The following is a 144,179-nucleotide window of genomic DNA, read 5'->3' as shown; positions in this document are numbered from 1 at the left end:
TCTCCGGATCCACGAAGCTTATCTCAGAGACGCAGAGCTCGCTTCTCTCGCCATTCCTTTATTTCAAGGGACCCCCACGACCCCCGCAGAGCACGCTTCGGTCACCATTTCCGTCTAGCTGGAGGGGCTCCGTTCCCTGGACCCTCGCAGTGTTTGTTACACTCACGGTAGTGAGAATAATACTGATAAATAACAATTAAAGTATTCAGGCTTTATAGAAACCAGAAAAAGAAACTAAATTACAAAAATCAGAATAGCATTAAGTAACTTTTCAAGGGAGCTAGGGCTACAATATATGACTTAAAACCTTCCCTCACGTAACACAGATGTATCCTGCAAATTCGATAGTAGTTCACGAGTGATGCAAAAACAAACAAACTTTGGCTTGATATATATATATATATATATATATATATATATATATACTATATAACATACAGGATGGCTTACGAAGAAGTAGGGTAACTAACAATTCGAAAAAATTGCGTTACCAAGAAATACTTGGTTTTCAGTAACTAATTTGATACGGTTTTTTAAAAGAATTTTCTTAGAATTAAATTCTCTACAAATATATTTTGTTGCAACATTTTTTTGTTTACTGCCAAATAAAGTTGTTGAGTCAAACCTAAAAAATTGTGTCTTGCGACACCAATTTTCCCTAAAGGTTTTAGATACAGGTCTGTGACTTATTTTTCAGGTTAAATTCCATATGAAATCGTAATATTTACTCTTTAGTTTAACTTCCAATTATTTACTACGGCTTATTTTTTACTCGTGCAGCTAGAAATTAGGTTGAACTTTTTGTAAATTGTAAATATAAAACAAAGCACTTCCGAATCTACATTTATATGAGTTCTATTTTCTTTATTTCCAATTGCCATAATGTCATGAAACCTCTTCGTTTTCTGTTGAACACTTGTGTGAATGTTGTAAAGTAATTTTTTGAAATTTTCGTAGATTTTACTATTTCAATACACTACAATGTGGACGGTGGAAAAGTCAGAAAATAAAAGAATAGAATGTTTTTAAAATATATCGTTGCAGGTGAATATTGAATAGTAAATGATTTGGTTACTTTGAAACAAGTTAAATTTTAAGAACAGATAATTCGGTGATAAAATTTATTTAAACAACGATCGGTTTGATTTACTGCATAGTGAGAAAATCATCATCCGTACTTTCAGAAGGAAGATGTACCATCGTGGATAATTAATTTAGACGTAATGTGTAAATTGCGTAAATTTTAACGGGTAAACACTAGTTGAGAATTTAAAATTTCGTAAAAAAAAGTTAAAAGTTTGTTAATAAAAAATAAGGTAATGTATAAGCGGTAGTTATCCCGTTTACATAATTGGTATTTGTAACGTGATTTCAAGAAATTTGAGTGTCTGCAAAAAGTATGCAAAATGTAAAATAAGCAGTATTCATGTAAGATCGGTTAAATATAATCTGCACGACCTTACGATGTAGGTTAGACCTTTCTAGACGAAGAAATACTGTTGCGTGCAATGGCGTATAAATATTATAATTGCACAGAATTTATTACTGTTGCAACTTTGCTTTCATGTAAAATAACATAAACAACACGGATAGAGGAAATAGAAATTACAAGTGTAGGCTATTGTAACTCGAAGTTCATTCCACGGATTGTTATAACAATTTTTCTCGGTTGCATATATATATATATATATATATATATATATTTTAATAACAACATGTAGTTCTAACGTTGTTTTTTAATGAAAAATAACATCGAGTAGGTTTGTTATCTTTTTATAAACGAGTACCGTTAGTTCAAGTTTTAAATATTAATTTATAGCATGTATCCTGCAAATTATATTACTTAATTAGAAAAACGATGAATCGATCTGTTATTTATGTATGCATTTTCTAATGAGTTTTAACTTTAAACTTAAAAAAAAAATTATCTAGTTATCTTTATAAAAATATGTATAATGCTGCATTACTTTTAATTGATGTAAATACTTGACCCCCCAAAAGAAAAATAAACTAACTTTTTCTCGGTGTTTATTATAATTATTATCTAGGGTTTTTACCCTACCGGTACAATAACTTTATATCGCTGCATAATATTTTTCGACTTAGAAAACGGTGTAAAATATCTTTGAATGTTATAACAAATTTTGAAAAAGTACGATTGTTTCTTCACCCTAAACTTTAGTCGGTCTTGGCAGGTCACATTGTCTAATATTACATTCAACAGAGTTATACACAACTTAAGTTCGTGTATTGATTATTATGCGGTATTTAAAATACATACCGCTTCGTGATGTCCCACAAAGAAAGGGAAAGGATTTCGGGATATGTTCCACAAGTAAAAATGAAATGTTTATTGTGAACATGAGTCTTGTTGCGAAAAATTTCGCTCCGATTTCTGCTTCAAAGTAAAATGAAACCGTATTGAAATTCTTGGAATTTAAATCAAGCAGTAAAATTATTAGTTTCAAATGGTTTTTGATCTAAAAGAATGAAAAAAATAGATCCCAGAGCTATATTTACTAATTTTTATATCTTTATTAAAAGATATAATTTTTATTTCTTTTATATCTTTAGTTAGTTTTTATAAAAATTACTGCAAAACACAATTTTTTTTTACGTTTTTTACACTAACTTCGTTAAATTGCCAGTAAACAGATAAGATTTTTTTACATCTAAATACAAGTCAAATTCATGAGAAGTTCTACCTTTAACAAACTACAAAGAAAATAAGAACGATACGAATTTCCACGTCCTTATAATCGATCATTTTGATGTCTAATTAGAGTCCATTAAATAGTCGGAAAAGAGTTCGAGTAGAAAAAAAGAAAAAATACAGTTGATGAGAAAGGATCGATCGACCCACAAAAGGACTACAAAACAGAATAAATTATCCAATCTTTCAAAGGAGTATCTCAAGGCTTTGTCAAATAATAAGCGTCCATCTTATTCATAATTCCTCGGAAGACCTGGGTATGTTTTTCTCAGAATGGAAGCTGAGTATTATTGATAAAATATTTCCGATATTAATTAGCAGTGCCTTCCCGTAATAAATTATTATCTAAAAGCAAGCTTTTTTTAAATAAAACCATCGCACATCCCTAAAATTATTTACTGCATAGAAATATCAATTGAAATAAAAACTATTAAATATAGAGCGTTCAAAAAGTGCCGCAAACTTATAGGAAATGAGTTTTACAGTAGTTGTCGAAAGCGGCTTCTATTATGCGATTAACATAATTGAATACGACGTTTGATGCTCTTAAACACGTATTGTAACGTTTTTCGGGGAATTGTAGCGACACATGTTCAATTTCGCTCTGAAATTCGGAAACGGTGTGAAGATGAGTATTGTAAGCAGCATCCTTAAAGTATCCCCATAAGAAAAAGTCAGGAGGGGATAAATCAAAGAACCGATGGGAACGCAATCCTTCGAATTTACTTGTCGATGAAAACACTGATCTATGAAAGTCATAGTGTTGTTGGCTGTATGATCCGTAGCATTGTCCTATTGAAATCGCGTGTGCTCTATCCGGACTGTAAGTAGAGTGTTTACAAATTACTGCGCCATCTACATGTAGTCCTTACTGTTCACTGTGCTATGAAAGAATGTCATGAAGATTCGCCTGCGATGAAAATTCCGCCGCGTGGCATTGCCCACCAAACACCCGCTTTTTGTCTGTGCAGATGACGTGGATTTTATGTACACCAAATGCGTGAATTTTGTGCATTCACGCATCCATCAAGGTGGAACTGTGCCTCGTCAGACAGAAACCGGTCTTGGTGTTGTTCCCCGTCTTTCGTTACAGATGACAGGAACCGCTGACAGAAAGCTAAATATTTTCCAGTGTCTGCTGGTAACAACTCGTGAACAAATTCTGTACGGATGCGTCTTTAAACACTTGCGCGATGCCATACGGGCACTACCGACGAAGAGAACAGAATGGCTAGATAGCCGTCGCACAGACTTCTTGGGACTAACAGATCAATGTTTGGGGTGTTTCCACTTTTCGGACGACCACTTTTAGCTGCATCTGCACAGCCGCTTGATGAAGAACTTGTTTGGTGCATCCACAGCATAATTTTCTGCGAAAAAATTCTTGGTCTGGGCATATCTGGTACATCTAATATACTGGGACGCTAAGAGTATTCTCTGCTGCACTATGTAACCTATTTTTCCTCATTTAAACGTGCAATAAAGGAAGGAAATATTCTTCCATAAGGTCGCGTCAATTTCGGAACTCTTTGTAGTATTCTTATTGCGTCATGTCTAATTTATTATTTTTACTTTCAGTACGATAAATATAATTAAGCGATACATATAATCAGCATTTTGAAAATTTTTCACCAAAAAATGATTTCCAAAATCTTTATATTGACATATTTGAAACAAATATATAACCTGTTTGAAAAGTAACTGATTTTTATTTTAATTACAAAATCTTTATCCTAATTAAAAATCCTTTTGTCATTTAAAAGAGTTCTTTTAGTCTAAACTATTCCTCTACGATTCGGTAAAGGACGCGGAATTGTTTTTGTGTTATTACATTTTACGGATAAATAGGCATAATAAAATATATTTTATGTAGGATTTACTTCCGTAATTAAAATTTTATATTATTTCTATGTGTAATGCTACAATACAATTAGACCAGAGGAATAATAAAAATAATGAATATCAAAAAAAAAAAAAATCATTCTCCGTTATATGCTTTCGATCGCTAAAAATATTTCATCAAGTTACCGCTTTTAATTGATTTATTTTCAAATCAATTTTATACTTTTTACATTATTATTTGTTCATTATATCTGATAAAATTAAATAAAGAATCTTTTTTATATTCTAACCTTTTTATGTGCTTATCTTTTGTTATAATTTTCTGTGCGTTTAATAAAAAATTAGACTGCTGTAGTTAACATTTTATTTTTTTTATTTTCTCTTTTTTTAATCGGCTGAATTATACTTCTTAAGTTTACGCCTTAAAAAGTTTTTTTAAAAATATTTTTACTATACTTTGTACAAGTAAATACTTAAATTTTAAAAACATAAATCCCTTTTTTAATCGTTTGTTAACGGAAGTGATTTTTGTTTACTTTTATTTTCCCGAATAGCTATATTAAAGGGGAAATTATAGCGGTTATGTTAAAAATTGGGTTTTTAATAAATATTTAGGTTTTAGAGTCGAACTAGTTCATCTAGGTAAAAAAAAAATATGTATGCAAGTATGTATGTATGTGTATAGCATTGCTATGGCCTTATATCTCAGGACTGACAACCGATTTTATTCAAATTTGGTTCAAGTATTTCTATATGGTGGCATTGATCATATTATTTTTTTTTTCAAAATTCCTTAAAGGGAGATATCGCGAAAAAAATAGTTTCGGTTTTCTTCAGAGGCATTTTAGAGAAAGCTTATTAAAGCATATTTGTTACGTACAATGCAAATATAAATAATCCAAATATATATTTTTTTTAAAAATAATCGTTACCTCTTAAAATTGAAATATATGTTTTTATTTTTTTTTATTCGCTGTATCTTCCTTTGTTCAGACATAAAACATTTTTTGAGTTTACACTTTCTATTTAAATCTATCAAATAATGTCCACATTGTTTTAAATTATAAACGTAAAATGAAGAAAAGCTTTTTTGAAAATTTTCATTTTGTTACTTTAGCCTTTATTGAAGGGGTTGTTAGATTTAGAAAAAAATTAAGCAAATTTGTTAAGCTTAACATATATGTGAATATTTTTAGAAAAAGATTTTAAAAAGTTAATTCCCACCTTTAAAATATAATTTTTTTTGTTCTATTTTAATTTTTATTATGAAAATTTATTTTTGTATATTGTTCATCGTTTAAAGGGCTATTAAAATTAAAGTAGCTTTGTCTGTTATACTGTATTCCATACCCAAAACAATTTTATTCGTTAGTATCGTAAACCTTATAATTTATTGTTTCAATATTTTTAAACAATTCTCTTTTAAATTAATTTTTGTTTTAGGGATCACATATTTATAAATAAATGTTTACTAAATCCCCCCACCCCACAACCGCATAAGTTACACATTGCTTTATCAAATTCTTTTTATAATGATACGTTTAACAAATTACTGTGATAATCCTTTTTAAGTTACGTCTTTGCGAAATGATAGAATTAGGGAAACGAGTCGGTAAGGGTTTTCCAATTTATACAATACATAAATTTAATATATACGTAGAATACATGTCAAACTTAGAAAAGAAAATTCACTCTTTGGAATATAAACTGAAAGCATGTTAGTATTTTTATCCATTATTTAATTTTATTTGTATAATTATGGTTTCAAGGAAAACCCCAGAATAAATTTTCATTGAATTTTATAGTTAATATACGTACCGAATTTTTTGTTTTTATTCAACATGTAACAACTATCAACGAGAATTAAGAATCTATTACTTACGCTACTTCTTTCTTGTAAGAGTGGTTTCAATATATTTCCATTTTTTTTAAAGTTTAAATTGTTTTTACAGCCGACTCTCGTTTTTGAACAAATTTCATCCCAAAATATACTGACTATTTATTACCTTTAAACAATTAGACGTTGGTCAAAAGAGAAAAAAATGAGGTGTATTTTGAGAGAATGATGACTTTATAATAGGTAATGAATTTCAAGTTGAAAGACATAATTTATTAGGGTATGCGATATCAGTCATCCATTTTAGGGATTGTTTTAAAGAAAATTCCTATTCTATAATTAACTATTACTCTAAGTATTACGTAAAAATATATAAGCCTAAATATTAATATATAGAAATATATGACAAATATATAGAAAAAATACAAAATATAAACATATAAAAAAAAAGGAGAAAAAAATTTAATAATCCAATTTAAAACAAAAAGACTATTCTATTTTTTAATTAATTTAGTCTAATTAAAAAAAAATTAAATAGCCATACGTTTTTAACTAGCACTAAAGTAATTCATTAAGATTTTGTTATTTTCAGACTCAAGCTTCAAACACGAACGTACACGTTCAAACTCGAATGCCTAATAGCGTTTGACCCTTCCACTGTTGTAAAAGTAAATAAATTTCCTCTACACTTCTATTCTACTTCATATTTTACAGTTAATATATAGTGACAGAACGAAGTGCTTTGAGTGATGGGAAACAGAAGGTTCTCTCTCTTTTTCTTCGACAATCATCTCTTCTTTCTCTTTTCTTATTTTATTTCAGTTATTTTACCCGTTATGTTGGCAACAGTTATATTAAAACTATTCACGCTTCGGTTCAGTCGTTTGTGAAATGTTCCGTATATCCTTTAAAAGGGATAATTACATTCATTCAGTCGGCATTTTTGAGATTCAGATAAAATTATATAAAAAATTATTACTGCTGCTCAATAAAATACAACTTTAAGAGTACGTATAATATATATATAGGTCTACTTAATTTATATATATATATATATATATTAGCTTACACTAAGTTCCATGTTTGTAATTGAACCGAAAGATTATAGCTATCAAAATCGTGCGTTGTAAGTTACAATTAAATCGTGCAATTTTTAATCGATGTTCTTATTCACTTTTTAATAAATTCTGGATTTTATTTAATTTTGCACTCCCGGAGACAACTCTACCTTACGATTAAATAATGATTAAAACAGTTATTTTCTTTACCTATCAATTTAAACGAGAAAAAAAAATGTTGAAATTTTAAAATACCTCTTCATACTACACAAGAATTCGTATGTTTATATACTACTTGTGTTACAGTCTTAACAAAGTTTTATTTATTTAATGAACGGATTTTTGTATTAATAATTTGATATTACTCGTACAATCGACAAGAAATCTACCCGATCGGTATTTAAAAAAATACAACAAATATTGCCAACACTAATTTATATATTACGGTTTCTTTGTAATCTTTTTCATCTCCACCTCGGGCTGGATCAAGGTGAAGCATAAACATAGCCGAGCAGCACACTCATCCGTCCGGTGATCCGTCTTTCCACAAATAACGCATACCCGCGGGTTTGATTACCCGGTTGCCCGAAATTATAACACAACGCCGAGAGATAGGTCCCGCGACAGGTCGAGGACACGTGGTCCCAACCCCAACAGCGATAATATTTGTCATCAGGATCTCTCATGGAGGACCGACAATTCACCCAGCCGATCTTAACCCGGTGTTCAATCAGTTTCTTCCGTACGTAGTCACAACGGGAGCGTTCTGCGTTGCCCCATAAGCTGTACGAACCGAAGACACTCGAAACTCCGTCTACTTGCCAATCACTCGACATATGGCCTCAGTAATCTCCATTTCAGTAGTGGTACATTGTATATCTCGCAGGTGAGCAACCGACCTGCGACTGTCCCTCGTCTTCCTGTCGACATGCAGATCCTTAGCTTTATCTTGAAGAACCGCCTTCAGCGCAACCGCCTTATCAACGCTCTCAACCCTGCAGGCAAATCTCTTGCAGGACCCTGTTTTACCGAAAGCACATTACCTACTTCCTCCGTCGCAACTGTCTTGAGTAACTCAGAGTAAGAGCGCCTAGTTGCCTTAACCACAAAAGTACCGCTGTCAACAATCTCCGGAATGGAATGCCGTGTACCTCCCGTGCTTATCACCAAAGACCTGGAGCAAAACCACCCGAATCGGCAACCCGTTCGTCCAAAAACTAACAACATACGCTCCAGCACGAGCCAATCCGGCCTCCTGGCAAGAAAAATAGCGGATGTGGGGTCTCTTCGTATATCCATTGCAGGCACGCTAGAACGAGCCCCAATGTGTCGTGGGCATCCTTCGAGGAATTATAAAACAAACAAAACCGTCGATCATCAGAGAGACCGGCGACCCTCCCTAGAATGCGGGAGGTGTTTTTCAACACATCCCCCGGCTAGAGCCCAGATCACATACATAGTACTGAGGATGAGGCTCCGATAAGTCTATAAAACGCCAAGTAGGGGCCATCCCCCACACGTACAAGTTTTTTCATGACTCCATTCGGCCAGGGTTTAATCACTGCCTCAATCGGTTCCTCATCAGATATGGACCACTCCAGAACATGACGCAGGTCACTTTTTCCGGTGGCGTCTGCGTAGACACCGCCCGTGTTATCACCTCCACATCCGTGGCCATATCATTCTTATCAGGCGCTGCATCATCCCAAACATCCTTAAATTTCTTGACATGCAAAGCGTAATCATACAATTCGGCCGAACACCGCTTAATCTGTGAATCCGTATTAAGATCCCGACGAACCTCAGATTGTAATTCATCAGTGGACCAAAGCAATCTTACCGTGATACATCGAAAGCGTATTCGGCGGGACAAAAAGAACTGTCCTTCCTCCTTCTCTTCCAAATTCGCACTTCCATTACCGAACTCTATTTGAGCCGACATTTCGCGTCCCTGGTCAGCTACTTCCTCCAAGTCAATCCCCGTAGTGTGGTGGAAAAAAGACAAAAAAGGCCGTAGTGTGGGGTTTTGAAAACAAAAAAGATTCGTACCTCTCTTAGTAGGCGCAGAATCGAATCGGTTTAAAATGGTCGTTAGGCCGCTAAAGATTACCTAAAACATTTGTCTGAAACTATTTTTGATTTTTGATATGACCAACCCTTACGGCAAGAGATGACAAAAAATATTGTTGGAATTCAAATATGAGTCTTGTCGTATGATAAACAAGCGAAAAATTTTTCACACGCAACCGTTACCGTATCGAGTAAATTTGGAGTTTTTCTTATCTTTTAAGGTGGAAATCTTTTTTATTCCCCTACTTAGCACTGGTGAAATCTACTTCCGCCTTCCGGTGTGTCGAAAGGGTTTTTTTCTCTTAATGTTTTTCTTAATGTCACGGGGCATTTTTTATTCTTCTTAGTGTTTTTCTCTTCTTTCTTATTTCATTGTTTCTTCGTTTTTTTTTTTTGGGACTGGAATCCTTTCATGAGTTTAATCATTTTCAAGAATCTATTTCTCTATTTTAAATATCTTCAGCGGTTATTTATTTTTCTTTATATCTTAAAAGGTTTCCGCAAACAATTTTATTTCCGTTTTTTATTTGCGATTTAGTAGAATATTTTCTTTGTTTATCTATTATTATTATCATTATTGCTATTCGTTCTATAAAGGTGGACAAATTGCGATTTAGTCGAATATTTTCTTTGTTTATCTATTATTATTATCATTATTGCTATTCGTTCTATAAAGGTGAACAAAAAATCGAAGTCTTTTCCTTTTAATTCTATTACAGGTTACTTCAGTTTTTTTCATATAATTTTCATCGCGTGTATTTTCCTGCCTTCTTTGGTTTTTGTAGGTGTGTAGTTTTTCCGCAAAATTCTTCTTTCATATTTTTCTATTTTTTCTACTAAACCTTTACTATGGAGAGATAAGCATTCAGAGGCTTATTAACCTTCTGATTCTAACATATATATTATAATGACTTAATTTTGCATTTCTGGATAATGATTTTATTATTCTTTCTTCTAGAACTTTATTTTTTAGTTCATTTTTTTCTATTATTTCACCTAATTATTTATTCCTATTTATCGGTATCCGATTTTTAAAAATACATAATAATCAACAAAGATTACTGTTTCTTTTTTCAAGTAATAAACTATAATTAACTACGTAAGTTAATTTGGAAGTAAATTTTCATCAAAATAAACCGTAAAAATATACATTTTAAATTAATAATAATAAATGCACATAAAATAATTTTAATTAACAGTTTTAAGTAAAATGATAGTAGGATATTGTAATAGAATACTAAAAAACAAAATATAATAATAATAATAATAACAATACAAAATAGGATAGAGAAACCACCCAAGCGGAGTTGAATATATCCTACAATAACTGAAACTGGCAAAAGGCAATCTTCAAACGAAACTTTAATCTTACAACAGCGGCTAAAGTTAATGATAATTGTAGACTTTGTAGTCTACCTCGCTAGATAGCAGAGTAACGGGATGTAATTAACAAAAATTACCGTCGTAAATTTCAATTTCCTGCTTAATTTTGCACGCGTTATTTTTTCCCCTATTTTCTTTGAAATACAGTATTTATATTCATTAATTATAACTTATTTATTGTAATTCCATAAAGTAATAATTTAAAAAAAAATTGCAAAATTTTAACGCGCTTAAATTTAACATTATCTTATTTATTACTTATAAATCTTAATAAATAATAAAATGAAATTTATTTCATATCGTTTAAGTTGCCAGTTCATTTAATTTTTATTATTATTGTTCGGTTTTAGTTTTGAATAAATAGTAATGAAAAAAACATCGATTAACGTGTTCTAGGAAATTAATTATTTTTACATTAATCCATGTTTGTAATTTGTAATACAATTATTTTAACTAAAATGAGCGATAATACATCAAATCGGTATTGTTTATAATAGCATTATTTGCAATGTTAGGTAAACAAATTTGGAAAATAATTTTAAATTTTTAATTAAATTAAAGCGTACATAAAAAAAATTTTAGAAATGGCGTAAAGCCGTCTTACTTATTTCTTGCTAAATACTTTAGACGATCTTTTGTGCAAAGTGTTTGGCATAATGTATTCAAAAGACGAAACGACGCAGTATTTTTTATTTACTTTACTGATTTAAACAATATTATCTTTTAATTTAATAAATGTAAGATACTTTTCAATTTTGTAACATTTTTGTTAATCTTCTCTTATCGTTTTACATAATTTTCTATTAAAAATGAATTATCCAATTTTTCCATTTGTTACAAATAATTTAAAAAAATGCTATATTTTAATGTTATATTTAGTTAAGAATAATACTTCTCCAATAATTTAATAATTAAACTAGTGAACTTTTTTTTGTTTTCATACTCGTTATTTATTTATTTTTTGTAATATTTAAACAAAAAAATTCAACGAAAGAAAAATTACTACGGAAAGAAAATAATCCGTGTAATTATTTTTCCTTTCCATGGAATCAAAAAATACTAAAATATAACAAAAAAAAAAAAAAAAATAATAATAATAATAAAACACGATTGTTTCTTTTTCTATTTTTATGTAAAACGTAAAGATACAATGATTTTTGTAATCAATTTAATACGAGTAAAAAAAGTTTTATCTACAAAAATACTTTTAAAAAAATTACATCATAATTATTAAGCTAGTGTAAAAATATAATTAAAAAGAAAGGAAAAAAATTATATTTTAATTAATTAATTATATGTTATTAAGCCAATGTCTCTGGGGTTCCGTGTTCGAATTTCGGTCAGATATAGTATTTTTCATACCTACAAAATTCCATTTCTATATATACTCACGTATACACTTTTCAAAATGTTTGTCCCGGTTAATGCATCAAGCAAAAAAAGTATTATGTTTCCGTTTACGTTAATCTTTAGATTTTAAAAATACACAAATATTTCAAATTTAGTAAATACTTTTTCCATACGGTAAAAGAATGTTTATTTGATTTTAAGAAATAAAGTATATTCTTGTGTAGTATTTAAACCTTTTCTGTTCTAAAATAAGTAAAATTTAAAAAAAATATCAATATTTTTAAAATCCATTTAGGAGCATTCGTCGAAAAATACGAGTATTAAATTTTTGTGTAGAACCGATTTGAATCAGTCGAACAATTTTCCAGGTATAAAAATATTATCACTGAAAAGAAAATGTTTTGAATTTTTTAAATTTTTTTTTGTCTTCAGTCATTTGACTGGTTTGATGCAGCTCTCCAAGATTCCCTATCTAGTGCTAGTCGTTTCATTTCAGTATACCCTCTACATCCTACATCCCTAACAATTTGTTTTACATATTCCAAACGTGGCCTGCCTACACAATTTTTCCCTTCTACCTGTCCTTCCAAAATTAAAGCGACTATTCCAGGATGCCTTAGTATGTGGCCTATAAGTCTGTCTCTTCTTTTAACTATATTTTTCCAAATGCTTCTTTCTTCATCTATTTGCCGCAATACCTCCTCATTTGTCACTTTATCCACCCATCTGATTTTTAATATTCTCCTATAGCACCACATTTCAAAAGCTTCTAACCTTTTCTTCTCAGATACTCCGATTGTCCAAGTTTCACTATTTAAAAATTATTTTTTAAATAATTTCTGATAATGTTTATGTTAAATTAAGCTTTTTTTTTGTAGTAAAAATCTGTTTATTTTTTAGTTCTCCGTACAACGAAATTTCTGCGTTTGGGTTATCAAAATATTTAAGACGATACATCCGTAAAATTAAAAAAAATAACGTTGATGTATATCAGGAGCTGTAAGAAATATAAAAAAAAAAATATTTCCGCGAAGATGGATTTAATTTTCAAAGAATGTAAACGCTTCTTTTTGGACAGATCAATGGATATTTTAAGACAAAATGTAAATTAATCAGAGTTGTACTGGAATATTTCAGTCTTTTTAACAAAAATCAATTAGACATTTTCAAGAAACATCCATGAAGGTACGTAATGAAGAGAACCGTTTTGTTTCTTTTTTTTTTATTCGGAAGATTAAATAATCAGAGAACTATCCTAAATTCACAACTATTCTGAATGTCTGATTCTATGTATTACCTGATTTTATACAACTTAAGCTCGATATCCTGTTATTTAATTCGTCTCCTCACATATTTTTTTCGTGTGTTTATCGAGAAGAAGATTTCACCTTTTTTTTGTATCGAACAGTTTTGTTTTCATATGGATATAATTTTTCATATTTCCATCGTAATTTTAAATAAAAATATAAGCAGGATGTTAACCGCAAAACAAAAGTAATCATTTTTAAAACGAGCTCATTAAATCGAACAAAAAAGTTTTTTAGTTATTGTTTAAATATCAATATTTTAAATATTTTGCTTCTTACAGTTAATTTATAACCGGCTTAAGAAATTCGAAATTTGTTATAGAATTGTGTAGACTCTGAAATTTTTAGTAGTTTTTTGTCCGTTTTATTTAAAAATTTTTAAAGTGTTTTTTTAATTTATTAAATCTTTCACCGCTGACCTACGTTGTAGAGTGATAGTGTCTGCGTATCAAAAATATTTTTTGAAGTAGTTAATTTATCGTTTGACGTCAAAAATCAACAAGAAAGATTACGTTCTAAATTATTACAAGGTTTTCCGATGCTGCTTGCTCTCCGTTAGTGTCAGAATATCGTCCGCAGGTGTGCGTGTTAAAGCCATAAAGACTGTATTCGGCCTTAAAGAAACATAACTTAAAAGTATATATGGTGTTAAACATTTTTGTATTTCTGAAATGCAGTTCCAGACGAATCTATCAACGGGTATTTTGTAAACGTTTGGACGTAGGGGGATATTTTGTAAAGGTTTTTTAGCTTTTTTTATTTACGCTGCCTTATAGTGGTAGAATAAGTCTAATATTTACCGTATAAAAATTATTATTTTATTACATTCTATATTAGCAGGGATAGATACTGTAAAAATACCTATTACATTAATATATCCTAGTATTAAGTGTTAGTCATGTAACAATATTTATATTTTGGTGGTTATAGAGTATATAATACACCTTAAAAGTATACCTGTAGTTTACACGGTATTCATACCTATACTCGGTACAAAGACGATTATTTTTCTAATCTCTTTTTACCCCCTCTTATAATTTTTTGTGTTAGTCTTCTTTTTTTTATTTAAGACGCCATTTCTTTGCACTTATCCTTTCTTTTCTTTTCTATTTTTTTTTCCTTTTATCATCTGATTTATCGTCATATATAACACAATATATATATATATATATATATATATATATATATATATATATATGGCGGTGGTTATATAAAATTTCACAGAGGGATGAGCACATTCTTTCTTCTTGTATTTTTTCCTTTTAACTATTTCTTTCCTCTATGTTCTTTATTGTAGTTCACTACTAGATTATCTGGGCTATGTGACATCTATACGTAACCCCCCTTTCCTGTTAACCGCCATCGGTAACGTAACAACACACCTTTATAACATGTCTAGACAGTTTTAATATTATGAATAGAATAAATATTTTACATTGAAATTATGATATATTTATGTATATTATGTAATATTACCGACTGAAAAAAATTAATGAATGTTGTCTATTAAAATAATAATATTAACTGTTTAATTTTAAAAGAGTTATTCAAGCGTTTCATTTAGGCCTTTTAATCGTTCCACTCAAAGTATATAAATAAGTTTATAAGCCTCTATAAAAAAAAGTAATAATTTGTAAAATTATAATATGTATTATTTCATATTCATGTTTAAATAAAATATTGCGATAAATAAAAATTACCGTCTTGTTTTCATTATTATAGTATTTTCTTAAACGCTCGATAAGGTGATAAAGTGATCTTGTGATATTTTGTATGGGAATACGTATGGAGGAATTAATGTAAATTATTTTCGGTAAAAAAATCGATATAAAAAAAGAATTAAAATAAAATTACATAGTCTCTAATAAATTACTGAGAAATTAACATTTTAACCTGAAACCTGGGTGTATTTTAATGGGTTTATGTAAAAATTAAATACGAGTAATATGTTTTTAGATGAAACAATATTTTTACATATAGCACTTATTCAAGCGTTTATAATAATTATTTTATTCGGATCGGTTTATAATTATACATTTTTATATATTTATAAGTAAAATATATATGATATATAGGTAGATTTCATGAGGACATAATGCATGAAAGATACAAAAAAAGGTGACAAAATATTGCATAACTTTCCCGGCTACGCCGGTCAAGTTTACAATATCTTGCACAGCTTTTTCATAGCCAAATTTTTTTCTGCATTTTAGGTCCGGAATCTAGAATTTTAAAAAATTGAAGACATTTCTTAATAAATAATCTATGTATGAATTATAAGCATTCAAAGATTTTTTTGGGATTTTAAACCGAATGGAGAAAAAAAAAATTTAAAGGAGGGGTTGATTTTTTGAAAAAAATATGTTTGGATATTTATATATGTAAGTAACAAATTCACTTTAGTAAAATTTTCTCTATCCCTCTGAAGAAAATCAAAATCGGGTTTTTCACGTTCCCCACTATCTCCCACTATATTAACGAATTTTGAAAAAATAACTATTACGATCGATGCTTCCGTGTAAAAATACATGTGCCAAATTGAAAAAAAGAGTGGTTCATAAAAATCACTGCAACAAAAAGCACCAAAAACAGCACTGCACCAAAAGCAGTACAACATACATAAATATGTACGCACATTCGGTACATGCATATTTTTTTTTGAACTAGATTAACTTGTTGGACCGTAAAACGTAAAGATTTGTAAAAATCTTCATACCCCATTTTTAACATGATCAGAATATATTCCCCTTTAATATAGCTATTCTAGTTAGGAATACCAAAAGGTATTTTCTTATTATTTGCGTGAAAAAACTAACAAAAACCACGATAAATCTTTAAATGTGACTTCACAAAATACAAAAAAATTGATTAAAGGGGTCATTAATACGTAAAATGCACGGGTTCTTTCTTTCCGTACGGAAGTTCTGACCCGTTCTCTTGCGAATCATTAATATACCGAGTGATTCAGAAAGAAAGGAAAATAATCTGGGAACTGATTCTAGAGCTAAAAATAAGGACAAAAGCTCATATGCATTTTACAAATCACTCGATTTTATTGAGTTAAGGCTAGCGAAAATTTTCGCCCATTTTAGTCGTCCCGCTGAAATGAGGTCATAATGAAATTTTTAAGGACACAAGAGGGTAAGTTTGAAGGTTTTTTTTGTTTGTGACTTGATAAAACAAATAAAATCGTATCTTGACCTAAAAACAGGCCTCAAAAATGTATCGCCTAGTTTTCATGATATCTAACGTAAAACAAAACAATTCTGTGATGAAGAACATGTTTTTTTTTTTCTTAGGTTTGAAGTACAATCGTTTTATTAAATGCTAATAAATACAAACATTTTATTACCGATGCTTGTATAAAATTAAATTCTGAAAAAATGTAATAAAGTCTATGAACACAAAAATAAAAAATCAACTTTTATTATTAAAAGCAAAAAAATAAAAAACTTAACAGTAAAAAATGAGTTTATTGAAAGTTAGATTACATCATTGAAAAATTAGGTTAGTAACACCGTATGTTTCGAAAAATAATTCAAAAATTTCTCGTTATAATAAAATTGGGCTACGTTTATAATAAACGTTAGGCGGTTTAGTCATTTTTGACATAATTTTGATCGTTTAATTATTATGAGAATCAAGTTGTAGTGTTTTTGAGTTTGTTGTACCCTAAACTGTACCGACATTTTTCCAATTGAATCTGAAATAAGGAAAGTGAAATTCCGTTTTGAACTCTTTGTTGAGGGTTTTCCCGATTAGTTTACCAGTGGAGGAAGTGATAGTTGTGTGAAGTCTAGTCGTCAGCTGAATGACACAGTTGGCTATAAGTTTAAAGAGACAACACGCCTTTCTACGGCCTCCGTTACTACCAGCTCAATTATCTGTTATCAGAAGTTTAATAGTGTTGTGTGTTACAAATAAATAGTTTACAGCTAAATATATAATGTTTTTGTTTCACAACGTAGGCCGAAACACTCTTTGTTTTAAAAAATACTGCGTCTCCACTCGTTCAGAATATGCTGATATATTTTTTTGTACGGTTTTTAAGATGGAAGTGCTCCCGCTGCGGTTGAAGAATACCCGCGTAGGTAACCTGGAAGAGTAATTCCAAACCGTAATTTGTAGAAGTTTTAGTAATCGTGAGTTTTTAATAATAATTTTTTATAATCGTGTTTTCTAACCGTCAACCGAACATGGTGAAAGAGAAAATATTCTTCAGGTGGTACAGTTTAGTCCTAAAACGAACACGTGAGGAATTTCTACACGACTCAACTTGTCACAAAGTACTGTAGAGAGGAGGTTACATGCTCAGGGTCATACATCACTACATCAGGAAGTTCAACCGGCTTGGTACCGTACCAGACAATTGCGGTTTTGTCAAAGGGTTAACAATAATTACCTCTTAATTCCGTTTCGTACTATTTTCGGACGAAGCTACTTTGATTACTTGTAACTGCATAAATAACACACGGAATTCATATCGGTGGTCTGAAGAAAATCCACATGTTATAGTCGAATCAAATTTCCAGCAACGATTTTCAGTGAATTTTGGTGTGGCACGATCGATAACAATTTAACAGACCCTTTCGTATTAGAACGTCGTTTAAGGGGGAAAAATTATCTGGAATTTTTTAACGATGAATTTTTTACATCGCTTGTAAACTTCTTATTAGCTAATCGAATTGAAATGTATGATGGAGCACCGACTAATTTCACGATTCACTAATCAGGTTTCTGTTAATGGAGATGGATGGAATTCGAGGTATATAAGCAAAACGTAGACACACGTAAAGAACTGATCGCTCGCATTTTCAATGCTGCTGCCCTCAGAAAGGAACGCAAAGATATCATTAGGTTGCCGACAGAAAATGTAAGGAAACAAAGTTAAAAGTCCATCTAACTCATCGGTAGAATTTTTCGAACATTTATAGAGTAAATTAGTATTTTAATTTACACCACAGCGAGTTTATTTTTTAAAGTAAGTTAAAATAATTTTAATATTCTGAAAGTCTACATTATTGCACTAAAAGAGCAGTTTTTAATTTTAACAAATTCGTAACATCTTTCTATTAAGTTTTGTTGAGTTTTAATTTTTAAAATTAAAGGTGATTTTTTTTGGTTTTAATTCAGATTTAAAAAACGTCTACTTCGTCGATGAATTTTTCTGTTTTACGTAGGATATCATGAAAATTACGGAAAATGTAGTTTTGGAACCTCTTTTACTCGATTTTTTCGGTTAAAACATAAGAAACCATCAAACACACCGTTTATGACCTTACAGATGTCAGTATGACCTTATTTCACCGGGGAAACTGAAATCCTGGCGAAATTTTTCGTTTGCCGTAATTCTATAACAAAGCATTTTCGGACATATCTTTTTACGATCTTTTCCTTTTTTCAAGCTGCAGAATCAGTTTCCAAATTACTTTCCTTTCCTCCAGAATCATTCCATATGTTTTGTAACGTAATTTGCACTCACGAAACAGTTCTTTGATCGGTTACCTGATTATTATTATTAATAAAAATTCTCCAATGTCTCCAGCGGTAAAAAAATTGTACCCACCCTTATCGCCTAATTTGTTAATCAAACACTCTTTTCTTCTTGGTGGATGTGTAAAAATACCTAACGTTTGGCTCAGGTTTTCGAGTTAGAAGCAGTCAAAGTTGCAATAACGGAAAAGTCGCGATGTACTATTCAAGGCTTAAACCGGATTTTTAATCTTTCCTGATATAGTACAACACTAAAGTAACATTTTATGTAAGTTTTATCGGCATGACATTTAAAATTTTTCTTCTAATTTACGCGTTATTAATATAGAAATAAAATGTAAATTAAAAAGAATTTAATTAAAAAAAAGAAGTTTGAAATAAACAAATTTAGTCTGTCTGAAAATCACAGTATAACTTTTAATAAAATAGCGAGCTGTCAATCATCAGAAATTATTTTTGTTACTTTATTTACTACAAAGAGGTTAAAATAATGGTTGGAGTAAGTAAGAATAAGAATATATCAACGTTTTATGGACTATTAAAATTTTATTGAACCTGTTTGACAACTATAAATTATCATTTATTGCTGTATCAGGCAATCGGTAGTGTATATTCAGTAGTTACTTCTTTATACAAGCTATTATTTTATTACAACTTATTTATTTATCTTTTATTATATTAATAAGAAAAACTTTGTAAAATATATTAAAATTACATATTTAATTTAATATGAAAACTTAAATCGCTTGTAGTTATGAGGAAATCAATAGATTAATCGATAGGATTTTTTAATTACACAAATATAAATAGAATATCTTACTTCACTTAAATTTCTTAAATAGTAATTAAAATAAATTATTTTTATTATTTTTTTATCGATTTAATATTATAAAGAAAAAATCAGCGATATTACGTTAGCAATAAAACAAGCGAGTAATTACGTAACAAAAATTTCTTACGATAAATTTTCGGGTTCTTTATAATTTAGTTTATAATATATACATAGTTCACCGTTACATGGCGCGAGTGATAGCGCCTCGGCCTTTCATCCGGTGATACCGAGATCGAATCCCAGTCTGGTATACCATTTTTCACACACGCTACAAATCGTTCATCTCATCCTCCGAAGCAATACATAACGGTGGTCTCATAGGTTAAAAAACAATAGAGAGAGGAAGATTGAAAGAGAAAGGGTTTCTCCAAAAAAACATAATACAGTATTTATCGCTAACTGTGTAGGAACATTTTTATAATCTGAAAAAATCCTGAAATATGAAGACCTCACCGCACGATTAATTTTAACTGGAATTGCAGCTTATGAGAAAAAAAGACGTAAAATAAATAATAATCTAGAAAGACAAATCTGGAGACCTGGCAGGCCTCTCCAATAATTATTTATTTTTTGAACGCATTATTATTATGTTTGGGCTGTTAACTAATCTAACATTAACTATTTGAAGTTTGTTATCGAATGTAATTCTGATTTTAATACAAAATAAAAAAGTTACTACAGGCCGTTTTATCTCGTTTTATTGCTACCGCGAATTTTCTGAAGTTTGCAAATTTGTTTAATTACAACTAAAAAACAAAATCATTTATCAAGAAACGGGTTTCACTATGGGTTTTCTCGTAAAACTTTACATTAAACCGTTCATCACTTTTCCATCTTCTTGTTTTACAAAAAAGGTTTGAGTCGATGTGGCGAATCCAAGGTGGCCGAAAAAATTTCAAACACACCATAAAGTAGTAATTTTGTAACTATGTAGTTAAAGTACTGTTTCTACCTCCTAGTATCCCTCGGTTTTGAAATAGCCTAAAGTTTTCCGATCAGTTGCTCATGAAGTTTCACGTGAAAATATTTTGAATATCAGAACGACTTAATTATGTATATTATTTCATACAACAATTTAGATGTTGTCGTTAAATATATATACATATAGCCGACGCCCAATTATCCGCGATAACCGGGAAGAGGATCGCGGATAATCCAAGATCATAGCAAAATCGCGGTAGTTCCAAAAATAATATTTAATAAAGTAATATTTATTAAAATGACCTAATACTTTATCGAAGTACAGTATTCATATACTTAAAGGTATAACGGTAAATAATCAAATAAAATACACTACGCTGCGTTACACTATTACGTACCGGGTAAAAGTAATATCCAGAAGTGTATTCAAAGTACATATATAACAGATTTTCACTATCGCTAATATTGTACATAAGTAGATTGTAAATGCAGTAGTTATTGTTCTATGTTATTACACAGAACATTATTGTATTCGTTAACCGACACTTATTCAAAATACAGCAGCTAAAGAGAGAAAAAAATAGACGTTAAAAAAAATAGTGGATTTTACTCTTTCAGATATTTTTTCTAAAAAATAAGTCGCGATTGTTGTTTTAGTGACTGATAACGCTTTATTTTAATGGAACTTCGTAGTTTGCGTAGCATAATTATATCGTACAATGAAGTATAATGCAGCGTTATCGTATTCAAAACGAGGACACATCGAAATAGTACACGAATGAAGAGTAAGACCTATCGGAGAAAGATGGAAAAATTTTAAATTTTTAGCTTTTTTTAAGTTTTTAAAACTCTACTTTTTCCGAGAGGTATCGCCCGGCAAAAAACACTGAGGATAAATCGATTAAAATTTGTACGCACGTTTTTCTTACGGTGTAAGTGCGCACTAAGAAAGGATTTTTTTTAAATTTCGACTTTACAGGGTTAAAATGAAGTCATAATGAGATTTACTATTGTTTTTTTTTTAATTTCTCGGTAACAAATGAAGATATCGACTTCATTTCTAGTGTTTTAATCTTCATGCGAATATCTAAAAACGTTTTTATAGATTTTTTGAAATCCCATCTTCAAAGGGATGAAGAAAAGTAAAACAATTTTGAACAATGTTGTAAATTTTCCCCGCTTCGGAGTATACTGATCTAGATATTCAATAACTCTGCACTAGCAAATACTCTTTAAAAAAATATCTAAATATGATTTTCCGTTTTCTTGAATTTTAATATTTTAAAAGGTTAAAAAAATTGTTTTTTACATCGTTTCCGTATTAAGCTACACTATTGAATGTATCTTTATGAAATTTGGTAACGTTGTAATGGTAATTTGTTTTTATAATTCTGATTATGTATTTCGCGAGCGAAGCCGTGACGGGAATTTAAAAACCAGTTAATGGGTTTTGTACTGACAGAACTGTTGCTCTGAAAAAATTACCATTTACTGGGGCTACAGGGGGCTCCCCTCTATACATATATATTCATATCGTGTACATGGATACTGTAATTTTACGTTTAAAATATTTTTCTTTAAATTTATGAGAAAATTTTTGACAAAGTAGTTTCGGTGGAACTGCAATCTAAAAGAAAAATATCATAAAAATCGGTCCATTTAGTGAAGAAAATGACTTATAAATTAATAAAGAATTACATACAGTTCAAATTGAAATCCTCCCCTTTTTTGTTTTTTGTTTTTTTTTTTAAATTAAAAAAGAGTATTGATTCATTATTCAAAACGTTCAGAAAGGCTCAACAATATAACACTGGTTTTCTAAATTGAAGTTTAGTTTGGGTTTTCACTTATTACTTTTAAATTTGAAATTTAATAATCGTTAAAAAAATAATTAAAAACGTTGTAAAAATTATTTCTAACGGAGATAAATCTAAATATGAAAATTTCCACGATTTAAAATTTCAATACGTAAAATGATGACTGTTCACCGATGAAATTATATAAAATCCGATAGCGCTATTTTATATTTTGAATCGTACATTCGCAATATATAATCGTATTCAAAATTAATCTATTTTCAATTTTATCTGATGATAGATTCCCTTTAAATAGTAAATACAGCACAATACGATTAAAGTAAAAAAAAATTTCGGATTAATTTTATTTATATTATATCGTATTTTGCAGATGTAAATATTACGAATTTATTACTTCGTAATCTGATAAATAGTTCACAAATTAAGTTACTTATTTAATAAGTAATATTTGTTATAAATATTGCATAATTTTTTGTTTAAATTGTAACAACACGAGAGACATATAGCGATGACATTATTCCAGATGATCAGTTTGGCTGTAGGAGCGGCCATTCAACCATTGAGCCGAGTCGTAGAACTTTTAATGTTATATACGGATGTTTGGAAAGGAAGGGATTTTCTTCGGCGGCTTCTAAACGTGCCATAGACTTTTGACGAAATCTGGCTAATTGGGCTTCTTTATAAGTTTAAGTCGAACCTACTCCGACCGTTTTATTTAGTACTGCATAGCTAAATAAAGTTATCTAACTTTATCGATCCCGAGTCTGGTATACCTTGCGGTTCAGTTTCGGGTCCGATTTTATATCTGATCTACACTAATCTTTCCGGTCTATATTATTAAAAATCGCATCGCTTGGAGACTATTTGGCTATCTTGGAGGTTGACGGTGACGCAAATTTGGCCTCGGGTAAACCGCATTTTTCATCGCATCTTATCGACGTAAGTTTATATAGATGGAAGATAAAGGTAAATCCGGCTACGTCGCATTATGTAACGTTTACGATGAAGAGAGATGATCGACCGCACGTCCACCTGGATAATGTTCACATCCGCATATGAATAATGTACGGTCTAGGATCGCATCTGGATCGTCGTTTAACGCAGAAAGATCTCATAAAAGAAAAGTGGCGATTTGCCACTAAGTTTAAGTGAATTTACCGATTGCAGGCAGAAAATCTCCTTTATCACCGTCAAACAGTTTACTGCTGTATAAGGTATTTTTGAAACCAGGATTGAGCTACAGAATACAGCTACGGGGAACAACGTGTAACAGCAACGTAGAGATTATCCAGAGGTCCCAAAACAAAGTACTCAGGATCTTAAGGGAAGCGTCGTGGTTTGTATGAACGATGAGATCCACGAATATCTAAGGATCTCGTACGTTCGCGAGGAAATCAAAGGTATAATTGCGAAATACATATCTAAACTAGACGAACACTTGAATCGCTTACCGGTGAATCTTTTAGACAACCGTGGGGATATTAGACGTCTAAGAAGGCAACATGTGTTGAAACTGGATTATGCATGTGTGACGATGGATTTTTCCTTCCTAGACTAGGATGTAAAAATCGCTGGTGGAATGACGACCAAGATAATAATTATTTTTGATAACCTTGTTTCTTATAATTTACATTTATATTTACGTTCTTATATTTTTACATCGCTTTTATGTATTTACTACGAATAAATACATCCACCAAATGACTTTATTCGACCGTTATTGATATACTGAGGACTATTTATTACGGTGTGGTCAGTCGTACTCTCGTCAGAAATTATAAAGTTATAAATCGTTCGACTGTCTGTTATTTGTGTTAACTTTAATTCTTTTACCTCGGTTTGTTGAACTCATTAAGTAATTTATTTCCTCTTTAATCTTTCATTTTTATTTCTTACCTGAGATTATTATACGTTCTATTATTACGGTGTTATCGGTAAATATTCATTACGCATTATAGAGAATTAATGTAAATTATCGGTAAAGATATTCCACAGAAGGAAGTATCTTCGGTTACTTGTTTTTAATTTTATTATTCGTCGATCCATTTACTTACGGTTTCGATGTATATAGGAACCGACGGTAAAAAAAAGATACATATATCGTAATAGAGTTATTAGATGCAGACGTATTAAATACGCTACATATGTCTATATATATGTTTTTAATTAGGATTTTAATACCGTCAGCAGGAAATGTAAATAGTCATAAAATACGACGCAGATAAACAGATGTCACCCGTGACTGATAGCATGTATTCAAACACGTACGATATTTAACATATTAATTTAATTAAACCCAGATATTAGATATCTTGAGAGGAGATTATTATTTAATTAAATATTTTCTTTCCGACTTTAAAAACAGGTATTTTTTTTTAATTTTTAAAGATTTATCATTATTTATTTATAGATATATTATTTGTAACTAATAAATATTTATAGGGGGGTTAGTTATAAAAATCTTAAGTTTACATTGAAATACTGTTAATCGAAAACAATAGTAAAAATAATATTAATTTTTGACGAATTAAAAATTATTTTTTAAAAGATTACTCAAAATTTATAATTTTTAAAATTAATTTACAATCGACGCAAATTTAAAGACAAGAATCTATAAATCTATTTAAATTTAAATCGTTTTAGATAATAACCGAATACAAATTTTGTGTAACCATTTGTATGATTTCTAATTTTTAAATTCAAAAGAACTTTAGTTTTCAAACGGGTGGTCATCGGAAGGGTGGTAATAAAATTACAATTTTAACAAATATTGCAATATTCATGAAAAAACATAATATGCAACTCATGAAAAAAGAAAGCGGATAACGTCATCGAGGGTCAGTGCGATACATATGTACATACATAGATGCAGTAATTAAACAACCTCTCTCTTGACGCTAACACAAATTTATCTTTGTCGATGAGTAAACCGATTATTATTTTTTTTCTTAAAAAGAAAATAATTAAAAATAGATCGGGCAATTTATTTTAAATCTCATACAACATAATCTTTAAACAATAATTAAAACATTTTATTATGTAATAAAATTAAAGTGTTAATGTAGTTCAATATAAAAAACGGTTTAAAAAATCAATCCAAATTTTAACCTTTAGTTTCATCTACTTAAAACGTATTAAAAACACAGCGTGTTTAACACAGCGTGTTAAAGACAAAACTTATTCTGAAAAATATTTTTATTTTATCCTTTAAATTATAAGATTTTTTTCCTTTATCTAATACTTGTTGAAAATTATGTTTTTTGTTATAGGAAATCTTATACCTCTAATTATCTTTAGCATCGGTTTTTATTTTTTATTTAAGATTACATTGCTGAATAAGTTTCAATCGGTTTTTAGGATAATAATTTTTTTTAACGGTATGGAAATAATTTGTTCCAAACAACGAATTAATTAAAAATATTAAAAAAATTGTAATCTGTCCCTTACTGCATATTTAACAAACAATTTAGTTCATTATTTCTTCTTCCTGTTTATTATCCGGCCTACACACCACCGTCCATCACCATCCCTTAAATTGATTTTGAACCGTTTCAGTCTATTCATAAAATAGTACTGTTAACTGAACATTGACAGTTAGAGAAAACCCCTGAAATGAGTAATCATTTCTGTTTAAAGCTAGTAATATAATTACATTATTATTTAAATTTAAAAGAAAAAAAAAGACTTTAGTATCATCGAAGTTTTATTCCGATCGATTATTTTGACAAATGTTGATAATACTCGAAGATTTTCAGTATAAATCCTTTTCTAAATTACTTTAACTTTCAAAATAAGTTAATTTCCAAACATTTCAAAACGAAATTATATTACAGGTTTTTTTTTTTAAATAAAGTATTAATTACAATAAATATAAAAATGAAATAACAGTTTTTCAATTTTTTATAATTCATTATTTATGTATGCTACATAATATGATTATGTAATTGTTAATGCGATATAATTTATTATTTATATTTGGTTTAGTAACGAATAATGTAAATATAATAATAATAGATTTTTAACTATTAATATAGGTTAACGAGTTAACAAATTATAATAGTAACAAAATGATCTTAGTAAATATATGTATATTAATATTATCTTTTATTTAAATTTACTTTCTTGTTACAGATTTTTTTAAATATTTATCTAATAAGATATTAACTTAGAAATCGTAATACCTTCTTGTTTTAATATATATATATATATTTAATTTTTAATACAAGTTAACATAAAATGTATTCTGTAAAATATTTACATAAATAAATATTTTACAGAATTTCAACTTTAAAAAAAAAATAATTAAAATATATTATTAGTCGTATTTTTACTTATTATTACATACTTCATACAGTGAAACCTTTAAAGTACGATAGAAGATCAAAAGTTAAACGAAATAATTAATTAGTTATAAAACTACGACTTAATATGTAAGGATGGAAAAATCTGAAAAATATAATAACTTATCAGTCGTTAAAACCCATTAATAATAATTGTGTAAATTTTTTTTTTATCGATATAAAAGTTATATTTCAACGCGTAGAAAATTTTCTACTCAAAATATAAGTATACTTTATTAAAAATAATTAAAGGAAATCATTTTTTTGCGATCTGAGTAATTCCATTCCTGAATTATTCTGCTGCTAATCACTTGTTTTATAGTTACTTTTTAATTAACTTTCATTATTTAATTGCGGTTTTTGATGTTATCTTTCGTTGAAGCCCATTTAAATTTGTAATCAAACCTCATTTTATCAAGTGGTTATTGCCTGTTTGTGATTTTATATATATATATATATATATATATATATATATACATGTGTGTATGTAATTTTTTAAATTGAATTTTTTTTTAAATATATTTTTTTTTTATTCATTGAAGACTATATTCATAGACTAAATTACTATTAATAATTTAAATTACATTAAAATAGTTAATGTAATGTTAGTAACTTTGCCTCTAAATTGAAAATGTACTCGCAAAATATGTTAAAAAATATAAATATTGACTTTTAATTAAAAATAAAACATTCATTTTCAGTATTTCTTGAATAAACGTATTTTGTGTTAAATGTCGATTAATTTTTTTGTAAACAATTTAAAAATAAATCTGAAAATGTATATGATTAGTCTCGGGTCTGAAATACTTAAGGGCTGGCAGTTCTAAAAAAATTAGCGATGCATACTACCGCTAATAATATATTAATAGTATTTTTTTTTTTATTATTATTTCTGAAAATTATTCTACGGGACAAACAAATCTTTTGATTTGACGTAAACTTTTTCCGAGGTCGTTGGGATCCAAGGTAAATCAATCGGTTCCGCAGATGAGCTAATCTTAACAACGCTGTAGTTTTTTTAAGATGATTAATGGCAATAAAGTAAAAAAAAAATACATTTTTAATGTTAATAAACATATCATTCTTAAAGATTTTAATGTCGTAAAAAAGGAATCAAATCGAGTTTGTTTTTGTATCGAAAAGTAACCTTGTTAAAGATGTGTGTATTAAACCAAGTCTTAATGAATTTGTAAATGTATATGAATTATATTCAAATTGTAAAAAAAAATTATAATTATCAAATTTTCGTGGAATGATAACGAAAAATTGGACGCAGGAAAAGAAAAAAAAAGAAGAAAATAATGGAGATGTTTTTAATTTAATTGTTTAAAATCTTGGTAAAAATTAAACGGAAGTTGAAAGTTCAAACTACATCACAGTTAAAAACAGTCGGATAAAAAACTGTTTTTTTTTTTAATAATCTTTAGCAATTGATAATTTGGTTGTTGAATCATGTACGTTTGCGATGTATTAATATAATTTTTAAACGAAAAAACTACGTGTTGGACGTAGAACAACGAGTTAAACTTTTCAGGAAAATTGATCAAACTAGTTATATTTTTAAATAAAATACCACCCTACTTAAGTATAATATAAAATGAAAAACAGAAAATCCTTCGTTAATTAACAATATTGTTTATATAATTAACGACAGACATTTTTTTTATTGAAAGGGATGAATTTATATAAATATTGAATTTTTAAAACAAATTAATCGCGTTTTTTTATTTTACATTATAAGATTTTTTTTTTTATTAAAAAAGTGAAAATTCTGACTTACACAAATAACAGTTGAAGAAGAAAAAGTTTTATGTAGCTTTGTAAATACATATATATATATGTGTATAATATACAATGATTCACGAAGAATGTAACAAACTTTTGGGCATGTTCTACTGGTGAAAGTAAAGGATAGAATTCATACAAACAGAAGTTAGAAAACGAAGCGTCCTGGAGAAAGATTTCGCCCTAATTTCTGCATCTTCAATGAAATTAAGCTGACTGTAATTCACGGGAACCAAATTAAGGGATAAATTAAGAGATTTTGTATGAACTATGAATTGGTTCCAGAATTGTAATTTTAATAGTTTTCGAAACTTTTGGATTAAAAAATAAGAACTTTGGACCGAAAAACACACTATTTTATGTTTGGCGTAAAACAACTTTCTTAAATGGTAAATAAACACGTAAAATGTTGTTAAAAAAACTTGCAGAAAATTTGATTCTGTGTAATGGTATGACTAAAGTATACAGAAACTAAATATAAACGGAAGAAGGTATTACAAGTGACTGTATTACATCCAACGTTTTTTTCATTTTTCATGTACCACTATATATATATATATATATATATATATATATATATATATATATATATACATATATATTAATATATGTATATATTTGCATTGTTTAAAATAAAATAAAGAAATACTAAATAATATTTTTTTTCATTTTCTTAATTTTACTGCGAAAAAACCCTAGCTAACTTACATTTAATTTAAAAAAAATTATTGCATCTAATATCTATCTTACGATCACAAGAAAGTTTATGTGCTCAAAAAAAAAATGGTTTTCCAATTTTTTTTGTATTACAAATTTTGACGAAGTAACAATCTTGAATTTTTTTTTGTATTTTCCACTATAAATTCGTATTTTGGTTCTCTGTGAGAATAAATTTCTTTTTGTATGAAGGTACCAGTAGTTTACTGTTAATTTAAATTTTATTTTTTTAGAGTAATAATCTAATTTTGTAAACAAATTAAAAAGGATGAACAGTATTTTTTGAAAAAGATTTTAAACAAACGAATTTTTAAAGGTTTCACTGTATTAGAGTACTTAACTTTAAATATTACAATTAATCTTTTACAATAGTGGTCTAAAGAAAAACAATAAGAAAAGAAAAAATAATATCTTAGTTGTTAAAAATATATTGATTATATTTTTATTAAAAACAGCAAAGAGGTATTAAACGAGGTAATTTATTTTTTTCCCCGATATTTGCATATATATCAAGATGAAAATTTCTTATTTCCTCTATTTCAGAACGATTGTAATTTATATAAATTTAGACCACTGTTGTATGTTATTTACTTAATTTTAATCTACTTAAACTTTATATTTAAAAATAAAAAAAATTACGTTGCCTAGCTCAAATAAACCCCAAAAGTTATGAACGAGTGAACAAACATTTTAAGTATGTTTTAATTAACTCAAAACTGTCGGTTGCACGCTATCAATTTATATAAAAAACTAAATATTCGACGTTACGTTATATCAAAAATTATTTTTATTATATTTAAAAAAAATAGTATAATAAAGAATTAAAAAGATGTAATCGATAATGAAAAACACTTTTTTCCTTTTCTTAAAATTATCTTTTACATTATTGTTTTTTCGTTTTTTTTAGTAATTACAATGTGTATATGCGTATTTGGTTAACGTGTAAAAAAGATTAGTGAAGGCGCGGAAGCCTAGTTCAGGCGATGGAGAATAACTGTCGAGAGGAGGGCTAAAGATGAGAGTGAAGTTCGGCGTTTAACCGCTAGATAGAGCGCGTGTGACAGGCGCTCCAGTCCGACGTAGGCACAGGACAGTCTACCACGACGCTCAGCGGAGGAAGAACAGTGCTTGATCAGTCGCGAAGTCCGCCCGCCGCGAACTTAGCTACCGATACGTAAAGTCCGTATTATTTACTTAATATATAATGTTAAATATTTAAATAACAATAAGGTTCGGCGCAATTATATAGTGTGTCGAAATATTTTTTGTCGATATCGGGGGACAAAAATTAGGTAGTAATTGTGAATAGAGTGACGAACCTTTTTTTGTGACGAACCCTTTTATTGACGAGGGTGGTTATACTAGTTTTTACTACCCCTTACGTATAATTTTTTTGTAAGGGTGAAATCGGTAGACTTTCGAAAAGTGTTGTGAATGATCGACGGGTGTGTGTAACCTTGACCGAGATCGAATTTAAAGAGGAAAGCGGCCGGGGTTTATGTGGGCAATAAAACTACCTAAAGGCAACGTTCCCGTAAGTTAAGCACCTCATAAAAATTAGTCGTTTATAGTATCGTTATGCGATAAAGTGAGCCGGATTAATGTGATTCGGGAATGGATATCTGTTTGAGCTAATCTTTGTGCTTTTATTTGTTTTGTTTGTTTATATCGACTCGCCGTTACTCCTTCCTGATTCATCTGCATCGTTTCGACGCTGTCCTATCACCACATGATTTCCGGTTGACCGTCCGATCGTCGTCTTCGATCCGTCCGGCCGGATCGATCTCCGGCTTCTGCTGTCGGACATCTCTTCGTTACAATTATCATCATCGGTGACCTCGTTGACACGGGGGTCGACGGCTCGTCTGGCGCCGTGTACGACGTCCAAAATGGCGTCGGATTGGGTACAGCCTGCACCGCAGGAACGACGAACGGATCTGCCGCCGGGGTGACTTGGTGGACTATGATGAACGGCAGTCTCTACGAAGAGAGCCCGCCGCCTCCTCAGCCCCCACCGCCCCCGGCCACGGCCACTCCTATCAAAACATCACCATCTTCCACCCCTATAACCACATCCTCTACCGCATCCACATCCCCTTCATCGGTAACCAGTAATACCGGCCCTTTACATGTCCCCGTCAAGAGGTTGTACAGCGAATGCGTCGATTCGGGTGTCATACGACATTCTCATCACGGATCGCAACCTTGGAACTACAGTCCTAACGTCGAAGGTCACCATGCGACACCCGCTTCCGCCTTCGATCAGTACAGCAGTAACACACCCACGTACTACAACCTCGCATCGGATACGGGGGCGGCGAGAGACGGTCGAAAACCGCCCCCGACAGCATCTGCCCTATCCTTCTGGTCGCCCGCTGCAGCAGGATCGACGCCCGAGTACAAATACTCCAGCACCGGCGGTACGCCGGGTACGTCGGCCGATTCGGCCGTATCCTGCCATCAGACGTTCTCTCAAACCTGGGGTACGTACCCGTACACCAGCGCCGCCAGGCACCACGATTCTCATCACCACCACCCTCACGCTCAACCGGTTTCCTACATAAGTCCGGCTGAGGACCGTAGGGTTACCGCAGCCATGGTGGCCGCAGAGAGTGCTGCTGGGTTTCCGCACGACAGCTACAGTACGCTTCGAAATTATGCAGCACCTGAGGCGGTACCGTCGACACCGTACCCTCCACCAGGTACCTTACTTACGTTATCTCATTTTCATTTTGTTATCGTATTAAAAAAATAAATATTAATAAAATAATACAATAATTAATCTATAGTAACTTACTTGAGAAATATTTTTTATAATTACAATAATAACGATTGACTTTGTACGTAAAAGTCTTCTCGATTGTTAGCAAAAAGTAAATATAACTATTCTACGAGCAGGGAGATGTAGATGAATTAAACATTTTTTTTTTCTGGATTGTATTAATTTATTTATTACTGAGGTAACACAAATATAATTTATAATAACGTAAAAATAACTGGTTTTTTTACAATTGAAAATTATTTACGTTAAACTTATTTTTTCTCAGATTACCGGAATTAAAATTTAAAAAAATTGTCTTATTAGGTCTAAAATTTTATAAATTATTTTTGATAATTTTACCTGTAAATTAACAAAATAAAATTTTTTCTTAAAATTTTTAATAAACATTTAATATAATGAAAATTTCGATTCGGAAGATTTGTAAGAAAGCTGTATTATGAATATTAAAAAGATATAAAATAATAACTATTGCAAGAAAAATGTTTGTTACAATTTTAATATTTTCATGTACATATAAAAAAACTGCTGTTACTGTGTTATAACTAATAAAAATTATTTTAATACTTTTGAAAATAGACTTAATGTGTGCTTTATGATATTGCTAGCTAATAAATTATCAGAAATAAGAAAAATCTTTTTGTTTGTATTTTAAATAAACATGTATATGTCTACACATGCTTACAAGTAGGCTATACATGCATCGTAAATAAAAACACAAAGGTCATTAACCTAATGAAAGTTATAGCGCTTAATAAAAATGTAATAAAAATTGTTTTACAATTTTTTAACTATTAGCCGAAGTTGTTTGTTTATTTATTTATTTTTTGTAGGGTTTTACCAGCTTTTTATTGTTATTTTTATTATTATTTATCTATAGGTTATGTGTATAACCTAGATAAATAGGTATAAACATTCTGCACTACAAAATGTTTCAGGTAAAATAATTACAAGATGTTAAAAAATAGTCATTTATCGCTTTTATTTCCCTAAATAACAAATATTATTTTGTTTTTGGTTTGTATTTTTTCAAAACTTTTAGGTATTTAGAAAATGTAAATTCTACTTCTATCATATGTTTCTGAATAGCCTAAAAATATATCTGCATAAAAGCTAACCTGTATTTAAGATTTTTTTATCGATTAAATATAGGCCTAATTAATAAATAAAGTTAATTAAAATATTATTTTATAAAATCTTTCATTTAATTAGAAAATATTTAAAAGTTTTATTGTTTTTCACGGTAAATATTAACAAGAAAACGTTTGCCGATAAACAAAACAAAAATATTTCTCAAGTATTAACTAGAATTAAGTGAATTTAAAAATAATTTTACTGAAGTTTTCGATAACATCATTTTTCTAGGTTATTATTAGCATTATTATTGCACCTGATCTCTTTTAATTTAATTTTTGTTTGTATGTAAATAGAATTTTTATTTTTTTGGTTTGTAATTTCTTAATATTATTAAATGTATTTAAGAAATATCTAAAAATTACCAATTTTACGGTATATGTTATCTTATAATTTGAATTGTTTGTAAATACAAGCAACTTATTAGATTTATGTAACATTTTATTCCTTTTAAGTTAATATTTTGAAGTATTATAAAAAATTACTTTGAGATTTTCTATAAAATAGTTTTATTTTTATTTAAAACAAAGAACCAAACAGATTTGAAGATATTATTTTGTATTATAATGAGAATTAAAAACAAAATGCTATACTATATATAAAAATATATATATATTTTAATTATTTTACCCAGATATCCTTAGTTGTGTTATTATATTTAAAAAAAGTTCATATTTACGGTAACAACCTGAACTATTTCTTTGCCTTTTAATTTGAATTGTATATAAATTATGTAGTATTTATATAAATAATTTGGTACGTAAAAAAATAAACGTAAAAACATTTATCTCATAAAAAAAACGGTTGAAAGTTTTTCTACCAGTAAGTATGTTTCTTTTCGTTTATTACAAATATTGCCTAATTATTTTATCAAAACGGATCTTAAAATAGTTCCAGTTATAATAAAAACATAAATGAGATGTTTTTATTTTTAAATTTACACACGTTTTAATAAACAAATAAATAAATAAATAAATATATATATATATATATATATATATGTAAATAGAAAACTTAACCGACGCCGATCGCTTTCATTAACTTTTGAGTTGTTTGTACTAAGTAGTGCATTAACAAAATTAAGTTTGTGTAATCTGTTTTGGTTTTAGCATTAACATTTATCTTTTTGTTATTTAATAACTAAACTTGTTTTGTGCGTGCTTGTGTGTTTGTGCGAGCGTGTGTATGTGTGCAATTATATATATAAATATATATCTACACTTGCTCATTTTAATAAAACGTTTTTTTTTAATTTTCATATTTCTTTTTGTTAGGTTTCACTATTATTAAATTAAAAAATTAAATTTATTATGATTATGTGCAAACTTTTTTTGTTTTTATTTAGGCCTAACGGAGTTTTAATGAATAATTTTTCTTACATTTCAGGTTAAAATTTATTATCTTTTAATATCGGTTTAGGTTGCTTTTATAATTCCGATTTGTTTGCTATTAAAATACAATTAATTTACCGTACTATGAAAAATATATCTTAGATTTATTAAAATATTACAACAAAAACAATAACCAAAATTTTCATGAAAATTTACTAAAAATATACTAAAATGTGGAAATTGTTAAATATTATGCCTAAATTAAATTTTCTAAAAAGCCTATAATAAATATATTACCTGGTCTAACGGAAACAAAAATTTACTGTTTATCCGTTGAAGTATTACGGGATAACCGTCAAAATAATTATTATGTCTTTGGTTGTATTTATACACAGGGTTTTTTTTTTTATAACTTTAAGTAAAACGTGTTAATTTTACATCTATTTTAACTTCTATGCTCGATTTTTCATTAAATTATTTTCAGTTAATACAAATAGTATAAATAATAGAAAAGTGAATAAAAGTGATTTTTCTCTACGAGAGTTCTCTTAATGAACGTTTTTATTAAGCGATAAAATAGTGAACATTTACTATTTTTTAGTCCTATAAAATTTTACGAGTTTTTTATTACAGATATTTAAAAAATTATTATAATAGTATTTATATAAATAATTTGGTACGTAAAAAAATAAACGTAAAAACATTTATCTCATAAAAAAAACGGTTGAAAGTTTTTCTACCGTTTTTCTACCGTATGTTTCTTTTAGTTTATTACAATTATTGCCAAATTATTTTTTCAAAACGTAACTTACAATTGTTCCAGTTATAATAAAAAAATAAATGAGATGTTTTTATTTTTAAATTTACACACGTTTTAATAAATAAATAAATATATATATATGTACATAGAAAACGTAACCGACGTCGATCGCTTTCATTAATTTCTGAGTTATTTGTACTAATTATATCTATCGTACACGAAAAACATATAAAAATTATAATGAAATACATCGATATAAAAATAAATTATAGGCTATACGTATATATATAAATGATTTTGGTGGTATTATATAATACATATTCTAATTGTTTTTAATAAACGAAAAATATAAATAATTAAAAATTATATATTTTAACGAAGGATGTATTTCGTTTTATATGAATAGGAAAAAATCCAACGGAATAAAATAAATAAATAAATAATTCAAAGATAGTATGTAACTCTGCAAATTATATTGAATTATATATAAGGTTTTTTTGATTGTCCCTTCTTGTTATTATATTTTTTCAGTGTTGTTGCTTATTAAGAAATAAACTTGAGAAAAAGAGTGTGGTAAAAAAAGCTGCCGATTATTATTAAAGTTATATACTCGTGTATATATATATATTTATTTTTGAAAATTTATTTACCGATGAATAAGATATAAAATTCTAATACGTGTAAAATTAAATAATTAATTATTTAATCGACAGCAACAGTGCAATGAGTTAAAAAAATTGCAAAAGTATAAATACGAAAACAAAATCCCGATGAAGTTTTTGACGGTTATTAAACTCGTTTTTGTCATGTTCCTTCTTGTTTACATCACAGATAAAAATAAACACGAACTTAATCGGATTTCTTACAGTATTATTATTATCTTTATTATTAATAAAATAATTTATTTTCTGAATTTTATCAGTACCCTTTAAAATAAAATTCTTGGCTAGATATATACTAACAATAATTTTCATTATTCTTTTGTGTGTTAATAATAAAATAAAACTATCCAAGCTAATTTTCTGATGTAATGCTTTCATAATAATCGGATATAAATTCTGTTTGATTTTATAATTAGTTAAAATTAAAAAAAAAAAAAATCAAACCGTTGGTAATCGCTTCAATTTAAACATATCCGAATGTGTAGTCTTTATCGTTATTCAATTTTGAATATTTTGTGTTTTAATACAAAACTTTTCAAAATGGTTATTAAAATTTTAAATTACTCTTATTATTTAGTAGAATATTTTTTGGAAATTATAAACCTATCGCAGTTTGAAGTTTTTTTTAATTAACTATAGATTAACTAATTCTACGGAAGTTTTTTTGTGTTTTTCAATCTAGTTATAATTATTAATTAATTTAGGTTTTCTTTTAAATTAATCGATCGATCATATTAAGTAGGTTTAAGCGGTAACCTAAAAATTAATCTGTAGTAAAATTTATTGTTAAAAAAAAAACATTAAATTTTACGCATCACTGTATAATTTGTATTAAAGTTATTGAATATATTTAGCGTATATAATCAATGCGATTAAATATGAAAAACAATTTGTATTTTAAATACGTTCATCGAGTTTTATAATTTAAAAAGTTGTAGGAAAAGGATTTGTAGTTTCTGAATGTACTTAACAAAATGTTTTTATCTACTATACTAAGCGATTAATCTTACAATGTAATAATGGTTTTAAAATTTTTTCATTGAGATAAGTTTTTGGGGTGTCCAACTAATCTGCTTTTATACCGTTTAATCTCTTTGACTTTTTTTTAATATGTCTGCATAGGTACATGTAGATATTCATTTTGATAAAAAAAATATGTAAAGGAAGTATTTTAAACCAATAATTTGACAGTTTAATATTTTTTATAGGTTTATAATATTTAATAATAAACCTCGTGATTATAAAATACTAATAAATCTTTATACCGATTTATTTATTTTATTATCGTGATATAAATATACTTCTTAAAACGTACTATTTAAAATTCAGACCGATAATGTTTTTAACCTGAGTTTTCGATTCGTGTTTACAATGTTTTATTTTTTTCAATCGTGCAAGACGGTAGCTCACCGGGCGGTCAACAATTTAATAGTATTGTATAGTAATCTATAGTATTACAGGTCGTTTCCCTATTCAGATTGTGTAAAAATATTTTATCAATTCCAATAAAATGTTCGTATATAAGACAAAAAACCAGTTTTTCTTTTATACTCGGCTTCTGTGTTTTAAAATCGTTTAAATTAATGTCTTTTTCTTTGGCCATGTGCCATACTAAAGTTAAGCGGTCATCATCCGAGCGCTATTTATCTCACACAATTCAACTCTACATATATATGTTGTTTTGCGTGTATGTGCGTGTGTGCGTACAAGAATTTATTTTTATAAAAGCATTCCTTTTTATATTAAATGACGGTGTAAACAATTTATTATAGTTATTAATTTTCGGAAGTCGATGATTTTTAATCAAGTTTCACGATTAAACTGTCGTTTAATTTTTCCCGTGTTTTTTATAATCTTTCTTTAATAAGGTAAATTTGTGACTAAGATACAAACTAAAGATACGTTTTGTCTTAAAATTAAATAAAACACTAGACTACAGCTGTACACAAAGAGGTTCAAATCAAAAGACCTATTTATTTATATTTTTATCGGTGTAAAATAATGAATTAAGTAGAAGTAGATCGCGTCAAGAAAGAGCACGATCAAAATTATAAGAGATGTGATTAAAGTCCGTATTAACTATTAAAAGTATAAAACGTGACATAATATTAAGCGTAAAAATTATAAATTAAATATTACGTAAATTTTGGCAAAATGTATTATTTATTTAAAATAAATAAATTATACGCTGATATTCAAATAACTCTTTTTAGAAAATAAAGAAAAATACATATAATTTTTTAAAAACATATATAAAGTTAAATCATATATAAGTTTTTAAACATATGTAAGTATATTTTATACGACACAACAAACTGATATATTATTTATTATTATTATTATTATTATTATTATTATTATTATTATTATTATTTGTACAAACTATAACAATTTGAAATAAACATTCGTAAAATATTCTTGCTTTTATGTTGAACAATATCATTCGTAGTTTTGTAGCTAATATTTGCCTCCAAAATACTTAAATATTTTCCTTAGGAACGGTTGTGTCAATTTTAATGGAAAAAAAAATTTAACAAAAACAAGCAGCACGATATTCATCGACTGTTTAGTCGACACATTGAGCTGGAATATATCAGCCGATTAGTTTTTAACTGTACATTTTATCTAAGTTTTTGCTCGATTAATTTTTATTTTTACACGTATAACCGATTCTCCAGCAAAATCTTTAGTAGTGCGCTTTTTAGAAACGTATTTATCATGAAGTAGAATATTTTAGAAATTATTCTTACATTTGCAGTATTCTACAAAAAAATATATTTGGTGTTAATTACCGTTTGCGTTACCTTTATTATAACCTAGAAGTTAGGCTATAGCTCGATTAGGTTTTCACGTGAAGATACAGTACGTATTTTTACTCAAATGTTAATAAATTTTAATTCGAGAAAGAGTTGCGTTTTTACCCGGAATAGCTGTTTATTAAACAAAAACATATTCAACTTGATGCACTAGTTACTAGGCAACATTTGTTTGTTGTATAGAACAGTCCTAAAACGTATTTGGAGCTACGGGAACAGCTGTGGACTACTACAATCAAGAGTAACATTGACATCGCTCAGCGATTTCAAAATAAGTTATTGAGAACAATAAGAGAGGCGCCGGTTTACAAGAGGTTTAAAAAAAACACTGAGATAGTGTTCGGAGTGCCAAGCGTTCGAGAGGAGATACGATTCAATATCGAATACAAAATGACTGAACAGTCATTCGAGCTGGCTCGCAGTTAACCTCTTGGATAATAGCGAGGACGTTCGGCGCCTAAAGCGGCTGCAGGTGTTGGAATTGTAAGGTTCTTCGAGATTTGAGTGAATCTACTAAATTGGGTCGTTATTTTTCGTAAAAATATCTCGTTTTCATCGTATTTTATTTTAACTATTTATTTATTTATTTTTTTCTCTTTCTGTTATTTCTTTGTTCGGTTCATTTTTTGTGATCCTTTGTGTAACTGTGAGATATGCTTCTTGGTGTTTTTCTGTTTTATTTTTATGTTATGGACTTCATCGATGTTCTAAGGACACATCAGTGTATTTAATCGTTTATCTTTATTATATATTCGAGTGAACCGTATAAGATGTGTATACATTTGTAAACATGCCTGTGTGTTCACTTATAAGTCTTAAGAAGTTTCAACGGAGACCTGTCTTCGCATGTCATTTGTTTACCGTAAACAAATTTACTCGTGGTTCCGATCGATCGGGACCGGTTGTAAATAAAAATAACTTTACGGCAAAAAAACTATTGTACAACTTAAATTAATATTTGGCCGTGGCAAATATTAAAAACGGAAATATTGTTTTATTTAATGATAATGGACAGGGGAAATAGACTCAGAACATTTTAATTTTTTTTCCTTTTCTTCTTTTTAATTAAAAATAAAACGTCAGTTGATACAATGCATTTTAACATAAATTATTAATGTGAAAAAATAATTACCGTTTGCTTAAGATATATAGACAGTAATTAAGTTACTTATATCTACGATACTAGTTAGAAAATCTAATTTGTAACTTATTACTCTTATAAATCGATATATTCTAATAAAATTTAATTATACATCAAGTTTTTTAAAATTATCTTTACGGAAGGTATTCTAATTTCAGAATATCACATCATATTTTCAAAAATCGTCCGGTTTTTTAGAGAAAAAAAGTTTAAAGGAGTTAATAAAGTTCTATGATATCGAACTTGCGAACTTGGAACTCGATTATCGATAATTTTTACTTCCTTGTACGAAGTAAAGAAAGTATTATGATTGCGAAAAATATCGGTTTTCAGATTTCAGTAGAGATATCCATTTTGACCATCCGTGAATCCATTTTAACTAGTTTCGGCGTGACATCTGTACGTACGTATGTATCTCCAACAACTTAAAAACGGTTAGCCGTAGGATGTTGAAATTTTGGATTTAGCACTGGTGTAACATCTAGTTGTGCACCTCCTCTTTTGATTATAATGGGCTGGACGAAAACTATCCAAAAAAGCCCAATTGGATTTTGGACTTTTTTTTAACCACAGTAATAAGCCCTCTTTGAGAGATTTTCAATGATACATCATAATGGTACGTATTTTCATCGGTTAAAGTTAAATAAAACTTTAATTAATGAAATATTTGGATCTTATAAGGAAAGGCACATAGGTTCGAATCAGACTTCATCTCCTTTTTTTTTAACTTTATTTTCTTTAATTCAAATATATTGATTTATTAATAATTATCATCCCCGTGATTATAAAACAATTTTACAATAAATAGTTATTCAATAATGAATTAAAAAAATAAAAAAAATATGAAAAAATCAGAAGTTGTAAGTGAAATAAAATTTTATGTACTTTTAAAAATATGTATGTGTAATTTAATAGGCGTACAAGGAAGTCATGCGGTATCCACATCAGATTTTTTCTTTTTACTTTCCTAATTACTATTTTATTTAAACTAAATTATTAACAGAATAAAAAGTTTAATGTTTAAGAAGAAATATCCCTGAGGTTATTTCCTTCAGTTTTTATTTGGGGGTTATTTTATTTCTCATGTTTTATACGAAATAAGTTTTAAATAAAAACATAAACTATATTATGTAATTTAATTAAGAATTCTTAGCCGATTAATATTAATGTTTGGTGTACTTAAATAATCTTAATTATTTAAACTACAAAGCTCTGGTTAACGGTAGACATTTAGTCGGGTTAAAATTAATATTACCCGTGAAATTTGATCGTTATGATTCAGTTAAAAGACCACTTTATTGCAATTTGTTTGTCTGAATCCGGTCAAGATTCAGTTAAAGTTAGAGCATAATTGATCGTGCGAACAGCCTCTTGAAGTATTTATAGATTTAATACAAAAATTAAATAATTTATTCTATATTTAAGAAATAAAGTTTTCAAGTTACAGTACATTTTAAAGTATTTTTAGTTAAAGTATAAAAAATTAAAACTAATTATAAAAAATTAAGTCTGCAATATAAAAAAAATATGTAACTAGAAAAATCTATAAAAACATTTTAAATGGTATCCTAACGATTCAAACTTAAAAACTATTCTTAGGCCTAACCAGTCAGATGTAACCTATCTATTTTTATAAGTTATTTAACCGGATCAGAACCGTATTGCTTAAATATAAATTATATCATTTTTCTTTTGTCTTTATATTCAGACTACATTAAAAAAAATATTTGTAAAGAATAATAATTAAAGTTATAAGAATTATTTCAACAACTATAAATAAGTAAAGTACGTAATAAAAAATATTTATAAAACCATCATTTTTATTCTTACTTGTACAGAAGAGTTTTTGAAAATAATATATTTCAGGGAAAATTTGAAAAACTAAATTTTGTTTTCAGTGCACATATATATAATCTACCTTTACGTTATAGATTGAAATTTTCTAATTAAAATAATTTTTATGCCATAAGATAGATATATATGTATGTTTTAATTAAAATTTCTCTTGAAAACTAATAATTTTGTTATAACATCATCATTTGGTCAACCAGTTATGTAGGTCACAAGCAAATACGATTATGTAAGCTTTCATATCTATCTATATTTCTTTTCAATAATTTTTTTTTACATTATATAGATTATTAAAAAAAAATATTTTTCGATTGTTTTAAATTTTTTTTTCTATAAACCGTTAAATTTATTGTGGAAATTAATTTCTATTGAATGCCACAACATAATCAAATTAATACCTTTTTTTACCATCCAAACCTTCTGCTACATCTAAATGACTGCAAAAAAGCGGTGAATAAATTAAGAAAAATTGCATATAACTATTTAAGTATTCTTTTTTTTAATAAAAATAATAAATAAATAAATAAACTTAATTATGAAATTTATCTTATATTACGTATCTAAGATTCCTTTTTTGACTAATTCCTATTATTGCCAAACCCAGTTAATTTATTGTAAGTTGAACGAACGTGTATAAAATGACAAACAGGTGTTAGTTTTTATTTTTTATTTTTATTCTCTTCTCTTTCCCCTTAAAAGGTTAATCGTCCAATATCATAATTTTCTTGCGAGTTCTATTTTGATAATTATTTTTGTTAGGGTCAGTCACTTTTTATACCCTGTCTAAAGGTTCGTCTTATTTTTTGTTTTATTTTTTTAAAATGACGTTAGTGCTTAAAAGAATAATTAAAATATATAAAAACTATGTAAACGAGTACAGATAAAATGTTTTATAAACCAAATAAACATTTTATGAATAGTACAAACTTGGAAGAAATCGCCTTTAAAAACCGGACCCAACCCTCCATATCATTTACTTGGTAATTCGGATATTTAAATATCATATATTCTGTTAGGTTATTTGTTACTTTTTTATAATTCCTTGAGGTTCAACATATATTTAGTGTGTATTTTTTAACAGTTTTTAAACAGGAAACGGTTTTCAGTATAACATGTCCGTTTAGTTTAAAGTGAAAATCTCTACAATTTTCGGTTGATCGCGTTTATAACAGTCAAATGTGTGATGAAAACAGATTCAGATCTGATGGGGATCTCGAAAATGTAACCTTTGTCCTTGAGATATTTTGGGAGGACTTTAGAATAACATTCTCGCAAAGTAATTTAGCTTTTCAGAAATATAATTCATTACTTACGGTGGTCAAATACTTGACCATTTTTCCTTATTATTCACGAGCAGAATTTTTTATCCTCTTTATCTTAGTTATTTATTTATCTTTATTTCTTATCTCAATTTTGTCTAGTGCTCTCAGGTTTTTAGGAATTTTTCCGATTAAAAGAAATTTTTTTCTCGTCTAATTTTACAATAATTCCCTAATGATTATATTGCAGCATGCAAACCGGTAGTAAAAATACAGATGTATAGAGATTTATAAGTATTTTATCTGATCAACTGATAGATGACCTATTGAAAAGGGAAATTCATATAAATTTCTGGGTGGTTTTTGAAATCGTTGGACATTTTGGAAGGCTCATGTGTCTCAATGTAGCTATGACCAAGACAGAATTGATGCGATCCCTTTCATATCAATTTAATGACCTTACGATAAAATATATCAAGAAAAAAGAGATTATTATACATATTTTGTCTAATTTTTCTCTAATATAAAAATTATATTTTTTAAATTATTGTATAAGTGTGCGTTTGTAAACTAACGTTTTTTAATGAGGCAAACAGTAAAATTATGAAATTAATACTTCTGTTTTTTTTTTTTTACCGTGGAATCGTACTACTTCGTTTAAACCATTGCAAACAAAAGGGTAAATAAAGCGCAAAAAAATTACTTATTTATATAGTTTTAAATTTATAACCGTATTAAATTTTGTTCATAAGTAAAACATTATCAGATTTTTAGGACGATTTCTATTTTTAAAGAAGTTCTCTATAATTCCGTGAATACTTAAAATTGATTTTTCTTGAAAAACAACAATTTAGAAAAAAAATATTTCCGATGATTTGCAAACATTTTTGTGTTCTGTACTTAAACTGAACATGTGCTTTCTATTATTCTCTGTTGCAGTAGATCTCTATCATAATTTTTTTAACGATTATTTTATTAGAAAAAAAAAACCAATAAAAATAACGGGTACTTATTTAGAGGTACTAATATAAATTTATTTATAGTTTAATTTTTTTATTATTTAAAAAAATATATATACATATATTTACCATTATCTGCGGTTGCAGAAAAAAAAAATCAAAAATTTATTATTCCATAATGAATATTTATAAATTTTATAAAAATTTTATTTTTTTTTGAAAAAAAAATAATTTTGAAATTTATTGTATCGGAGATAAATTTAGAAGAAATTACGATTTAGTAATTATCGGTATTTAATAAGATTTCAAATCATGTTTTGATGTGATGAATCAATAATATCTTTAAATTATTAATACGCTATAATAAGGTAAGAAGAATTAGGAGGTACCGATTTAAGGTGTTTAAAAACGTAGCTTGAATTTTAAATTAATTTTTTGTTTATATGTTACATTGTACGGAATAATAAATTTAATATATATTTATATTAAATTATAGCATAAGAAGGCGTATATAAATAAAATATATCGAAACGTAAATAAGAAATTATTACGTCAAAATTTAATTCAAACGTTATTTGTATTCGATCGTTAAATATTATAAAATAACTTAACTGCTTGACTAGAATTCATAAAGTGAAAGTAAACTTAACAAAAGGGTGTACGCTGAATATTTCCGGGAAAGACAGAGAAACTTATTATATGAATGAGAAGGAAAAAAGAATTTAAAATGAGTAAAAAAAGAAGAAAAAAAGGTTTGTTAAATAAGGATGGTAAAAAAGATCGAGGGTGAAATAAAATAAGAAAAAGCAACGTCTAGAAGAGTTTGGTATGAGGAGAAATCTTGGTGGTATGTGCTTTAGTAGGAAGGGGAAACTTGGGGAGGTTTCAGTATCTTCATTCACAGATCAGTATTTTTCTTTCTTTCTTGTGTAATATAATCAGTTTTGTGTTACAATATGACTTTTGTAATCAATTTGCATAAATTTAATAAAATAAGAAACATTTTCCGTTTATCTTTTTTTTTACACATTAAATATAATAATTTAATATTCCATCTAAAAGACAGAAATAAATTACCTAGTTTATGTAATTTTTATAATAATTTTTAATAAATAAATTATGTAGATTATATCCGGAAGGGGTGAGTGTTTTGGTTCAAGGATGAAAAAGGAACTGTCTCGCATTTTCTTGGAATAAATGTAAAAACATCAGTTAACTTTAATTTAGAATAGCCTTTAAAAATAGAAAAAATAATTTAGAAAAAAGTTTTCATAATCTATTATAAATAGATTATGTACCTAAAATAATTATATTAAACTATGTATGAAAATAAAATTAATAGTTAAAAAAAACGATAACTGAAAAATAAGTTTTTCAGTTGTCTTATTTTTTTATTAATGAACGCTTTCAATGTGGATTTTGTACGTTCCGGGTTTATTTAATACAATTTAAAAAAAATTATCATCAGAATTTGTATAATCGTTCTTTTTTTAAAAGGAATTATGTTAATTTAAATTTACTTTAATATAAAAACTGGTCTGAAGATAAAAAAGATTTTTAAAGAATTAATTACTAATTGCAGTGAAATGCATAATAATGCCTTTTTTGTACACTTTTTTAATTTATGTAGATTTGAAGCCAATAATTTGTTAATGTTAAGACACACGGTTCTAATCTGTTAGTTAATTTTGGTATTGGAAGATTTGTTTTAATTTCTCGAAGGATTTACATGAGAAATATTGTATATTTAAGAGCTTATATAATAAATATGTATGTGTGCACGCGCGCGCGTGTGTGTATTAATGATAAAACGTTAGTTGTACTTCCATATATAGCTAAACGATGTGTTCTAATTTTATTTGCAAATGAAGTGAATTTGACTATTCTAAAACAACCTATCTAACAAAAAGTGCTAAAATTTCTTACAGTGAACAGAAAAATTTTACTATTATCAGTAATGAATTCGACTTGATTATTCCAAGAAAATTTTATTGCCTAATTAAGGTTTAAAAATTTAGTACAATGAACAACAAAATACTACTGTTAAGAATAATAATAACAGATAAAATCCCTGTCAAAGTCTAAACCCACCCGTGTCAATGCGATCTGAGCACACTTCCGGGGCGAACAAAGACCTGGTATTTCTGTTACTTTTACTTATGTCGGCCAATGGTGTTGCTCAGGCGCTACCCTGTGGAGTACGGGATTGGCTGTCCCAAACTGTCCGAACAGGTCGTAGGTTGTGCTCTCGGTTCCCCTGCTTTCAGTATAGTAGGGAGATATTACCGTGATCTGTTTTCGACAACGTTGGGTGGCGTGCAAATTGGCAGTGGTTATCCTTCCAGCGGTGGTATCGGGCTGAAAGCTGATGTGAGTTTGCTCTGCCGAAGTTTTGCGCCGCTCAGTCGGTCCTTGGCAGGGATTGTTCCACGGGTAAGGGTATCAGAGTCCTTACTACTAAGAGCGAGACCTGGGATGCTGATATAAGGGATCAGACAGTACGTGACATTCCGGACCGGGTTAAATCTGTTGCTGGCGGCTGACTGAGTGAACCCAAGCAGGATCAGTGAACCGGGACACGCCCCATTGTCTCTCCACTCGCACCTTGCGACATATTGATCGTATCGCTTCATTCCTGAAAACTTCCACAATTTCTGTGGCAGAGAGTCCACAAAAAAACTCTCGTCAAGGAGAGCCTTTGTCTTTGCAAATGAAATGAAAGAAGAACGTTAAGTTTAATAGTGCTGAGAAGAAGGTCCGAACTAAGTTTTGACCAAAGTGTAACGAAGAGTATTTGAAGTGTAATGAAAATTTCTCCAAAATATTTGGTGATAAAGAAAAATGAAGCAGATGATTTTATTAATATCAGTTCTTCTGTGATTCACATAAGTGTGATCACAGAAGCTGCAGTAGGATCTGTTAAGGAGACAAGGAAAACTGCTATGGGACTGTTTATTGAAGCCGCTAACCTACTACCATCACGGCTTCTCGGTTTGAGAGAAGATTGGACTTTTAAACATCGAGGTTATGTCACAATATACGCTAAATATCTCCAGGGAATCGCGTGCAGGGATTTTCTGAACTGTAAAGAAGACGAAATTGTAGAGGAACTCTATGGACAAGGAGTTATTATTGCATATCGATGACTGAAGACACAACGAAACGGAGATGTTCCATTCATTCCAACTTCACTGCGGAGTTTTGGATGTCAGAAATTTGGATATACAGCGGCGATGCATTAGGAAACAGATCTGTCCTTTTGGTGGCCCTCTGTATCCGGATGACGCGAGAAGAAATTCGCTGATCTATGTCGACTGTCACGGGCATCACTTTACGAGTCACAAAATCGTCCATTTTATTAGAAGAAAATAGCAGTCCAGGAAGTAAAGACCATTCAAAAAGTCAGCTACTTCAAATCTTGAGAAATCGTGCTCAACAGATCACTGAATTTTGCATGTTATACTCACGTTGCTGCAGCTTTACGGCTTTTTAACCAAAGGACATAATCTCTGAACTTGTACCAGCGCTAGTGAACTCATTCAAACGTATCATTAATGACAAATTTAAAAGTCGACCGATTAGATAGACTAGTCCAAAGCCGACGTAGAAAAAACAGCTGTATCCAAACAAACAATCGATACAAAACCGAGCAGTGAGCCTTCGACCAAGGTGAAGGAAAGCAAAGCTAAACCGCGAAAGTTTGAACGTAATGCAACAGTTTGTTTGAAAAAAACGGTAAAAGTTAAATAGAGAAAATCCCCAGTCAAGGAATTCAGCAAAGAAGACGACGACGTGATTTAGCAAGACTTCCTGGAAACAGAGGTGAGGACGTCAAGAGGATGGAGAAAAGAAAGAATAAAAGGTTGGTCTAAGCCTAAGCGTTTTTTAATATATTAGTAGTTATTTAATAATATTAATATTATTTCAGATTATAAAATAACCGGTAAATATTTATATCGGTTTGTATTTCTTATTTTTTAAATTAGTTTTATTAAAAGCCAACTTGTTTTATCTACTTGTGCTTTAAACTATCGTTTAAATTCATTGAATTTCTTTGTAGTAAAGATGTAGAAGAGTAAACTAAGTTGTTTTTATATGAGGTATTGTTTTATAAGGCCCAGATTTATTTACAAGATCATTATTTAATTAATGAAGTCTACATAAAGAAAATTTGGGATTAACCGACGTCCAGTTACTAGATTCCTTTAAAACAAAGCTTTCTAAAGTTAGAAAATTGTTATTAAGTTGTTAAATGAGATAAGATTTTCTTAGTGATATAAAGAAATTATTAAGGTATAAAAATCGTTCATTTGTAATTTTAGGATAACAAAGCCTTAAAACTTTTTTATGGTAATTTCGTTAATTTAGACGTCGGGTTTTTTATATTTTTATGTTTAAAAAATTTCAACGAAAGTTTTAGATACTCACAATAACTTCGTAACAAAGAAAATCACTAGAAGGATGATAAATATGGAACACGTACAACTTTCTTCATCTAATGGGAAAGCGGGTGATTTTATCCCAGAAACTGGGATAATTATTGATAATATGAATAATATCGTTATTATGCTGTATAATATAAATATATAAATAGTTTCCATACTGTAATTCGATGAAATATAAGTATATATATATATATATAAATTTTCAGAAACTTTTATCTTTGATTGCACACAAACGACTTCAGAATAAAAATGCCGATCAGAATAATAATAGCGGAGTATTAGTGTTTCGGCCTTTCATTCCAAGGTTCCAGGTTTGAATTTAATTCAGCATGGCATTTTTCATATCCTACAAAAGCCCATTTTTGCGTGCAAGCTTTAAAGTTTCTGTAATGAAGTAAAAAAACCAAAACTTAGATGTTCAGGTATAAACAAGAACATTTGTCTTCAAATAACGGTATAATAAAGGTTCTATAAATAAATATTACATTTTCTCAACTCAAGAAAAACTTCACGTAGAAAAATTTATTAAATAAAATTATAATTTTATCGTATATAAGACGTTTCTAAAAACAGATACACAGATTATCATAACTTGACTACAAAGTTTTTTTTAATACCGATTGACTACAAAAAAAATTTGTTTTATAATATCTACCCCGGTCTTTCATATCATCGTGCCACATGCTAATTAACTAAGATACAGGAACGAGTAGTCGTAGTTAATTTTTTCGATAGTAATGATGTTCATTGTACTAACAGTCCCTGTGGTGAACAAAGTGAAGATATCCGGCGAAACCTTCGCTTCTTGATATACGTAAGATTTACAGAACTTTCAAAAGTTTCCGCTGATCTTTACGGCAGAGCGGGAGCGTTTCGGTCTTTCATCCCGATGTCCCTAGTTCAAATCCCGGTCAAGCGTGGTATTTTTCATACGCTAAAAGTTTCCGTTTTCATATTCCTACGTACAAGGTTTATTTCGTAAGCTTTTTTAGTGAATTAATTCATCAGTAAAAAAGAGAAGAAATTTAGCGGCGTTATAAGCATTACCGAATGAGTAATCATCGAATTTCCGAAGAGTAAAAACGTATAACTTAATGAATTATTAATACGATTATCGAAAAACCCACGCTTACTAGGAGTTTGACGTGAAAGAGTCGTTATCTTAAAATCAAAGTCTATATTAAGTTTATTGCTGTTAATAAAAAATTTACACGAAAATAAATTCTTATTTTCTGCTAACAAACAAGTAACGTAAACTTACATGTAGTCTATCTGAATTCTTACATTTGGAAATCGCTAAGTTTCAGTTAACTATTCCCTATTTTAGAAGTAGAAATAGCTAACTGAATAATAATTATATCTGTCAATTACTACTAACTAAAAAACCAAACTGAAACGGTTAACTTTCACTTCCTTTATTTCCTTTAGTTCTAGGGATTTTTTTTACACAAAACCCCATCTCTTTTAAGTAATGCTAAAATATATACTATTTTTCTTTTGAATTATAACATCCTCCACATATATATATAACCTTTCATTTATTGTAAACTATGTTCTACTTTTACAAACTATGACAATGTAACTTTCTCCTTACCCTTTCCTTTTTGTTGTGTTAGGTCAGTTAACTCCAATATTGTATCCGTCTTCGGAAACAAATCTACTAGTAAATATTATTCTGTATTAGGAAAAAAATATTAAACAAATATTCCTAACAAGAAGTTATACAACTTATCACGGTAAATTTATTATTATTTTATTGCGGTAAAATCGAGTTACATTAGGTCAGTAATAAAACTTACTTTCTAATCTAAGGGGTCACCGGTTCGAGTCCGGCTTAGATTGATTAAAATTTAAACAACTCACTTCGTCTTCGTGATATACCGATAAAAAATATTAATTTATCATCAGTAATAATTTATTAATCAACCGTTTCACCTTTTTAAATATTAATTTAAACCCGTCTTATGAATTTTCTTCACAACAGTTGTATAGTATAAACTTATAATGTTCTAACGCTATTCATTTTAGCCATCTGTATTTTGCAGATTCGTTTACTTCCATATCTTTTCATTTTTTCAAATAAATTTTAATTAAAAAAAAATTAGATTTTAAACAAAACGGCAGCTTTATCTACTTGTTGAAATGTTTTTATCTATTGGCTGGTAGATTTCATTAGTAACTACCACTGCTTATCTTGTTGATCTATAATTGTTTCAACAGAAGCTATTACTAGAAGTTTTATAAGAAAAAAAAAAGTAATAAGAGTATTAAATAAACCTTATTAGTACGTCCTCCAAAGTTTATTAAATGTAATATATGGTTGGGATATTGGAGTTATTTTTTGTTTGCGATTATATGTTTCACACCGTTAATCTTGTTATAATGGTGAATTATTTTTTTCATCCTGCACGTTGATAATACTGCTTTTTTTTAAAAGCTCTGTTTTACTCCACAAAGTTTTTTTATCATTATATATCTTTATTTGAAGCCGTTTCCTGTATACGGATTACAAAACCATATTTTTTTTTCCTATCCTTCTAATAAGATTTTCACATATATAACATACGTAGAATCTTTGCAAAAACGATTAGTTCTGGATAAAATTAGTGTTAGCAGTATTTTCTGATAGCAGTGTACGCTATTATTGTTTTAAATATTGATACTGCATGAAATGTTATCGTAATTAAAAAAACAGGCTTATGGCACGAATATTATTGTTCGCTTTACAATAAACGTTATAATATTGCCGGTGACCGGCAAATGAAATGCGAAAAACCTTCTACTCGTATATAAGGTAAATTATTAATATATTACTTATACAATTATAAAAGTTTGGATTAATTTCCTGAAAATTCACTTTTATTCTAAAAATAAGTATGTAGGTAAAATAATTTAAGACAGATATTTACGATTCACCGACTTAAAATTTTTTATAGATTCATATAACGTGTAAATTTGGGAGAAATGAAAACCGCTACAAATTTTATTATTTTTCAATTTATTTAAATTTATTTTAAATAAATTTATTATTATTTCAAGGGGGCGAGGCTGTACAGCAAGATCACCTGTACAGCAAGGTCGTAATCTCGAGATTTTGGCTATTGTCTTATTTTTCTTAGGCGCATTTGTTAACGATTAAAAAATAATATTTGCAAAAAAACATTTTGCAAAACACTCCCGCCTCAAATAATCCTCTAAAATACTCTAAATAGTTTAGCGGATAAGCGGGTATACTGCGTCAATAGTATCCCCTCTCACCACAAGGAGCGCTAGTGTAGCACTGACGTACAGCTGTTGTAGTCGTCTTCTATGTTGCGACGCCACAGGTGAGCGGTAGAATTAAATAAATGAATAATATTTAAAGTGTAAAAAATTATTTAAAGTTGCCGCTAGTACCGCCACATCCGTGCGAATGAAATACGGTATTCGCGTGCGCTTACCGCTTTCAGCTTATTGCTGTAATTTAACGCTTGCAACATAAATTTAGCATCTAAATTAACAAAAAGCCTCCCGGTAAAGCTGATTAGCGTTCTGGTACATCTTGTGCCAAATAATGTATAGGTAACGCACGTATCGATAATTATCACGCAGGAGTTAGTATGACGATGCAAAATACCTGAAATCTAATCGCTTCAAACTTTCCCTGATATTTCAGTCATGGGACACCATTATCACGTGTGTAAAGTGTATCATTGTTATTCAAGATTAACAAGAATTAACATTAAAATTTATGTCATATTTAACATTATCAGATTAAGTTTTTAAAAATACAATAAAATAAATCGAGAAAATATTTTGTAGAAGTGTTTAGTTATGCAGACCGTAATTAATTTTATTTTCGTAAATTAATTTTATGCGTTTAATCCTTGAATTTGCTCAATAGAATTCGATTAAAACATACATTTTTTTTCTGTTATTGCTGTTGAATAAAAGTTAAAACTTATCTTTGATAGTTCATGTGTGCTACTTATTTTCAGTAAGCCTAAGTACACGTACGCGCATAGGTGTTTTTTTGTTTATAAAAAGATTATCTAAAAATATTATAAGTAACAATAATGCGCCGATTAATACGTTAATTACGATTAGACGTTAATTATGTTTCATATATTTATTTTTATAAAAGTAAACGTAAAAATAAAAGTAAAGATATCTAGAAAAGTACGCTCATACCTATGACAAATTATTTACAAAAATATGTTTGTTTACTGCTTATTATTTGATCTTTTCTCTATGTTCCCTTTCGCAGAGATCACCCTGCTTCAACAGAAAATATTTAAAAAAAAGATGCTGAGTAATTAAAAATGTATAGAGTTATGTTTACCGTTTCAGTTACTGACATTAAAACCCAATTCTTCTGTATTTAACATTTTTAAGTATGTTTTTAATATGATTTTTTTTAACCCTGCCTTCCGGAACCAGGCCCCCAATTAAGAAATACGGTTTCGGGGGTGACTTCGCCTCTTGCTGCCAGGCCCGACTATGCTGTTCCCGGCCTCCACCACCCAGCAGCCGGGACTCGGTCCTTTGTGCATTGCCTCTAACGGGAACACTTCCGAAGGGACGGCCGCGCCGGATTCAGTCTTTTAGCTCAGGGGCTCGAGAGTCCCCGCACTTCATTACCCTCCCGTCAAAGCACGGGCGAACGGCAGTTCCGTGCGGAGGTGTCACCCTCTCGCATTACGATATTTCATTTGCAGTATTCCCGACACAAAACCCGTCACAGTGTCGAAGTCTACAGAACTGTGTAACATTGTTCTAACGATGGTCTCCACCTCGAGATACCCAATTACGGCAGCACAGTCGTTGTTCCTCGTCCCACCACAGGCACTGTAATATCAAGTGTCTAACTCCCAACAGTAGAGCCAGAAGGGGTCTTCAGATCTTCTTCGTCCACACAGGTTTAAACGAAATACCTCATAGCCGGTCAGGAATTGTGTCGAGCAGAATCCCAATTCACCAAACTTCCTCCCGGTCCACGGCTCAATGTGCGTGATCAAACGATGCATCCACCTCTCTTTCGTGAACGCATCCCACCTGGCTTGCCAATTTCTGTAGACAGTTCCGTTAGCATCATCCTTAGACACACCCTGATAAAATTAAGCATAAGCCGCCACCAGCCGTTGAAGTGGCGGCATCCCAGTCACCACCAGCACCGCCACAGTCGTGACCAAGGTATATGCTAACGCCACCTTAAGAACCATTCGGCGCTGTACTCCCACCAGTAGTCTACTGTTACGCCCTACCGTCATAACTTTCTTCCACACTGGGACGCCATAGATAAGCATTGAGGTTGCCACATGCGCGTACAGCCTCCTCTTCGACGTACGGAGCCCTCCGACATTTGATAGTACTTAACCAAGTTCTTGATAGTTTGCCTAGCTTTCTCATTCACCGTCTGGTCGTGACGACTGAATGACCGCCTATATCCAATCATACCTCAAGATATTTGGCGGCCTACCGTGATTGGAGCATCGCTCCCTCCATCGAAATCGGGAAGGGCACCAGTCGCCGCCTTCCCACCATCGGGACAAACAGAGATTTATCGCAGGACAGATGGAGTCCCACCCCGGCCATCCACTCACCGATCATCGCGATAGCGGCATTCGCCGCACGTGTCACTTACTCTTCGGTGTTTGCCACCAACACCAGGGCTAAATCATCAGCGTAGGCGATAGGGATGACACCCCACGAGTATCGCAACCGGAGGACTCCATCGTACACGATATTCCATAGGTAGGGACTCAAAATTGAGCCCTGGGGGCCCCAAACGTGGACTGGAACCAGAGATCAGCGTCACCAAGCTTGTACCAGCTTCCTATCATTAAGATAATCTTCCAACATCCTCCTAAGACAGCCGCTCACACCCCAACCCCTCAGCACCCGGAAGACGGAGTCCCAACTGAGGAAATTAAAAGCATTTCGAACGTCGAGGAGTATCACCAATGGAATCTTGGGTGTCCTCCAAGTGCCCGCCGCTACTGCATCTACAATATTCATCACCGCGTCGGCTGCATCCACCGTTGACCATCGACCGCCGATCGCCCTGGTCGAAAGCCATATTACTTCACTTGCAGCGCTCCGTTCACCATAATCTCCTCACGGATCCTGGCATCGAGCATCCTCTCGAAAGCTTCATGAGATTATTAATAAGGCAGATGGGCCTGTACGAAATTTGCGCCTCCACCGTAGCAGGTTTCTTCACCAAGACCATTCTCGACCGCTTCTATCTTCCGGAAAGGAACCACGGCGCAGCATGTTATTAAATACTCGGATTACCTCCGTCGGTGTCTCCACCACTAAGATGTAAACTACTTCGAGCGGTATGCCATCCGGGACAGGACTCTTGTGTAGTCTCATCCGTTTACTGGACGGACTAGTTCCTCGATCCGATAGCGCGGAATGTCGCCAACCACTATCTCTTCCCGCAGGAGGTCTTCACCACTTCACCATTCGGGAACAGCGCACACTGGCTCGCATCTGCTCCTCTGTCAGAACCGGCAGCGACTGGCCAAACCTCCCATTCTCAACCCGATATCTCCGGCCCCACGGGTCTCCGTCAACACTGACGCACAGTTCCCTCCAACACCTCCTCTTCGCCTGTTTAATCGCATACCTGAGAGCCGCCCTGTGCGGCTCGGATCGTACAGGATCGAGTTCTATACTACACTGATAGGTCTTCCTCCTTGCCCGTGAACTCTTGTGCAACCTGTCTAGTTCCACACTCCACTAATAAACGTGCCGTCGCCTCGGTTTGGTGTAAGTCACCCGAGAAAGCCCACCCTCGTTCGCTACTATCTCTCCAAACCTTTAATATGAATTTACATATATAAATTAATACGTTGTGACGAAGTAGAAATCTCTGAGAAAGTGCTAAATATGTACCAAAAATTTAAAAAAAATTAACTAACTAAATTAAAAATAATATATTTTTATTATAACTAATTATTTATGAAATATTCCTTTTTAATAATTATTCTATCATAAGATAGAAACTATTTCTTATTAAAATAATAATTAACCGCAAACGATTTAATATATTAATTACCAGTAAAATCTAATTTTTTATTGTTTCATTTTACAAAATTCAGCATAAATATTTCTTTTGTATTCTGAGGTGAAAAATTGATTAGATGTATTATAACAAGGAATACGAAATAATAACTGGGAAAAGTTGACTCCATACTGGAAACCAATCCGAAAATTTGAACCGACTTCTTTTCAAAGCTTTTGTATATTAATAAAACATTGTATCATTTTTTGTCTTATAATTTTATTTTTCGTTTTTAAAAAATAGCGTTCTCCATAAAAAAATCTTTTTAATATTTCTTTTTTTTTATAACAAAATAATATTTATTTTTTACATTAATCTTTCTCATGGGTTGAAATATTTTGTTAAATTCTTTGTAATGTTACTAAGTAAGTAATAAAGATTTATAATTTTTAAATCTTCAACAATTCTCTTTTATTTCATTTTTGATATTTTTATTTTTTCATATGAAATATTCCAAATATCAGCGTTTTTATCATAGGTTAATAAATTTATTTGCTTAGGCCTTATCGATTTTATTTAGTCTTAATTTGAAATAATTATTTACAGAATTAACGAATAAATATTGTTATTTTATCTCCTAAATGTTTAAGTAATTTTTTAAGATTTTAGCTCGGTCGAAATATACAAGTAACAAGAGCGACTTGTATTTTAATTTTCTAATTAATTTTTGTTAAAAAAAATAATTGAACCTTCTTGAAAATTATCGATCAATGATTAAAAAAAAAATCATATGATCGAGTACTTTCTCCGACAGTATCAGTTTAGTCTGAATTTGTGTGTCTGAATAAGTATAAGTGTACGTTTCCCTTCACGTATGTACTAATAATCACAAAATAAAATTTATTAAATACGTATACGAGATCTATTCAGAAAATAAACTAACATTTTAATTACGCGCTAATTTAGATATTTTGTGACGTGCGGTCGGCAGTATTGTGTTTCACATAACCTCTTCTGTAAAGAAATGTTCTTCGATTTTTGAAATCGCTTTTAGTTTTCGTGTAACTGTAATTTGAATTCAACGTTTTTAAGTGTTAGTAGCGATTTTTTTAACGTGGGATTTTTGGGAGCAACGATACAGTGTAAAATTTATAATCGGTGCCTTACGTGTTCTCGGACAGGACAATAAGCCTACTACCCAATACGTTAAAGGAAAGACTCTTCCTTCAAAGACTGTGACCTGAATTAGAAGAGAGACAAGTTATTCCTGACCACCAGTTCGGTTTTCCCGCGGTGGTCACTCCACAATTGATCAGGCGCCTAGGATCATTCGTACTGTCACCGACTGCTTGCAGGAGAAAAAATTTTGTTAGGCTTCCTTCCAAGGAATACAACAAGAATAAGGTCCGGCTGTCCGGTCTGCTGCATAAACTAAAAACAAATCTACCTCAACCGTTTTACATAATATTGCGTATTTATTTGGAGGGACGCTTCTTCCTGATTAAATTCAAGGAGGAATTAACTACATTATATGATACGTCCTCGGGTGTTTCTCAAACTCGGTGTTGGGGGCTAAGATAGAGTAGAGCTCTATCTTCACTCCTCAGTGAAGATAGACCTTCCTATCACACACAATATCACTATTGCATCGCTTGCCGACGACATGGCAATCGTGGCTGTCGATGATGATCCGACTCAAGCCTCGACTAAGTTGCCGATCTGGGTTAGGCCTTCTAGCCGAGCGGTTGAAGGAATGGAAAATAAAGATCGATCAAGTGAAATCGGCTTGCATGACATTCGCGATGAGAAGAGGTGTCTGCTCAGCAGATGCCCGAATTGTAGCCACAGTTTAGATGGAGATTACATCCCGCGAGCTGGAACTGTACGGTATGAAAGTATTCACCTAGATCGTCGTTTAACATGGAAGGTTCATATTAAGAAAAAAAGGAATCGGCTAGGTATCAAATTTAAGGAGCTATACTGATTATTAGGCAGGAAACTGCAGTTATCCTTTATGACAAGCTACTTTTGTATATAGTAATTCTAAAACCGGTTTGGCCATACGTATTTCACTTGTAGGGTAAGGCGACTACCAGCAATATAGAGCCTATTTGTCGATTCCAGGATAAATTTGTGAGGTGCATTACACAGGCGCCATGATTAGTACGGTACAACCAAGATTCACTAATATTAGGGTTATTATGCGTTCGAGAAGAAGTTGATCGATTTGCAACTAAGCACAAAATAAGACTTAACGACTACGTGAACTACGTAGCTGTTAACCTTGTACACAACGCAAAGAGTAAGGCGATTAAAGTGACTATATGTATATCAGAGCTAGGAACCTAACAGTGATACTCAGGACGAGGCTTCTCTTCCTTTATGTTTATGATCATCATTTATTTTTTTCTTATTTGTTCCATAGTTACTATTTTTAGTTTTACGTTTTGATTTTATTCGTAGTACTGGACATTATTATGATTTCTACTTCAATACTGGCTGGACTTTTTCAATGCTCATGCTATCTTTGATTTACTGTTGATGTCTAGAAGGTAATTAAGGTCAAGGGAAACGTGTATAACTTGATTATTGTCATGAGATTTACTTATGGTAAATGTAAGATTTATTTTATACATAATTAATCCTTAATATCTATAAAATCAATAAGTCGATACAAATTACCTTCATACAATTAATTTAATAATAGGGTAGCTACGGATAATAATAATACGAAAAGAAAGTTGTAATCAAAAATCCTTTTCGGCAGTCTGGAAGGCGGAGGTAGATTTCACCGGTGCTACGAAAGGGATAAAAAATATTTTCACCTTAAAGTTAAGGAGAATTTCAAATTTACTTAATACGACATCGATTCCATTTGAAAAAAGTTTCACATTCTTAGCATACGACAAGCTCCATCTTATTAGAATTCCAGCAAACCTTTGATCATCCTTGCCGTAAGGGTTGGTCATATCAAAAATAGTTTCAGACAAATGTTTTAGATATGTTTAGAGAACTAACGTCCACAAACCGATTCGATAATGTGCCTATTAAGGGAGGTATGAATTTTTTCTTCAAAACCCCATTTTTCCACCCCTGAGCCGATGGTTGGTGATATCAAAAAAACTTTGCAGAAAACTTTTAGGCCCTTACCAAATAATAGTAATAACGTTAAACGAATTCGATATTTTACTTAATAAGAAAGTAATAGCGATATTTTGTTTTTTCGAATAAGCCCCTCGTTTCCACCACCCTCACGGTTAGATTTTGCCCGTTAACGAACTCGACTGAGATTTTGCATCGTTATATTTTATGTATAAATTTGAAAGTGATTGGCGTAAATTTACGGCAGTTATCGTGTTCACAAGAAAGTGAAATATATATAAATGGATAAATAAACTTTTGAACTGACGGTTGTTTTGGGGTCTGGGGGATGTGAAACGCAAAGATATGTCGACATTTTCTGGAAGTCGAATCATGGTACTCGTTACAATAGGTAGCTTTCTTAAGAAATCTACCTAAAAAGAAACAATCATTCAGGAAAAAGAAAAAAACATGAAGAATATATCTCCAAAAAAAATGAAAAGATGAATATGAAAATGAAGAAAATGTTAAGAACAACGGCAGCTACCTAAAAGTAATGAGAACGAATGCTGCTGTAATCTATTCATTTTAATTTTTATTTTAGAATAAAATTAAATTAGTCATATCCAAACGCATAAGTTAAAAGCTAACATAACCGTGTTGTAAAATTTAAAATTGAATTTCTCTAAACCTTCAACTACGTCGGTGATAAAGTAAATCTTAATTAGTTTGTATTTTTGCTTTTTTTAACTCAAAAAATAAAAAAAAATATGAATTATTAAAGTTAATTATTAGTATCGTAAAGTATTAGATAGGAGAATTGGACTTGGGCGGTTTTTTTAGGTAGAAAAGAAACTTACAACGTTAGTACGATAACTTGATAATTAAAAGTAAAGTTTGGAAATACTGTAGGCTATCAAAAACATTCTAAACAGTCTAAAGAAAATTATACTCCATTTAGAAATGAAAAATTATTTGAAATAATCGTTAAACTTTAACACCCAGTTTTTTATAGAACACTTCGTTGTTCGATGATTTTTCACCGGTTTTTGGAAAAGGTACCTAGTTGTCTGTATAAAGTTAGCGAATTCATTATACGGTAAAATCTTCAGAACGATCAACTCCCGGTGTAATGTCATTTACATTCTTATACCGGAATTATTCTTCCTAGCACATAGCTTTATGCAGATTTTACATAATCATTCTCTCTTACATTTGATGAACACGTCTCAGTATAATTTTCTTACTGTTTTTTTTAATCTTCTTCATTATACTTTATAAACTGAGGAATTGAATTAAAAAAACTAGTCGGTCAGTTAAATATCTGTACGTTTAGTTCGTGATCGATCATTTATTTGCGCTTCCTTGCCAAAAGTCCTCAGTATTTGCAATAAATTTTGTAAACCGATTATAGCGATAAAAATTATTGTTTACGATTCAATATACAAACTAATAATTTGATTTTTTTTCATGAGTTTCTTTTAAGGTAATATATTTTTTATGTAGACCTACTGCACGATACGCAAGCTGTCGAATTCTCAGTAAAACATCTATTAAAAAAGAATGCAGTTAAAAAAAATTGAAATAGAAAATGATCAGTATAATTATAAATCAATAATAACTCACTTAAAAAAAGACATCGGATCACCGATATAAAAATACTATTAAAAAAAAAGAAGATTACTGCTTTCAATATAAAATACAAAAACGATTCTTTTAATAACAAAACTTAGAGCAAAGATTTAGAGCAAAAAAAATAAATAAATATCTTTTATGAGTGGGGAGTAAATTTTAAGTAAATTAAAAAAAAGAATATTCATATGCAGATTAAGCTTAAATAATTTGCTTGTGTAAAATTTTCTCTAAATCTAACATTCCCTTCGATGAAGGGGGTGAAAAAGTTTAAAAAAAAGAAAAGATTTAATCCTTAAATTAAAAGGATCTATAATTTTAAAAAATATGAATTTCTTGATATTTCTAAATATGAAGTACAAACATTCAAAAACTTTTTTATAAAATATTTAAACCGAAGGGAGATAGCATGAAAGTGCAAAAAACATACTTTTCAATTTTAAGAAGTGGAGGTTGATATTAAAAAAAATCTTTTCTTGATTATTTATTTATGAATTGTAAGTAACAAATCAGTAAAGTTTTCTTTTAATTGCCTCTGAAGAAAATAAAAATTGGGGTTTTCACCATATTCACCACCTCCTTAACGAATTTTGAAAAATATTACGTTAATTATATTATATTTTGAAAAATATGTTCCATGCCCAATATTCGAGTTAAATTTGAAATAAATCGGTTCGGTCGATCCTGAGGTACGAAGCCAAAAGCTATGCGATACACGTACATACGTAAATCCATATGTTTTTTTTTATCTAAATGAACGGGTTGGACCCTAAAATGTAATGGTTTGCAAAAAACTGATACCCCATTTTTGGCATGACCATCATACTTCCCTTTTATTCTACCTAAATTCACCGGGAAAGTAAAATTTCCATATCTCCAGATATCAAAGTACTTAAGATAAAATTACTTAATTTTTGAGAAATCATGCTTTAAAATAATGTACAATTATTCAATTCCTAACTGCAACCCTAAAGACACAACATTTTAAGGTACGAAAACGAAAAGAAGTATGATTTTGACAAAATTTTAATTTTTGTAGAAGAATCTTTTTTTTATAAAGCTATTAGACCCAAATCGATACGAAAAACCTAGGCATTATTTAAAAAATATGTTAAGGTAAAGGTATAGAAGGCCAGTTCCTTTCTCTTATGTATATACATATATATAATACAGATTTATTTCCTTATAGCTTCAAAATATTCTGAAAAAATATAAAATATATGGAATTTTATATCGAATTTATATCAAATAAATTACCGAATATAAAATGTTTCATTTTTAAACGACTGCAACCGTAGTTTATTTTAGACAGTTGTTAACAAATTAATAGTTTATATTACAAGCAAAACTTTTACATTTTTACAAGGAAGGAACGCTTATTTCAATTGACATTTCATTGTTTTTTCCCATTTGTTTTTAAAGATAATGCATGTCATTTATTATTTACTGCTTTTTTAAAAGTCATTCATTTCACTTACAGTTTGTTTTATGACACCAACAACATAAAAATTGTCTGGCCAAACTTTTTTTTTGTGCTGATTTATTTTTAGATAGCTCTTAGTACATAAAAAACTAGCTTGTTTATATTAATATTTATTTACCATTAGTATTTATCTAATTAGTATAATACACAAAAAAATTCAAATAATATTTATTTAATAAAAAAACAACATTTTTTCTTTTTTTAAATATTTTCATGCCACTCATATATTTTAGTTTATAATCCTAATTTTTTAATCAACATTTAGGTAAATGTTCTCCGATATATTGCTAAATATATCGATAAATGTACACTAATAAGAATCGTATTTAATTTATTAAACTCAATATATGTTCAAGTCAGTTATTGTTTACGTAAATTCTACCCTTAATATTTATAAAAAATATCAAAATATTTTTTTTCATGGTGTTGATGAAGCATATTTTTCAAAGATTTACTTATATATTTTCTCCAAAACATAATAATATAATAAAAAAACAAATTTTGAAATATAACTTATCGATTGTGATCTTTAATAAGGTTATATCGTAAACATTTTTTAAAATTTTGCCTACAAAAATGGGTATTTTTTAAACGTTTTTCAAAGTTATGTAAAAAGACAAAATTCAAAAACGTCACGATAAATAACCAAAGATAATGAAAGATCGGGCTTTACTCTTTTTCACCATAAGGAAGTAGTATACTAGTATACTAGGAAAAGATCCGAGAGGAAGAGACGTATACAACAATTTTACAGTTTTATGAAGACTAAGATAAAATTGATTCCGAACCTTGAGAAAAAAGGTTTACTGTATTTTTTTTTACGACTGATTGTTCCGCAACGTTTGAAACGTCCTTGAAATCGGATGATCAGAAGTAACTTAATGATAAAATGCTAAGATCTCGACTAACTTTACAAATACCGGTTCTCATACATAACCGACATTAAACAGTGTTGCTATTTACTATTTCAAATTGTTTCTTCGGGAAAAGTTTGAAATATTATTAGGGAATGATTATCGTTGTTGTAGATGACTACGATTTATTGAATTAAAAAAATATTTATTTTAATCGAATATAAGTTGAAATTAATATTTCTATATCCACTAAGTTTTGCAAATCTAAGTTCCTAAATTTATTACGGATCGGAATACTCCGACGAATTTTCTTTAAAACACTTTTCTCATGTACTAATATTCTTTTTTACCATGTACTAACAAAAATATTTATGAAAATTTCTTTCTAGCCGTTAAATATAAAGAACCGGTTTTGCATTAGGATATAAAAATATTTAAAATCTGTTACGTTTTAAATTATTAGGACTGAATAATTTTTTTTTTATCGTTAATTCTATTGCTAAAAATTTTCTTTGAAGAGCAGAATGTAATTAAAGTATAATTTATTAATTACTGTGAAAAGTTTTACAAAAGGACTCTAATAATCGGTAGCTTTTGATCGAATTAGTATTAACATCGGTTTAAAAGATTTTAATACTTTTAAAATATTTATTTTTCGTGCTACGTAACTTTTATTTATCGATAAGATAATACTAAGTAACTCACAAGCTACGTGACCGCACGTATTATAATGAACGATGAAATTTTATTGTTAAATTGAATGACTAATGTCGAAAGCAGGTCATCAGTTATATTTAGTTGTAACACGGCTCAATAGATGTCTCTTGCTGTACTGAAAGGGGGTGCTTCCCTATTCCTCACACTGTTGTTATTACTATTAGCGACTGCAACTGTCAAGGTCGTTCGTTTGAAATGTTCCTTGTTTTTCCCCTCTACATTCCTTTTTTAACAACTCCGTTCTACCCGTGCTAAAATCTTGAAGAATCATTTTTCTTTTTACGGAAAATTATTTTTACAGTTTCATTTAACGATACCACAATTATATTATCGAAAATATATTACTGTTATTTTTAGATATATTTATTATATTTTTAATAAAGAAATGAATTTAAGCGGTAAAATAAATTATAAAATTGATAAATCTAGGTAAAATACAATAAAAGAATTGAGAAGCATATTTTACTACAAGTATGTTTTACTATTTTTTTTATTTTTTTATTAGGTATTCATGATCAATAAAACGGTAAAAGAATTGTGAAGTAAGAAAGATAACAAAATCAGACGGGTACAGTTATAAGAACGTTCATGAAGAAATTAATTCTTACGGTGTCAAAGATATTAATGATACAAATATTAAAAAAAATAAAATAAAAAAAATAAATATATAATACGTGTAACCGAAAATCATGAATGTTAAAATGTCTTAAATATTTTGAAATTTAAATGTTAACACAGAAAGGAAAATCAGGGAATTGCATTAACCCAGTTACAAAATTAAAAAAAAAAAAATAAACATAATTTTACCAAAAAAACAACGAAAATGAGGAAAGAAGTTTTTAAATTCAACTAAACAGATTGTAACTTTTTTGAACTTGTACAATATAACATTTATTTTTATAATTAAAATTTTTGTCATTCATTATTGTTATTAACTGGATTTGATAATAAAATAATTTACTTCTTGTTTTTGGCATGTAAATTTCCCCCGCTGGAGGGGGTAAAATAAAACCTTCATCGTTTCCTTCTTATCTCGCGACACAGATACGTATATCTCATGCATACATAATTTATTTCAGGTATCTTTGACGTATTTAACGTGTTGTAGCAATATTTTAGAGCGATCATTTATTGTGATTATGAATTAACGAAACGCAAATCGGTTACGGACGGCAACCTCAATTAATAAACATATGAATGGGTATTAACTTTACTGAGACGACATCTATCGTTGTAATATCGTCAAATAACTTCTAAAAAATAAAACCACCGTTTACTTGGCCGTTTCTGCATACATTTAAAAGAAAATTAACAGCTGTATTTTACTTCCTTGATCGTGGAACATTTCAGTTTTCAGATTTCAACGGAAATAAATTTTAACAATCCATTGAATCCATTTTGACTAGTATGGGCCTGAAGTCTGTACGTACGTTTGTATCTCGCATAACTAGAAAAAACGATTAGCCGTAGGATGTTGAAACGTTTTATTTAAAACTGTTGTAACATATAGTAGTGCATCTCCCTTTCCTGAAATATACATCGTAATTTTTATGTATTCTCCTCAGTTTGGGCGCAGTTGAGAAGGTTACTAGTGAAACCGTGTAATTATTCGGTTTAAAAATTCATCTGAACGTATATTATTATGGTTTCTTTATTATTATGGTTTCTTGACGGTTTATGACCGTTTAAAATTTACTCTTCATTGATAGTCATTTCTGTGGTTTTGTTTTTTATTTTAATTAATTATTTCACGCGTAAAATGATTTAATTATTTTTTAAATGTTTTAAACATTTAGGCTACATACTATAAATGTTTAAATACAGCCACATAAAGAAATTTCTAACTGGTTTATAGAAATGAGTTTAAGTTCATTAGAAATACTGCCAATATTTACATATATGTAGAAATTTCTTAATATTTTATTTATTTGTAACGCTAATTACCAAAAATGGATGGAAAAAATATTTTTTTTACAAATGATTTCATCGATTATATCGACTAGCCTTTAAAAAGAAGAAGAAGAAATCACTAAATGTTGCATATAAAATATTTATTCTGCACATTAACAAAAAATTTAAATATAAATTAGCTTTTTTTAATATATAAGTTAAATTAATCTTAAATAACTTATTCATATTTAAATTCCATACATTTACAGTTTTTGATTTATTTATTATTTTTAAATAGGCTAACTGTTTTACTTTGTATATAATATTTCTTTTTAAGTTGTTTAGCCTAAATTTCATATAATATATGTCTCAACCAGCTGTCCTTCTAATTAACATAAAGAAATATTTCCAGGTTTTTAAACACATACATCGAGGCAAATAAAATCAACATTTTTTTTTAAGTTACAGAAATTTTAAATACGTAATTTTATTTTATTAAAAAACAAAAAAGAAAATTTGCAAGTCACCTGCATTTTATTCATTTTATATTATTTATTATTATAATTAATATTTTGATGTTATATTCTTGAAGAACTTCCATTTTTTAATGATAGGGGTATACATATTTATAATTATTGCCCTCATCTTTGTTGATTTAAATTAAGAGAAAATAACGATTTTTAAGTGTAATCGATGTATACATTTAAATTATCTTTTAAAAAATAAATTAAAAAAATTATTATTAAATTCTTTCTTACAAAGAGCAGAGACAAAGGATATAATGTATTGTTATCCGCGGAAAGAGTTTGTTGTTTTTCATTATCTTCCACAGTCTTTTTTATAAATGTGATTCAAAAAAAGCATCTAAGGTATAAGTGGCACAAAGTAACAAAATTACTTTCTCTGAATTTTCATTATACATGAAAATTCTTGTGCGTGAAAACGTATCTTATTTTCTTACGTATTTTGGTTACTGTTTTGTAATTGTATATTTGGGTCGGTAAATGAGACAACGGAAAACTGCATCACGCTCATTTTGTTTTGTAAGCCTGATGAGGGACGATTGTGATTCTTACAATGAATTTGCCTTTTTTCTGCGGGTGACTTGGTCTTGAGTAAGATCACTTCAACCGTTGAGGTTATTGAATTTGATTGATATACGTACAGTTTAATTACTATGTTATACATGTATTCTTATAAAATTAGTTTAAACCGTAATGGAGCTCTCTTTTAATATTTCACTGTAGTACATCGTACAAAAAAAAAAAAAACTATTTCTAGAAATCACTAATATTACTGCCATTTCACGTCTAAAATTGAACTGCTTGTAATTAACGAATTTAAACATTTTCAGGTTTATTCATTTTTAATTTTTAAAGGTTAATTAAATTTAAATTGCAAAATTTAATTTTAGTTTTTAAGTTTAAATTTAAACTTTATTTTAATTTATTAACTTACTGGAGTATTATTAGATTTGATCAACTAGATCTGTGTAACTTAAGACTTGATTTCTTAGGCACAGTCTGTTTAAATAGAAAATTTAAAATAGAACATTTTAAAGGATACGAACAATTATGCAGAGTAGTCCATTTTGCTCTCATTTTTAGTAAAATTGTACGGAATAACATACGATGCAATTTTTTTAAAAACATTTCTTATAGTTGTAAATATTATATAGATATCAGAATTGTTTATGATTGTCATTTGTTTACATTTATAACCTCAAAAACAAATAAATTATCTCGTTTTAATAATCGAATATGTAAGACGAAGTGATAAAAAACAATTAGAATTTCACGCTCGAACTTAGTTGCAATAGGCATTTTAAAGTATTCATGTAAAGGTGGTGTAAAGGCTTAACTACATGTAAAGGTATTGAATATTAACGATCATAATCTGTAAATAAGATTTCAACTATAATTAATTAGGACATTGTTGAATCTTAGAGCATTAGAAGTTTATTGAACGCTCTGTGGAGATTTCACAAATTCTTTTATACTTTGGAATCTTCTAGAAATTGAACGAGCACCATCGGGGCATTTTCCGACGCAATTTTTCCACTCTATATTTGCCTCGTTTATAAAATCATTTAAGATAGCCAATAATGCGAGTGCTGTTGCTTTGACTTTTATTTGTTTGCAAAAAGGTAGTTCTATTGCTCACATACCATCAGAAAATCGAACACAGGCAATGAAATGAGCAGCTTTATTGCTATCTGTTGCCTCATCAAGCTGAATTGAAAACAATTTGTCGCGCAATTTCCCGTAAAGCCGATGGTGTACATCTTCAGTTATATCACCAATTCGACGGGCAACAGTATTATTTGATAGAGGTATGGACTGCAGTCGTTTGATAAAATTATCTCCAAACATAGTTTCTGCAATCTCAATTGCAGCTGGCAAAATAAGCTCTTCACTTATAATTTTAGGCTTTTTACGTCTGGATATTTTACATGAAACTTTGTAAGAGGCAAGTAAAGCGTTTTCATTCACAGACAAACTTTCTTTTTTTTAAATGATGTTTGGTTTTCGTACGATTTTAATATTAATTCGAAGAATTCTCGGGGTTTGTTAAAATACTCGCTATGAAGTGTTTTCAAATGTCTTTTAAGTTTATTACGCTTCATGCTGTCTGCTGCCAAAGTTTTTGAGCAAATGGCACACGGGTGCCTTTCTTTTTCATTTATTTTAGTTCTGGTAATCCCAAAATTTAAGTACTCTCAAGAATATTTTCTTGATTTTATTTTCGGAATCACGCTCGTCTGTGTCATTGTTGATGCTTCGCTATCGTCTAACGCTCGCTTTATCCATGATTCTGTATAAATCTATTGCCGTGAACATTTAACACCGTGAATTGCAATTAACAGGCAAATTACAACGTACACATTCACAACAGATTCGATAGAACGATCGACTCGACTGAGACTGGCTGGAATTGAACGAAGTGCTGAATTTGCACAAGTTTGCGCAGACGGTCGCGCAGATATTCCAGAATGTTCAAGACCAATTAGGACTTCTCGCGAAGCCGCGAGAAGTCCTGGTGGACGTAAGACAGAGAGCAACAGAGAGGCATCGATTCTAGGTTTTTCAATGCAGCGAATCGGTGTTGCCAATTATCAATAAATTTACTTATCCATGGTAATTCGTAAGGTTTGTAATTAAGGTCGCAGTGTAGCTTTAGCGTCAAAATAATCCAAATGCAATATTATTGTATATATTAATATTGGATGAGAGGGGGCGCGATGTAAATTATGATTGAAAATCGGGTCGCAAATACTGAAAGGTTGCGTAACGCTGAATTACATGATAAATATTCGTAGTGAAGTGGTGGCGGCGTCTTTGCCTTTTATAACAATGATCCAAATCAAGATTGAAACTTGGTATTATTTACTTGGATAAGCTATCGAAAGAATGGAGGAAAAAAGGTAAAAGGATAGGAATAAATGTTGGATGGTGAGTATATATACGTTGTAGTATATGCAGATGATCACTATGATGACCGCTATGATCGCTATGATGAGGTCATCATAGCGTCAGATCAGTTTGACATTTGAAAAGAAGATTGACGGAAACCTGTATTACGTGAGTTTGAAGATAAATTACAGTAAGGCAAATTATATAACGGCTGGTGAAAAAGGAGATGGCTTAACTACTTAGATGGGAATATCATAGAGGCGTGTGAGGGCTTTAAGTACCTTGGCTCTATATTATCACAGAAAGGAAATAGCGGAAAGATATAAATCACCGTATAGCTTTGGGTCGAATGGCTACACAGAAGTGCAATTCTTTGTGGTGGTCTGAAGGGATACGTAAAGCGATTGTACAAGAGTGTTATCGAGAGCGTTTTATTGTACGGGTCAGAAGAGATGAGGTAAGGTAGTCGGCTGTGGAGATGGATGTGACGCGCAGGAGTAGTGGAGTTTCTAGAATACGGTGCGTGAGAAATGAAGAGATCAGAAAAAGAATCGGGGCGATCGGTACTGTCATTGATGATTTGGAGGGAAGAAGACTACAATGGTACGGATATATTCGGAGAACGGAGGAGTACAGGTGGCCTAGAAGGATCTTGGAACGGACTCCGGAGAGAGGAGGAAACGTGGACGACCTCCAAGGCAGTGGATGTCTGGAGTGATGGTGGCGATGGAAAGAAAAGTCGGAGAGTTAGAAGAGTTTGGTGGTTGTGACGTGAGGGACGGCATCTGCCTGTAAGAGAATTAAGCATAAGTCTGCTGATACTTCAGTAAATGAATAATACTAATGGATTTAAGCGAACTGTAACGAATCATAAGTTAAAAATAAAAATTATATACCGATTAGGAAGAATTATTAGCATTCTATGACAGGCATATTAAAAATTTAAAACGTTAAGTGGTTTTTGAAAAACCTTTATTATAGTACAGCTATACTCGATAAAATTCAAGATTAATTCATCCTAACATTGCGCTTTTATTCTGTTAACCTTTTCCTGTTCTGGTTAATATATTTAACATCATTACTCTCAGAGAAAGCAAAACTATCTATTGTATTACGTATATTATGTGATTTATACGCGTTGAAGTCGTAAGGAAGAGCGAAAAAAATTGTGTAAATCAACAAATATGTGTACCCCTTCTGTCTTCAAATATGGTATTACATACTCCAATTCAATAGGGAATGCCAATCATCTTTTCTAAAATTGATGAGCATCATCACCCCTAACTTAATTAATTGTTCGCTGGACATCTTTTGTAGGATAGGTTGTGATACGATACGAAACGTTTTTTAACTATTAATTTTTATACCGAAAACATCAGTTAAGATCATGCTCTATGTTACTGTTTTTATAATAACTTGAATTATTTCAGTAGCGATTTGTTTTTAGAAAGGTGTGTAGAGTATGTTCACCAATGGACTACATAATACGGCCTTATAACATTCACACCTAATCCCCCGCAGGTCGGTTGAGTGGCTGACACTAAAATTGTGCAAATTTGATATTTTTATAAGAAAATAAAAATAAACTCTTTCTATTAACATTAAAATGAGAGGTTAATCTCTGTGTGTGGTCTGCCTCATCAAACATTCTTTCTTTTCGTTTGTTAGTCGTTGAAATATCGGTGACTAGTTGCATTTGAAGATTTATATAAGCTATATATTATGATTATAAACTCTTAATCGAATTTATAATAAATAAAAAGAACACCTGTTTTTAGTTACAGACATACGATTACGAGTTTTAAATCCATTACTTAAAATATAAAAATTTTAGAATGAGAAAAACATCTGTTTTACTTTTTTGTGCTTTTCTTTAACAGCCGATAATTTATTTTGCCTGTTGGCAATTAACGTATCTCGAATTACACTTTTTATTAATGTACAATTACGTCAGAATAGCATTACCGTTGAATCTAAAATATATTTTCTACCGTCTTTTAATTTGATTCAATTAAAATTATAATTTTAAAATAGTACAGCTTTTGGTAAAAAGCGAAAGACTTGATATTTGAAATATTAAAAACCGCGTATATTATAATAATTAGAAACTTAGGAAGTAACTAGACTTCAGTTTAACAGATTGAAAGCCACAAAAATAAATCTACTTAAACCGAATATACCTTTGGTTGATTACAATACGCAGATCGTAATCGCGTAAGTGATGAAAGAAACAGCCGGTAAGAAGTATTAAGCGGCTTCAAATACTTGATAATGGAACTAGGAGATTAAATACGTAAAAGAACCGTAAAATACGTAAATAAAAGAAGTGGAATCGGTCACCGTAGGACCGATTGAAAACCAACCGTTGGTTTTATATAAAGCAACAGCCTTTATACATCAATATGGTGAATAAATATTTATCTGATGAATTAAAACAGATAAAGGATTTTTTAAACGTAAATTTTGTTACATAAAAAATAACCTTCGTTGAATTAGTAACGAAACATAATTTTTTTAGTTTAAAAAATGTGTAGTCTATATAAAATATAAATTCTTTCTGTAAGAATTTCGAATTCATTCGACATTCAAAAAATAATAAATCATTTAAACTACACGATTATCAAAAGAATAATTAAAATACTTTTTAATTTTATTTTTAATTATTTAAAAAAATGTCTGTTAATTAAAAATACATTCACTATTCTATTAATTTATTTTATTATCGGTCTTGTTTATACAATTATAAACCTTGTTTATAATTTAGCACCTTGTTTATACAAGGTACTAAACCCTTGCCGGAAATCCAACTTAGATCAGCTTTATTTTAGTAATAAAAAAGTCAAAATTATGTGTTATATAATTTTTTCCATATTCAAATAATACGTTATTAATTTTATATTATTTTTTTATTAAATTAAAAACAATTATCAATTTTAGTTTATAATTAGAATATTTATCGTTAAAATTAATTGAAATATAATCGATTAATTTATTATATCTAATGTCACGTGTAACCTATATAGTTAAAAATTATGTAATTTACATGATTTTGTAAATAATATTTATATAATTATATTGTTGAAGGTCATAAATTTATCATTACTCACGTACGCATATCTTTCTAATTATATTTGGTGTTATCACTTAACCGGGTTTTTTTTCGTGTTAGTTGACGGTTCTAATTTTATACATCGAAATATTTTCGCTAAACAAGAAAAAAGATTACATTTCTACGGTCTCTGACCGTATTATACAAATAACGTACAAGTTTTACAGATTCCCAAATCCTCAATATGAGGTCGAAAATATCGTGTTGAAAAAGAACAGCTTATTGCGTAGATACCCTGGGACTTGACAAACAATCCCAGTCGAAGGATACTCAGAAGTACCCTTTCAGGAAGTAGGTATCATTTTGCTCATAAGGGATATCAAAACATTTTTATTCGGATTGGGAGCAGCAAATTACCGACCGACTTATAATTTGTACTGATAACTTACTGTAGAAGATTGCTTTCCATTAAAATATTACTTGAGAATAAACTTAGTTTTTGTAATACCTTCTATTTCGGAATTGGCGGTCGAGAAATTTTCAAATGTTTAATCGGTACGGAGTTAAATATTGCATATATTCATAGTACAGTATGGTCCTTCATAAATTCAATATCAGTTGTCTTAAATTGTTTCTTTTTTTTAAAATAATTTATTTACTTAAAAATCAAATATTTACAAATAATTTTACGCGGTTCTCTAATAATCTTTTACATATATTTACAATGAATAACGTTTTTATAAAAAGATAATATTAGTAACAATACGTATTAAATTCTAGCATACTTTACCTGAGATAATTTAATTTTTAATCTTTTTTTTTCTTAATTAGTTTAATTAATTTTTCCAAATTTTTCGCATAACTGTTTACTTTCGTAATTCATTATACTTATAAATTACGTAATATCTAAGAAAAATCATATACCAATAGAAACCAAGGTTATTTATTTTAAAGAATATAAAATGTTTAGCCTTTAAAAAAAAATATTTATCCTTATTTTTTATAATAACATATATATATATATGTTATATATTATAATTAATATATTAATAACAAAATCTGATTATAAATCTAAGGTTATGGTACGAATTGTTTTAAAATGACAGAAACAATTTTTAAATAATTTTAGAAGTTTTTATGAAATTACTTTAGCCTACAAAAACTACTTTGAGTAACGGTACACCATAATAAATCACGCACTTTTCACTTATCTCCTGTAATAAATAATTTTTAAAACATGTCGTATTAAATAAAGCAGAAGGTAAATAAATTTCCGTCCTACTTTTTATTATTAGCGATTTATAATTTTTAATTACTGTAAATTCAGGTAAAGTATTTTGCGAATATCTAATCGATAAGTTCTGGTAATATTAAAGAAACCTTTTTTTTCTGTTACACCGTTTTCAAACAAAGGTCGACCGTGGTAACTGCATTTATTTTGACCGAGAAAATTCAGTTTAAATAGACATAACGGCCAAATTTGTGTTCCAGTTTTTATAAATTTTACCCTGTTTCCTTGAAACTGGACATTTGTAAAAATTATAAATATCTGTAACGGCTTTTTATAAAATGTTATATTCCAAAATGGCGGTTGCTATCTTGTTTTAGACGTGACTGATGAACTGGTACGTTAGAGTGGAGAATTTTTATCGCCAATACATACGAGTAGTTGCGAAGAATGAAGTGTAATCTTTTTTTACTACTGATGAAAGTTATTTCTGATATCACACACAATATCCAATCTATCGGTTAGCGGCTACACGTTAGATACTTATTTTTTTCACTCCATTTTTAACTCTACACTTTGTTTTATAGTTCTTCTACTGTTTTACAATTTTGAACAGTTTAAACTTACGCTGGTTTCTAATAAATTAAATATCTCTATTGTTTTCTCCACGGGCAACTTATTAAGAAAACAAATTATATATATACAAATAGAATCAAGGAAATGTAATGATTTTTTAGTTGTCAGCAGTGATGCCTGACGATCTTGAAAACAGCGGTTACGAAAATACTAATTTAGTAAAATTATTTTTTGAAACGATTAAACTCTCAGTTAGGATATATCATTTTGTTTTTTATTTTATATTAATTTTCATTTTGTTATTCGGTTTCATTGTAGAGCTGAATTTATTAAATTCAATAAAAAGTGAAAGAGGGCTACTGTTCACAGAGTTAGTAAAATAAAGCGCCATGTAATACTTTAAAGTTTTTAGAGAAAGTAGTAAAATTATTCGCGAATTTTTTAACCTCCGGTTTAGATTTTCCATGGGCTCCATTATAATATTTATTTCTGTCTAATTAATTGTAACAAAGTGATCATAACATTCTCCTCATTTATCACTCCAAATTATAATAACTATATTATTTTTTATTATAATTGTCATAATTTTATAAATAACTGTAATTATTAATAGATAATTGTTACATTAATAATTGTAATTTTTATTGTATTATTAATCGATCCTTTTGTTTTATTGTTCTAGAAAACAGAATCTACTCATTAATTTTTCTTTCCCACCCAGTTTATGATACCTTTAATATACACCTTTAATCACGTATAACTAATTCCTTTTTTTTTTGAAAATGATTGCAAAGACAGTAAAGGTTGATTCTGTAAAAATCAGATCTTAATACGTATTTATTTTTAACAAAGATGATTCAAATGTTTTAATGCATTGTTGATTCAAAACATAACAGAAAAATAAATACATGAAATTTCACACTGATTCCGGTTTGTTTGTGAAAAACTAATGATGACATATAATTTTTCAATTTTACAGTTTTTATTCTGGTAATTATCAGACATTATTTAATAGTACAGAATTGTCAACGTAATTATATATCTTGAATAGAAAACATCATAAATGCTCCTAGGCTTTATAGAACAGATAGTAAATAACAATAAATTATTAACAATAAATCTAACTGGATGGTAAATAATTACTATTCAAGAAATTATTTTTCAGTGCTTTCTCTCTCAAGCTTTTGTTCGTAGTTGTGTGTGTGTGTGTGTGTGTGTGTTACGTATACACACAACTCTGTACACCGCAGGTACAGTTTAACGTAGTTATAAAATTTGATACAGTAGCTTTTACATTAAATTTCTAAAATAATGGAGTATGAAAATTTAACTTTATTACAGGTTTACTGGAATTTGTTTTAGCTTATTTAAAACAGTGTCAGTCTAGGAAACTGTGGTATTTAAAATAATAACATAGACATTTTTTTTAGCTTAATACAAAAGTTTTTATTTTTGTAATAATTTTTCTACTTTTTACTAATCTTGACTGATTAAAAGGCTTTTATTATATTATTATTATTTTGTCATAAATAGTATAATCTTATCTGTAATTTATAATCTACCTTATTTAATCTACAATAGTTATTTAACTAGGATGCAAATAGTTTTCAACTTTTACGATTAAGATGGGAGATAATTTTTAAAATAACTGACACTCTTTTCTTCGTAAATTGTCCGTTTAAGTTATTTTTAAATTTCAACCATGTCGTTGCCAAGTAATGTAAATTACCTGCGAATTATTACCAGTGCTATCTCTATATACTTTATAATACTACAAAAAAATTAAACCTTTACGTTATTTACATCGCATAGTAATGGTTTTAGAAATTTGTTATATTATACTTAATACATAGTAATATTTTTTTCATTTGAAATGCACATTTCTCTTCGTGCAACAGTATAAAATGTTTATCTATGCATCATCAGGGAATAAGTTTAAATAAAAACTGCTTGGTCTAATATGTTACATGTTACAAAACTGTTATAGTTAAATCATATAAGCAGCGGAGAGAGTGTGATTAGATTTTTAATTGACATGATAAAATACCATTATGATGATATCACGTAAAAAAAATTACGGATAATATGAATAGAAATTACCAGAGATAATTGAAACCGAAAAAAACTGCATCAAACCGAATATCAAGTTTAATTCTTGTTGTTACATTGTAATTATTATTTCTATAAATCATTCTTATCTATATGATAAATTAATAATTTATTGGAAATCTGTTAAAAAATTTTACAAAAAACATACAAACATTTCTCTGTATATTATATTTAGTTTATTAATATTTTTTTTTTTTTAACTAAAATTAAGATTAGTTTTATGAAGTTTAATTCTCGCTCAATTTGTTCTGAATTTAACAAATTGAGTTCTACTCAAGAATTATCAATTGTAACTTATTGTGAAGATTTAACCAGTTGTAAAAAATAATCTTACGGCTTTAGCAATATCGTAAGCACCTACCAAACTTACCGGACTTATCAAACATCAGTTGCTAAGGAAGACTGAGAAAATAATTCTCAGCGTTTTTTTACTTTATTTTAAAATTTTTAATACATATGTTTACTAAAAACCAGTGAAAGATTAACGATTAAATAGTGTACAAAGAAAATCACTACACTCCAGAGGAATAAGGGAGTAGTCTTACAGACAACCGTTGGCTTAAAGATAGAGTAAAATGTATATATTGAAATACTCGACAAGTACCTTGTGAAAAACGGACTGGAAATACTGGTGACATTAGGAGTTGAAGGGAGATCACTTGCTGAGGCTTGACAATGAAAAATTTATTTTTAACTCCTGTTTAAAAAAAAAGTTTGTTAAATTTATATAAGCCATATCAGTATAGATTATAAATAAAATATTATATAAATTTACACAATTTTTATATTTAAGGAGAAATTTATTTTAAAAATCGTTACACATACTTCGTAATAACAATGGAATCTCATAAAAAAACTGATGTGGATACCATATGACTTTCTTGTACGCCTATGAAATTACATACACACTTTTTTAAAAGTTTATAAATCTTATTTCAGTAATAGCTTCTGATTTAAAAATTTTTATTTTTTATTTTTATTTTTATTTTGAATTATTATTTATTGTAAATTTTGTTTTTAAATCAGAGGTTAATAATTATTAATAAATCAATATATTTAATTTAAAAAAAAATAAAACAAAAAAAAATGAAGTCGGATTCGAACCGATGTGCCTTTCCCTTGTAAGATCAAATATTTCATTAATTAAAATTTTATTTGGCTATAACTCTGTAACAATGAAAATAAGTAACATTTATTATATATCGTTGAAAAACTCTCAATGAAGGCTTATTAGTGCAGTTAAGAGAAAGTCCAAAATCCCAAAAAATTGGATTTTGGGCTTTTTTGGATACATTTGGTTCAGTCGACTGAAATCAAACAGGGAGAGGTAGGGCTAGATGTTACAACAATCCTAAATCCAAAATTTCAACATCCTACGGCTAATCTTTTTTGAGTTATGCGAGATACATACTTAAGTACAGACGTCACTCCAAAACTAGTCAAAATGAATTCAGTGATGGCCAAATGGATATTTCTGTTCAAATCTGAAAATCGAAATATTTTGCGATCACAATACTTCCTTTACTTCGTACGAGGAAGTAAAAATTTTCAAAATCGGCGAAACCTATTTGCGTGGAATTCCGACACAAGTGTATAGTATATTCTGAAGTATCGAGCTAAAACAACTCGCTTCGCAAGGGTAATTAGTTTTACTTTTTTCCGCAAAATTATTACATTAATAATTTATTGGTTTAAAAATTGTTTCTAATAATAAACAATAACAAGAGTTAACAGTAAAACTTGATGTAATAGAAACTTGATTGTCTTGATAAATAATACTGAATTTTAATTTCTGAAATTTTAATATTTGAATAATATTTAATTTTAACAAAATATCATAGATTTCTCAAAAACTACTAAAAAAAAAAAAAAATGTCTGGGACCAATGTCATTATATTTTCATATCGGATTTCATATGAAACCACAAATTTGTTTTAATTTGGATTCCAAGAAATACAATCTGGCTTAGTTTCACCGAAAGCAGAAACGTCAGCTCGAAATCTTTCGTCAGCCGACATGCGCTAATGAAGCGTTTCTGAACCTTTTTTATGTAAACTTTCTCCTATTTTTTCATCGGTAAAATGTCTCCTGAAGATTTGTTACATTCTTCCTTGTGGATCACTCTGTTTATATGTATTAAAAGAACATGTCCTGACTGAATGATAATCAACTCCCAGCAAAACTACTGAAGATAAATTGATGAAAATTGTATACACGTTCTTCTTACGGTGCAAATGCGCACTAAGAAAGGATTTTTGTTTAAATTCCGAGTTTAAACGGTTATAATAAAATAACAATGAAATTATTATTGAAACCGATTGTTGATATTGAAACCGATGAAAAATCAAGCAGATCTACTTTATTTTTGGCGTGTGTAATATCATGTGAACATATAAAACTTTATTCCTAGATTTTCTAAAATTTCATCTTAAAGGATGCAAAAAGATAAAAAAATTTCCAACAATGATTGCAAATTTCTCCCGTTTCAGACTATATTAAACAAGATATTCACTCGATTTTGGCTGGCATGTACTCTTCAGATAAATATCTAAACATCATTTTCGGATTGTTTCGGTTTTAATATTTAAAAATAAAATAAAAACTTAAATTGCTTTAACACATTTACCGTTTTGTGCGATAGAAATTGAATCGATTGTATGAGAGGATATTGTGATGGTAATTTACCTTTGTAATTCTGATTATGTATTTCGTGAGCGAAGCCGTGTCGGGAAATCTAAAAACAAACTAGTGGATTTTGTACCGGCCAAACGTTTCCTTTGAAGAAGTTACAGTACACTGATAATTTTTATAAATTGAACAGGCTTTAATTTTTATTTATTTTTTTATTCTCGTTTTTATTTATTTTTATTCCCGTCTAGCCAGGGGGCTTTGACTCCCTGGCTAGACGGGATGGGCAAACGAAGCGAGACCGGACTGGTTAAAAATCCCCTAATCGCTTTTGGAAACGCAAGAAACATACGACGCAGGCAAGCCCGCGACGTAGATGTTAATGTGTGTATACATATATATATATATATTAATTCCGAAATGAAACGACTGGCATTAGACAGGGAATCTTGGAGAGCCGCATCTAACCAGTCAAATGAATGGACAAAAAAATATTTTAATAATACTAATTCACGATACACAAATTTTATAACTATTGTAATTTTATATTGATGCACGTATAAAATATTTGAGATATAATTTACATACCCATAGCGGAAGACACCCGTCTTGTCCCGGTCGCCACACCGTCCCATTCGTTCCTAGCCCTGATGGGCTTTGCCGAAAGTCGTGTTTTAGACCCTCTAAACTTGACAACACAACACAGTCACCAGTTTAGTCTCTGTCAGGATGCCACCGATGCAAACGCCTCGGCAGGCATTTCCATATTTTTTTTAAACGCCTCGGCAGGTATTTAAACGACCTACTACCGCCAATCACGACCTGTCATAACTTCCAACCCTCAATTGTCAAGTTAATCGATTCGCGGAAGTGAGATCCCTGCGCATTCCTCCAATACTGAAGGTTTCACACAAAAACTTCCTGTATCTAACTTAAGGTAGGCTGTGCACTCAGATTGAGTATAAAAACCAAAAATAATTTTCTCGTACCAAAAAAACAAGTGTTTTTTTGTCAACAATGACAATTCAATTTACTCAAATTCCTCCTGATTTTCATAAAACTCAAGAAACAGATTCAAGAATTTAATAAGCCTCTAATGAAGAAAATATACCCTATCTCTTTCTGTTCTGGCTAGCGTTGGGAGCAGGGTCAGTTCCTACACCCTCCCACACCGCAGCTTCATCACAGAGTTCTCAACACGTTCATTCTCATCCTATCAGCGAATTTCTCAGCTTACCGGGGTTCAATGCCAAAACGCCTATCTTGGCGAAGTAAGCACGCAGGTGGGCCCCTAATCACCCGGGTTGCTGTTCTATATATACATCTAAAACAATGTAAGACTCCTCAGCCATCCTTCGCAGGGCTAAGATTCAAAGGAAGCCGGTAATTATGTTCCATTTCCTTTCGGATTTTCATCCGAAAGGAAATGGAACATGATGATTAACTTGCAGATCAAAACAAGAGTTGATCCTCGTAAGCTCTCTAGCAGCTTTTGTTACTTTTTTCAGCTTCGTACCTGGAACAGACGTATAAGACATGGCGCATATGATCGATGGCTTTACACTCCGGACAGAAGCCTGAATTAATCAAACCGCATCTGCACTGTATGTGCACCAAGTCCACAAAGATACTGTGTAATATGCCGATCGGGGGAAATCCACCCAACTGTCGGCATACTTCTCACATCAAGAAAAATACCGTTCATCTTTGCACGACCGTGAAAATTAAATTTTTGTCTGTCAAATGGGGCATTTTTTAAAATAAAAATAAAAATATTGAAATAAAATAATTTTTTATATTTAATTCCATTAAAAATGAAAAAAATCAAAGTTTGCAAACTAAATTAAACAATAATTCTGCGTGAAAAAATTATTTTACAATACAAAGGAAAGAAAAGAAAAAATAATATCTTATTCTAATCCGGTGATTTTATTGCCATGTAAATAACTTAACGTTAAAAAAGAGACATGATTTTTATTACTAATATTAGGTATAATAAACTTACTGCTAAAATTTAATGCGTGTAGATTTTTATTGTTCTCATATTTGTTTACAATTTTATACGTGCATTATTTGAATTTTCTTTAATTTACATTACCTTCATTATTGATTAATAATTACGTTTTTTAGTGCTTTTATGTCACGCTCATTGTTTTACTTCATCGTTTATATGTAAATGTATATAACTAGATATAACGTGAATTCGCCATTCATTAAATATTTTTATTTCCCGTGAAGCAATTTTTTTTAAATTGGATATATTAATCAAAATTTTTAACCGATTACAAAGAACGAAATTTATTAATCATCAATTTTATTATCGTTTTAGATAGATATTTTCTTTATCGGTTCTTCTATCCTACTATTTTCATAATCTATTTTTGAAATATTCGTTATTATTTGCTTAAAATAATTTATAGCCTGCAATTTTTACAGTAAAGAATTTTCTTTCTATTGGTAACATGGATAACGTTTTTTTCTAGGCGATAATAAATATTCAGCGCATTATCTCAAAATATTTTATTGTCCTTATCCTTTTAACTTCCTTGTACGAAGTAAAGGAAGTATTGTGATCGCGAAAAATTTCGGTTTTCAGATTTCAATGGGAATTTCTATTTTGACCATTCCTGAATCCATTTTGACTAGTTTCGGTGTAACGTCTGTATGTACGTATGTATCTCGCATAACTCAATAACGATTAGCTGTAGGATGTCGAAATTTTGGATTTAGGACTTTTGTAACATCTAGTTGTGCACTTATCCTTTTGATTATAATCGACTGAACCAAAAGTGTCCAAAAAAGCCCAAAATTAAAAAAAAATGGATTTTAGACTTTTTCTTAACTGCAATAATAAACCCTTATTGAGAGCATCTAAACAATATATCGTAAGTGGTACTAATTTTCATCGGTTCTACAGTTACAGCCAAATAAAATTTTAATAAGTAAAATATTTTTATCTTACAAGAGAAGGCACATCGCTTCGAATCAGCTTCATCACCATTTTTTTAACTTTTTTTAAAATTTATTTTCTTTAACTTTTTTTTAATTTAAATATATTGTTTTATCAATAATTATTAACCAGTGATTGAAAAAAGTGTTTTAAAATAAATAATAAATAATTCAATAGTAACAATAAAAAAATATATTTATAAAAAAAAATCAAAAGTTATTAGTGAAATAAAATTTTATGTACTTTTAAAAATGTGTATATGTAATTTAGTAAGCATTATTACGTCTGTGTATATGTAATAGATTTGGTAAAACATTTTATTATTTAATATTAATTGAAAATTTTCATTTAGAATCATATTATTTTGGGATTTTCTAGTTTAATTTCTGTTTAATTTTATTTAATTATTCTGGAATTTCTATTTAATTTTATCTAAATTAAAGTTAACTACAGAGCGACTGAAAAATAGACCCTCACAAGAACAACATATACACTGACGTATACATGCCCGATCTTTAATAAACTGCAAAAAATTCTTATCTTTCAGTCCAATACTCTTCTGATATTGTCGGACAATATTCTCCTTAATATTCTCTAAGTCGGAACGGATCATAGTTTCATTTATTTGCTTTTGGTTGCCGATCATTTAATCGCTCCTTGGTTTGATATAATTCTTCTGATCTTAATTTGTGTACACATTCTCTAGTTTTCAAATTTTCTTTATCTTTATCTTTATATTCATCATCCTCTCTTAATCTTTTTATTCCTTCTTTGGTCTTTATGTTTTCTTCCTCTATGTTTATCACCTTCTCTTAACTTTTTATTCTTCCGTTGTTTTTAACATTTTTCATATCCATCTTTTCGTTTTTTTGAGATATATTCTTCATGTTTTCTTTCTTTTTCCTGAATGATTGTTTCTTTTTAGGTAGATTTCTTAAGAAAGCTACCTATTGTAATGGGTACCATGATTCTACTTCCGGAAAATTTCGACATATCTTCGCGTTTCACATCCCCCATTCCCCAAAACCACCGACAGCTCAAAATTTTATATATGCATTTATATATATATTCATTTCACTTTATATATATATATATATATATATATATATTTCACTTTCTTGTAGACACGATAACTGCCGTAATTTTGCACCAATCACTGTGAAGTTGTTCCTTAAAACACGTCCCAAAATCTCGGTCTAGTTCGTTAATGGCCATAATCGGACCATGGGTTTGGAAACTCGGGGGCTTTTTCGAAAAAAAGTAAATATCGCTATAACTTAATAAGAAAGTAAAATATCGAATTCCTTTAAAGTTCCTACTATTTTTTGGATAAGGGTCTAAAACCTGTTGTGTAAGTAAAGTTTTTTGATATCACCAATCGTTGGTTGAGGGGGTGGGAAAATGGGATTTTGAAAAACATCATACCTCCCTTATTAGGCACAGTATCGAATCGGTTTAAAGCGGTCGTTAGTTCACTAAACATTACCTAAAATTTTTATCTGTAACAATTTTTGATATTACCAACCCTTACGGCAAGGGATGTCCAAAATATTGCTGGAATTGTAAGAAGTTGAAATATCCTAATATTTCATGTAAGATTTTTGAATTAACAGTTGTATAAATATTTGATGTTAATAAAAACTAATATTTCAGCAGTTATGTAACTGTACACTATATTAAAGAATTGGACCATCGTATCTCACTTTCAGATGAAATAAGTTAAATGAAGTGCAGCAATAAATTTGTCTAATTAATTGAATACAAGGAAGTCCTGTGATTTCTATATCAGATTTTTTTTTAAATTTTGGATTACTAATTTACCTCATAAGCTTAGAGCTTTTGCTTGAGAATATAATACAGTATGGAAATTCTTTCACGCGTGGAAAAGTTGCGTACTTGATCTGGATTCAGAGCCGCAAACTTTCGAAAGAAAAACAATATTTTAAAATTTTGGTTTTTAAAAACGATAAATGTATTGATATTTTGTCAGTAAATAATAAAAATGTATCTTTTATTTTTTCCGTCGGGGAAGGAAATAACTCTACCAGCCTCCGCAAGGTTCGCTCTGACGACTAGTGGGGCTCTGACCCGCTGAAAACCTCCCTCTCAAGTCGCACAAGGGCTGGACCTTATCCGTGGGGTATGTACACAGCATTTCTGCAAGTGCTCGGGCACCCCTTACGCTGACATAGAACAGCGACGACGACGTCCTCAGGTGGCCATTGACGGACGACCACCCCGAGAAGCCTCCGCCGCTCAGCCCTAGATGGTGGCCGCCCACCACCATCCCCAAGTCTGTGATAGCCTGGCCGCCGTTACGTCCTAAGTAGTCAGCAAACTCCTATCCTGCCTGGCCCTCTCCTCCGCTGCCTTCGTCTGGATCATGATTGTCACGGCATTGGTGATCCTAGCCCGTGTTTCTCTGTTTCACAACATTGTTTTTATTATGCTGTCCACCCGTACCCCATTTCGTTCCATCAACTGGCCCTCTGACCCCTCCATTTGACACCCGAAAATATAACACTTTCGGCCGTGTCCAATTCTTCTCAGTCGTTGCAGCTCCTTGTGTTGCTCCTGCCTATCCTGAACAGGAAATCCGCGAAACACCATATTTCACCGTGTTTTCTTTCCGTCCAGCTCCTGACATGTTGAATGAGCCTGTATCTCTGCAGACCCATCTCAGCTGTACGCCATTTGTCATTCCAAAATCGAAAGGTTTTATCGATAGCCACCGTCCTGTTACTGTCCGAGGCAATGGCAGATCTCATCCTAGCCAGATCTATCGGGGCAACTCCTGCAATCACCGAAGCTGCTTCAGTACAGATGGTACAATATCCAACTATAACGCGTAGATTGAACCTGCGTTGCAGAAGAGAGATTATTCATTGTATATACAGTAAGTCGCGTATCCTTCCGCTTTGTGAGAACCATTGTATTGATGAAGGAATTTTTGCGTTACAACAAAATTTTACTAAGCGTTAAAAGTGAACTAAATTTTAATAATATGTATTTTTTCTTTCGTAGATAAAATATACTTGGACTTAAAATTATTTAGGATTCGAGAATTATTTATGTCGCTGGAATATTTTTCCCGCCATTATTACTATTGATATATCAAATCATTTCTGTCCGAATACTATCTAGATTATTTTATGTAACGCATTATATTTATTTTTACTTAGAAAAAAGGTAAAGAAAATAGGAAAATTAAGATTAATAAATAACTAAATTGAAAAGAATTTCAGAAATTACGTCTTTAGTAGTAGTCTGTTATCAAAGTTAAAAAAAGATAATTTACTGATATAAGAAAAAAAAAATAATAGAAAAGAGAATTACTTTTATAATTAAATTTATTATTATTGTGTCACAGTTGTTCTGTGTTCGACAGTCAAAAAGCGGAATCTTTTTGATAAAATGTAACTTGTAAATCACGTAGCCTTTAATCCAGTTTGAGGTAATAAAAAATATATAAACTATTTTTCTATTTAAATGCTCCAAATTTTGAATTAATTTTTAAGCGTATTTTATACTCTATAAGTTCGAATTTTGTTCCAAAACATGTTCTACATTTTAACACCAAATAAAATTCTGCTAAATCGCAAACTGTATTGGATCTAATTAACGAGCGGCTAGATAAATGTAAGTTGAAGATTAAGCCGGCTAAGTCTGCGTAGTTGTTTTTCACATCTGTATAAAAAGGCGATTTCTGCCGAACTAGCAGAAAAATTCAGTAAGTCAGAAATATTTGTTGGATCTGAAGGCCAACAATTTGGTTGAAGCCTAATAATAACGGGTAGTAGGGGGGAAGACACCCATCTTGTACCATTACCGGTCGCATCACCGCCCTTTCCATTACATTTCCTCGAACTGATTACATTTCACAGTCATCAGCTAAACCTCGGTTGAGATGCCACCGATGTAAATGACTTGGCAGACATTTGCATCAGTAAAATACAAATCAAATTTTGCCTTCACATCTTCACAATTTTGGCCTCAAACGGACATCTTTACATTCCAACCTAACATGATTCCCTCAACCTAACTGACCGAAATCGCGGTATCGCGAACCCCGGGCCTAATCCAGATTTGACAGCACCGTTCGTGATTGTGAATGCCTCAGAAAACGAACAAGTTGAATACTCATACCATTCAAAATTATGTCTTACGTAACATAGAAATTCAAACCTACGCCTAAATAAGAAGACCAATTTAGGTCACCTAACAAGGGGTACGTAACCTCATTACGGTCCGAGCAGGAGCCGGGGAGAAACCCCACATCCCCACCCGGTCCATGGGGTTTCACCTGGCATTACCAAGTCACGATAAGGATCGCCATCGGCGAAACGAAGCCAAGCCCCCGGTCGCACGAGCTACCTTACCCCGGTGGCACGGCCACCCCCACCAGTGGGAGCCCCAAATCGAATCAAAAACAACACCAATATAACCGTGGCACGATGCCAATGCACCTATCTCTAACCAATCCAATGGCTGGAACCCTAGTCACCCGGGATCCTACCACGATCGAGTACTTCGATTAAACTTCTTCTGCAGACCTACACACCGCAAGGGCGCGAAGAAAACCAGTCACTATAGACCACTCCTCACGGATCATCCAGTTAACACGGAAATCCAGAAAGGAATGTATTCTCTCAAGTTCCGTATCAGCTCGTGAACGTTCGAACTCGTATCGAGGACAGACGTAAAGTAAGTGGTCCACTTCCTTCATCCCTCAATCAGTCCCTCAATCCGGGCATTGACTCGAATCCACGAAAAGAAACCTAGCCAAACTCGACCGATAGGCACCATGCCCGGAGAGAAACTGTGTGATATACCGATTGGGGGAGACCCATCTAATCGCACAAAAATCAGACACTATAGGAAATGTACATGTGTGTAGCGACCTGTGGGGGATTCGTTCCACCTGACCTGCCAAGACGTAAGGCCTTGGTCTTCAATTTCCTGTTTTCGTTCTGATGCCAATCGGTTATTTACCTTGGAAATGTAGCGTTCCCTACGCTCATTGGCTAAGATATCTATTGGTTTGACTAAGGCTATAGCCTTAGTCAAACCAATAAATAACACAGACTGCCTCCCGCAAAACTGTTCTATTACCGCCTATAACAGCCAGCAAGAGGAGTAGCTGGGCCCGCAACAAAATGTCCGCGTAATACCTAAAAGCCATACGGTCAGCCAGGGCGGCACAGCATACAACATAATAGCTTCACTGAAACCTTTGTAAAGGACACGCACGGTACGGTAATTCAACCTACAATCAGGATGAATGGCTCTACCGATTCCATAATAAGTATCAGCGGCCTTTTTTATCACATACTGTAGATGTTCCTTGAACCGAAAATTTTCATCAAGGATAACAATACCCAGTTATTTTTGAGCCTTAACGTAACGAATGGGGAGACCAGCCATCCGAACCCGGACTCGTCGGGAAGTTGCTTAAGGGCCAATCGGCCCTTAAGCAACATCATTGTGGTTTTCTTCGGGATGGAAATCATTTTATGTTGGAGACTCCACAGTCGGTGTGTCTCACAAGCATGAGCAGCTCGGAACCCTACCTCGTGACTATCCCAGTCCTGAAGCTTTTTTTGGAGTTTCAAATCTAACACAACTGTTAGCTATGTACTTTATTCTGAACACTTCCCTATTTTTATCTTTAGGTTCCAGGTTAAAGAAAAAACGTGGCTAACGGCTCTTTAGTTATTCTGGCTAGCGTTTACGGCATTTCAAACTTTGTACTTCTGACTTTCAATTTTCTTCTCATAACCGTAAGTGGAATTTAATGATGAAGATTCTTTATCACCACCCGAAACGCCCTCTCATCATGTTTTGCAAGGTATGTTCTATTAGGAAATTTTCCCGATCAACACGAATTATCAATTCTTGTAAGTTTTAATATCCTTTGACCACAGTCGAGGTTGTTTATTGTTTATTATTCGTACATTGTATTCTGTATTGCCTACCACCGAATCCAACAATTCATATATCTTCGTAATATCCGAAATACCATAAAATAATATTGGAGGAAGTTTAAATTCTTGCTTTTGTGGGAAAAACATAGTGTTGGCCTCCTCCAACAGTAGATCAAATCGATTTGAAAGAGAAATGTCATTTTCAGGAATTGTGTTAGTTATCATTAATATGCGTAATACTGGTACCGTTTGCCTCGGCGGATTCTCCGTAATGGAATTTGTAGGACAGGATATCTCTAAAGAAAAGACCGTTTCGTTGTAAAAAAAATATTATTTTGAAACGTTGTAAGTATTCCATACCTTATACTACGTTTCTATATGACCGCCACATTAATTAAGATATACCGTAGCGATACACCAGCTTCAATATATCATTGTAATGTTTTTCTGCCGCCAGTACATTTTGTTCTGATTAACAGAATTTTTAAGTTCATCATCTGGAAATTGCTTACCGCTCAAAAATTCGTCAAATTTCCCATCAGATGAAGCTAAGTCTGGAATATATGGTGGGTGATCGTAAATTTACCATCCAAATGTTCTCAGTAAATCACGCGTCGGACCCACAATATGTGGACGTTCATTATCATGCAGCAGGACGACACTATCGGTCAGCCGCCCACGTCGCCGAGTTTGAATGGCGCGCCGTAACTTACCTAGAGTTTTGCAGTAAGCTTCTGCATTTATAGTCGTTATACGTGGTATGAAATCAATCAACAGTACGCTAAACCAATCTAAAAGACTGTGGCCATCAGTTTGCTACAAATGGCTGTGGCTTGATCTTTGTTGGTGATCGAGGATGATGCCATTCACTCGACTGATGTTTTCTCTCTGGCGTGTAATACGACATCAACGTTTCATCGCCGGTAACGATAGAATTAAGGAACTCATCACCTTCATCTGTGTAGAGTATCAACAATTCCAAACCAGATCCCATTCGGATTTTTTTGTGGCGTTTCGTTACGTGCGGCGCCCGACGTGCATAAACCTTTCTAAAGCCTAAACGGTCGTGAAAAATGTGATCAGCAGTTCTTGAAACATCCGAAAAAATAAGGGCCAGGTCGGAAATCTTTGAGCGACGATCTTTTCTGATTTCATTATCGACACGTTTCAACAAGTCCTCGGTGATTATCGAGTGCCTTCCCGAACGTTCTTCATCCTGCACATTGATTCTGTTATTTTTAAACCTTTCACACCATTTTCAGACGCTTCTTTCATTCACTACATTATTTCTGTACACAGCGACCAACTGCCTATCAATTTCAACCTACTTAACGTTTTGATGGTTTAAAAAACGTATGACTCCACGTATTTCAGTCAGCGGCGAGATCATATTCATTTTATAAGGTAATAACTTTAATAAGTTTTATAATGCGACAACAATGCGGTGTGTACATTAATAGCGTGGCCGTGAACAACTAAGGTTTCCGATCCTTAAAGAGAAAAATTTCCGAGCGGTCTTTACTTTAGAGATATCCCTCGTAATATCAGAATAATTACCGTTCCCCGAGGAACTGGTCATATTTTCTATCGCATCTCTTATCAAGTTCCTACGCGATGAATTCCGTGGATCTCTTTTGGAACATTTTAGTGGTTCACTCTTTCTGTATACCTGCGTTTTTTTGTTTATATTTACCGATTTGCATCTGCTCTTAGCTAATCGGTTACTAATTGGAACACCCTCTGTTTTTTGTTTAGCTTCCGAAACCACTTTAAGGAATTACGTCAAAGGTTGGTATGTGTGAATATAAATGAAGTGTGTAGTCTTGGGCGATCTCAGGTCGACCGTTTCTGAGATGTGTGGTTAATTGAAACTCAGTCACCAAGGAACACCCAGAAGCTGGTCCATAGCAACCCTTCGATCGATAGGTTATGTAATTTAGCTTAGGACTTACACTGTCTAAACTACTAAAAAATAAAATAAAATCCAAACGATATAAATCTTACACGTTAAATGATAGAATCTCTGACTTAAAATCACAATCCGTATAATAAATCAAAAAATTCCAGAAAGAATCACATAACCGTATATCTATCAACTTGATGTCACAATAACAACCGATTTATAAAATATGAAATGAAACTGAAAAAGATATCAACTGGCTCGCGGTTAACCTTCTGGATGACAGCTTGGACGTAAAGCGACTGCAGATAGGTAAGTTTTCCGAGATTTGAGAGGAATCTAGGGTGTTCGTCAAAATTCTTCATTTGTTTCGCCACTTACTCTTCTTCGTTTTTTTATTTGTTTCACTGTTTCTTTGTTTCTTTCATTAGTTATTCTTTGTGCGATCGATAAAATTGTTTTTTTTTAGTGTTTTTTCTTTGCTTTGTATGTTCTGAAATTTATCGATCTTCCTTGGACTAATGTTTGTACAAAATTACTATTGATGTACATATTAATTTTTGTATATATTTATGTGTACTGTATAAGATAGACTCCTTTGAGGGATTTCAGTGGAAACCCCTCTCTGCATGTAATTTTTTTGGTATTCGGTCAATTGGAACCGATTGTAAATGAAACATTGCGGCTTAAAACAAGAAAATATTAGATTTTATAAGTAAATAAATAATATAATGATGTATAAATATACATCATTATATTCCATCGTTTATAAATAACATTATATCGGTTTTTTGTTTTATCAGATTAATTTTAATTAAACCGTTATAAAGTTTCCTGACAAGCAGGAAATCAAACATTACTCGAGCATGCTACCGCTTTTCACCAAATAAGTGTTTATTGCGTGATTTTTTTTTCTTTCACTCAGATAACTGTCTTGTTTAAATTGAGCATTTATTTATTTACAAAAATAAATTATTATTATTTTACTTTCCCGCCTGGCGCTACAGGACAGCTATAGCTATAGATGGTAATCAGTTCAATTTGTTCACGTTCGGTTTTCTCCGGATCGTTACGTTTTGACACCTGAGGAAGATAAAACCGGATGGAAATTTTCCGGATCTTTGTATGTACGTGTTCGGTTTTGGTATTTCGGTATGTACGTTTCGGTATTGGCCTCCAAATCACTATATCTTTAGAACTACCTGACCGATTTTGACCGAACTTTGTCAGATTCTATATATGGGGCACTGATGCCATTAAATTTTCAACTTAAAAAGTCAAGGGGGTGAGGCTGCAGAGCAAGGTCACCTTTAGTATCGCGAGATTTTGCCTAATTAAGGTCTTATTTTTTTTAGGCGCATTTGCTAATTAAAAAATAATAATATTTCAAAAAAAATTTGCAAATTCGACCCGCTTCAAAAAAATGTTCTAAATCAACTAACGGGTAAGCGGGTATAGTGTGTCATTAGTACCACTCTCACCATAAGGAGCGCTAGTACTAAGGTAGGCTGCTGTAGTCGTCTTTTATGTTGTAACGTCACAGGTGAGCGGTAAAATGAAATAAACGAGTAATATTTGAAGTGTAAAAAGTATTTAAAGTGGCCGCTAGTACCGCTACACCCGCACGAATGAAACACGGTAAGCGCGCGCTTTAGTTAGAATCATTGAATTAAATTAAAAAAAATATTATATTTAAATAAAATGGTAAATATTTTAAATTAAGTTGTGTGTGTAAGCCGTGCATCAGAAAAAGGCCGCGTGGTGGTAAATTCCTGCAATCGGATTGTCAGGTTTTTTATTTTAATCGACAAACATTTTTATTAATTTATTTTTAATTTAATTGCGGCCATTTATTAATTATAAAAATTACTTGGTTTTTTGTTTTAATTATTTTTCTTAGTGTTGATTTTCAGCGGTAAATATTTAGTTTTTAAATAATTTGGATACTTTAAAAATGTTATTTATAAAATATTAAATAGATATTTTATTTTTAAACGCGGTTAATTTGATTGAATTTAGAAAATATGATAAAATGAAATAATTTAAATTAAAATGATTTTGAGTTTTTTAGTTCTAATCCTTTAGGACTTTATTTGAATATTTTAAGAATGTTTTTCATTGATGCATTCGTTTTCATCAATGACGAATGGTAAGAATGGCTTTTTTTATGACAGATGGTTTTTGCAGGAAAGATGATCAAGATTTTGTCTCAATAAGCCTAGATGATATCGTAAGGAAAGAATTAAGTTTCAGTCCAAGATTTATAATTTTTAAAAATATTAATTTTTCGTTATTTCATATTTTCAATAGAATTTAAAAAATATGAATTTTTTTGTTAACATCATTATATTTATTGAATTTTCAATAGAATTCTTGATAATATTATCAGATATTTTATTTTAGATTTATTAAAGAAAATTTCTTAGAGAACCAGATGACTCTAGCTTTTGTCACCTAGCTTATTAAAAATATAATAAACTCCAATGTATAGCAGTTTTACAATGTATAATGTGTTATCTTGATACTTTTACGATCTCAAAGTGACGTGTACGTTAATTGGAACGGAACGGAACGCAAGAATGGCGGGAGTTTCAATATTTCTCCCTACAGATCGCAGAGTCTAGACAATGTCCCTTGCTGCTGTATCTTTCTATTATCGGACGGATTTCATCGGTCATTTAGTGGCGGTTATAAATTTTAAGTTTTATTTATGGACGGATTTGGTAATTTGCGTTCCTATTCGTATGGACCAGCGTGAAATTTATTTACTGGTTCTGACCGTGAGAGACTAAGTTTTTGAGCCTAGTAATCCCGGCGTGATTCCCCTTCACTCCATCCGCTGAAGACCTTTCGGTACCAGCACCTACGGGCTAGCAGGAGTGCTCCTAATGGAGCCCTAGTTATTTGAAGGGAGAAATGCGTCCCGTTCTCCGGAGGGAGTCGCATATGATGACTAAATGAAATTGTGATCTCTTCGTGGGAGGGTGTGAGGTGCTGTCTAGCTTTTTATAATTTTAACAAAATTTAATTGCCAAAACGGTAATTTTCACGGCCGGAATTTTCGCGCGGTTTCCATTTATAGGTTACGCGATATAGAGGCTCCTAAGCCTGGTTTGTCATTTTTTGACTCTCGTACCGCCTCTTCACGGTGGTTCATTTAATATGGCATGAGGCCGTTTCCTTATACCCTGTGGAGTACGGTCCCTCGGCAGATGTCCCGGGGATGGCCGTGTTTGGACACGGCCACTCTCCCAAACAGTCTGCGTGCCTGCGCTACCACCACCTCGGATATGATGTGTAGACCCGCATCGTAGCGAAGAGTGACGTTTCTGACGAACCACGGTGCTCTAAATATCGTCCGCAACACTATGTTTTGGACGTCTGTACGTTAATTGAATTTACCTAACATATATGTACCTATGATATATGTCTCACTAGAATTTGTATATATACATACTTTTTGAATCAATACCATCACCTGTAGAACTAAGATAATCAGTTTCAGTTACCAATATTTATTTACTTTTGTTTCGAGTACTTTTTCTTTTTGGGTTTTTTCTTCTCACCTTTGCTAGATCCTTATGCTTTTTTTTCTTTTCTACCGGGATAAAAAAAATTGGAGTTTCTGTTTGTTTCTATATTCGCTTCTTTTAAATTCCGATTGACCTGTTTAAACCACTTAGTAGTTATCTCTTTTTGTTGTTCCCTTGGTCAAAGATTTCCTTGGCTAGTATATTTTCGTCGATTTTCATCAATTGTCCTTAGAAGGCAAGTCTGTGTTTCTAATGGTATCTGATGGTTTGTTTACTTTCCGCTAAGGTTCATAGGTTCTTCGTAGTTTACAACTATCCTTGCTTTTCTTAATCTACTATTTTCCTTTCGATGTTTCCAAGTTCGTTTATTTCGTCCTAGTCTAAGATTGTGCATTCAGACGTGTGTATAGTATTTAGCCTTACTGTTGTTGCTTCAGTTTCTCCATTCTTGAGATTAGTTTCGATATATATATTCTTGGTCATTCCATAAATTTTTGTGAGATTTATAATCCTGGTTTATATAACTGTATATGTTGTTTATTTACAAAAAGAAAAAAAATTTAAACTTGTTTTTTAATTAATAGGCTATTATCGTTATACTAGATATTTTATTTTGATGCAATTTTTTTTTCAATTACACTGTAATAAGTATTAAGTTTACTTAACACTATTAATGCTTCGATTAAGCAAAGTTTGTTTTGGGTACAGGAATGAATTCAGTAAATAATAGCTTCAATTACATTACATTAAAATAATTATAAAATGTCTTTGCTCTATAAGTCTTGGAAAGGTGTTTGTCGTTGCCGGATTATCTTAGTTTGGAATTAATATAAAAGCAAACAAAGGTATCTTTGTTGTAAATTACATGCAAATATGTGTGAAGCCGTTCGTTAATAACTTACAAAAGCGCGTAATCTACCATCTGCAACAATAATTGTAATATTGTAATTTTGAAAAGTGGAAATAATTAATTAATTAATTACTTCAGAGGATGAATGAGATCGACATGTATGAAGGTAAATGAAGTGTAGTTTGGTACAGTCTCAGTCGACCGTTGCTGAGATATGTGGTTAACTGAAACCCAACCGCCAAACAACATCGGTATCCACGATTTGGTATTCAAATCCGTATAAATTGTCTTTACAAACGGTTTGAACCTTGGAACTCTTGACTTCGAAATCAGCTACCTGATTTGCGATGACGAGTTCACCACTAGACCAACTCCACCACAAGACCGCGACCAACCCGGTTTGTGAGCGACAGCGGTGACAAAACACACATTAGAACATGAACACTTGTTCGATTTCAACAGCACCAAAATATTAGACAAAGATCAAAACAGATATTAAAGGACTACTCTAGAAATGATATACATCAATAAAAATACAAACGCTGTCAACAATAGAACATACAGAGCCGGATTAAGCAACATATACGTTAATTTAATTTAAAAAAATCATATTTATATTGTGAATTTTGTTTTAAGGAAAATAATGTTTGATGTTTGTAATTTTTGAGAAATAAATCTGCATTTTAAAGGTTTCAATACCCAGGAAATAGCAATCAGGTTATATAAAGATATAATTATCTAAAGATAAGACGAGTCAGGTTCGGGTAGGGAATTTATTACAACAAGGGTGAGGATAAAATATTGTTATCCAGGATGGTTAGACCGGTTAATTTTTTAGTACGTAAGAAAATTTTGTATGATGTGTATATTGTCACCTGAGGAGCTTAGAGACGTCTAAGTGAAATGTTGTGTATTTAATTTGTAAGTTTGTACAGTTGATTGCTTAACCCAAGAGATTAATAAAGGTAATATTTTTAAGCAAAAAATATGTCTTATATATATACAGAGAGAGAAACAGACATTCAGTTTGCTTTACTAAATATATTTGCGAAAAATATGTTATACAATTTGAAAAATATCTATGAAACATTATTTTGTAGGTTTTCTTTTTTATTTCGCATAGGTAAAATTAATTAATTTCTACTAATTGAAAAAATAAAATAATAGAACTATTACATTACTTCATATAACAAAATATATATATTAAATCGTCCATCTTAAATTTTTGGGATGAATAAGGTGACATAAATAAGATTCATTACATATTAGTTTAAAAAGTATATATTTGAAAGTAACACTTTTAGTAGCAACAAAAATAAGTTTAACAAATTATTTTTTATTGTCATTTTATTCAAATGTTTATTAAGTAATGTAAATTTTTAATATCTGTAGGTTTTGTGTGTGTTTCTGTAGGTCTAATATACAGCCTTTAATTATTATTATTAAATAAGGGGAGGAATTCTGGATAACTGATGGGAGCACACACCATATTTCCTGTTTAGCCTAGTTTACTCAATAAACCAGTATTATAATACTTACTGACGTCATCAAATGAAATAATTTCCCCCTCCTATAATTTTTTACACACACAACAAACGACTCATCTTCCCCGCCCATTTAATAAACTCCAGACAACCTTCATTCCCAATTACACTCGTTTCCCACGTAATTTTGTTGTTAATAGCAATTCTTTTTTTTTTATACTGATATTTAAATAGTTTGTCTCATATATTTGCCAAGAAAACTTAACATTGTATCGGTTATATTGTTTGTAATCGGTAATAAAAATCATATTTTATTACAACGTATAATCTTTTAAGCTTGGTAGCATAATATCTAAGTATGTATGCAGGTTCTTTCTACATGTAAATTATATTTAGATATACTTCAAACAGGTTGAAATAATTATTAAAATAACCTGTTATATTCTTATATAATTAAAAATAACAATTAATTAAATTTTTTTTACAAACACTGGTATTTTTACATCCTTCTCATAAGACTAATTTACAATAATTTTAATTAAATTTTTTTTCCTTGAATTAAAAAAAAGATGAGTTTATTTTGTAAAAGATATCGGTTTAATATTGCTAGGTAACATAAAAAGTACTAAAATAACGTGACGGACATTATATTTGACTTTTGCTAAAGTATCGTAATCGTGAGGTACTTTAATTTAACAAAAATATGATTGCTCAAAGGAATAATACGAGAACGCAGATATCTTTTTTAATTTTTTTAAGGAATGACTTGTTTGATATTTCAAATGAATAGTCCAAAGAGAATATGTAATAGAAATTTTGGCAGCTAAACCGTAATAAAGATATATATAAAATTTATAAATTTTATATATATCTTAATAAATTAAGTTATAAAATTAATAAATTTCTATGCGCGTAACATTTACAGTACGATATAAAAAAAAAACTGTTGGCACGATTGAAAAAACAAGTTCCAATTCTGTTCATAATATTGATAATATAAACACTAATTTTCAGTATAAAGTTTATTTAGAATTAGATAATGATTTATCTGTGATTCAGATATATTTTCATTTTGTGATAGTAGAACAGTTGCTTTTCTTTGCAGGTACGAAATCGCAGAATTCTCGATTTTTAGATGCAATAACATGATCGTTTTGCCTTTTTTTATCGTTATTTTACCATTAAACATTTTTGTTATTTGTTTCTTAAATACAGAGTGTCCCATATAAAACGCAACCAAAAGTTGCGTTTATCAAAAGTTATCAAAAGTCAAGCTTACTCCCCTACTCGCTACTGAAATGGACTCGTCCAACATCTGAACATCGCGGCGACGCAGTAGAACACTACCGATAGTAACAACAATGCAATCATAACGTTCAGCGTATTGCTAAAGACAAGATGGTGTTTTAGCTAGATGAACGTGTTTTCATCGTTGAGTCGTACTTCAGTACGAAATCAGTGGTTTACGAAAGTGGTTGCAGTGCAAGATTTGTTTCGCCATAAGTACCCGGATAAACCGGCTCCTAACAAAACATCAGTATTAAGGTTAATCGCAAAATTTAGAGAGACCGGTTCTGTTAATAACAAGGAACACAAAAGATCTGCGTCAGTGTTGAATACAGATACGGTCACTGAAATCAAATACCGATTACTCGCCTCGCCAAATAAATCGATCAGACTTTTGTCTGCTGAAATTAATTTGTCTAAATCGACTGTTCATCGAACGACCAAACGATTACAATTACGACCTTATCACATTCAAACGGTTCATCGACTTCTTGAACCCGACAAAGAAAAACGGCTGCAATATTGCCAACGGTTCCGTCGATTTCTGCGTGAGGGAATTAATGTTACGGATTCGTTATTTTTCACAGATGAAGCACGGTTTCATTTGGATGGCCACGTAAACAGCCAAAACAGTAGAATTTGGAGTGCTGAAAATCCCCACGTTTGTCACGAATAACAATTACACCCGCAGAAGTCGGACTTGTGGGGCGCGATATCGCGGAAGAAAATAATCGGTCCTATTTTTTTCGAGTACACCATTAATGCAGAACGATATCAGGATATTTTATTTCAGTTCATCGCACTCTTGGAAGAGTAAGACAGACACTGCTGGCTACAACACGACGGTGCGACATCGCACTACGCAGGTTCAACTTCTGATTTCGTCGAGGAATTCTTTGGTAATCGTGTTATCTGTCGAGGCTTGTGGCCACCAAGATCTCCAGATATGACTGCGACGGATTTTTTTCTACGGGGTTACCTCAAAGAAAAAGCGTACAGCAACAAACCACAAACACTTGAACGATTGAAAGTCAATATTGAACAAGCTGTATTAAATATCCAGCCACAAACTTTGAAAAAAGTTGCAAGAAACGCTGTAAAAAGAATTGAAGCTTGTATTCAAGAAGATGGCGGCCACTTCCAACATTTACTCTAAATGTAAGGTAATGGATGGTAATAATAAAAATTACATTTACATTTACACATGCCTTTTTATTATTTCAATACCTACCAATATAAGGTTGGGTTGCGTTTTATATGGGACACTGTATTAATTTAGTAATTCTCCTGAGAACAGAAAAGCTTTATCATTTTTTTACAAAATGTAACAAATTCTACAACGGAGTTTCGTTAACAGTCAATAAATAAAACGGAATTATCAATCGTAATTAATAGTAGAATTTCGATAGATCCAAAAATAATCTTATCGTAGAAGCAATGTCCTAAGTATTGTTTCCAGAGTTACCTAACGTCACTAACTGACGCCTGTCGTGAAGGTACTTCCACTACATACCGTGTAAGTTTTTGTATTAATTTTTTTAATATTACAATAAATTTAATACTTACAAAAGGGTACGTACAAAAAACACCTGCCAGGAAACGGTAAACATTCTTATTGCGGTTTTGGCTGTCATTTTGATAATTAAAATTCATATAAAATACTTACAGATACGTTATTTATTCCAATAACAAGAAATTTTATTGAAAAATTTCATAAACCTCAGTAAATTTTAGGAGATAATATCCTCACAAACACAAATAAGACATCGTTTCGTTTAGTCAATTAAAATGCATTTAGAAAACTATTTACCGACATTAAAATAATGCATATAAATCTACAATTCACAAATCATGTTCTCAGAAAAGCGATATAGCACTAACGTATTTCAATCGATTTTTGTCATTTATAAGAAAAAATAAAATTTATAAATCGCCTCCTGGTATGGAAATCGTTCTGATTGCACGTATTGTGTTTATTTTTATCGTTGTGTTACATTAACAACGGCGGTGTCGTACTACAGATCAATTTAATATTGGTGAAATAAGCATCTCATAATTCATAATCGAGTTTACACTTACATATTGCTTTAAATTAGCTAGAATAAAGAAACTATTACTCGGTTTAGATGAATTTCTTTTATTTTTAAACTGCTAAATGTAAATATATAGATGAATTAAATTTTTCAAATTTATTTCGAACAGCCTTCCATATTTACTTTTGAGAATAGGCTAATTTATTTTCAAAAATTATGTAGTAATAAAATTGACAAAATAAAAATATATTTAAGATACATTAAAAGACGTAATTTAATTAATTTAATATGTGCTTATTAATATTTTGGATTAAAAAGCTGGTTTTATTTGATAAGAAAATTAGCTCTGGTGTAGTTACCCGATAGGAAAAGGAATTCTTGGATAGATTAACCGGCAGATCCAACCTAATCTATCAAACAAAGAACAAATCTACAAACAAATTGTAGTAGTACGGATAGAGAGGGTGTCCTGCTGATATCCACGGAAAGAAGAGTTCAAACATATTTAAAATAATTGAATAGCGTTAAAGAAACTATCTACTTATAATACGTTTTAAAATTAGTATTAAATACATTAAAATTGAAACTCCAAAATGTATTTTGTTGAATATGACTTTTATGCATATACAAATAATTTTTAGGGATTAATAATTCGGTTGAAAAAAAAATGAAATTGGGGCTCTCATACAGCTGAGAAGTAATCGGGTTAAATTAATATTAGAAAAAATAGTTCCAGAGGTAATACTAAATTAAAAAAAAAATTACTCAAAAATACTGAAAAAATTAAAAAATAAGCCATAATTTTTAATAAATTCAATTATTATTTTTTACGGAGTTGAACATTTTTTACTATTTTTTTTTTTTTTTTTTTTTTTGAAAATATACAAGACATTTAGGGATCATGAAAGATCAGTACTTTCACATTTTAAATTCAATGAATAATATACGTTAAGCTTTTTAATTTAAAAAAATTTAAAACACGACTTTTCGTTCGATAGAGTATATGAATGGAATGGGAAAAAATTTGGGATCATTTAAAGGCTCTTAATTTAGAAAATATTTGTGAGGAATCTCCTTATAATTCCTTTTCAGATGTAAGAAATAGCTTAAAAATAAAATAAAAAATCAAGAATTTTTTGGGGTGGGATTATATTGAAAGAAACTGGAAGAAAGATTGAAATATTGAAAACGGCAATTTGCTATTCTGATAAAGCTTCCGACTTCGGACGAAAATTTTTTTGATAAAGTAGCTCCAGAAAATTTTTTAAATTTTATTTTGGACAAAACACTCCCCATCTCTTTTTCAAATATTTGAAATTTTTTAATATAATAAATCCCTCTGACAACGGTGTGTTTACCGACAAGCTTGATCTGCCTCGTGCTACAAAAGAAAAACTTAGGAAATACAGAGTCTTCTCAGAATTTTATGCGGTACGTGAAAGGAAGTACCTTTTTCCACTTTTACCACCCTTATTTTTGTAAATGTACTTTTTGATATTTTACGTTTTTTCTTTTCCTGGGCGCACAACTAGGTTTCGTTATCAGCGCCCGGACACAAAATTATTATAAAAATAATTAATCAGATCTATAACGCCTATCAGGTACGCCAAATGAAAAATAAAACCAAAATAATGAGAATATTAACAATATTGAGCCGCGCGTAAACGGCAAACTAGGGCGAAACATATTATAGGAATAATCAAATATGTGAATATAGATGCACGACTTAAAGAAACAAGACATCGGATAACATCATTCTATTTTTCCCTAAAATATTACCGATGTTTACCCCTAATTTAAATTTCCCACGCGATGCCGCAAAATAATACAATCTACAAGTATGTGATGTACCGTCGTTTGGCAATCGCAACGAACACAAACAAGTGGATCAGTCTGAGTCATGAGATGTTCACGAGTGAGTCTAGTATTTTACGTTTTATCAAATTCTAAATCTGATACAATGAAGCGGGTACGATCTGTAATTCCATTCTTTTTATATGAATGTATACATTAACGAAATTATTAATTTTAAATTTATAAAAATGAGGAAGATGTAGTTATATGTGGATAAAGTATATATGGAGAATGATTGTGTTTAACATATTAATACGAGCTATTATCATTTTTATCTAATTTTTTATTTAATTTTTTAGGTTCTCCGAAGTCAGGTAAGTTGGTTTTCGTATTTAGTATGTAAGAATTTATTTTATTACATTTTATTGCAATATTAAAATAAAATGATTGTATTATTGCTAATTATGTTATTTTACTATTTACTATAAAACTTTTTAACAAAATCTTTGGTTGAGCCCAGATTTTTTTATTAACGAAATGAATATCTCGTCTAAGTTGACGAATCAGTCCGATCTGTATAACGCATTGTTTTATTACAGTATGACATATATTGATATATAACGTTACAGTATCACGTTGCTGGGAAGTACGAAAAAGTACCAAACTGATTTATTTTCTCTTAGAGTAATGACGTTCGCTATGTCCTTGTTGTGAAAATGTTCTAAAAAGGGCTACTACATATTACCTTTATTTGGATAGGTTTGGCATCATTATATCGTAACCGTATATTCAGAAACCTAGAAATTAATTTGTTCCTTGCTTTTCCTACTATGCCTTGCACAGAATACTTATTCTTGAAAAATGGCTTCACGTCAGGTTATCTACAATCATTATGGTTTCACCGATTAACCTACGCGAGCAGTTTAATAAAAATATTAAATATAATTTTTTCAAAAATATTTTTGATAATTATTGATCTACTACACGGCTTATTCACAACACAAAATGTGATTTATTTGTTAAATTTTATGGAAATTAATAAAAAGGTAATATTTAATAGTTTTGTTAAAAAAAAATTATTAGTTTTTTAATTATTTTTGTTGTAAGTATATTTTTAAATTATATACAAGAATGATTACTCGCTGTGACTTATCTTTTAAAATGTTATTATATACACATACCGATATATTAATATTTCTTTCTGTAATTCTTTTTTCAATATTATTTTAGCACGAAATATATTTTTTTTTTTAACTAAACTACCTTACATATAGTGATACTTTAGAAAAAATAAATCTTAATTTATTTTCACGTGCTCAACCAAATATTTTAATTTATTTTAATATATATGGGGTTGATTTTATTTTATTTTTTACAAATGTATTTGTACATCTATTTCTTGTTTGAATATATTTTATAAATATTTTTTATAGGTCTAGAAATATTATTTGTGGTTGTCATTAAATAAAAAATATTTAAATTGTTAAAAAAAAAATACTATAATAATTTTTTGTTTAAAAATGAATTATTTTCAGATTTTATTTATTTTACAAAATAGTTCATTTTAATATGTAAATTATTTTCTTTAACAATTATTTTTTTATTTTTATTAGCTTTTATAATCTTATAAAAATAATCATGTCATATTCAAATTCATTTCTTTTAAAGGTATAAATAAAAATGCTCATTTCAAGTAATAAATAATATAGATTACTATCTAAACACCACATATATATGCAACAAAAAAAAAACATAAAACTTATAAAATAATTGATTAATTCTTCACGATAATTCAACAATTATATCCTACTCAACAGTAGGAAACAGTTCGCTAAAACTTATGTCTGGAATGTTCTAACCTACGGGTATGAAACCCGGACGCTTGGGAAAGCAGAAAGAAGAAGACTGGAAGCAATGGCAATGTGGATTTGGAGGAGAATAATCTGGGTGGATAGGAAAAGTAATGATCAAGGTGTTAGCAGAAGTGAGTGAGAAGAGGTCCTTGCTAAATGTTATACGAAGAAGAAGAGCGAAATTGATAGGACTTGTAATACGACATGACCAGTTCTTGACGAATATATTTGAGGGTAAGGTTTTGGGTAAAAAACTAGAGGTAGACCGACAGCAATCATCATCAATAATGTTAAAGAAGAGATGGGCCTTGGTTCATGAAGAGAGAAGAGGAGATGAGAGTGACGTGGCTAAATCAACAAGGCGTAGCCTTTAGTGAATGATGATGATCGTACTCAAACAAACTGGGCGTATGAGTGTTCAGGAGCCGATTCGCAAGCATGTCCTGTAAATTCTGATGCATATAAAAGAAATTGCTCGACAGCGATGTTAATATTCAATAACTACGCGCTATTTTATTTTAAATTATTATATATATTTTACATTTAAATAAGGTAAGACATTTTATTTCGGTTTTTTAAGAGTTATGAAATTTTTAATCGTCCACTAACAGTTAAATTTCACAAATACCTTAGATTGAATTTCTATGATGATAAACAGAAAATAAATTCAATTCATTTTCCGTCATCTGATTGCAAGAAATCCGTAGTGCTATCAGTATTAAGAGATACAACGGGAGGCTCAATTTTGTTTTCTGTTAAATATCCAAATTCCCAGTAATTTGGTTCAAAGGTAGCCGTTTCACGTTTTATACAGTTTTCTATTCCTGCTGGCCTGTTTTATCGATGGTTTTTAAACGTAAAGTTTTAACATCAGATATTTTAAAAGCAGTATTTTCTGACGCTACATAATTTTGATTTCTCCCCAAATTACCTTGATCAGGTCGAGTAGAAAATGATAGGGAAGTAATCCAAGCACGGTTTTTGCTTCTGGATCTTGTTAACACATCAATTTTATACTCGTTAAAATTACGTTTAATACGCAAAACCCTTTACAATAATCGACCTTAAGTTCATCCTTTTCAAAAATCTCTTCTTTCGAACAAAGCCGCATTTTGATACCATTCTTTTTCCAAGACGCGGCTGGAATTCTTTCCTTTCTACATGAATGATAAGGGAGCGTTGTCTAAGACAATAATCGAATTATCTTTTAGAGGAGGTAGCGATGTTCTCGATAAATAAAATTCCTCTACTTTTTTACGAATCGTGTTTTTATTGAAATCGTCAACTTTTTCTTCAGTTGACATTTGGGGTCTTAAGAGAAGGTAATTCATTAGTAGATTTATATTCGCGAATCACGCTGTACACTGAAGCAATAAAACTTTCCCTTATATTAGCAGTTTATTAATGACATCCGAAATCAATACCGTTGGATTACTCTCGCTTTTGTAAGCATTTAAAATGATTTTTTCCGCACGACTTCAGGCTTTTTTCGGAGGGGATATCAATGATCGTGCATTATTATCAGCTGAATCGGTATCAGACGTGGTGTCAAAATAATGGTATAACTCAAGTCGTACAGGCACAAATCTAGGAATACACTACACTCACGTTCCAATAAACTTAAAAAATTGCATTACAGGTATATAACTTTAAACATCATTAGAATAAATAAATAGGTAACAGAAACAAAAAAATTAACTCGAGAAAAAGAGTGACGATATGAAGGGTTTTAATAGAACTGAAAGACATAAAGTTATAAATTTAAAAACGTTTGATTACATGATTACTCTACGACTGATTTTTATGTTGTACATAGATGTGGCCGCGTTGTGAAATGGCACTGATACAAGGACATGACTCAGCAGAAACATGACTAAATTACTCGCAAACGCAGCGTTTGTTTATTCTTTACTCTACAAGCTAACTGAATACAGTATAGTAAATTTATTTACAATTATTAATAACGGTAATAGAGTTTTACATCGTTCTAGCATTCGTTAGTCATGCTTTAAACTTCTTCCAAATTTTTTTATCATATTCTACGGTATTGCGAACAATATTTCGGATCCGGTTTCGTAACTTATTTTATTACATAATGGTATGCATATTAATTACATCATTTATGTATATAAACTTATTGTATCAACATTTAATATCAGCGTCCAAAACCATACATACATAAAAAGAATAATCATCTATTTATTAATTAAAATAAAATTAATGGTGGGTAAAGGTTTCAGCAAGTTAACGGTGAATAAATAAGTTTATAATAGTCTATCTGCTGTGGACCGAGTAAGATCAGAAAGCCTGGCTGTGATTACATGTCGGCAATAGAAATCACAAAGAAATCACTTTAAAAAGACAGTTCTTGCTGCATCGAATCATATGAAGGCTTTTCTTCTTTACAATTTCCCAATCCGTAATGTTGATCAAGGAAGGGAATGACATTTACCGAATTAAAGTCTATAAGAAAGGATTAAAAGTAAAGAAAAAGGATCATATATCCATAAATAAGAACTATGAGATGAAATAATGACCTTAAAAGATAGTTTCGTAATAATTCCTTTCAGGCAGGGGATACATTTTCGTATTTCCTTTGAATGCCGCAACATTTCTACGTAGAATGAATCGTTAATTAATTATTTACACTGATAAAGCAGAATTATATTCTGCACAATTTTTTTTTTTATATCTATTAATTAAATAACTACCTGAGAACAGGATCTCGTTTCCTTGTGAAATAATCTTGCTCATTCGTAGAATTTTATGGTGTATAAAATAACTCAATAATTCTATATACCGTTCATCCTAGGTTTACTCGAAGAACAAGGATCGAATTAAATTTTATTTAATTATATAACCCTTTAATAACTAGTTGTTCATAAATTTTCTTTGCTGAATAATACGTATTAGTAAAAAAAAAAACAGTTCTCTTATAAAACAGATTTTATTAAAAAAAAAATCATTAAATCTATAATTTACGTACATTAAATTACGAAGAAATCTTAACTTCTCAGTAATAACATTAAAAATACAGGATCATCGAAAAAGGTTGCAGCAATTTAAAAACATCGTACCTCAGAAACTGCTAGAGATAATCAGATGAGTATTTTTTTTAAAACTTCACCGGCTCAGAAAGTTTATTTACATACCTTAGAATGCTTCAATATGCGCTTCGTCGATCGTACTGCAAACATCCAGCCTATAATCAACTTCTGCCCAGGTCAGTTAGATCATCGCAGGCGGACATCTGGCAATAGCAGCGGTGATCCGTTGCCTTAAATGCTGAACATCCCTGATTTTTCACAATAGACAATGTTTTTAACGGATCTCCGTAGAAAAAATCCTAGGGGTGTCAAATCTGAGCTTCACGGAGGCCAAAGCACAGGACCGGCTCTACCGATCCGACGATTAGGGAATTTTTCACTGAGAGCGCGTCGAACGGCTTGACTAAAGTGTGGAGTGCACTATCTTGTTGAAATATTACAGCAACGTTACTTTCTTGTTCAATTTGGTCAACTTGCGGGAAAACGTACAGTTGCAGCGCGTCTAAATAAACATTCCCTGTGAAAGTAGGCTCATGAAAAAAGAACGGGCGGATCATACGATCGGACATCAAACCGCCTCACACGTTCATTTTTGGGGTATCTCTGATAAACTTCATAATTTCTTTGGGTTGCTGAGATCCCCATATCCTACAATTATGCCGGTTGATACATTCACTGACATGGAGGTAGCTTCATCCGTAAACATAACACATTTTAAAAAATTTTCGTCATCGTCAATGTTAGTAAGCATTTAACTCGCGAATTCAACAAAGTTAAGACGATCCATAGATTTAAGGTATATAAAGAAACTTTTTAAGTCGGTGAGTTTTTAAAAATAATACTCCTTTAATTATCTGTAGCAGTTTCTGAGGTACGATTATTTAAATTGCTGCAACCTTTTTCGATGATTCTGAATAATATTAAACCAAACTATACACAATTTTAAATCTATTTAAAATATATTTAATCAGGAAAATATCGTAGTTTACTGCAACAATAACAATATGAAAGTTTCAATTAGTAATTAATTAGGAAAAAAGACTAATTTCTCGATTATATAACTTATCGTAGTTGTATCACATCAAACCGCAGTGTTGAATATGTTTGATTTACGTTAACTATCAGTATTTAACTAATCAAGTGTTCACAATTCTGATAAATTTCATATATTATATCACTTTTATCCATCCCCCCTTTCATACAAAAATAGTTATTTCTAGGCATTTATCAATCCTTTTTTTATCAGATAGATATTCAAATTATTTAAATTAAAAACAAAGAAATTCCTTTCATTTATTTCTTCTTAAACTATGTGAGTTCAATACTGCTCTTTTTGTTTAGTTAAATATCTTATTTTATAGGAGTATTATGTGTGTATGATGCTATATTCTAATATTTAAGATAAAGCCATACCGCAGTTTTTATTTCATCGAACAAGTGAGTACATGTAAAGTACAATTGATCCCTTGTTCTTAGATTAAATAAACAGTTAAAAATCATTTTCCAATAAATCTCCACTCATCATCACCGTTGCGATTTTAAATGTTTATTAAATCATATTTCACTGGTCTAGGTATTTATACTGGGAGCACTCATCGCTCCAGAAAAGTTAGACTGTCTTTCTTTTTACTTTATATTTATCATTAACTACAGATTTCTTAACACGTATAACTAATGTTAAATACCTAAGGTGATCGAGTAATTATATAATATCCCTTTTTCTAACAGTACAGTATTCATTACGTTACATAGTCAATATAATTTTGATTAATTGGACAGTTGTATAATAGTGGCTTAATAATCTGCAGTATTATATTTTTTTCCGAAAAGAATGTAATTAGAAACCGCTTCATTCCTCATATTCCTTGGTGCCGTTAGCATAATATACCTGGTGGTAATTAACAAGATTACATGATTTTAATTTTTGTATTTTTTTAAGAATAATTTCTCTTCATTCTGTTTTTGTTTTCGCTCAAGTGACAGAAAATGTGATTATTTCTCCCTCTTCCATTCATGTTCTCTTTGCAGGTATTGATGATACAAGATTAAATTTCATTTGTTATAGGTTTGTAAGTTATTTTGATAACGAAATATTCTAATAGACATACATTACACTGTTTTTTAATTGTAATTTCATTAAACCTTACCGTATTTGTGTATAAATTATGGAAAATTACGTCGTAATTCATTAAATTTTTTGTATAAAGGACTATCTAAAAGATAAATTTAAAATTAATAAGTTTTGATAGTAATAAGAATATATACTGGCATCCCTGATTTGAAATTCTATTTTGAACAGATTATTAGAAATTAAAAAAAAAAGAATAAATATGCTATTTCGCTATTTAGACAGTTTATTACTTTTTCGAAATATAAGAATTAAAAAGTCAATATTAGTAATTTATAAAAAGAAATTAAATTAAAAACATTATCTGTGGTTATGAAACATTCGAGTGACGAAGACAGTTAGTTCTTGTCGTCGTACGGGAGATTTATAGTTGAAGACTTTACTCCGCCAGTTACTTTTAACGATAACGTTTTCTTTGTATTCTCTGTCACCACAATTTTGGTGTTATTTTTTGATTAATCTTGGTTTGACAATCCGTATGCGACTAGATACCAGTTCATCGTTTCCGTCGTTCATCGTACGGGAGATTTATAGTTGAAGAATTTACTCCGCCAGTTACTTTTAACGATAACGTTTTCTTTGTATTCTCTGTCACCACAATTTTGGTGTTATTTTCTGATTAATCTTGGTTTGACAATCCGTATGCGACTAGATACCAGTTCATCGTTTCCGTAGTAAAGAAAGCTGCAATAGATATCTTTAAATTTCTGTAACATCCTACCCGAATCGGTCGATCGCTATCGTTAATGTTTGATAGTAGTTTTTTTAGATAATCGAGTATACTAACCTGCCAATAACTTGTATAGTAAATTATAACATCGTAAAGTATTGATAAAATTATACCACCGGTCTGGTTACCTACTAACTTAGTAAGTCGGTTGTAACGAGATTTAAAGGACCGGCAACTGTGAACGGCCTGTGTGCTCGTTATACCCGGATGCTCGTTTAAAAAAAATGAGCCTACTCGTACCAGAAAAAAAAAATACAAAGTAAATAACCGATGTACAAATTTAAAGTATTCAACATCGTACAAGAAATTTGCCCGAACATAAAAGCAAAACTTAAAATCATATCGCATGAAATTGTAAGCACATACGTACTATTGTACACGCATAAAATATTGTAAGCTTATCTAAAATTGGCGAGGAAGTTTTATTTTCGAAATAAATCGCTGTAACTTATATAACTTACACTTTATTGTTGTACTTAAAAAGTGTGATCGATACACGCAATACTGTAAGCTTACAATGAAAATTGTTCAATCTTTTAATCTAACTTGAAAAAAATTTCCTATCTTTGTTCGCGTTTTATTCTTTTACCTACCTAAAAATCGTGAAAAATTTTTTAAACTATTTAATCGTTTCATAAACTCATGACATTATTTGCTTCACAAAAATTCGTAAATAATTCTGCATTGCCTTGAGCTGAACGGATGGAAATTACTGCATTCTTAGTCATCGTTTCATCTTCATTTTCGTTTCGATGATTTGCCTATGTTTCACCTGCTGGACTTTCGATTATTAACATATCTTCGTCAGCGTGTACAATAATCATCATCCATATTGCTTTCGTTAAATAAATTTTTGGAATCAGCGATTCGGAGTGCGGTAGTTCATCTTCCGGCTCGTAATCTTTAGTCGAAATTGTGGCAAGATCGGATTTTTTTGAAAAGATGACTTTCACATTTAATCTCTCTACCTGCATTTTAAAATCGTATTACTCAGAGCACAAATTTATTATTCAAAAGAAAATAATTTGCTCATTATTACCGACTTGTAACTTCGTTATTAACTTGTTAAAACAAACTTTACAAAACATTAACATATGAAACCAACCAATTTTTTATTTTTGTTCGTTACAACCGGATTCTCGTTACAAACTATATCGTTATAATCGACTTGTACTGCATATTATATAGCTTTTATTATTGTTTAATTTTAATAAGTACAAATGTACGAATAAAAATAGCCAGACGAAAAGCTTTTATTAAAACATTTTAATAAAAAAAATTGTAGTTTTTGGCAATCTATAACTTTATTTTGATATTCAAAAGAAATAAATTTGTTTATCAGTACGTGTGAGTATATGTATCTACCCTTGTAGAAGATTTCCTTAACGATTTTGATAAAGATGAATACTTTTGAATTATTTAAATATAAAATATTTTTATTACTGCCGATTCGATAATGAATAAATACGAATTTTATTCGATTAATATTTCTTTAAATTATAGGTAGGGCTTTAAATTTAAAAAAATAATTATTTTCAATAACGGTATATGATTTCAGGTGCTAAAAATGTGTGAACAAAAATAGTATTCTTTCCGTCCGATTAATACAATCGTTAAGCTTTGTGTCCATATATTTATGTAACCCGACTTTATTAATTTTCCTAAATAATTATTTATTCAAACGGTTTATTACAAAGAAAAAAGATAGACCTTGAATATATGTCATTTTTTTTTATAACCGAAGTTTCCGGATTAGAGTCCGGCATTTTTCACACTTAAAAAACTTACTGTCATCCGTGAATAACTATTACTGGACACCAACCTGTCGATGCTATTATATATAATAAATAAATAAGTAAGTACATCATTATATATTTATTTATATAAAATTATAAAAATAAAATTAAAATTTAATTGTATATATCTTTTTATCTGTTAGATAAAAATTTAACGATATTATCATTTTGTACACGGAATGTTCCTGGACGTATTCCTTAAAGTTCCTTAAAGTTGAATCTATTAAAAATAATATATTAAAATATAACGATAACTTATATAAAAAAAAAGTTACGTACAATTAAATTATATATTAAAATATATCTGTGCCTTAAACCAGGATAAATAATGTTTGCAAGTCAAACAACGATATAGGTAGATTAGTGTTAACCGATATAATTTTCGATACATTATATTCGAAAAAGCGGTTACGATAATCGGTTATTGAAATAAATAACAAGAAGGATATTTAACAACCCTTAATAAGAAGTAAATATTAATAATAAAAAACGTATTTCGTAGAAAAAAAAATTATTATGTACTGATGATGGTATAAAAATTAAAATGCGTACTGGTTTTAGATTTTTTTTTTAACGGTTCTTTAGCTCCTTTGCTTTTTTTTATTAATATTGATCACTTACACCTATTTAGAAGAAATTGTTGGTACGCTAACAACTCCTGACCAAATGTAAATAAAAACTAGAATGGATTTAAAGATTATCGTCCAATATTTCAGAAAAAATTATAAAAAAAATATTTCAAATTTATTAATGGAATATTCAAAATCGGTCTTAAAAATACTTCTACACGAGTAGAATAAAACGGATTCGGTAAAATAATCAAAAGAGATTCTAAATTTCCTTCGTTTCTTTCTACTGATTTCAGTATCTCTGAAATTACATAACATGTGTCCATAGATGGTGCAGTGATAGAGGAAAAAAATATCGGAATATTGTATAGTTTGATGAATGAGTTTAAAGGGATTTTTTGTTTAAAAATAATTATTATTTTCAATGTTTTTAAGCGTGATTTGCAAAAACCAATTTTTTATTTCGGTCGGGAAAGAACGGTACTGAAGTTGAAAAGTTAGTTTGTATTTATAGTTTACAAACAAAACGATTAATTAATGTTCAAAAATTTTAAACGCAAAAAATATTATTACTTAAAACAACACTCACTAAAAATAATACCGGCCATACAAAGAAAGTAAGCGATGACAATTTATTAACATATTTATGGTTATATTATTTTTTAATTTTGTCAACCACCGTTTATAGATATTAAAAATTGCTGTTATTATTTCGAATTACAATTAAATATCTCTGAATTACGTTTATAAATATATTTTCCTAAAATATTTTTTTTTTCAAGTTTTACGGGAATCAATTGCAACGGTATTTTGCCCCGATATAAATTTGTAACGTATGAAAACTGTCGTACCGAGATTCGAACCAGGGACCACCGGATGAAGGGCCCAAGAGCTACCACTCCACTACGGAGATCGGCTAAAATAATATAAATAATGTTATAATGCGGTTTCCGAACAGGCGCAGAGGATCATGCAAATATCATTTCAATTCCTTCTTTTCTGATTTTCCCTTTCTCCAGAATTCTTTCGTTCTTTCACTACGCTGTGTTTTTCGTTCTTCTGTCCAGCACATGCGCTGTCTTTTTCTTTTTTTTAATATAAGAACCTCTATTCTACGGATCTTTTCTCTGAATTATTTTCTAATTTCACAATCTTTTATTCGCTTTATTTAGGGCTTAATTTACTTGTTTGACGTACGGGGACGGAGTTAAATATTTCCAAAATTTATCAGAAGTCTTTTTATTCGATCTATCTGTACCCATTCGAATCATATATCCCATAAAATTTAGTCTTCTTTTTGAGAAGACTAAGGTGAGTCGGAGACTTACAGGCTAAGACTTAGAGGTTGAGAAACACTGAGGTAAGGGGATAATTTATTCGATAAATTCGTTTTATAGTATCAACAATAGTGTAAATGAAAGCGCGGCCTTCAATCCTACTGATTAAGTATGAAATTTTCGATAATAAAATAGAGGATGAAAGGTACTAATAATCACCATATTTAGCTAAGGATTATCTAATATTTATCAAGAATATACCCGCTATTCTGTATTTTGAATTTTAAAAATTATACTTTTAAATATCTTCTTATTAAATTTAACTTGAAGAAATGTTTATCCTAGTTCTATAATTGAATTATACGATACCATTAATCGGTCAAAATAGTACTATTAACATTAAACGCTTAAACAATTTTATTTTACACATTATAGGATATTAATTTTACAGCGTTTACAGTCTATTCAAAAAGTTGCAAGATTAAATTCGGATCCCACTAATTAGAATATTTAACGTAATTAAAAATTATTCCTAACGTAATAAATAATACTGGGTAATTCATTTTGATAAATAACGTAAACCCAGAACTCTGCATATCGTCGATCGAATAATGTAATCTCATGTGCGTGTTAATATACAGATTTCCTTATGAACAAGGAATTTAAGGAGCATTTGATTAACGCGGTTAGTAAACTGATGTGCTTCTACATTACGTGATGATATCATTTAATTAAGTGGCGAATAAAAAATGAGTCTTAGCCTGAGGATTGCAATTATTATTTGTCTATGCAAAGAATTCCTGAAAATATGAACATAAATGATGAAGAAAAGAATCAATTATACAATCGAGTGTATTAATATGTGTTTTGATTTAATATGTGATTTAGTAAAGAATTCAGAAATAATTCTAAAATATGTATTAGTTTTATAATTATACTAGCTTGATATCTATAATAGGTATATTTCTCTGCTTAACACTACTTTGAACACACTATTTTTATCGATAAATAAAATGCATTTTTTAATACTTATTAGTAATTTAAATCTGTGGTATCAACGAGATTACGATGTATTTACGTGAACCACAAATTAGTAATTTATATTTTATTACCTTTTTAATATTATTATTCTCAGTTAATATCAAAGCTATTATTTATTTTCCGATAAGGTTTTTCCGCGGTTGTAAGTCTATATTATCGAGTTAAATTATTTCGTCGTTACAGGATTATTTATTGATACAGGATTCTAAAACGGTAATATCTTATTACACAAAAATTTATTACTGTTTTAACCAAAAAAAAAAAAAAATGTAATAATTCGGTGATATTTAATTCCTTATAGAAAATAAAATGCTGATCTCTGTAATGGAGGGGTAGTGACTCGGCCTTTCATCCGGTGGTCCCCGGTTCAAAACCCTGGTCAGGCATGGCATTTTTCACAAGCTATAAATGTCAATTTTTATATTTTTAAGTATAAGCTTCTTCATAAGCTTCAAAAAAGAGCTCTGAAATGAATTAATACAAGTATAGATAATTTATTATTTAACAGAAATATCAATCGGTAAATGTTCTTTTTTTTAGAATCGACGTTAATATATGATTTCTCTCGCGTACCTTGTATTGTTTACTTCCATCTTCTGAGGTATACTATCAGAAACGATTATGCTTTTTTAGGTACTTTGAAGAACAAACTTAAACTAACATCGTACCTAAGCGCTAAAAAAAAAATTCAAATCGGATGGATTTTTACGATAAGTGTATTATTAGTTTTGAATAAATCCCAGTATTATTTTTTAAGCGGTACATCTATAATTTTCTGTTTGCCATTCTATTGTTTATTTTATCATACGTAAACCCCGTTTTTTATATTAAGAATTTAATTCGTAATGCGATAAAATGTTTATATATTAACTAAATTCAAAATGTTCTACCTGCTCTTTATAGATCAAAGATTAAAGTTAAATTAACTTAGATCCTCAGAGTAGAAAAAATTAATCGATTTCTTTACTTCTTAAAAAAAATTCCCTGAATTACTAATTCCGGTCTCCAAACAGAAAAAAACGATTCTCTTACGTGTGAAGAGTAGCGTCCTTAATCTCGGCTTCGCCAGCGCTATATGCTTATAGAATTTGAAAAAAAATGGAAGTATTTTCTCAGCAATTATGTGTGGGCTGTTGCTGTCAGAGTTATTGCTATTCACAGCCGGATAAAATAAATTAATTTGGTTGAAAACAACTTTTTGGTTGTTAAATATGTATGTAAATAGCGATCATTCCGTTGAAATTTTATTTTCAAACTAATCAGTTTTTACGTATATTACGTATGGGTGGATAAAGTGACAAATGAAGAGGTATTGCGGCAAGTAGATGAAGAAAGAAGCATTTGGAAAAATATAGATAAGAGAAGAGACAGATTTATAGGCCACATACTAAGGCATCCTGGAATAGTCGCTTTAATATTGGAAGGACAGGTAGAAGGAAAAAATTGTGTAGGCAGGCCACGTTTGGAATATGTAAAACAAATTGTTAGGGATGTAGGATGTAGAGGGTATACTGAAATGAAACGACTAGCACTAGATAGGGAATCTTGGAGAGCTGCATCAAACCAGTCAAATAAAAAAAAAAAATAAAAAATAAAAACGTATATTACGATAATAATACAAATTAGTCTTTTATACGCGATAACATAAAATTTATTTAATCACGTAATAACGTTTTGAAGAAATCTGTATCGATATAAACAGTATTTATCGATATACACAATGACATTTTATTTACTAAACGAAGTTCTAGGTTATTTATACTGTTTTTTATTTACTATTTATATTCTAGCGAGACCGGAGATAATTGAACTACGGAAAACATTAAGACGGTATAAGAAAGCTACAGTTAAAACTTCGTAATAATTTATTCAGTATTTTCGCAGTTATCGGAAACAAATGAAAAAGACGTCTCCTTATACAATAATGAGATACAGTACATATTTACATGAAACAAAATTTTCAAAAATTCGCAGAAAATAAGTATTCAAAAAGCTTTTTATAAATATTTATACGTATATAAAACGTACGGATGGAGACTTCTCACAATATGGACAACTTAAGCCGTACTTTAACTAATCTATCCGTGTCTAGCCTAAATTTATAACATTAATCTTTTTGCCAGAAAATTTTAAACCGCTTGAACCGGTTATAAATAGAATCCTCAGCCCGAAACCAATTAAATATTTTGAAATTTATGGAATCGGTCAAGAAGAACAAGAATATATTCATTATCAGTGTTGACCGAATTTTTAACTGCAATTTAAGAATTGTGCGTTAAAGAATAGTCTTAATAAAGAAAAATCTTGTTTGAGTTACTGAAAATCAATATATACCTAATACTAACTCGCGTAACTAATAGTTCAGTTTTCATGTCATTTTCTATTCCCACTAATATACTGATTCATTAACGTGCAACATATGTTGCATATGTTGCCGGTTGAGATTAAATGAATGAGCACTGTGAAAACTATATTAGAATTTTTTACGGTGTACTTCATTTATTCCACTTTTATTTATTTCATAGCGATAAATACTTATAATTTTAGATAAATAGATATATTTGAACCGTAAAAAGAATTAAGATGAAATAAAAATATTCATCTCGTCCTCGGGATTAAAAATATTCAGAATATTTTCTTTAAATATAACTGATTTTGTATGTTTTTTTTTGATATCACATAAGAAACTGACAGAAATTGATAATAATTTAAAAATAACAAATTTAAATAGTTTGTTTATCTTCTTATATAACTCCGATAAAATAAAAAAAACCTACTTTACGTATAGACAAAATAGGTCCTTTAAATTCTTCCTAAGCGGTTTAATTTGTATAATTTTTTATGTATTTTTTTATTTTAATACCAAATAAATTATTTTCCTAGTTCATTTCTGTTCATTCTAATGAGAAGTCCTATACAACCAATTTTTGGTTTAGTAGAGAGATTTTTCGTTTCGTTTTATAAAATTGATTTTGTTTTTTAAGTTAATTATAGACGTCTAAGTTTGTAGTTTTTGTCGGCAAAGTGGTTGTTTGCAGATAAAATATATACCAGACTTTTTTCTGTTTGTAGATGTAGAAGTTTGGTAAAATTAATATTTTGGTTAAGCTCTTGGCCGGTCAGTATTAAAATATTAGTTTTGTACTTGACTTAATTTCAATTTTTAATTTTCCTTTTCTTTTCAGGTGAGTGTTTTAATATTTTTCTCATACAGGCTTGTTAATAACTGAAAAACCTTTGGCTTTAAAAATTATAAATAACTATATTAAGTTTTATCGGTAAAATATGTAACCGATAAAGTAGATTTGATTATTTATTTGATTAACACTGCATATATATTTTGTTAAATGTATTGTATTTTTTGACAACCGCAAATATTTTAGTAATTTATATTATAATTTTACGATTGAAATTTGAACGATTATCGTTTAATGTTGATTTATTTATTTGTTAAAAGTTATTGTGTATAAATTTGATTAATTTTTTATTTTTTTAATAAAAATTTGTTTGGGGTTTTTTCATAGCTAACTGATATAAGGAATTTGGGGTACTCACCCCTTTGTTTTTTCTTCTTTAGGAATGCTGGGAATGACCGGTATGGGTGTCGGCTCGAATCCAGAATGGACAGGTCAAGTAACGGTGAGGAAGAAACGTAAACCTTATTCGAAATTTCAGACGCTGGAACTTGAAAAAGAGTTTCTTTTTAACGCGTACGTGTCAAAACAAAAAAGATGGGAGTTGGCACGTAATTTAAATTTAACAGAACGTCAAGTTAAAATATGGTTTCAAAATAGAAGAATGAAAAATAAAAAGAACACCCAACGACAAGCGGCGCAACAACAAAATAATAATAATAATAACAATAGCAGTAATAATAATAATAATCACCATCATGCGCACGCGCATCCTCATCATATTGTTAATCATCATGGTTCGACCGCAACTAATGGTGCTTTAAAGCATCATCAGTGACCCGTACCATTCTCTGGGGTTGTCTTCGGTCATCATCTTCATCATCATGGCGTTGCCACTTCTTAAATTATTGAAACTTGATGTTTATTTAAAAAGGAAAAAATCACTAAATACATGCCGACGACGCCATGCTATTGCCGCAATCATAAACTGTGTTTTTCTCTTTAACTAATTAGACACTGATAGTATTTTTTTTATACAAAATTAGTCAAATATTTTGTAATACACATTTAATCGTATTAAAAACCGTTATAAAACTACACTAACGGTATATTTTTAATTTTTACTTATAAACAACGAATAATAATTTGTATAAATTAAAATTTTGAAAATACTCAACAAGTTTTTAAAAATCTTCTTTTGATTTGAAATATACGAAAACTTTAAATAATTACGATAAAAAAGTAATTTCAGCCTATTTACCATCGTTTTATTAGATTACATGACATTCAAAAATATAAAAATTTATAAATATTCTGATTTAAATCCGTTTTTCAACATCATTTCTCTTCTTTTTTCAAATAAATGATAAATAAACTGTAGTTTGTGATGTAAAATAAGATTTCACTTTTTCTTAAACAAATGTAATAATTGATAATCGTACATCTGATTATGAAGCTTGTTATCGAAACATATCGTTAAAAAAAGAAGTTGGGTGTCAAATTTAATTAAGGATATTTATAAATTTTCATTTTATTTAAACAACTTGAAATTTGTTAAAAATTAAAAACGAATAATATATAATTTGGCTTTTCTAATTTTCATTACGATAGATTTTTAAATTAAATAATAATATAAAAAGAGTTTAATCCAATTTTTTAACCGTTCAATATTATTTTGATAAAAAAATCTTGTTAATAGTGAAGTTACTTATTATTTAAATAATGATTTTCATTTCATATTAGTGTTTACAAATCCTCAGGATGAAGAGAGTATTTTAGGGGTAAGGATAAAAACTTGATATTATAATTTGTAAATATCATGAAAAAACAGATTCAAATGTGTAAAAAGCTATTAATAATGAGAATTACTTTTGTATTGATAAGCTATTGAACACAATTAATTCAAAAATTATGTAAAGTAGCAGAAAAATTGTAACGTTTATGTAATAAAGATAATATGAATTATATTGAAATGCTACTGATAGTAAAACGTCAAAAAAGAATATTTTTCCTTTTACGAAAAATTAATTTTGTAAAATAAAGGCCAAAATGTGGATGCTAATATAAAAACAAAATTACACTGCTCATGTTTTATAAAATATTTTTAAAGTTTTGTTATATTGTCAATATTAAAACCAACTTTTTTGTGTTTTGATTGCAGTTAATTTTTTTTTGAAATTTTATTTTTATTCGTTAATATTATATAAATGTGTTATTTTTGTAAATTAAATTGTTTATTTAATTTTTATATTTTTTGTTGACATTTATTAATTTTCTTTTAAATTAAATGAAAAGAAAATTATAAATTTCCTAATTCTTAACTAATTTTTCTTCTTTGATTAATTTACACTTTTTCAATGTGCATAAAAGCACTTATTAAAATTAGAACTTTTTAAAAGTTATTATTAAAATATTGAATAATAATTAATTTTTTTTATTAAGTTTATTGTTAAACTCTCTAAATATATTAATTATTACATTTTTTCTGTTAACTCGTAAAATTAATTTTTTAAAATTATTTATGGATAGCGTGACTTTTGTTGTTTTAATTAAATATATTATTATTTATTTACAGGTTATATTAAAGTAATCAGTATTTTAATTCAAGTTATCAGGAACGAGTCATACCCGTTCACGCATACAAGCCCTCCTTAAATTTTAAATCAACTAAATTCTGATAAACCTTTTATAATTTACTGTAGAGTTAAATATATAGATTAAAGTTATTATAATAAATTAAAAATTAATTCTTTTTCACTACAAGAATGTTGATTTGAAATTCAGTAAATTCTTTAATTCTCTAAATAATTAAGGTGATATCAAACATTTGATAAATGAAGTGCAATAATTTTAAAACCTAGGTCTTACTTTTTTTTATAAGATTATATTTTGTAGTTATTTTTTGTAAATAATTTTGTTATTAAAATGAAATCTTTTTTTTTTTTTTTTTGTAAAATATTCTATAGTTATGATTTATTATTACTTAAAGCAAAATACAAGTAAAAGTCAATTGAAAAATACATATTGTTGTTTTAATTAAATATGAAAAATTAAGCATTTTTTTCGTTTTGCTTATTTAAAATACTTATTTATAATAATTTATTTTATAATAAATATTTTATTTAGTTAATATAATTATTAACTTTATTTGTTTTATTTTTTGTCGTTATATATTTATTTAAATAATATAAGAATATATTTGATATAATGTTAAAATAATTTCTAATGTTACATTTTGAATTAATTTTTTATTTAATAATAATTACAAATGTATTTTTGTTATTTGTTAATTTTTATTTGGTTTTTTTACGTAATTATTTGCAAACCTGTTAATTTCTTTTTCTGTTTCAAAGTTTATTTACGATCGGTTACATTTATATATAAACCTTTAGTAAACCAGATCGCGCTCGCAATCGCACGATAAGAAGTTCTCAGCGATTTGATTTTAGCATTACTCTTGCTCGCAGATCCCCGGTCAGGATTTAGTAGCTCCATGTTTTAGAATTGTCGAGTATAGCAGCGTATTAAATAAAAGATAATCAGGTACCATTGTCTAACAATCAGAACATTTCCTTGAATTTTATCTCAAGTCGCCTTCTTTTCTCTCTTGTATAAACTTTCCACAACGATCCTGGCCAAGTCCTAGGTATCTAACGCTCTCAGTTTACGGGATTAAAACGCCATCAAGGTGGACCTCGTGAGCAGCCCGCCTCTCCTATTTGCGAATGTACACGGTTAGATTTTGTTCGATTAAACCTTATCTTCCGCGTACCCGATCGTCTGTTCCGACTCAGATTGTAGATTATTTGATGCTACATTTAGGTTGACATCGACCGCTAGAATAGCCGTCATCGGCAAAGGAAGTAACAATAATCCGGTCTGTAATAAGATGGAGCATAAGACAGGTCCCAAAACAGAGTCTTGACGCACCCCCGACTTAGTTTCGAAGAACATAAATAATTCCTGGTTATATTTTACCCAGGAGAAATTTCTTTCCAGGTAGCCGCGTAAAATACGGTTGAGGAAGGCTCGTTTGTAACTTGTACAGGAGGCCAGGGAGCAACTTGTCAACGTTCTTGTAACTCGTCAAAGGCCTTGTCGGACTTCTAAAAAGGCCGCCGAACAGTATTTCCTTTTCCCAAGGGTTTTGCCAATTACGTTTACAAGGTTGCGCGTTTGCTTGATTGTGAAATACTACCCGTAACAGGAATTACACGACATTCTCTGAAACAAACCGCCTCCTCCGAAGGAAAATCCTTTCAAATACTCTCGACATAATAAGTAAACGGGTTTATTAGTGGCCTGTACAAAGACATATCGGGTACTAATTTGCCAGGTTTCGGAACCATAACTCTTTGCGAAATTTTTCACTTCATATTTTACGTCGGGAAGTACGTTGTCCGAAAAACGCCACCGAAGAGGTGATTTAAACATACGGTGCAAGATCATCTATTTTATAATAAGAAGTTTGTTTTCATATTGCTATTGTGTTTTTTTTTACATAGAAATAGTATTTCCATATTTATTTACATACCTCGTAATTTAAAAACAAACATATATCGTTGAGTAATGCAGTATTTTAAAGTTAAATATTATTTGTGAGAAACGAAACAAATGCAGTTGTTTGTATTATTATTTAATCTTTTAATATGACTTTATTATTTTTTTAAAACAAGTGATTATATATAAGCTGTATAAAATACAAGTTAAAAATTTGTTACTTTTTGAAATTAAAATTTGATCAGTCAATTATATATAATTATATCAGTTGTCTAATAAGTTGTTAGTTTGCGGTAAATTATAATGAAGAAGAATGTATGACCGTTTGGATCTCACTACGACCCCAGAGAATGTACGGGATTTAAATTTATATTAAAAAACAAAAAGAATAATTATTTAATAACAAAAAGTGAACTGTATAAACTGTATGAATAATAAATAATAAAATATAAATAAAGATAAAAAATCAAAAAGACAGTGTGTGCTCTGTAGGCTATAAAATTATTAAGTTATGTAAAATTTAAATTAATAAATAATAAATAGTTGTTTAGTTAGACGTCGCGTGTGTTTGTGTTGATTTTTGTTTTTGCGATTACATAAATAAAAATAATATATAATTATATATAGGGTTTGTAATTTTTGTTTGTTTCGTTAATACACAGTATATTTTTAGACATTTTAATGATTATAGTCAGTAAAGTGATTTGTATAAGTTACTAAGTGTTAATTGTGTATTTTGAATGAAAAAAATAAATAAATAAACGTAAATTAAATATAATAAATGATTAAACAAATAGGAAATTAAAACCTATTGCATATTTTTATTAGTTTTAATTTAAATGAGGCAGAAACAAATGAGTATGAAGTATTCATATACACCCACATATACACACACACACACACACACACATATACATACCCACATACATATATATATATATATATATGTATATATATATATATATATATTGTAATGAGTGATCCAATATTATTATTATAGAAATTAACAACTATAATGTACTTTTTTCTAATTTATAAATGAATAATATAATTATAACTATAATTATAAATATTATACATAGTAAGAATTGTACATATATTAATTATATAATTTATTATAAATAGTGTATGGAAAGTGTAAGCAGCTTTTGTAAAGCTTTTTTTCAAGAGTATAATTTCTTATACTTATTATAGGTATGCTTTAAAAATCGGAAAAATTATTAATAACATTAATTTATCTAAACAAATGTACAGAATTATTTTGTTTTTAAGTATATTATTGTACAAAATAAAAAGTACTGTTGTTTTTTATTATTATTAATTTAGTTTTAATTAAAGAATAGATATTGATTTCTGTTTGTTTTAACTTTTTTTTTAATAAATTGATGTTTGTTTTTCATGGCAGTTATTAATAAATGTTTATTATTATTTTTTTTAAATAATTTTTACGAATAATATTTGTTAATTTTTTTGTATTGGTATTATTATTATTATTATTATTATTATAATTGTTGATTTTTTGTTATATTTAAAGTAGCGATATTTTTCTTCGTTTTAAAAAACAATTAATTAATTTTTATTTTTTTTTTACGTGATGTTAAACATGTTTAAGGAATAAGTATTATTTTTGTAAGTCCTAAAAATTATTGTTTAAATTTCAGTAAAAAAATTATATATTATGTCTGTAATATATTTTATTCTAACTATTGATGTTTAAAAAAAATCGTTGTTATTAATAAAAAAAGAATTAATTATTCTCCGTTTTTTAATAGTTTTTTAAACGGTTAAAAAAATTAATTCCTTTCTAATTTTAAAACTTACTGCTATTAATAATAATATGGATGTTTGCTTTGCGTAGTTGTTTACAGATTCTCTGTGCTAGGATGACTTCCTAGTTCTGTAGATGTACTAAACGTGAAATAAATATCTATATTTCATATAGGTAAGTTATACGGTAGAATTTTTTTTCCTAGATTACGAATAATAATTTTTACTGTTATTTTTCATATTTATAGTTTATAAATTTCGTTCAATTCGTTTTAGGCTGAAATATTTGAGAAATTTTTCCATCAATACAATATGTTTTTATTTAAAAATCTTATTCTTAAAAAAGATTCTAAAATTATCGTTTATTTTAATATGATTTTTTAGCTTTTAAAATAAAAAAATACTACGCTAAATTTTACGTAAATGTTTATCTCGATAAGAATATCTAATAATTTATTACTGATCTTATCTATTTTCTAAAGTAATTAATAAGAATTATATATATATTTTTTTTAAACGAATAAAACTAATTATTTTTTCAAATATTTAATAATATAATTACGTTAAGGATATGTTTCTTATAAACGATATATTAAGTACGCTTGATACTGGAAAAAAAAATTTTGTGAAATATTTTTTCTGTTATTCAAACTATTGTGATCGGTTTATCCATGAATTTATCTTTTTAAAAATTGGACTGTTTGAATAATTTATTTTTATAATATCTTCAAAAAATAAAAGACAGAATTTAAGCCCGGTTGCACCGATTTTCCATTTATCTTACTGTTTTATTTGTTTTCTAGACTGCATTTAATCGTTATACTACATAAATTAGCTCTGTAGTGCAGTTAACATTGTACAAAGAGCAGCTACATATATAAAATATTAATCCATTTAATTGTTTAAAACTTTCAAAAAAATATATCGCTATAATTTTCAGTATTTCCATAAAATACCGACTTTATTTCATTAAGGATATTTGTTTTATTTTCCTAGATATCTATATATTCAGCTTTGTTTATAAATTTACGTCCTGAAATCTTTACATCCATCTACGGAATTTTTCCTATTATATATTTTCTTAATATTATATTTATAACACAATTTTTTTTGTGTTTATTGCTTTATTTACAAAGCGATAACACAAAATATATTTGAAAAAAATAAATATAAAACAATTGTAACTCGATAAGTTATCAAGGCTTGGTGCTTCAAATTCTTTGTTTTAAAATTTATTTTGTTTGTATTTTATTAAATATAATTTATAAACAAAAAAACCGTCGACCGTGCGTTAAACATTAATATTTAAATAATTCCAGGTAACGTAGTGACAAAACAGTTTATACAAGTTACTACAAATTACATTAATTTTATTAAAGTTTAAAATATTATATATATAGTAGATTCCAGAATAAATTGACTACAAAATAAAAATGTGTTATTTATTATATATAGCGTAACTTAAATCGGGTGACCATATTATCTGAGTAAACATCCGGGGTAGCTGTTAACAAGAAAAAAATATATTTTTTACGTTAGTGTTTTCTATTGAACGCAAAATTTTTACGGCTCTGATGTTTTTCCAATATTTTTTTTAATTTTTTCACTCGGAGTTAGATTTTGTTCTTTCCTAGGTTTCTCTTTTTGTTCTTGATTTTAGCTGAACGCTGTAGATTTTCTATTTTGTTTTCTAGTAACTTCTCTTTATATATTTTCTTTTCCTTTATGTCTAATTCTTTTAGTTGTTCCTTTTAACCGGTTAGGTTAACTCTAAGTTTTAGGAAGTAGTCGGTTAGTCTGATTCACTCATTCTTTTTAAATAACCAGAGAGGCGTGATCTCCTTATTTGTACAGTCAGTAATTTTTCAGGCTGTTGGTATTTCTCTTCGTTTAAGTTTTCTTTTATTGTTATCTAAATAAAAATTAAAAATAAACAACGTAGATAAAAAGGACTTGAAAATATGTAACGTTTTTAAAAATAATGTTATTTTTATTTTTAATCCTATATTTAAAATCGTACTTATTTATAAGACGAACCGCTTTTGATTCTAATGATGTTACTAAACATATTTCTTTCATGTACCATGACTTTCTTACTTACTTTCTGCCAAATTCTGATAATGCTATTAAAGTAATAATTACTTTAAAAAATAGGTTGTATATTAGTTTTACTTTTTAAACGTATTTCTAATATCTAAGAGAATACACTAATGACGAGTCTTTTATCTACAATTATAATCTAATTTTCATACTTTTACTTACCTTATTTAAAAAGTATCGTATTGAAAAATTTAGAATAATTCAAAATGCTAACGACAAATCGTGGGATAAAAAAGGAAATATTTAACGATTTGATTTCTAGGAAATTTGGTCATCCTGTACCACTGCGATTAAAAAAACTACAACTTAATTATTTTGATGTACTAAACATAAATCGTTATGGGTTTTATAATTAAAACACAAATTTATCGTTGTAAATAGATGGATTTATTTATTTCTCTTTCAATAATAAAAATAACTATATAAATAAAAATAAGTGTAAATGAAAAAAATTATAAACTTCTTTGTCTAATTTCCTTAAAATTAGACTCTGTTGTTAAAAAAAATGTGTGAATTATATAAAATCTCGATAATTCTTACTTCAGGTAAAAGAATCAAAATATTTGACATAAAATTTAAATTTTATGAATGAAAAAAAAAAATAATTTGTAACTAAATGTACCTATGTATAATAAAAGTGAAAAAAAGAAATGGCTAAACAAAATAATTTCCTATGTAAAATATTATTATAATAAGGATATATTAAACATTTTATATTATGTATAATAAGTATTTAGTCTGTTATTTAATACTTAATTTTGGGTACCTAAATATATTATAACTTATGTGCAAAACTTGGTTAAGCCAAAATATTTTCTTTATTTCGCCAGATTTTCTTGTAATTTGTAATTATCGCAATAAACAATATATTATAATGTATAATTTTAATACGTTAGTATATGCTAGTTTCATATTAAATTACGTTTCAAAGAAAAATATTCATTAAAAAAAAAAATACTTTTTATATACTTTTCATTATTTTATTAAAGTATTTTGTTACGTACAACAAAATACCAAATTTTGCAGTATTGTTTTTATTTACATATTTTTTTTTTATTTGTTCATAAATATGTTAATTTCTCTTTCATTACTTATAGTTAATTTATAGAATATTTGATTTCCGATTTTGATAATTAATTCATAAATGTATATGTAGTATCTTGTTTTGCTAAATTCAATTTTAATTTTTAATTGAAAAATAAAATTGGCTTTTATTATTGATATTAAACAATTAGAACATATTTCAATTATTTTTTTTCGTTTTAGAAAAAATATTTTCATTATTATATTTATTTAATTGTAGTAATTTATCTTTTTTAAGAAAATATTAAATTTTTTAATGTATGATAATTTATTATTGCTTTTTTTCTTCTTTTTTTTCGGAGGTGGTTCGGGCCTAGACTACTATGGTCATTAGCCTTTTTTCCAAACAGAAAAGAAAAAATTTATTTCCCCTCTTAAAAATCATTAGCGAACTGATCAGAAGACTAGTTTTATCAGATAGATCATCCAGAAATAGACTTGTAGGAAATTAAAACCCCCAAGAAAACATGAGATGACAAGGGCGTATCCTTGAAAAACCTATTTCAATTTCAAAGAAATTCTATCATAGCTGTCAGAATGGGTGTAATAAGTCCGCAATTATCAAAATCTCATCCTTAATGAAAATTCGTCAGTAAAATACTTATAAGAAAACCACAATTACACCTTTTATCGCCTACGTTTACCCTTACTTAGGCCATTTTTTTATTTCTTTTGTCCAGCCACTTGACGATTATTAATATTTTATGATTTTTTTTTTTCTTGGTTGAAGTAAATTAACGTCGGGTAAAAGTTTTTAATGTATAATTAAAATATTTTTTTCTTTAGTTACAACAGATTGGATTCTCAATTGCAGTCAAAATGCTCAATAGATTTTGAAAAATGCCTAGTCTGACTGATTTAAATCCAGAATTTTCTAAATGAAAGGCATTATAATTCTTTAGATTTCTACTTGTTTTAAAGTTATTAATCTATAATATTTCCGGTGTAGTTTATTTTTGGAATTTCATTTATGATAAATTTTTTTTAAAAATCTGGGCGTAAAAATAACTGATTTTTTTTTTCAATTGTCGATTCACTTGTAATTTTATTTATTTATTTATTACCCTACCCGAATTTTTTATTTTTTATTTCTTAATTTTTGAAAAAAATAAATTTGATAAAAAATAATTCTGTTAATTATTTATAAAAAGATTTCAGATCGTTATTGGACTTTTCATTTTAACACATTAAATACTAAATTTACATGTTTTTTTTGGAATAATTATATTTTTATTCCTTGATCTTACAAATATATCTAAAAAGTGTTTATAAAACTTTAAAATATATTAATCTCTTTTTTTTCATTAAAATAATTATTTCTATTAATTTATTATTTTCTATATATATAATTTTGTTTTTTAAATTCAATAAACCTGTCTCTAATTGGCTAATTTAACCGTCCTTCACCTACGGTTTAATTAATTTATATAAGGAGGACCGTTGCAGAACGTATACCATCGGAAGTAAAGGAACAATGTAATCGTTGTTGTACGTGATTTTATTATTATCATCTGCTACATGTAAGGTCTTAATTTAACCGATTTAACGATCTTCATGAAATTTTTACTGTACAGTAGCGATACCTGATTTAAATGTCATATAATTAGAAGTCAAATGTATTTTTTCTGAAGCTTTAAATATATTAATATCTGAAAAGCATTAAATTATTTACATTTTTATCGATTTATATCCTTGACTTTCAATAGTAGATTTCTTTTTGACACCTAAACTAATGATTTCAAATCAATCGATCTTTCCAAAAGATTTATAAAATATAAAAAACGTATTCATAGATACAGCTCAGAATTACGGTGATGGTTTTTTTCAGAAATAAGATATTAATTCGCTTTTCTAAAGCAAGAGAACAGATATTTGGGAAAGCGTATTTTTAATAATGTATTTAAATAACAGTCAAAGTAATAGACTGTTACAATTATTAATTTTATACACACACACACATATTAATATATTATATATTGATAAAATATTATATTATAGTGCAACACATAATGAAATATGTTTTTTCTTTTTTTTATTACATTTTTAAAAATTAAAAAATATTTAACTAAATTTAAAAAAAATTAAATATGTAAATTGATTTTATTTCTTAAACATGTAAAATGTAAATTCAAATAAAATGTTCAAGGTATTGGTAATAAATTTACGTATATTTATCAAGGTTAAACGTGCTTTGTCATGTACAAGAGATATTTTAATTGAAAAAAAAAAAAAAAATTACAAATATTTATAAACGTATATAAACTCTTTGTACTCGGAGAAATTGAAAGTTTTATATCTATAATTATTTTTAAAATAGTTATATTTTCTTTTAATATTCTCGACGTCATTTGTCAATCTAGTATTAGTTTATTTCCATTAATAAATTCATCAGATTCTTCTTCGGTCGTATATTTTGGCATAATATAAATTTTTTTAAAAGTGATTCGATCGTAAAAAAAAATAATATTTACAATAATTTGTTTATTTTATTCTTATACCTTTTTTACAGAACTATTCTTAGAAATTGAAACCCTCTTTTTTTAGGTTCCTTTAATTAAAAAAAAGTTTCTTTTACTTAAAATTTTCTTAAATTTTTCTTTTACCTTTAAGCTAAATAGGAAAAACTTTACATTTGTTTATTATTTTTAATTAGATACCCTATAAACGACAAACAAACAAAAAGTTTTTTTATCTAAAATTGTTTTTCTATTAAGTATTTCCTTTGATTTACGATCAGTTGACCGGTTTAAAGCTACTCTTCATTCCATTCTATTCTGCGATTATATTAAAATCACAACATATTTACTACGACTTATCTCCTCGTACCGTTTTTCCTTTTATACGTATTTGTATCAATAAACTAACTGAACCCGGGTGATGTCTCAAACTACGGCCCGACAACATACTTCATATCTATAATATTCTATCGCATTTCTTTTGTTTTGAATTCGCCTTAAGGGCTACGCTACTTAAAAATATTTTTAAGAAAATTATCAGATTTCTTTTCGGCTGAAAATCTTATTAATTGTGCCAGAACGCTTTTGATGTCTGTATTACTACATCTACCCTTCGTAATTTTACTGCTTAAATGACAGTGTTCTCTTTTCTTGTATGTCAATGTTCTATTTATTTACTCTATTCTAACTATTTTATTTTTTACTGATTATCCTCCTTTCTATCCCATATCGTTTGTAATTAAAGTCTTTGTTTTAAAGTCTTATTTAAAAGTTACTTATTTTCAATTTATCTTTAAACATAAATTTTCTCTTAGAAGTAAATTCTTTCTACTAGCGTTTCTTCTAATTCATTTTTTATCGTACCAAAAGAGTAATGTCGTTGGGAAATCTCATCTTAATTTTTTCCCTCGCTTAGTAATTCTTTCTGAAAAGTTTTCATTTAATTTTTGTATTCCTTATAAATAATTTTATTTTATATTCTATAGTTTCTGATAAACCAAAACCAGAAACTAGTTTCCGATAATACAAAATTAAATGATTAGCTTTTGATATTTTTTTTTTATTTTACCACAAAAATATATAATTTTAAAATAAAAATAGTATGGTATCACCGATGTGGGGTTTATGAATTTTGACTGCATTTTAAGCAAGAGTAATGTTTTGCATTACGTAAACTATTCTATCGCTTCTTTATATATTAATATATATATATTTCTATTTTTTTTATTTTTTTTAGTTTATTAATTTAAAAAGAGAAATCAAACAAAAAAAAAAGTTTATGAAATATTGTTAAATGTCCTCAAACTTAAAATTATATATTATTCTATTCTATTTATGTTAGTTACTCGTAATTTACAAATAAATATGATAAAATTATTGATCTATTTCTGGTCGCAATTTTTTATAAAAGGATAAAATATGTACCAAGTAATTTTAATTTTATAAAAAAATATGATTTCTTTCTTTTTAAGTCATTAATTGAAACGGTATTGAATGTTTTTTTAGATCGATAATAAGAGCCTTTAATTAATGATGTAATTTTTATATTAATAAAATTATCGAAAATATAATTTAAAAAAGGTGTATATCGTACATTTTGTTTTACCTTTTTGAATTTATTTCTTTAAATTAATTATTTTATATGGAACTAAAGTCAATAATTTATGTATCGTATTTCCTAACAGTATTCTATTGATATTTTATTTGTTATATTAATAAATAAATTATTTCATAATTTAAATTTATAACGTAACATAAAAAAAAATATGTACAAATATTCATTTTAAAATAAATTGGAAAAATAGACTGAACATGTTCGTCCTAAGCTATTTGTTATTTCAAAAGCACATTCTATTATACATTACTATTATTGAATAGTAATTATTATCGATTATTATTATCGTTATCCGTAATTATACTTATCTATTAAAATTACCCTATTACTAAATTCACTATTACTACTATTTATTATCTATTTTACCTGTTGTAGTATATGTAATAAAAATAGAACCACTTTTTTCTGCTATTTAGCCTATACTGGTTACCATGTACTTATTTAAATATAATAAATAAATAATAGTTTAATGTATTAATAATATTAAATTTCTGAAATGTATGTAATGTGTTCTTATAATAGTAGTTGAATATTTAGCAACATCTATATGTTGAAAAAATTATTATTATTATAAATATAAAAATTTTGATTCTTAGAATAAGAAATACGTTTTTGAATCTTATATGTGGTTATAACTTTTTATTTTTATTTTAAACAAAAAAATAATATAATCCTTTAAATTATTTGTTTTATACAGAAATATTATTGTAAAATGTACAATAGATATATAATAAATGAATTAAAAAATTTATATACTGATTCGTACATACACAGGTACACTAACAAAATACAAAAAAAATTACTGTAATTTATCTTGTATCGATTTATTTATTTGTATATAAATATTACTAGCCTATTATTATTATTACTATTATTATTTATTTTACAAATTTTTTCCTAAATAAACAATTTTGATGATATATATTATTTATCTAAATTAAATTTAGATTTCCTATACTAACAGATAACATAAAATTTTGTTATATATAAATAAAACATAATATTCGATAAAACTAAATTAAAAATCGGTAAAAATATGACTACATATAAAAACTAAATAAATATTTATTAATTATATAATAAATTAAATTAAAATATAATGCTTTTTTTTGATATTATACGCTTACTATTGATAAAGTAGCTTTTTAAAAGCTAAAACAAAATTGGAATATACATTGTACGTATTATATTTTATTTCAGGCTACCCTAAATATTTATATATATTAATGCAAATATATATATTCATGTAAATTCCTCTAGTCTTTTTTTAAAATGATTCTTCTTTTACAAAGAATTATATTTAGGGTATGAATAAATAATATCCCGTGCAAAAAGTTAAACCTGTTTAAAATAAAAGAACAAATCAACTCGACAAAGTAATCCAATTTTTGTAAATGAACATTTAATATAATAGTTACGTAAATATTTTATTATTTACTTAACGATAAAATTACACGAATTTTACGTTCGCGTACAAGAATTAGAAAAATTTTACTTTCAAAAAATTTATATTTTAATAAAACAATTTTTATATTTCCTAAAATGTAATTAGGAACATCAAAACGTTTTCTCGCACTAAAATTTAAAAAAAAAAATCGTAATACGGCAATTACCAAAGATCTAAAGCTGATTTCGAAGTCAAAATCTTAATAAAGGAACTTATTTTTATTCGGATTTGGATACTAGATTGTGGATTCCGGTGTTTTTTGGTGGAATTGGGTTTCAAATTAACCACACGTTTCAGGAGTAGTCGACCTGAGTTTGTTCAAGACTACAAACTTTACCGGTACAGTTACATTACACTAATAAGTCGCTAATGACCTTAATTGTTGATACAACTATAAAGGTATTACAAAATATATTTATTTTAAAAGAATAATAAAATCAAAAATCAAAATAAGAATACGTAAAACATAGTATTTTTAATTTAATATAACGGTAAGAAAAATTATATAAAAAAATTAAGCTTTATGTTTTTTTAATTTTATAAGAGTTTTTTTTCATATAAATTCTTGGAATCGTGATTTAACGAACTTACACGATACAAAATAAACAGAAATAAATAAAACAAATTTTCTTCTTTATATCTTTTAAAATTTTTTTTATTTAAAAAAATACACAACAGAGATAAAAAATAAATAATGAAATTTTAATTTAAACGTTTAAAATTTTTCAAAATATTATTAGATAAGCCTAATATAAAGTATATTAAATATTCCTTATCCATTTCTATTTCCTAATCCTAAAAAAAATATAAAATCATTTCTTTAGCTTATATCAAATTTTTATTTTGATCTTAGTCTTATTTATAAAAAACAAAATTTTTACCAGAAAATTATACAAATCTACTAAATATATTTTGCTGGTAAAAATATCTGAGAAAATTTCCAGGTGTTACCAACGAAATCAACTTGGATTCATTAGTCGTAAACCAGAAAACAAATATTATGGAATTTCAAGATACGTTGCTGCAGATTTTGAAGTTTCACGATTTACGTAAAGGTAAGTTTAACACTTATTTCTATAGTACGGTATCATTAACTACCTATTTTCATTATTTGTATATTGCAATACACATACAAAATCTTCTACATTCATACTAATCATTTTTTTAAGAGTAGATTTTAATAAAACTAACCGATTTTTTAACTGTTAATTTTGAAATATATGCATACATCTTACTACAGCTAAGAAAAAAGCTGTTCTAATATATCGAGAGATAATCTATCTTTTATTTACCAAATTATATTGATTTCAAGTTTACGGGCATCGCTATTGTTAGAAATAGATAATATAATTTCTTATTCGGTTCAGATCAATCGACAATAATCAAACTTAAAATATAATAACTTCAAGATAGTCATATATATATCACATATATCACTAACCTTCTAGTGTCTTTTTTATAACACACTTTGCACCCGATAACTCATCTGATCTGTTCATAAAACTTCTTTCGATTTTACATTTATAGCAGTGCTTGAAAATCTAATGCATCGAACGGTTCAAATTTGGCTTTATATAATAAAGTTGCATACACGTAATGGTATGTGAAAACCTGATATTTTTATATATATATATATATATATATAACTGTTATATGTTTGTTATAATTATTTTTTAGCAGATTTTAAAAAGTTTTCTAATTAATCTTCTGTTAATAAAAACCTCCTGATTTATTGATTAATTTTTAAGTTTTATATACGGGAATCTAAAAATTTAAAACCGTAGATAATAACACAACATAGTTTTTTTATAGGTAAATAAAAGTAAACTGGTTTTTCTATCGTATTCCTTAGTCAGAGAAATTGTACAGTTCCATTATATTTAAATTAATTATTTAATTTTCCTAAATATTGACCTCTTTTTTCGTATATATTATATTAATTTTAAACAAATTTCAGTTTGTTTTTTATTCAGTTATTAAAATCAGAATTATTTAAAGTCTATTAGCAACATTTTTTTTCCTTCTTCTACTTAATCGGTAAGTAAAATCTTTAATTAAAAAATAGGTTCTTTCAAAATTTAAGTTTATTTATTTTTGGAGGTTTTAATAGCTCATTTCTTATAAAAACTGTTTATATTTACCCAATCGATGGTTTTGTGTTGATATCGTGCTTTTTAGTTTTTTTTCTTTACTAATATCTAATATCTAGGATTATAGTAAAGGCTGTGAGTCGTCAGAGTTGAGATATCAGAGATATAGTCAGTTTTGGGGTTGAATTTTTCAGGATCATTCAGGGCAAAGTTGTGGCCATGAGGATATAGTTTAATGTCGAGAAAAATGTTATTAAGTTTGCATTTATGTAGATCAACGTTTTATGAAGTAGGAGTGAGTATGTAGCTGTTTGGGGTAGTAGTATGAGTAGCTGCCTTAGATTTTTGTTTGGGAGTTTTTTAAACGCTTAAATGAATTCAGGCAAAGTGTTGGCTCAATTCCTGAAGGGGTGAGGGCAGTCAAGGCGCGCCATGGGAGCATCGAAGACTAACTCTTATACTTTGTTTAAGCGATAAATTTTCACAGAATAAAACGAAAACACAAATTTACTGTTTTTAATCTAATAGATAGATTTTAATTTTGCGATAATAAAAAATTATAACCAAATCTTCAAAATTTTTTCGAAAATTCTAATGAAATAAATATTTGTTTAAATTTTTTTTTTTTTTTAATTTTTATCGGTTCAATACTTCTTTATGTAGAGATAAAAACGATATAAATTTGAAAGATCTTATGTTTTTATTTTGAAATATAATTAATTACCACATTTACTTGCGTATAACGCGAACCCGAAAAATAACGGAGTAGTTTTTGGGAAAAAAACTTAACTTGTAAAATTTTCAATTGATTTCTATTTATTTTTTGTACAAGAGAAAATAGATAATAAAATATATACTTTATAATTAAATTTTCATTATATACAAAAATTACAGCGCATTGATAAACACATCGAAATAGACGAAGGCTAGCAGACAAGTCTCAAATAAGTAGTCTATTGTAGTAACATCAAACAATCATTTTTAAAGACTAGCGAGTTAAAATACTTATATGGTAAATCTGAAGTAGGATTTTTACCTGTTTTTTAATCTTGATTAAAAACTATTTCATATTTGAATTGCTAACTTCAGAAGGGGTGTGATCCTTCCCGTTTGGGACGTCTTCGTCGTCCGATACGGCAGAGTCTTTACTTCCATTTAGGCTGTTAGAGTGCAGCAATAGCTCTTCACAATCGAATAATTTGAAGTAAGATCCCAGTAGCCGAGATTAACTCGCATGTTAATGTCAAACTCCGGTTTTTCAGTCTTCCTATACGAGTCGTTTCATAAACTGTAGTCGCTATCCGCTCTGAATAAAAATGTTTCAAACGGGCTTTGAAACCCAATACCGTTTTTCAAACGGGTGGGTAACGACATTATTTCCATAGGAACACAAAGTTGCACTGTTTTATTTTCTCGAAGTCTTTTAATAACATTGTCTGTTATATGTCCACGGAAACTGTCCATCACTATCCTACTTTTTCTATTTTAAAAAAGCACCAGTTCGTCGCTCCCACACAAATTTTATCCGCTGTAAAACTAGCGCATTATCTATCCGTCTTTTTTCTCGGCACATAACAACGGTACTAACAGATGATTTTTCACCTTATGGTAAAGTTTTTCTTTTGAATACAATAAATGGCGGAAGTTTTTTGCCATCTACTAGTCAACGTCATTGTACATCGCTGTTCTTTATAACCGCTAGCACGCGCGTGAGTATTTTTATTATCGACAACATTAATTGTTGAATCTGCCAGCATGTAGAAGTAAACTAGTGCTTGATCTGCATTTTCTACCTTTTTTTTTTTTTTTTTTTTTTTTTTTTCCCCCTACTCTCCCCGACCGGATATCCAATTAAGTATACTCAGTCGGGGAGAGTGTCGTTTTACTCTCAAAGGAGGCGTCCCCCACCCGCCGGCTATACGTCCGGCACGGCAGGTTGGCCTCCCCGGTCTCGGATCTTTTGTTTTACATTGCCTGCCTCTAATCCCCCGCTTTAGAGCCAAGGTCCGGCTATGCCATCCCCCAGCGCCTCAGCAGGGAACCGGGACTCGGTCTTTACGCCTTTGGCCTCTAATCGACAGCGCCGACCCCACAAAGAGCCTAGGCTCCCGCAGGGACGACCCCGCCGACCGGGACTTGGTCTTTTATTTTAACCCAAACTCAAACTTCCCTGGAGTTCACCCCCTTCTCAGGTACCCGCACACCAAGGCGTACAGGCCCTCCATGGAGTGACTGTCCGCCCTACCATACTGTTTATACTCCCATTCTTCTGTCTTCATCCTCTTTGGCCCGCAGGACCTCCCCGGCGAACCTGCGGAACCATTCCCAGTTCTCATTGTTGTACCCCAACCAGTTTATGAGATTTTCTGGTGTAAGACCATTAACTACTATTTGACCTCTGTTAACGGCCCATCTTGGACATATGAACAACGTATGTTCGGCATCGTCGTTCTCTGGACAATAGATACACTGCGGAGTGGCTCTCTTCCCGATCCTATACAGATACTGACCGAAAGAGCCGTGCCCCGTCAGTAATTGTGTCATGTAAAAATTGACATCTCCGAGTCTATTGTTATTCCAGGTTTTAATATTAGGGATTAGGCGTCTGGTCCATTCTCCCACTCTGGACCCTGTCCACTCTTCTTGCCATTCTTGTTCTATAATCCCTTCCATCTCTTCTTTCGACATACCGCTGTGTCTGAGGGTTCTGACTTTTATCTGAAGGTCTATGGGTAGGACCCCGGTCAGTACGCACAGCGCGTAATACGATACCGTACAGTAACTAGCAGCTACACGCAGCAATGCCAGTCTATGGACACTTCTCAACTTCTTTTTATTTCGCTGTATGTTCATTGCCGCCCCCCATATGGGAGCCGCATACAGTACCGTCGAAGTGATAGCCGCGGTTATCAATCTTCGAATAACCATTTTAGGTGTGCCGTGGTTTTGAAATAATCCTCTTAATCCCTTTACAGCAGGAGTAACTCTCCCACAAATCATATCAATATGCTTGCTGAACCTTAAACTTTTGTCCAGAAGTACCCCCAAGTATTTTGTTTCTTTTACTTCATCAATTCTCTGTCCTCTGATATTTAGATTCACACTTCTTAATGGTCTTCTACCCGAGAGGACCAGGCAACAGGATTTATTAGGAGCTATTTCTAATTTGTTATCCTCCATCCATTCATCTATTGTTCTAAGCGCTTGGTTTGTCTTGTTCTCCAGTTCATTAATATCTCTGTCTTCTACTAATATTGCGATATCATCCGCGTATCCTACTATTGATACCCCTTCGGGGTAGTTCAGCCTGAAGATTTTATCATAGAAAACATTCCATAAGGTTGGGCCAAGGACAGATCCCTGCGGCACCCCTCCGAATACCTGAAATATGGCTTTCCTTTCTAGGGTTTGTTGTAAGGAAGCGGCCTCACGCCGTACTGGACGAACCACCGTGATGGTGCGGTGCGGTAGCCGAAAATCGACAAACCAGGCTTAGCGGCCTCCATATCGCATGAGCCATAAACGGAATAGTGCGTCAGACGCGTTTCCGGGGTCGCGAGTGAAAAGTTTTCGCGAGTTATATAGTTTGAAGACGTCAAACACGGTAAGTCGCGCATAAAACAAAAACGCGGTCTAAATTAAAAAAAAAAAAACTTACAGTAAGACAAAATATCCCAGCAATTGCGACTCCTCCGGAAAAGGGGACGCATTGCTCCCTCCTTATAGCTAGTGCCCCGTTGTGGCGTATTGCTGCTAGCCTATTAAAGAGTTAGCACCGAAAGGACTTCAGTGGACGGTCTGAAGGGGAATTACGTCGGGAGGACAGGCTTTATAAGCCTAGCCTTCCGCGGTCGGCCCATGAAATGGGTTCGATAACGCTGGTTTAACAACGGATTGGAATGCAATTAAATCCGTCTTAAATTCACTAAAATAATAATAGACAAAACTTGAAAAATTAGATCCGAGATTAATAAAAAAATAACCCTTTTAAAAACAAGCCCGATTAGAATGATCCAGCAGCAAGGGACTCTGTCCAGGTTCTGCGATAAAGTAGGGAGTAATAGACTCCTGCCAACTTTGCATTCCATTCCATTTCTAGGGTTTTGACCTCTATGAACCTATTTTGCAGATATTGATCTAACTGATTTACTAAGTATTTACTTATTTGCATGGCTTGAAGCGCCTCAATGATGGCTGTCCAGGGGACCGTACCAAATGCGTTTCTAACATCAAGCATTATGATCATGGGGATTTTTCTAGTCCTCCATGCACCGCTTCTGCAATTTAATGCCCAGTTTTTTACCTTCTCGACTGCGGTCACCGTGGACCGTCCCTTTCTAAATCCGTATTGTTCCGGATGTAGACATTGTTTTTCCTCTATTTCCTCTCTAAGTCTCTTTTCTAACAACCTTTCAACTACTATTCCCATATTATTTATGAGCGTAATCGGTCTATATGCTGTGTTCTTTTGAATTTGTCCTGCCTTTGGAGGGAAGACTGTTCTTGCTTCCTTCCAGCATTCAGGGAAGCTTCTATTTTGTAGGCCGTAGCTGGCTACATTTATTTCCCAAGGTACGATCCTAGCTATTATCTTAATGATGGCCGCTGGGATGCCATCTGGGCCGGGGCTTTTCTTATTTTTTAATTTATTTATAGCTTCCATGACCTCTTTTTGTGTAAATCTTCCTCCCTGGCATTCTATCACCTCTCTATTATATTGCTCCTCCGTTCTGGGGAATAACTTTCTGATCTGCAACGCAGCCGTTTCTTCATTCAGTGTCGGAGCTTGTCTCCCAAGCCGCTTGGTTACTATTTTGAAAGCCCTTCCCCGCGGATCAGCATTCAACTCCTCGCATAGTTCTAACCATTTCCTTCTTTGGCCTTTATGAGGAAGTTAAGCGTCTTTCTGGCTTGCCTATATTGCTCTGTCGCAATGTTACATCCTATTTCCGAACCAACTCTAGCTCGCAACCTCTGGGCCGTCCTCTTGTGTCTTTGCATAATTCTACGCTGTTCCTCTATCTCCCTGGACCACCAGTAGACCATATTATGTTTAATATTATTTCTCCTCGGTATGTTCGCCATCTCTTCTTTAACTATATTTTGGAATATTTCAGGTGTTATCTGAGTACTATTTCTAATTCTATTTGCCGCATTATTAGCCACTCTATACATCTGTTGATCAGACAGTCTGATATTGTTATTTATCTGTCTTATTTCTGGCCGTTGCTCTCTGAAGTTAACAAAGATGGCTCTGTGATCGCTGGCTGTTTCGTCATTAAGAACCATGAAATCAGCTGCATCAGTGCGCATCCTTCCATCAATTATAACTAAATCCAGGACCGATTGATGCCCTCTTGCTTGGTAGGTGGCTGTTCCGTCATTAATACATGTCATTCCTGTCGCTGCCAGCAATTCCTCCAGGAGTTTTCCTCTAGCGTTCGAGGAGACCGCTCCAGCTAGAACAGTCCTGCAGTTAAAGTCTCCAAGGACTACAATTCTCTTCCGAGCTCGTATAATGACTTGTTGGAGGTCAAGGAGTCTGTTCTTAAGAGATTCCCTGCTGCAGTTAGGGCTGATATATACACCTATTATAATCTTATCGCTTACCTCAACAGCAATGAGTCCGTCACCTCTACCATACAGATCATAATCCACATTTCCAACGATCTTTCTAATTGCCACATCACCATTCCCATCGGTCAGCCACTGTTCTCTGGCCGCCAAATACACATTAGGTTCGGTGGCCACCAGGAAGTCCGCTTCGTATCTAGCTGCTATTTCTATGCTCAAATCACTAGAGAGTCGGCTCCTGTTATTATTAACTAGTATTACTTTAGTCATGACCTTTGTTACAGCACGGGTTCCCGGTCCTATGTGAAGTGGCTCCACAGTCCAGGCATATGGTCGCCTCCTTGCAATCTTTAATTACATGGCCGGGTTTACCACAGTTGAAGCAGAGGTTTGAACGGTCCTGGCCTCTGCACTCTCTTCTGCTGTGACCGACATCCCAACATCGATGACATTTCTCTATATCCGTCCGGATGTAGGCCCTGCAACTCACCCACCCTACTCTCAGCCTTGCTGCAATTAATTTCGTTGCATTCCTTTGACTTGTGACCACCGTGGCATTTTTTGTGTCTCCAAATGCCTCCCTTAGTGATGTGACCTGAAAGTTTTCTCCTTGTCCTAGTACCTTCTCTTCCGCTTCCCTGATCTCTCGCTCAGTAGTGTCGCCTAGCATGTCTTTTACATGAACGACTGTTCTGCGGTCTCCTCTTGTTCTTATATCCACCTGGAGATCCTCTGCTCTGTTCTTCAGCAGGGAGGAAAACTCCCCCGCCTTCTGCGCCCCACTAATTCGGACCTCTAGTTGTTGATCCCTTCCCTGTTTAATTGATAGTATTTCGCCGGCCTCCTCAACCTTAACCTTTTCTTTCATGGCTTTCAACAGATCGGCATATGATTTACCGGGGGCCCTTACTACGACCGTTTTACTTTCAACGACCGGGGGGGTTCCCCTTCTTGTTGATACCGACCTCGACCTTGCCCTCCCTTGTTCGCTGAGGCTGGGGAGTAACATCCTCGGCAAGGTCTTACACTTCCTCATCGTGTATATTACTATTTTTCTAACTATGATGCCCGCTGGACCACTGGGAACCACAAAGACAGCTGACTCCAGCTTACCTACAGCTCTTCGTAAGGCCTTTATAATATGAGAGGCCATTATCTTATCTCCTTCTCTAGAGTCATAGATTACCGTGTACCTAGTTCCGGTATTTGTGATCTTTCCATCTTCGAGGATGGTGGAGTCTTGTAAGATCATTGCCCCAGGTGCCGTCCCAGCATACCGGCTGGATGGCTTTAATCCATTCAAATCGATGAAAAAATAGCTGTCATCTCCTGGTCTTAGATCTTTCTCCTGGGTCAGCCTGTTCATTACCCAGGTTGACCATCGTGTGGGTAATCTGTCTATCAGTTGTTCATCTGTCAGCTCTACATCTAGAATATCTGACATCTCGTTCCTGCTATGACTTTCGGTTTGCGTACTTTGGTCAACTGTGTCTGGAGTCTCATCATTTATTCGTTGTAAATGTTTATAAATTTCTGTCAGCTCCCTCTCATGAGCCTTGATTGCCGTTACACTGGCCTTGCCAGTTAGTTGCCTAAGCTGTAATAGTGCATTACCCAGCCTGTACGTAGCCTCCTTCAAATTAAGGGGGACCTCCTCTTCTTCTGATGAGCCTGCTCTCGGCCGCTTGGCGGTTCTCCCCTCTACTGTCTTCCACTTTGCTTTTCCTTGATTTAATCCTGTAATGTCCATGTCTTCTGAGACTTCAGAAACACCATCCCTCCTTCCGGCAGTTCCCCTCGAGGGCCCAGCCTCTGGAGAGGCCTTATCTTCTATTGGAAGCGAGCTTCGTCTTCTCATGTCTCGGATTCGAAATCAGGGGTTGATTCCGAGTCCTATGATACCCCACACGGGCGGGTGCCCCCCAAAAAACTTCGGGGGGGGGGGTTTGGGGGGGAAGTAAAATGTATGTGTCCAAATCCGGGGTCAAAAATTTGGGGGGGTCAAAATATGAGGGGGGTCAGAAGGTCAGAAATCTTTGGTTTCGGATAGATATTTGGGAATTTTGGTTCTATGGTAAAAACTATAGGAGATATGGAGGATAGGAGTTTGCCCGTGTAAAGTATCGCAAACACTTAGCAAAATTTCTACTAGTACACAGTAAAACTTCTGAAAATTTTACAAGTCCTTGTTTACTTGTATTTCAATGACGTCACGAACAAGCCAGAGCTTGTCGCTTGACTTGCAAAATTTGTCTCTGAACAACCGAAATTAATTAAATTAATTCCAATATCAAAAGTTTATCACTTGAATAATAATAAACAATATTATCAGTCGATACCAGTTACAATTGTCTATGCCATCCACTACAGATAAGCTACACCCGAATTGAAAACAACTCAAGATACACCACTACTAACTCACACTAACCACTGCGACCAGCAGTCAACTATGAACCTTATTGCCAATAGCAATAAGGCTACTCAGATAAAAAATTCAATAAAAAGGTCAGTCCGCAACCAAAAATCACCAAATTATATTAAAACACTTCCGAAAATTTTCCACCGTTAATTCCCAATTCCAAAAATCAGATATAAAACCGTTGATCCGAAAAAAACAGTATAAGATAGAGCGCACAACAATACGTCCGACCGCAACACAAGCTTCCACTCGACTCATTTTCTACCTGCTCCATTAAAAGATTATTTTCCTCTCGCAACTGAATCGCGTGACTCTGGTAGACCAATAATTTTTCCTTAAAGTCATTCTGCAAAGGTTGACAAATAGATGTACGTTTACTTATTCATACAGATTTATAAAACGATTTAACCATCCTCGACTTAGTTAAAAATTCGGTATTTGAAGTTCCCACGCGATTTGTGCGGCTTTTAATTATGCTATTTCTCTTAAAACAGCAAATCCTTCCTCGCGTATGACTTCAATAGAAGAAAAGAACTTCCATTAAAAAAACTTTCATTCCAAGACAAAAATAATTAAACAGCTGTTAAAATGAATACAAAATGAAGATAATTTTAATAAAACAAAAATAAAGAGTAACAAAAGTAAATCTGACTAGAAATTTGTAATACTCCCTGACATTGATTATTTATTCTTATGCGGTGAAAAAATAATGGTAAATGAAAAAAGTTACATAACATTTTTTTTTTTTTAGGTAGGGGGTAGAAAATTAATTGTAAAATTATCATTATCTTTTTAAATAAACCCATAAAATAATAAAATATTAAAAAAAAATCGGTATTATTTTATTTGTTTTTGCACCACCACCACCACCAGCATTCCCCCCTCCAAAATTACCTATCAAGAATTTTTTTTGATTTTTCAACGAAAACAAATTGCAATGAAGTATGCACAACCAGTTAAAAGTTACCTAAAATGCTTTTTTTTTGGGAGGGGGGTGAATTATGATGGAGTTTTTTTGTAATATTAATAAAAGTTTAAATGTTATTAAAACTGTAAATAAATCAAAAAAGTTTTAAACATTAAAAAAAGTAGATTTTCTAAAACTTTGATCGGCTCTCCTTCCCAAAATAGTTTTCTTTGGGGTCACTTGCACTATTACTACGCTTAGAAAGACAAAACAAAATTCGGTTAAAAATATGCAACAAATGTAAAGTTAACTTTTTTGATTTTTGGTGAAGGGGTTATTTTGGGGCAATTTTATTTTTAAATGATAAGATAAGCTCGACGTATATACTCAGCTAAAGTGAGGTTATGTTCGCAAAATCTTTTGTAAAAATTGACCTCAAAAAACTGTCTACTTTATTTGGAGATATTGACCCCAAAATTTTACCGACAAATTATTCCATATACACAAGTCGCTGCACAAAATCTCATAAAAATCAGTTCATCAAGTAGGTTCAAACATTCCAATACAAGAATATGAGTACGTATAAATATTAATCCCCTTTTTTGTTTTTTCGTTTCCTCTGTTCATGAAACGTCGAGAAATGCAGAAACAAACCGTACCCCATTTTTTGAATGATTACTATACTTTACTTCTTGCAGAATATCTCTACAGCTATGATGTCAGAAAGTAAAAAATTAAGTTAAATTTAAGAAATAAACTTCTGCAGCTTGTTACAGCAACTTAGATTTTGAGAATACTTCGATATGGATGCAAAATATGTGCACTAAAAAAATGTCTGGAGACATTTTAGTTCTAGAGTGGAGAACTAAATTAAAAAAGAAGATTAAATTGGCAGATAGAGTAAAAAATGAAAGAAAGAACTAATAAAAACTATGCTAAAAGTTTTGTTTTTCGTACGTTCTACTTAATCGTAAAATGTACAAAAAAACAAAGAAACATCAGAAAATATTAAACGTTTCAGACACTACAAAGAAAAAGGTTAGCTGAAAATAAAACAGATGGACAAGGAAATGGCGCAAAGAGCTAGGAGGATATTTGTGTTATGAAAATGAACTGTTAGAGTAGAAATATCCTTTACTTATATTATTTTGGTGTAGAAAAGGCTATATTATAGAAATTATAAAAATATATCTTGATTCAGTATTAAGTAAAATTATTTGTAAAAAACAATTGCATTTCTTAAAAACAAATCTTGCTATATTTTATACATCACAAGAAAGAAAGTTTTACTATTAATAATTAATGAAAAATTCAATTTGAATAAGCGAACTATTGAAAACTATCTTCCGGCCTCCGTGGTGCGAGTGGTAGCGTCTCGTTCTTTCATTCGATGGTCCAGGGGGTTCAAATCCCGATCAGGAATGGCATTTTTCTTACGTTACAAAAGCTAAATTTCATATTCCCACGCACCAGCTTCGAGTTTCTGTAGTGAATTTCATCAAGCATAAAAAAATGTCATATTAAAAAAATATTTTCTAAGAAAGTAAACTCTACTATATTAAAAAAATATTATTTTCATTTTTATAAAAATATACATTTTTCTAAGAAATTTAGAGCTCAAAAAATAACACGTTTTAATTATATCTATTTTTAAATATTAATATAATACTTTTCTTATTAACTAAATTAAAATTTAAATTAATTGCAAATTTTTAACATAAAATAAATATATTTGTTAAAATATATATATCGGTCAAAAACGTAATGAAAATTAAAAAAAAATATTCTATACGTAAAGGGTCGGCTACTTTACGTTAAAAATTAAATTATCTTTGCGTAGTTTGAGGTAAAACCCAATAAACATGCAACAGTTGAACAGCTGTTAATTCGTTATAGTGAACAGTTTAATTATAAAAACAATGCGCGCGTTGTTTTTCAAGGACAAACTGGACAGCAGTCCGACGAAGCGGTATCAGGTTAATATATTGTATATCAGCGACCTCTTGACGTTAAACACGTAGTTAAAATGTAATTCGGTAGTCATTCCGCGACGATGTAACAGTTAGCACGTGGTCTGCATCATTCGTATCGAACAACTATGTACACCATAACAGCTCTCATTGACGTTATGTTTTCACAGACTATTTTTGTAAACTCGTTTATGTAAGTACTATACCTATATGTTATTTATTTAAATATAATTTAACTTTAACAAACAGTTTTCTTTATTATTTAAAGATTTTTTCCCAGGTAAATTTTAGGATAAAATTGTAATCCTGTCATGACATGCCGTAATTTAACCCACTTTAATAGAAATAAAATTATCGTAGTTTGTGTATTAAATCGCTTTAAAAAAAATAATAAGATTTAATTTTGAAACATCCTTTTAATTCGAATCTAGGAAACTTAAAAGATCTGCATTTTAAGGATCAATAAACAAATCGTTACAGGTTTATTAGGGTTCGAATTATCCAATTCCCGGACAATTAACTTAAGGAAAAATTTAAATATTACTCGTACAATATTTTAACTATATTTTTTTCAAAATGTATTCTACTTTCAGGGATAAGTAAATCACTTAGTGGTGTTCCAAGAAAGTCCGGCCCCTTTCCTTACGAGACTTCCTTTATTTTCTTAA

The 144,179-nt window shown here is 30.0% G+C and overlaps 1 protein-coding gene across 1 annotated transcript; it reads left to right on the top strand.

Moving 5' to 3' along the window:
• Positions 1-31,428: 31,428 nt before the first annotated feature.
• LOC142330169 (uncharacterized) lies at positions 31,429-116,421 on the top strand. The gene is made up of 2 exons (XM_075375276.1): positions 31,429-32,167; positions 116,027-116,421. The coding sequence occupies exons 1-2, from the start codon at positions 31,429-31,431 to the stop codon at positions 116,419-116,421; spliced, it is 1,134 nt and encodes a 377-aa protein (XP_075231391.1).
• The last annotated feature ends 27,758 nt before the right edge of the window (positions 116,422-144,179 follow it).

Source organism: Lycorma delicatula, chromosome 9, assembly GCF_047948215.1.
Source record: "Lycorma delicatula isolate Av1 chromosome 9, ASM4794821v1, whole genome shotgun sequence".
Classification (NCBI taxonomy): Eukaryota; Metazoa; Arthropoda; class Insecta; order Hemiptera; family Fulgoridae; genus Lycorma; species Lycorma delicatula.
This window is presented reverse-complemented; position numbering and strand designations above follow the sequence as displayed.

What these genes read in the sequence shown, in the direction of transcription:
- LOC142330169 (XM_075375276.1), top strand. Translation starts at nt 31,429, where the DNA reads ATGATGAACGGCAGTCTCTACGAAGAGAGCCCGCCGCCTCCTCAGCCC. An exon ending in GACACCGTACCCTCCACCAG is followed by an intron (nt 32,168 to 116,026) that starts GTACCTTACTTA and finishes TTTCTTCTTTAG; the next exon opens with GAATGCTGGGAATGACCGGT.